Source organism: Molothrus ater, chromosome Z, assembly GCF_012460135.2.
Source record: "Molothrus ater isolate BHLD 08-10-18 breed brown headed cowbird chromosome Z, BPBGC_Mater_1.1, whole genome shotgun sequence".
Taxonomy (NCBI): Eukaryota; Metazoa; Chordata; class Aves; order Passeriformes; family Icteridae; genus Molothrus; species Molothrus ater.
Genome location: NC_050511.2, coordinates 25,715,583 through 25,859,761, shown reverse-complemented (window position 1 = coordinate 25,859,761; position 144,179 = coordinate 25,715,583). Strand labels below are relative to the sequence as shown.

The window sequence follows — 144,179 nt, the reverse complement described above, 5'->3', positions numbered from 1 at the left end:
CAACAGCTAGATCGCATATTAATAGAAAGCAAAGTGCAGAAATCTGATCCCACGAAGGCTGCAGTTATTTTGGATTAAGAAATGAACATTACACATAATTGCAGAGCAAACTCTAGCTGTTTTAAAAGATACTGAATTGTGTGAAATGCCTGACATGAAACAGATGAATAAGGCAATCACAGTAGATGAGGAATGAATGAAAGTACAGACAGCAGTGGCAGCAAGGCTTTTGCAAAGAGCTACAGTATGTATACTGTTTTCACAGTTTCAAACAAGCAGAGCAATAGCCCTGAAAGTCTACAGCAATTAAATTTGCATTAAAATTTTCAGCCACTCAGTAACTGTGCCATGTTGCAAATAGACTTTTCATTATGTTCAGGTTAGAAACTCTCTCACACAACACTGAAGGTTATTACTGGGTATCCCAAAGGAGATGTTCATGCACTCTTGTGTCTCACCATCAGGCAAATGGCAAAGGCTAGGGAAGAATGTCAGCTGTCAGGATTGTTCCTGGGGATTGCCCGGACTGAATCCAATTGAATGAAATACATGACAACCACATCTGCATTGACACACAGAGGTGCCAGGGCTGGGCAGCACATGGAGAGGGCAGATGTGCCCTTTTCTCTGCCACTTTTGAACTTCAGCAAATTTTAGACTTTCCACACTAGCTCAGAAGCAGGTGCCATGCTTTAACATCCCATCTGATGTGAGAATGAATCAACTTGGGATGTCTGATTCCTGTCTGTGTGGAGGACACAATGTGTGTGTGTGTGTTGGCTGTAGACACAGACCTCTCAGCTTCTTTTTTTTTTCCTTTCTTTCTTTTTCTTTTGGGTTTTTTTTTTTTTTGGTTGCTCACTTCTTCCCTTCAGATGTTAAACAATAAAATGGAATTCAACCTTGAAGCCACAGATGACCAGTAGGATAAGGAAAATGAAAGCCACCTTTAATCAGCCAAATATGAGCCAGGACTAGTAATTCAAAAATTCAAACACTGTAAAATGCTACCCCCAAAGTGTTCTGGAAGTTAAGGACAGCAATTCAGTTTGACTGCTTTGTGTGTGATTGCCATAAGCCCAGTAGGCTGAGGTGCTGTGTTAATAGCCGTGTATTCAGAACTGAGAAATGTTACAAGGCCAAGCATCAGTGACATCCATTTGAAAACTCATTCTCAAATATTCCCTATTTCCAGTTCCAGACTTACTGATTAAAATAACCTGTTCTAAACTGTACTGTTCCGCCAGAGAAAGGAAGCCAGATCCTGTGCCAACCATGATCAAACACATAGTGAGGAATGAATGGCTTCACAACAATTGATCTTGTACCCAGTACCAGAAGTGAACCTCTGGGACTTCAGAGAAGTGTGATTTGTTGGGGGAGGACAGTTGGATGTTACTACAGGACTGCAACATGTTAATGACCTTCACTGGTGCATTGCAGAGAAATCACAGAAAGGAGACCTCTGACTGTTTTCTCCCTTAGAAATGGTGTTTATCATCAACTTGTCAGTGAAAAAAACAACTTTCTTTTTTGTTTTGAAGCACAGTCTTGTTTATTTAATTGCAGTAAAAAAAGGTAAAAGACAAATGGAAATGAATATACCATGTTAGAAAAGGAAAACGTTTCAGTTGACTTAGATAAATTTTTTTTCTGGAGTTGCAGTTTGGGGAAGGTCATGAGTTTTATTTTTGCCTTGGAGAAAGCTATAGCATTGTAAAAAGTTTGAAACTGAAGGAATTACTCCCATCCCATTGTTCTGCCATCCCATCCCAAGAGCAAAGCTAGCTCTGGAACCAATTAGTGTGTCATGTTCCAAAGCTCCTCCTCCACTGAACAGGAGTGAGAAGCAGCTCAGCCTGCCATTCTAGCACTCCCCTTGTTGGTGACCTGTTGATGACCTGTTTGGTAATAATGCATGTTTGGTAATAATGCATGCAGACAGGAAAGAAGGGTTGTCCTGTACCTTTTTACACAAAAACTCAGGGTAGAATCAAAGTAATGTATTAAAGCCTCCTATGAAGCTATATTTCATAGGAAGGAAGCTTATAACTAGCTTTTACAGGACAGAAGAGAAATTAACTGAAATGCAATTTCTTTCTTATTTATCACAGGTGGCAGAATCTGTGCTATGCTGGAATGATGAGAACCAGAGCTGTTCCTTTGTACAGTAGATCAGCTTCATGTGGGAAGTGGATTTTTTCTGCACCCAGTTCAACAATGGCAAAACAACAGGGTGTTTGTTTAACACGACTAAACCCGTGTCTGTTCTCCTGCCTAGAAATATCTCTCACAACTTATCTTGTGCCTGAGGTCAGCCTCAGATAACTGAGTCCTTTTCTGTGCCTCGCTATGCGTGAATGAGCAGGCAGGGAGGAAGGTTTGCATTTATTCCCTACATCCCCACTGGGAGCCTATGCAAAGCAAATGTGTCACGTGCCCTTAAGTCCCATGGTGAAATTCTTCACTATTCTTATTTATCTAAGACCCTCTTCATTTCAAACATCACTCCCACCACATTCAATAAAAAACAAACACAGGAGGACTATAGCTCTTTTCTTAATAGTGCTGCAGTACTGCTACGGTATAACAAGCATGGCAAAAAAATACAGCACCAAGAAAATAAATCAGCTGCTTTAGCTGATAATTTTCAAGAAATTTCACCTTTCAATTTTTACATGGGCTTTTTATAGTTATACTGAGTAGCAAATACGTTCTGAGTGCATGCTGCAGACATGTAAAAGCACAATTTCTTTTTGAACACAACCCTTTAAGCAGAACACATATGTGGATAGAGCTCCCTAATAAAATTCCTCCACTGAGCTACATTAGTAGATAATAATTGTACAGTTCTGAAGCCACCATAACCTGAATGGTGATTATCTTTTTTCATTTTGCAACAACAACAGCAGTATAGAATTGGTCAATGTATAGTTCTTGGCTCCTGTTTGAAGAAATCATGTTGCAGATAGCATATAGTGCTAACCACAAAAAGTTTGCCCACTTATAGAGGGATTGTAAGTAACTTGGTAGAGTGTTGTAAGTCTTTGGAAGCTTCAAAATAGGATGAAAGACCACAGAAATTTTGGAATCCCATGCCTTTCTCATCCTTTATATCATATCCAGTCATCTAGTTGGATGGCAGTCGTGTTTGTTACACCTTTGAGATTGTCAACTAAGACACTGTCTGTACGCTTTACTTAGCTGTACATTTGTTGGAGGTAACTATGGAGAAAAGACATCTTGAGGACAGATCAATAAATAGGAAAAGGAAGTAATCAAGTCACAACTTGGCACGTATCTCTAAGCAGCAGTGGCTGGAGAGGTCTTTGCCTCAATTACTACCCCTTTCTAGTTGCAGAGGCATGTCAAATAATTGCGACAGAGATGCCATGATACAATTTAGGCTCCTCTCCTCATTGATTTCTCTATGTAGTTTATGGTATCTGCCTTTTGATCACAGTGAAGGAAACATAACTGTAACTTAGCCCCAGAATAAATTGCTATGGCATCCTTGGCCAGGATGCAGTCCTCGGGACCTAGACAGCCTGATTTCTCAGTTGAATGTCATCAAAATCCAATTAGCAATCTCACATTGTCTGAAACACAGGTACAGCACTGAACTTGATAACAAAAAGTGCAGGGCAGTTCCTATATATCAGCATGCATGATGACCTTCTGCTAACTAGCACACGTATCCAGGCAATATGTTTGTCATACCACGGGATCAGTTCCATCTGGCTTCTGATGGGCTCATTTCTTAGATGATATTATGTTCACTTATACAAGGATGGAAATTTCTCTGAGGAGATATATCAAAGACAACAAGGGTGTTCCTGGGATTTAAAGGGAGATCCAGAGTTCAGGCCACTCCCTTTCATTTCAGAAAAAAAAAGCAATTATTGACTTTTATGAAGCCATTTTACCTTTTTCAACCAATATATTTTTTGCACAGCAAAATGCTGTGTTGAACACATAACTTTTAATTCTGCAGAAGATGGATATTGCTCTGAAATTCTTTGAATACCTCTACACTAGAATGTTCTTCCTCAAAAGTCTGCTGAAAATGCTGTGAAGGCCTCAGGGTTTAAACCCTCATTTCTTAATGCACTGGAAGTGATCAGCAGTGGACCTTTTAATGGAGAAAAGGGAATGTGCCAAACCTCGCTCATTACTATTCACAGTCTGTTTTGAAAGGTAAGCACATAGTGGCTTGCTGTCCAGAAGGGCACATGCCCTTATTCTCTTGTAAATCTGACCAGGGAGCATTTCACAGGACACCAGCCTGAATTATATTGCTCCTGACAGTGATGTCAGAATGAGCAAATACTGAGGTCATCGACAAGCAATGCTGTCAGCATAGCACAGCAGTGTTCAGCTTGTAGACCCATGCTTTTCTTGTCTTAAAAAATAAAGGCAGAATAACTGCCTTTCAGCTTCACAGTGTAATTGCATAAGCCTTTGCCTCTGGCTGCAAACAGACAGGGCTCCCTGGATGCCTGCCTGGACATGGGGCTGCTTCCTCCTCTTGCTGCCAAAGGAGTCAGATGCCAGGGACAAATGACAGGGGTAGGGGCAGCCTGTGACCCCTGGCAAGGCTGTCTGCAGCCCTGCTGCCTGCACTGCCTTTCCTGGGCTTTCCTCCTGATAATGTCTTATGTCTGCAGGAGTTGAACCCAGAGTGACCTGATTTAGTATTTCTGTGTTTCCCTCATATTTTTGTTCCCCTGAATTTCAAATAAATTGAAAAAGAACTGTCTTTGATTTTATTTTTTCTTTACATGGGACCCTGCTCTGTAAGTGGCCACTTGTAAAGGTGAAGTTTGACCTCCAGGAGAGACCTCAGTTGTTTTAAATCTCTTCACCACAGCCCCATACTCTATAAAGGACAGCTGGTAGCAAACATCTTCCAAATAATGCACATCCAGATGTTGCTGGGAAGCCTGATATTGCAATATTCAAAGTCCAGTGAAACAAAGGCTAAGCAAGGCTGAGTATCTGGGTGGAAAGGTATGATCACAGGCATAGAGCAGGCTGCACACTGACTAGCACCCATGAAGCGATGGCTGTACTAAAGAGCAGGGTGCTTGGCTCAGAGAGAAGTGGTTTCCCTGAGGCAAGACATGCCCACTGTAGGAGCAGGAGCTCCAGTGGTGTTCTCCTGTCAGCTTCAGGGACAGCAGAGCAATGGAGGGGAGGCACTGTGCAAGAAGAGAGGAATGGGTTTTGTCCTGTCTTCCCCTACTTCTGCCTGGTTTCATTCACAAACAGAGCAAGCACATTTTCTGCACAGAGATGGCCTGCCTGGGACAGGTGGATACGTCTGCTAAATTTGGGTAGGGTTTTGATCATTATCCCAAAAGGGAGAGGAATTTTCATCATAACTGCAAAGCTCAACTCTCTACTGCAGATCAGAGAGAGAAGGATCAGTGGACTTGGCAGAAAGTGTGTGGTAAACACCACTGGCAGCCAATAACTGGGGAAAATCCTCAGCATCTCCAACTGAGCTGCTTTGAATGTTTGAGGAGGCATGTCACAAAACCTACAACATGGGCATTTAAACTACCCACTGCAGTGAACCTAGTTATACTGTTTCCAATACTTTTTCAGAGCTATTTTTTATATTGAAGAGATCTGGCCCACCTCCTATTGTTCTTTGCTTTCCAGGTTTTTCAGCATTTCCTTGCTGCTTCTGTGGCATGAGAGAAAAATTAATCCTTATTTCCCGTAATGCAAAGCTGATCCCTGAGCACCCCTGTGTCTCTCCCTGCTTCTGCTGTGTGGTCCTGCTACAGAGCAGGGTACCAGTATCTTGACACAGAGGAAAGTTAAAGGCTTTGCCTTCCCTGATGAGTCTGGCACAGCCTGTTGTAAGTTTGAGACTGACCTAGGGATGCTCTGAAGGAACAAGTCCTTCTGGTATTAAAAATTTACCCTTAATAAAAGGTAAATTTACGGGTAATAAAAAATGATCCTTAGGGAAAATAATTGCTAGAATTTGTAGAAGAAACAAGAGTGGATGCATCTCAAGGTTTGTTTCAAGGTTTGTTTTAGAGGCGTGGGGCCAAATGTAGGTCTAGAGACCAAAGCATACTCTGGCCTGGTGAGATTAGGTATCTCTTACAGAAAAGGGGAACAGCACTTGGCTCAGGACATGCTGTCTGCCAGACTCTACAGACTCTGCAGCTGAGAAAGGGTTTTGCTAGCTATGCTAAGAAACACAGGTGCTGTGACTGCTTTAGTAAAAGTTACAAAATTAAGCAACTTATGTGTGTCTACGTGGAAGCATTCCTTATGTAGTGGGACTTGTTTTTCTGGAGCTGCAAACTGCTCTGCCACCAGCTATCCCACTGGTGTCCTCTGCCAGAAGCCACTCACTGCCTCCATCCTTAGGTGAATTAATACACACAGGCTTGGTAGTATTCTGTTTTACATGGGGATTTTTTTTTCTGCCTTTGACAAGAAAACGACACTACATTATTGAATATCCTCTCTAAATTTAGCACAGGCACCTGAAGTACTAGTGCTTTATGTCTCTTTGAACCGAGACAAGTCACATAATTTAGGAGTCATGCCAAACTGAATCTGCTGTTGAAGCAGAAGAAGAGAGTGTAACAAATATCCCCATTTTCTGGAGAAGTCAAGTCCACTGTCTTCCAATCTCCATGCTAGACATGAATCCAGAAAGTCATAGAGAAAAACATGCCATCCATGCATATCTGAAGTGTTGTTGAACTGTTTTGTATACTGTTTCAAATTCTTTAATGTAGAGGTTGAGATAAGAGAAAGATTAGCATTATTTTTGTTTCTGACATCCTGACATTTTTCACAACATGTTGGTCACATGTGACCTCCAGCCAAGGTCAGGGTCTCTGCTACCTGTTGTACAAACACAGGATAAGTAACAGCATCTGTTCCGATTAGTATACTATGTAAATAAACAAGGTCAGTCAAAGATGAGAGCACAATTTTATGGCCAGCTCTCTGAGGCACAGACAAGTTACTTGCCCAAGGTCACATTAGAAGTCAGCTGGAAGGTGAGGACAAATGCAGCTTTCCACAGTACACATCCAAATCCTCTGGGGAGTACCTAATGAAGGCAAGTGGCCTGTTTTGCCACATCTGCAATCTTGACTGGAATTTGTGATTCTACATGTGGAAACTGTTATCAAACAAATCCTTTATAAGTACTGTGAATAGTACTTATAAAGTACAACTTATCTTTGTCTGTTTGTGTGGTTTTGATTAGTTTTGGGGGTTGGTATTTTTGTATTTTCATTCTGAACTGCATGATGCACGAGCAAAATTCTTGGTTTTGCTTTTAAAGCCCAGAGACCATTAGCAATGTAAAACCAGGTTTTAGTTCTGTTAGGCATCAGTGATGAGTTTGTGGTTATTGACAAACCTCAAGATCTCCTCACAGTCTTGGTGTCTGATGGCTTTCAGATTAGTAGACAACTGCCCTAAGCGTTGCTAAATCACCCTAATCTGAATAGAGGGCACAGCACTCCACAAGCCATCCACCTCTTTCTGACATGTTTGACACCTTCTGAGTGAGGAGCAGTCTGTATTCAGTTTCCTGGAGTCAAATGAAAGAAAATATTAAGTATGCTAATCTCTGTCAAAAAGGGTCAAATATTATGCTGGTGATTACAGAAAAAGGTATGAAACCAGAAAATCATGAGCTCCATTCTTATCAAGAAGGGTCTTTCTCACCACCTTACTTACCCTAAAAGGTGACTCTCTGCTGGAGGAAGTCCGGGGGGCTGGCATATCCAGAGAGAGGGCAGGCAGGGGTAACCCAACATCATTCATCCTATGTTGCTTCCAAACAAGCTCCCTTCACTCAAAATGGCATTTCTCATTCCTATTTTCCTTCTCACTGATTCTGCTGTCTGGATGTTGGGACTGGCATTTCTGCTTCATGTCTTTGTATTTGATTAGTGAGTACATCTATTGCTGTGTTTACACCTTTTATTTCTCCCTGGCCTCTCCTAGCACTAAGATCTGATGGTAAAGTCCCATGTGTACATTTAATAATTTCTTTTATAAACCCTGTTGGTTTCACTGTTATACAAACTTCACATAAACATGTAATGTGAAGTACCTGATGTTGAGTTTGGGTAGCTGCTGTATGTTATCTTAACAGGCAGGCTTCCTCTGGAGCCCTTTCCCAGCGCACTGGGAAGAAACTTTTTGTGGGAACATTTCTGTTCAGTGAGGAAGACTACTTCTGAAGCATACCTAAAGCATGCTGACAGCTAACTATATCTATGAATGTAGTACCCCTCTCCCTCCCCACCAAGCCTGAAAACCTCATGCCAAAAATGAGTGTATTTATCAACAGTGCAGAGAAACTTGGACCAATGGTGGCACAGCCTGGTGATCTTTTCCAAAGTGACATCAATTCAAAGCCAATGTTGCCATGTAGCCCCAAAGGACGTCAGTCCTCTGGGTAGTGAGGTGGATTCCTAGCACAATTGCTTTCACTCTCTCTCTCCCTACTTGCTGACATTTCCACCAAAATTACCTGCTTTGTCTTGGGTGCTCAACAGGTGAGACTGAGAGCAATCCTTCTTGCTCATGATACGCTATTAGTCAATGTAATTGGCCACACAAAAACAGAATCAATCACTGCTCTCCCTTTACCACGTGCTGCTTAAAGAAAGAGGGTAAATGATCATGATCTGATTCCATCTGGTGTGGGTGTTGCTTACATTTTTTATTGAGGTTCACTATGTAAGACCAATACAGATTTTTTAGACAGTAAATGCAAAAAAATAGACAATTTCAAAATTGTTTTGCATTTCATCTTGGCTCTGTAGAGGACTATATGACGTGTGAACAAGTTCCTTTGGATCCAAGGTGAAGCCAGTTTGTACAAAATTTATGGAGTATCAGGCTCCATTTTGATGTAATATATACACAGATTTTCTTCACCCTCTTCATTTCACCATTACTGCTTTGTCTTGCTCAATCTTTTGTACTAATGTATGCCAGGAAGCATTTTACTAAGTGATGTTTCTATTATTGGTTTATAGAAACAGTAGGCACTTCAGACACCTAGCAGGAGCCACCTCAGACCTAGAAAATATGCCAGGTTAAGGAAATAAAGTCAAGTCTAGGTGAAGGATGCCCTCACTAAGCAGATCATGTATGTAGTGTTTAGGCTGGCACCTTTCATGAATGTCTTCAGCTGCACAGAAGTACCTGTGTGTGCTGAATAACATATACCCATTGGTACAGGCACATCAGCTAACACTACCAGGGTGTACATTTCAAAGTGTGTTAAAATTCACAGTCAGGGAGATCTTACTGAAAAATAATCATGCACTTCAGTCTGAGTTTAGTAAATAAAGTGTCAGTCTTAAAGAAATTTAACAAAGGTGAGTGGTCCTCCTGCTCTGCCCATAAATAGGTGTGTATTCAGTGAAGCATATATTAAACACACCAGTTAACAGGATAAACACTGAAATATCAATCCTTGTGGCCCCACAAAGATAATGAAAGATAGATATTGCTGTGTGTCTCAGTTGATTAGTGTGGACAAACGTACAAATCAGAGAAAACATAGATGTCAGAAATATATGTATTACATATGTTTGTAAGAATTGGTAGAATTTTTTAAGTCCGCTTAATAGGTACTTACTTAATAAACCATGTATTTTGTATCTCATGTGCCAGACTTCAGAATTGTGTTTAGACATGTAAAAGTGCCTGTGCAACAGGATTCATGCACATCAATATAAACACACAGACAGATCTAGGTAGATAAATATTATAGGTAAATAGATAGAAAAATATTTAGGTAGATAAATATTTATATTATTAAAAATTATTGCCAAATATGATATGGCAGAATGATTGCAATGGCAAATTATAACAGAAACACCCTATGCACATTATGAAACACAGCAAAAATGTAAATGAGACATTATAGGAAAATCATTAAAGTTTTCTATTTCTGTCTTCGGAGTATGAATCGTGCCTTGCTCTGGGTCTGTTTTTCCCAAAGGTTAGTGAAGTGCTAATTACAAAGTGTGAGGAGCAATCAATTTCCTCCAATGGTTTCAAGATTTTATTTTGAAACCATTTTTACTCTGAGCCTCCTATCTACTGTCTCCACAATTATCCTCTTCAATATTGTTCCTTCATGTTTTTTTGGAAACAGTCTTTTAAGATTCAGAAAGCTTCAGCAAAAGAACCCCATTCTGAAGTACTAAAGCAACAAAACCTTTCTATCCAAAGAAACACAAAACTGAGTCAATTAATGGGCACGGATAACATAGTAAAAATAGCCTAAAAATAAAAGTGTTTCAAATTAAACTTTTAGGGATTGAGTCCACCATTATTTGTTTAAGCAGTAGATTTGGTGACTAAAATAAGAGCAGAAAGAGGCATAGAAATCAAGTCATAAAGATGAATGAAGTAAATACATATTTCTTCAGACCATACATGAGACATTTTTAGCCAGAAATTAGTTTTCTAGCCTAGAAAAGCTCTCCCTCAAAATCTCTAAAGTTTAGAAAGTGAGAACAGTTTACAAGAACTTTGAAAAATAAACCTTTTCAAAGTTTGAGGGGGGTGGGGTGGGGGGGGCAGGGGATGGGGTGGTGAGTGGTGTGGTGTAGTTTTTTGATTTTGTTTTGTTTTTGTTTTGTTTTCAGTAGGTCCTAGAATATAAAGTGAGGTTAATGATCGGGGTAGTCTGGTCTCATGACAGATGTTACCTATATGATACATCACCTGAAAATCAGGGAAGTGATGCTCTGCAGAACCCAGAAGGGCAGGCTGAATTCTCCATGGACAGCAAGGGCACGCTCAGTAAAAAGAAGGAAGAAATGGCAAGTCTTGAATCTTAATCCTATTTAAAACGCTGAATGCTGCAATTGTGTTACCTATTGTTGCTAACAGTGGCCAATAGAGGCAGAAGATGTGATGATTCACATGTGATTTGGAAAATGGTAAGTACAGGAGAGGAAAATTCCCACAGCATACAAACATTAACACATCAATGCACATGCATGTGTAGAGTAAATCATGCTATCCCAAGGTTAATCAAGAAAACTGTGGAAGTTACTGAAGATGTTTAACAAAACACTTCAGAGAAAAAAAATTGAATTATTGAAGACATGTTCTAAAAGAAGACAGGATAATATCAAAAAGCTTTTAACTATTTACACTTTATTGCACTGAGTCTATCAGAGATGCGTCATGCTTTGTCTCCTACCTGGGCTATGTAGAGAGAGCAATCACCAAAATAACACCCCCAGCAATTTGTCTCCCATCAAACGTATGGTTAAATAGATCTCATTCCTCATTTACAAGTGACATTTCACACAGAAGTGACTTACTGAAAAGTAACCTCCGGGGAAAATAGGTTCATGATCACTGATCTGAGTCTGCATAGGCACAGTGGGCAGCTAAAAGGGTGTTATTCAGAAATATATCTTATTATTTAAAGCAAATGAGCTTCATGCCATCTTTGTCATTGTGAAATATAGTACTGCCTCTCTGACTTTTGTTTTTATGTACTATTCTGATAGCTAGTTGGGCATACTCCATTCTGTACTATTGGGCTATGATTTCTTTGATGCAGACAAAATGTTTAATTTTTTTCACAATGCTCTCACACATTCTCTCCCCCTCATCCCCCACCAACCATGAGGTAAACCTTACATAACTGCAGCATGGCAGTGATGTTTGGCTTTGCACAGAGAATGGCAGCGTTCATTTGTATTAAGGAGATTACACCCACTTAAATCATCTGCATTTTACTGATATATTTATGTGTATGTTTAGATTAGACCAGAGAGCATATTTTATTCATTATGGAGAAATTTGAGCCCAGGTGTGATATTTCAGTTCTTGCCTGGACTTTAAGCGTGTCTCTTGGCTATTTGCTTCCGGTAAGGTGGATGCTTGCCAGGGGGAAATTCTACTGAAAAGTCAGGACCTGCAGGTATTCTGCCACCAGTCCTTTGCTCCCGACCAGATCTCAGGCCCCAGCCCCTCCATTTCCTGGCAGCATTTTGGGGATCATGTAGCTTCACCACCCTGATGGAGGCACAGCACACTGGGTATGCACCTTGCACCTTGGTACACATTTCTCAGGAACCCCAGATGGGAGTGCTGGTTCTTTCCTTGATGAAATAAAATTTGAAGTTTTTAGTTGAAAGACTAGCAACAAAAATGTATTAGTAAAATAAATTTTAAATCTCAGCTGTAGCTAGACTTTAAAATGTGTATAACAGTCTATTAAATAATGCTTGGCAATGCATGGGGGGGCTGGATCTTATAGCTGTCTGAGACTACATATTGTTGCTCTTTCATGAGTTCATCAGCAAGACGCTGCCTGACAACATAATGCCTGTCAGAGGAGATAAAGGCTGCAATTATCCACATAGATTAGTAAAGCCATGATTCCTGAATGGTAACCTGTGTGATATATAGTCCACAACTGATACAGAAATGATGCCAAGGACAGACTGATTAGCAATGTATTGAGCACTTGCATGTTGCATCTTCTAAGTTCAAAATATTGTGAATTCAATATGAAGGTTTCACACAACTAATGCAGGGCTACATGGAATGCTCTTTTGAAAAAAGCAAAAATGTTATAATTCCTTTTTTTTTTTAATTAACCCTACCAGAATCACAAAATCTAGAGTGCCCTTATCTATATCTCTTGAGCCATGAAAATCCCTGACTAAAACTATTTTTAAAAGCCCTGGGATTTTCTACTCTAAGCATGCACTTCTTTCAAGCAAATCACTTTCGCACATCTATAAGTGTGTCTAAGAGAGGCAAGCACATGCTGCCATCCCATGTTTCTAATTTCCCACAACAGGTAACAGTGGAAGTTCCTGAGACTGGGCCAAGACTTGTGGATGTCTTTTCCTCATTGCTGCCCCTGTTTTCCTTTCTTTCATGTTTTTCAGTGTCCTTTCCTCAGGAACAAATTCATTTATTTAATGAGCACTGAATTTAGGGAATTTGTTGTAGGCTTCTCAAAGGGGTTGGAGCCCTGATGTATAGAAGCATTGATAAGCCCAAATTCTTCCTCAATGGCAAAGGTACATTCATCTTTTAGAAAGAAAATTACAATCTAAATTTAACTGAAGTCAACAGTAAAAATCATCTGAATAGACTGTTTAAGTTGCAAACTCATTTTCTGAACTGTGTGGAATCTTGTTAACATGTCTGGGGGAAAGAAAACCACTGATACGAGATTCTGACCATGAAACATTCACAAAATTGCATTTAATTCAGAAAAATGGAAACACGTGAAGACAAGAGTTTCAAGTCAAAGTGGCTTTCTTTCTTTCTGCCTTGGAAACATTTCTGGTGACTTAGAAACTCAATGTGTGGATGTGTCCAGCAAAAGTTTGCATATGTGTGCATGCACACACTGCACACACTCACACATACCTGCTCAAATGAGTACCTGACAGGCTTTCATTTCTGACAGGCAACATCAAACTGGATACAGAGCAGTTGTGACATGCTCACATCTGGCATGCAGGTCCAGGAAGCTGACATGATATTCACATTCTGCTGGAATGGGGAATGAAGTGATTTTTTTTTTTTTCCTGTCTTGAGGAATTGATTTTTATGGAAGGCTTTTCTCCACTGGGGTCATGTGTGCAGTCTGTAACATCTAGCATGAGTTCATGCCTGAAAACTACTATCAAGGGTTTTGTATCTTGCTGCTGGCACTCAAGTTTTCCATAAACACAAATATTGTGATTACCTTTCATTTGAACAGCACCTCTACTTCAGTCAGGGCTGCTACTTCTGCCAAACAAACACAAAGGTCAATGAGCATTGTACAGGAATTGCACAACTGTTATTGAAATCTTCATGAGCTGTTGTTGAAGATAAAGAAACACCATGATCTTTTCTCATTATGTATGCTGTATTAGTTGGAAAGATCCTGAGATTTCACAAGTTGTAAGCATGTCCAATGCATGCAATAGCCTAGTTCTGCATTTGAGAACAACAGCCTCCTACACTTTCAGTAGTGCTCTGACTATGCATTTCAAACAGTACTTTCCAAGCTCCCTCTCTTCTTCTCCAAAGCTCCCAGGTTTTGAAACTGAAGTAATTAATCAGTTAGGGATCAATCACTAGTAAAATTTTATCAATACCTTCTCATCCAAAATTTTCAAAACCAATCAAAGGTAATAATTTTGCTTCAGCTGTGGCTCTTGAAATTCCCATGCCTGTAAAATATGGACTCACCTCAGTACTGCCTGGATAAAGAATTTTGATTTTTAGAAGTCATGTCAAGACATGTCCCATGCTGATTTAACAATACAAGAGCAAGATGGCTGTGAATGGTTTTATCTATGTTCTTAACAAGTTTTAGAGGACTGTGTACCTTCCCACACTCCCAATCACTTCTGCAAGAGCAATTTTTTGTGTTTGTCCTGTGTTGATGAACTTTAGGAAGAAAGTAAGTAACAGCAGCAGAAAACATGCTTGTCAGCAAGTACTGGTTGTATGAAAATAACTTATATTTGTGCTAAATAAATCCCAGAGTCTCAGATTTTTCCTACTGTCCTCTCCAGTGGGCATTATATGAAGAAGGCACATTGCATACTGGATATCATAGCCATAGAACTATGGGGAGCTATGAACTGTTTATATGGCCCTGTGTGAGGGTGCACTCAGGGTGCTGTGCAAGGAGAACAAGAGGCCTCTGAGGGTCCTCTGAGGGTCTAGCTGAGATTTCAAGTCCCTAGGCACATGGAAAGATGGAAGGAGGTGAGTCTGCAAAGAGGAGTCAGCAGCACAGTCTAAGAATTGCCTGCAGTTGTGCAAAGGGTGACTGCCAAGGCCGTACAGCAACCAGTGAGGTGAAGCCTCAGTGTTGCAGCTTGCAAACTCAGCACAGGCATCCTACTCCCTAGGAGGGCATGCAGCACTTCACAGAGGAGTCTCCAGCTTTACGGTCTTTAAAGGTTTGGCTAGGCAAAGCCCCACCAACCTGTCAGAGATATGGAGAAAGTCCTGTCTCAGACTGTGTATCAGAGGAAAGACCTCCAGGGTGCCATCCCATCTAACACTTCTGTGATTCTCTGTATGAACATATGAACCATACCACCATGACACTTCAGACCTTAAATGTACATGTCATTTCACTTTCCTCTTTAAAAGTTAAATTCGCGCATTTTCTGCTTAAATTCAGAGATGTTTTCTACTGTCCTCAGTGCAGGAGGTGTAGAGCAAGCTCATCCTTCTGCTCCTTCTCAGGACTGTGTGTGTTCCAACAGATGTCCCTGCCAGAGAGACTTGCTGTCCTTCTAAGGCTCACCCTATCTCTCTGATCTGTTAGGTCATCGTTGTGGAGCTGGATTTTAACACTCTGAATGCAGCTGAAGACAAATCATGGTACAGAGTAGGAGCAATTTTTCTTCAGAGCAGTGACGTATCTGCAGCTAGATGTCTCAGCCGCAGAATTCAGTCTGAGAGTTCATCAGGCTGTGACGCAAGTTTCTCAAGCAGGAATGAATCTTTTGTGCTGTGCGCTAGGGTAGAAGAGAGTAAGGAAAGAGGACATTATGAAACAGTGGAGAAGGGTGTCCCTAACTTCCCACTGAACAGTGTCCACAAGATTTCTGAGATGCAAAAATTAATCTACAGGGAAAGTAATGAAGCAAGATCACACCAACTCACAGGTGGAAATACCATAAATATGAGCACAGGGAGAGTATCTATATGTCTATTTATATCTGTCTGTTTATCTATCAATCATCTCGCCATGATACTTTCATGGCAACCTCAGAATTACAGCCCATCTACTGCCTGCACCTTGATTACTAAAAATCACTCTTACTTCTGTCAATCAGCTTTTGCAGCTACCACCAGCATTAACCCCTTTAATATAAACAAGCCATGGTGGTTATCCACATGTGAATGTCTAAATCTGCCTTCTTGTTTATTGACTTATAATTTTTATGGGTTTTCTTTCCATGGGAGAGTCCTCTGTGAAGACATGTTAGCTAAGTTTACAGGGTAGAGAGAGGGAAAATTAGAATAATCACCAGTGGGCAGAATTCCAGTTTCTACAGTTAAAGGGGATTACTTAAATTACATTAAATCTATGGCATACAAGAACAGCAGTCAGGGTCAGTGACAAGAACAAAATGATGGGAGATGGTCTCTCATTAGCAAAGCAGCGATAAGAGAGAGGAGAAGAACCTAGTGGCAAAGATATAGGAAGTAGAGAGCACCCCTTCAGAGAAGTGTTTGGGTCTAACTTTCCTTTAAGATTGTCACTGTGTAGCCTCTTAAAGTCGTTTATTATCAGTTAAGATTCCCTAATTTTTAGATTCTATTTTTGATGATGCTTTTCAGTTACCTCCCAAACTGATGTGGTTGTTCATTGCCCTCCTTGTTTCCTAGTGTTTCCAGTTTTTATCTTCTTTATCATACTTTCTTTTTAAAAATAATTTTAAATAAACAGAAAGTTTTAAAATTAAATCCAGGTTGCCCATTGCCTCTCATCCTTTCCAGGAGGAGTAAATTCAAATCCAATACATTTTCTCTAGGACTTCACCTAAAAGCAGCAGGCACCTAGCAATAGAAGGTATCAACAACCCATCACGATTAATACCTATGCATTTTTCATGTATAACACGTGTGAGTTTTTTAACTCTATCTGCATTTAAACCTGTAACTGTCATCACAAATGTCAGCCAGTTTCAAAATAAATTCCAGAAGAAAGGAAAAAAACTCCTTTTTTCCATGCTTTATCTCTGTAAAAAGATTCTCTTGTATTTTTCCTCCTTATTAGCTCTGAAAGAAGTAAAATTCTAGACTGATGTTTAGACTTCATACCTTTCTTAGAAAAGTCATCCTATTACCTTTCACAAATTGATACATGTGTGTTCACAGTATCAGGCTTTTTCTACAAAATTTACTGCAATTTGTTCCTATGTAAAAGCACCCCAGATGTGACACAAGGACACATTAGCTTTAACCTTGTTTTTACCCTAAGTTATTCTCTACCCTCTACATAATTTTCTCTTTGGCCTTTGGTTACACTTCTTGCGTAAGAAGTACCTTCATGGCAGGAGTCTGCACAGCCATTACTGGGGTGTGATTGCAATGAGACACCTGCATTTTCTGTGCTCTTAAGATGGAATTTCAATATGTGCAAAAAAGCCACCATCTCAGTTGAAGGGTATGGAAAAAACTCCCTTACTTTATAAGTGGATGGCTATTTTAGCTCTGGCTGCTGTCACTAAAAGGGTCCAGCAAATGTGTCTCTAAAAATACAGAGATTATTTTTCACCTATAAATAGATGCTTTGAGAAATGAATACAAATCTCAGAGAGATTCTAACAGGCACATGTAATGGCTTGCCTGTGGTAGTTGCTAGCCACCTTGCACTTAGAGCAAGCAGTAAGAATGTGCAGCTGGGTGATGGATAACCACCGATGAGCTGCATGCTCAGCCCTTTTGCTCAGTATCACTTGTCTGTGTATCTGGCCTGAGTCTTTTGAGCAAAATAGAGCTACAAGCTTCAGTCACAGACAGTATGTCAGCCCAGCCAGTGAAATGGTGAGGGGTAACTCCACCAGGCCAAGAAGATTCAGACCCATAGTACATCCAGCCTTTCAAAACATACATGAAATTCTGGGATAGGCACAAGGCCAGTGCTTGTCTGCTGGTCTATGGCATCTCCTTTACAGAAAAGGTCAAATAAATCAACTAGTCACAACCTGAACTGTATTTTCATCTCTTGCTGTGGTTTAGAAATATGCACAAATTTTCCTAAGCATATATCTCCAAGGTAATAGGCAATGCTTTCTCCTGAGCAAGACACAGACTCCAAATGGCAGATTAGTATTCAAGAATTTCCTTTTTCTTTCTCAGACAACAACAAACTGCCTGGGAACTAAAAATGATGCTCATTACAGGAACTGAAATAACAAAAATTTTAAAAATACCCATGCTTGCTATTTTTACACAAAAATGTAGATATGCCAGGAACTCCTAAAAGTGCATGAGGGATTTTGCTAAAACTTGTTGATTTATGTGGAAAGAAATGAAATGGTAGAGCCTTACAAATGCCTCAGATCGATACTGAGCTTGGCTTGCTGAGGCTTACAAAGGAAGGTGGGGTTAGAAAAAAAAAGGAGCTGCTGATTCCTCTCTCTGTTGCTAAAGTGCTAGCTCATGTGTTTCTATTAACATCAGTAGTATTTTTAGAAATGTTCCATGTTACTCTTTTCACTTATCCTTTCAAACATATTTGTTTTCTCTTGACCTATTGGCTGAACTGTAGTTACTCTTTTCACCTTTAACAGAAAAAATTACTTGTGGAGATACTGTAGCTTTCCTCTTGATGTCTCCTGTCTGTAAACTTAGGGAAGCTTATCATTAAAACAGTGTCTGCTGTCCTTTCTTCTGATCATCACTGTTTCTTAGTCCTTAACTTTCACTAGGCCAATTACTTTTCAGTGTCTTGTCTGGTGCAGTGTGCTCAGAGAGGATTTTTTGTGCTTATAAATATTTTAATTAAAGGTTAACTCAAATATCAGAGTTTAACAGCCTCTAGAACTCAATTTACAATATGTCTGACCTGACTAATCATGCTGTGGGCTAATTAGCAACATGACAGGCACAGTCCTAGTTGGGGGAATGATGGAAGAGGCAGGAGCTGTTTCCTGTGTAGGGAATACCGTTTGTTCAGTGATGCTGGGAGAAGCACAGCTTTGCTTGGGGTAGAAGTCAGTGTTGTGAAAGATGAGGTGCAATGAACCTCATAGTTTAGCCTAGTGTCCGTGAAAGTTTCCTTCCTGAAGCAACTTTTGGGATTTTTCTTTAAGCAAAGCCTCCCCTTCTTTATGAACATATTCTGGGTTGATAAAAATCTGAATTTTTTATAGGGAAGAGGCAGCTTCCCTTAGTTTCTGGACTGAAGACACTGTTGGTCTATCCACTTGGAAATGAGATGGTGGTTTTGGATTAGGTCTTTGAAAGCAGAAAAAGCCAGAAGCAGTCCAGAAAATGTAAATTTGCTTGGGATTTAAAATAGAGTTACGAGGAAGGAGGATAGGACATATCTGCTTGTGATGTTGTCTAATTCCTGATGTCCCCACATGCTGGTTATTCTGCCAAATTCTGTTTCCATGTTTCAAAGGGTATATGGCAGAAATTAGAGAAACCCAATCAGAGGCAGGGGATGACCAGATGAAGGGCAGCCACTGCCCAAGGAATGAGAGGGCTTTACCTTGGAGACGAGCTGACAGGGTGTTGTTGAAAGGGCTCTCTAGACACTGAAAGACACCAGTATGTGGGCAGAGGAAAAACAACTCAATGCCTTTTTCATCACATGCTGTGCCGCAGGAATGTGGATCTTCATGTGACCTGCAGCTGAGCATGGGAGCTCCTGGGCACAGGAGTAGCAGCAGGTAGGTGTTAATTCCCACAGTAATGTAAAAGGCACTGAGCTTCTCTAAATAAAAGCCGCTGGAAGCTGCTAAGGACAAACCCAGCTGCCCTGGCTGACAACACCCTGTGCTGCCAGTTCCTCCCAGGACAGCATTCAGGGGCAGCTTCTCAACACACTCACTCTGCCTTGCCCTGAGCACTGGATTTTGGCTTCTGCCAATTATGGGATGCAAGATGAGATGAAGATTAGATCTAGTCTGCTACAGCACTTGCTGTGCAATAATTCACTGAAATTCTTTATATGCTTTGTTTTGCTGTTTCTCAGGAGAAAATGTGTTTTCCAGAGAGAAAGATGTCATTTGAAAAAACAAACCCGTTTCAAAGGACAAAAATAAATAATAGCTGAAACCTCAGTGAAATGTTTGGAATTTACTCTTAGCATATTTTTTCCCCAGCATCAGGGAGATGCTTTGTAAGTTGAGTGGGGCAGTAATTGGGAGAGCCTTCATTGCCTGCTTAGTCAGGCAAGTGGGAGGTTTCTGAATTCCTAAACACTTATGTTGTAAAAGCCTATTAAATACTGTTCTAACACTCAGTAAGAAAGGTTTCTCCACAAAGTACCCCAGTTTTTTCAATGGGAAATGGAAACCAACCATTCCCCCTTAGAAAGCTTTTTCAATGGACATACCTTTTTTCTACATGCACAGTAGTAACCAGACTGCTACCAGCTGAACTGCCCCTCAGATATGCATGTATAACACACAACCAGGATTATACCAACAGCTGTGTAAAAAAACATGAAACACAAGGTCTGTATTTTTCTCAAAAAATTGAACTTATAGGATAGCCAGTCAAGAATTTTGCATTGATTGTAAAAGGGAAAAGAAATCTGTCAAGATAGAAAATCCTGTCTTCCCTGTGGAATCAAAGCAGTTTTTGGAGTTCAGCATACACAGAGAAGGTAAGGCTCTAACTCCTGTTACACTGAGTGAAGATGGTTTACTATAAACAATATTAATGAACCTATCAAAGATGCAGTGTCATAGAACCATATCAGGCTACCTTTGTGGCAATGGGCACAGCTCAGGATCTGACATGAAGTGCAGTCAGGGAAGTTGTTGGAATCAGCTGTAAATACTCAAAAAGAGTAACTCCCTAGATTTACCTAAAACTACTCTCAAATTGATAAGAGAAAAGACAAGAGATGGGATCAGATACTCATATCCTCATCAACATGTTTTCTACAGGCTTGGTTCAAGGAGGCTGCTGTTTTCCTTTTGGAAAATTCTTAAGGGAGGGTGAGAATGGTAAACAGCACCTGCTTCAGCCCAGGGACAGGCAGGGAGTACTGTATTCCCTGTGGAGTACAGCCTGCAATTAAAAGCTTCTGTGGCTGCTGAAGGAAACTGAAATGGCTCTATAGCCTCCCTCCTGTCATCTGACTATACAGAGTACCCTGCTTTCACAGATTTTAAGACTCAGGGCCACACATCTTTTAATGGCTGAAGGATACTGCAAGGCTTTCAACTGCAGGCATGCAAACTGTTGAGGCTCTTGTTTCTTACTCATGTTAGATAGGCTGTGGTGGGAGTGCATCCTGTGCTGACAGCAGCAAAGGTCACTTGAGCAGGCCTAGGAGTCCAAATCTTCTGGGACTTGCAGCAGTGAGAGGGTCTGTGCATTAAGTCTTCTGCTAACGCCATCAGGTTCGAATGCACAGATCAATGATGAAAATCTTGTTGGTGCATGACAAAATTCACTGCTACTGTGAGGGCAGGTGGCCAGCTGTCCACAGAAGCATGAGGCTATAGCCTTGTCACTGAGATTTATGGTCTTAACATGATGTATTTATGAAGCAAAAATAGATGGCTGCCAATTGCAAAGGGAAGTGAAAAGCCATCCTTTTTAATAGAAGCAGAAATTTTTCTGGTAACATTTTTGCAAGAATTAATGACATTTTTCTAGACAAGTCTCTGGTGCAGTTACCTGCTCTTTTGGGAGCCATGCAGAACATTTTGTTACTCTGCTTAATGTCTGAGTACTGATGGTGTTTTATGTTTACATGCATGTAATCTTTGCTCCAAAGAGCTGATGGGTTTATATGTGAAGAGTGCAAACATTTAGATTTCCTAGTGAAGAAGGACACTCAGCTGTAAAGTTTCCTAGATATGTTGTGTGACCAAGTCTGTAGTGCTGGTAACTGCTACAGTCTTCTGGCTACCTACAGTAGCTGTTTTTCTTTTATTATAAATCCCTGCTTCCCCTTTTGGTGCCTCCTTGAACCTTATCTCTTTTTTGCTAACATAGCATTTGCTTGAAATTGTTTTTCTCCACTAAGCTTTTAATTTTTCACACCAGAGGATAATTTCTAGTTTCTTATCCCTGGCAATGACTACACTTTACTCTTTCTATATTTCCACGACATTTTTATTTTTGGTTTTTGGAAGCTCTGTGCTAGATTTTCACATTTGCCAAAGGCCCTTGTTGGGAAGAATCTGTTTGGAGACTCCAGCTCCTTGAAGGTATGTGGCTTTTTCCAACAAGGACCTACATATTCCTGGTGGCCACACAACAGGGACAAACTGTGCTTAAGCATTTGTATACTGGACTCTATCACACTGCACATTGCTCATTGCTAAGAGGTATGGGAGAAGGAGGAAAACTGGGAAGGTAGTGATAATGAGCAGGAGGAGGCCCGATGAAGGAGAGCTGACAGGTGATAATGACTGGTATCATTAGAGTATGGATGAGGGAAGAGGAAGGAAATAAGGGAGCATCTGGAGGTGGTACAACGCTTTTGCAGCAGCTGGGTGTATGGAGCCATGCTAGTGTTTGTTGCCTGTAAACAAAGAGGCCCCAAGGGACACCTGCAGCCGTTGCTGGTCTTAAGGGCAGGTGGTCTCAGGGGAGGAAGAAAGTGGCTAAGCTCTGCAAAGCCCTTGGCCCAAGGTCCCAGCTGGCAGGGTTCTCTTTCCCAGACTTCTCACTGTCTTCTGAGCTTTCCTTAGGCTTGCTGGTTTGATCTTTCCCCTGGTGGTATTTCTGTTTACCGTCTGTGCTTGTTTCTGGCAGGTTGAACCTTTTGCCTCGTCTTGTGATGCACAGAGGCTAGCAGCCTGCTCCAGGGATCCAGCTCTCTTCAGGCTGATTCCTGGCACTGCCAACAGAGAAGACTGCAGAGGCTGTCCTGTGGGAGCACTGTGCCATGCCCAGCCTCTCTGGCATCCCTCTCCAGACACTGCTCTAAGAGGTGTGTTACACAGACCTGGAAATCAGATCTGCAGCTGCTGCTGTCACAATTTTTAAATAGGCCATAGAAATTAGCTGAGTTATTCCTACCTTAAGAGCTTAACTCCTGACACATCTTCAAAGGAAAAAAAGGGAGTTTTGATAAAACATTGAAGTGAGAACATTGGCCTAGAAAATTTCTCTATTGGTTACTGTTTTTTAAACAGGAGGCTTTTTTTACTGTGAATTCAGCTGGCTTCTGCTTCTAGCCATTTGATCTTGTTAAGCCCCTGCCTACTGAAGAGCTCTTTGCTTGTAGTAATTACCTGTCCATGAAGAAATTCCTGGACAGGGAGCAAGTCACCCCTCAACCTTTCCTTGGCTAAATTGACTAGACTGTGCTTCTTCAGTAAATAGCTTCTCCTAGACTTCCTGTCATTCCCCTTGTTTTCCTCTGAGCTCTTTTCAGTGCTGCAATGTGTCCATCACAGTGGTTCCCAGCAGAAGTGTGGGATTCCATACTTTCTGTACAAATGCCACATATAGCTTTGAAGTAACACACCCCTACTTCTGCTGATAGTTCTGTGTTTGTTGCTGGTTTTGTTAGGTTGCTGGAAGGGTCGGGTCAGTGGGTTAACCTACTTGACTCTGAATCTTTTTGAATCCCGTGCTTCCAAACTATTCCTGTATTTGTGTGTCCTATGGCCTTCAATCTGAGACATTATCTCCTTGCCTAGTTCCTGGGATATAATATAGATATAATATAGATATAATGAAATGTGTTAGTTTGAAATTGTCTTTCCACTGGAATACAGATCTGACAGTAGTGGTAACCTCATTTATTCACTAGTCCATCTATTCTGCTTCAATTTCCAACTTTTCAGCTGTACGTTTGTCATCATCTAAATGAAAATAGATCAAATAGCATTGGACTGTGAACAGATTCCTTTGGCCTATTGGAAATGCCTCCATTTATCATCTGTCTTTGTAACTTCAAGGTTTAACAGTAGGCAGACATCTGAATATGAATCTGCCAATCTGATACACAAAGGTATCACAGACCAAGTTTGTATTGGTGGGTAGGGGTTATCTAGTACCTCATTCAAAACTGGCCTGAAAACTCTGCTGAAGTAATGCTTGGTAGAGATCCAGGATCTGCATATTTCTTAATTCATTCCAGTCTTCAGTCCGTGGCCAGTTGGCTATGGTTGATGAACAGTAATTTTCCAGTAGTTAAACAATGAAGTATGCATGGAGGCATTATAAGAGCTGTGGTGTCTCTGAGGAAGGTATGAGGACAGAAATGCTGGCTTCCTAGGCTTGCCTTTCTGTGCAGGACAGAGACACATTTTAGGCCAGTTGGTCAGATCCCCGACTGATCTGAACTCCTTGCCTAGCTCCTGGGACTGCTCACACCCAGGTATCTGAGACCAACCAGTGCTGGTTAGTTCTGTCCCCTCTGCCCTCCAGCTCCACCATATGGGCATGAAGGACTCAACCTGGCCCCAGGAATGTTTCTCCATCTGCTGCTGCTTTCTGCACAGTGCACAGAGGGTGCATAGGGCAACCTGCAACTTTGGGTGAAAGTAAAGGCTTGTTAGCCCTTGAAGAACTAAGCAGGTAAAAGCTTGCTTTGAAGCAAGAAGGGCAGCTGGCATACTGGAGAGTTTGGGGATGAAGAGGGGCTGGAAAAGGTAAACAAGCAGCAATACACATGGTGACAGTACCATTTGAAGATCAGCAAGGAAGCTTGAGCCTGTGTGGCGGCACAGCTGGACATGAGGCTGGGGGAGCAGGCTGGATTGGGGGAACAGGTTATTTTGAGCTGGAAGCTGTGTTGAAGGAGTGGAAAACATCCAGAGAATTTCATTAAATAATCCCGTATTTCTGAATACGTAATTATTTATTCATGCAAATGTCTCAAGAAACACTTGACAAAAAAAAAAAGGGGGGGGTAAAAGAGGGAGCCTTTCACTGTGAGAAAAGAGGGAGCCCAGACAGCATATCAGAAACTTCTGACAAAAGTCCTCTATTCCTTTCAGTGAAAGGAAATAAAAGAAAAACCAGATTCGGGAACTGAGAGGTGAAAATTTGAACAAAGGCAAAGTTCAGTGGGTTTGTGCCATTGAATGATTTATATCTTCTCAGCTCTGTCATGGTGAAGATAATAAAATAGAAATAGGTCACCATGGATTACAGGGAAATCATCACTGGAAGGTTACATACACTGTGTTTTTCTTAATGTATTTACTGAGCGCTTCACTGACTCAAGGGATTTTGCACATATCAGTGCTTTTTATGATGTTTTACCTTTTATGTGACAGCTCTATTACCTACAAAGTCAATGCAAACAGCTAGTGCTTTTTTCTCTGTAGACAGTGAGTTTTGAATTACTGGCCATCAAACTGGGACCTGCTGGACTTTTATGCATGTGATCTCTTCACCTCTCCTTCCCAATGAGTTGTGGATTGACAGCTATTTTTGTACTCAGCTTTACTATACCTATCTTTCAATGTGAGTTCTTCCGCAGTGATAAGATGTTGCTACTAAAAATGAAGCTCAAACAGACTGAAATGACTGATCATTTCTCACTTATAGAAATCAGTTTCCAAGTAAACCCTACCCGTTTACTCCATTCAGATGGAAAAATAAACCTGAAGAAATAATAATACTAAAATCAAAAACAACAACAACAAAAACAACAAAATCAAAACCCAACATCAAAAATAAAAACAAAACCAAAAAATCTCAACCAACCAAACAAAAAAAACCTCACAACAACAAAACCACACACCCACACACAACAAAGCCTAGCTATTTATTGTGCAGAGTGTTCTAAAGGCAGGAAAAAATAAGAATGTCTTAGTAAAAGATATTCTGTATCTCAGAGGCAACACGAACAGCCATATGATGTGGTAGTTTCTATAGTGACTACTTGCTTTTCTTTGAAAGTTTGCTAAGCAATCAGACAAAACCAGAGCAACTGGCTGTGCTGCTGTGTAATTATTCCCTCCCATCATCCCCCCCCCCCCAGAAATAATGAATACACAGCTTTTCTACCCTTGAATTGGAAACGCCCCTCCCTATAGAATAGCCTTTGTTGCACGAGAGAAAGGAGGGGGAGGCGTCAGAAGCAGCTCAGCGGTGCTGTGTAGAGCAGAAAAGTAGTCATGTTGCTGGACTGGCTTCTGGCTAGTAGTCTGGCATCTGGCTGGCTGCAGCGGGACCCGCGGTGGGAGCGCTGCCTGCTGGGCGTGCCATCCCTTCCCACGGGGCACCACTGCCATCTCAGCCACACATTACCCAGCAGAGTAATGTAAACGCCACCATCAGAAGCACAGTGTTACACTCGGGCTTCCTGAAAAACCTCCAGGCTGTGCCATGGACTGACACAGAGCGCAGTTACTGACCTTGAGAGAGAGATACGTTCTAGTAGTTTCAAGGAAAAATAAAAGATTGTGGTTTTTCCTGTTTTTTTCCCCTAAGCCCTTTGTTCTCTTCCAGCATGTGTGCCCTAGTTTAATTTGATAGGTGTTTAACAGCAACACTTTTCTGCTTTGCGATATGAGCACTTCTACGGTAGAGCACTGAGTGAAATCACATTCCTGACTCCTTCTGTAAGTTTTCAGCAGACTTTTATGAATGCCTGATTGAACTCTAATTCCTAGAGAACAGAGAATCAGAGCCAGGCTCAGCAGAAGTTTAATTCTTTTCCCCTCCAGTGGCTGCTCCTTTATTAGTAGTGTTCCCCTTGGTGTTGTCACTACACTTCAAGACCCACCAGACAATTCCCTGTGGCTGATTGACAAGAAGCAAATATAAGCACTTTAATCATCGGGAAAAAACCCAAAATACTTGGTCTCCAAAGAAATATGACTCACCTGACAGCACAGACTGCAGTAGCACTGAGTTTAACCTCCCTTCTAAAGCAATACTCTTCCAAATATGTCCTGGGTAGTAGAGTAAACAATTCAGCGGTGTATGATTTATTTTATTTTTTTCAGAGCTCCTTTTTCTTCCAGAATGGTAGTGACACAATCCTTATTTCCTATCCTTGAGCTTCTCAGTAAAATTTTCCCCTCCTTCCTGAACTCTGGATTTATGACAAACATTTTGAGAATTCAGTGCTTAAAACTGAGACATGTTGACTAGACCATCAATTATGTGGACCTGTTATCTTGTGTTTAGGGCTTCATGGCTTTTCTAGATGAATATAGTTTGTGATTAAAAGCTTGGGAGATGATTTTATTTGGAGAAGGATGCTTTGGGTATCAAACCTGTGAATTTGACACTTGTTGTCTTCAAATACCATAAAAACAAAGTGAAATTGCACAGAAAATTAGCATAAAGGTAAAGAGTGTACTCCAAGCAACAGTCAGAGAAAAACATCTGCATACCTTTGTTAGTGGTACTTTAAAAAATCAGTTGGCACACTGACTGTGAACTGTTCTTTATATGATTAATTTTATTTTTGCTGAGTAATGTTCTGGTACTAAAATGAAGTACAAGTATGCTGTGACCTTGGAAGGACAATCATGGTTTTGATGTATTAATATTCTAATATCGAGTAAGACAAAAGCTTTGAAAAGGAAAAAGGGTTATTGCAGGATGAGCTTTTGGCAAGAGAAATATCATCAAAATTGTTGTTCTTAACATACACTAAACTTAGATAATGTTTTAATTAAAAGAAAAAAAAAAAAACATGCGCTAGCAAGGTAGACCTTAACTGCCTTTAAGTTGAGGAGCTTGAGTTGTGAATGAGATTATGGTCTCAGTAATTCATTTTCAGTCTGATGTAATATTTTGCTCCTGTACCTGTGACAAATCCAGCTGTTCTAGACACAATTCATAAAGAAATACCTAAATTAACATGGTGTCCACACATAAATACTGAAGAATCAGTGACAAGCTGATAAGAATAGTGGTTGCAGCAGTGCTTCAGAAATTAGGAAAGCTGATTTTAATATCTCACTCTGCCATTCCTGAGACCTTGAACAGAACCTGTAACCTGGGCCAACATGAAGTGATCTGTGGTACGTGGTCTGAGCTGCAACACCCTCATTGCCATCCATAGGGCAAGGTCCAAAGTTAGTCTGGCATAAGGTAATTTATATTTTAATGGCTTATCGCCTTCTCAGTGAGGAATATCCCTTATGGGTAAGAACAATAGTGTTCATGGCTGAGATTCTCTGTATTTGTCAAAGCTGACCTCATTTACTCCCGTGGGATCAGAATCAAGGTAATGCAAGCTGGCTTTGAAAGTCTAGCTTTACAATGTCATTTGAACATTACTGCTAGCATCAACTAGCTTGTTTGCAAGACCAACAGAAAATGCCATTCACATTATTTCTGTGATTTCTATATTGTTGTTGCCAGAATGTTGGGAGAATAGAAATAAATAATTTCATAGAAATGAAATTTAGTTTACTACCTGGCAGGATTTGTTTACAGATTGTAAGTGGATATGCTAAAGAAGAAGACAGCTGTGTGATTTATTGAAACGTTTATCACCTCAGCTGACTTCACGTGAGCACAGATGCATTTGTAAGATTTACATGCAGGCTGGAGAGGAGCTTGGAGAATTCTTGCATATTTTTTATGCACAGACAGGGGTTTGTGTGAAACAGTATGATTGTTTCAGAGATCCCCCTCCTGATACATATCCAGTCTTCTCAGGAGACAAGAGCAGTTGACAGACCTTGCTGCTGTGACTCATGTGACAGCTCTGTAACCCCATGCTTTCCACAACCCGGGAGTGAGCTGTCACTCCAGCATCTTCTGTGCTTGTGAGGAGTTGGGTTTCCTGGCTTCTTTCCTCCCAAGCCACAGCCTGAGTCCCTCTCACATAGTGTAGTGCTGTCACCTTCTAGTCCCAGCCAAATGGTGGATTGGGTTTGTTTTTCTCTTGTTATTTGACCCTGGCTGTGCTGATTAGAAATGCATCTACTTATTTCTAACACGTAAAGGAGGAGCATCTCCCAAGGTCAAGGGTCTGCTTCATTCCGCCCCAGGGTAATGGATCTCCCATTACATTTTCACTTCTTTCATGCTTCATTTTGCACACACAAGTGCTCACGTTCAATCAAAAACTTTCAATCAGTTACTTCCCTGTTGTAGAATTGATTTTTAAATTGCCTGCAAGATTTTTTCATCATCTGAAATCAGAAGAAAGAAAAAATTATAACAAGATTTTTCAACTTATTAAACACACCTCTGCATGTCACCCAGTGCAAATATGGCCTTTCACCAGGGGCAATAAGTTTGCAGTGACCTTACTAGAAGGTCAGATGGGATGCAAACCAGGCAGCACTTGCTTCAGGCGAGGGCAGATAAAGGTTGTATACACTCTCTGGACTGATTTATATCTGGCAGCAGGGAGGAGGATTCATTATAAGAGTGCTTTCCTGAGATGCAGGTGAGCTGTTAGGGCCCCTCTGAGGTAATTGCTGTACCATGTTGTATGTCACTGGAAGAAGCCTGAGGGCTAAGAGTCATCAAATGATAAACTGAAAGGAGGCACAGTCACTGCTGTGAATGTGTAGGTTGTAGGATATGGAACTGGCCTGCAGGTACAAGTACCCAAAGGTATCATGTCCCAAAGCTCTCTTTCCTGAAGTATCACAAGAAAATCTGATACACCTGTTATTAAAGGGACACACAGGATTATAAAATACCCTGGTTGCCACAACATTTTCCGCATGCAAGTGATTAAAACGCCCCATCCAGAAAACAAATTAATTCTTAGCATCAGAAAACAGGAAAGCAGTAGTAATTTTCTCAGATTACATGGAAAGATGCAGCTGAAAATATCCTGGTAACATAAGAGGAAGTTCCCAAATTCTTAACGAGACATAATTTGTCTCAGACAGTAATACTGCCAAAATTTTTAACACACTCAATTAGCAAGAGTATTTTATAGCTAGCTTGCTCTCTGTTGATACTTAAATTTTCTGAACAATGATGCAGTATTGTTAGGTGTTGTTTGAGATATTAAAAGTTCACCTGGACATGCTCCAGGGAAACATGCTGCCCCTGACCCTGCTGGGATCAGGACTAGAGGGGCAGCTAGTCCAAAGAATTTTGTGATTCCTTTTTGCCTAATGCTGAAGCTGCTATTAACTACTCTCATTCCCCTTCTTCCCTTGTCCCTCCCTTCCCAAAATAAACAGATTTGACAGTCACATCTACCTTCTGGTTTAGTGAGCAATTATAAATTAAATCAAAAATTTGAAGAGGAATAAATAACATTTTAAACTTAAAAATGTAGGACTTGAAAATAAAACCAAGGCTGAAAACAGTAGGTTAAAGCAAAAAGACTCAAAATGAGATTAATTATTCATTGAGAAATGCACCAGAACATTTGAATGCTAAGTCAGGGGAAAATGAGACATCATGAGATGGACCTGGTTGGTAAAGCTGAGGCCAGAGGTTTGGGTTTTTTAAAGAAAGGCAATGTTTCCTTGTAGACAGAGGGCATCTCACTGAACCCCAGCCATCTGCTTTGTTTCTTGCTATCCCAGCCTTTGAGACACTGACCTAACTGCTTTGTTCCTTCTCATGAACTTGTCAGACTGGCTACATCCAGGTGTGGGAGGAAACCCTGATGGCATGGCATCAGGGATCCAGGGCAGGTTGATCTGGTTGGCCCTTGAAGCAACAGAACTGCTGTTGGGTGCAGGGGTCTTCCCTCTCAGTAAAGACCTCACTGGGATGGCTGGAGAAAGAAAAGGTGAGTCCCACCATGCCATCCTCTAATGTGAGTTAATTGCATTGCTGATTTGCTCAGTGCTGCTGCCAGCACTAAGCTAGGATTGGTTGTGACTGTATTATGCCAGATCTTAGCCCAGGTGATAAAGGCAATCAAGAGTAAAACCAAACATTGCCTTTAATTCAGCACTTTCAGCTGTCAAAAAAAACCTATGATTCCTCATGGATAGGTGCTGATTATAGGACTAGCAAAGGAATAGATTGCACAGGATTTCTAAGGAATTTCCTCATTGCAAGATATGCAAGTTGTCATGGAACCACTTCTGAAGTTATCAGGACCAAAGGAGCTGAGGTTAAATATTTAACTTCTTGCTCATGCTACTGGTAATATGTGAGATTTGTCATTCTCCTTGTGCTAAGAATAAAATACAAGTGTCTTTAACAGTCTTGATTAAAACACCACCCAGAAGCAGGTTCAGACACTTGAATTTGTGATTCCTCCCTGTCCAATCTCTCTGAAAGGCCACCTGTTCTTTTATAATTTCTCAGTTTTCCAGGATATTTTGGCTGTGTTGGCCAAATAAGAAATGTCTTTACATGAATCTACTATATACTGAAAAGAGGCAGAACTGAAGTAGCTGTAATAACTGTAGGAGAACTTCCTCTCCACTCACTGGAAGTAGATCCATGACCTGGAATAAATGCTGCACAGAATAAAATTTCTGTGATAAGCTGTCCACAGCAAAATAGGCAGCAACAAGTCTAATGCAGCAGTATTCCTTGCAATGAGATTTTGTTGTGACCAGATGTCCATGATAGTGATTTTACAATGAAGAATATGTAGGAGGAGGAAAAAAATCAAAATGGCATTCTGTTATTCTTGATATTTTCAAGATATTTGCAAGGAAAAAAAATATTTGTGGGAATTGAAATAGGAAACACTGAAATGCATCATTAAATTTTAAAAATCAACACTAATAAATAGAGGAATGCTAAAAGGGATCACACAAGTGATTGATACAGGCCCAGCACACCTTAATTATATTAAGACAGCAAGATGACTGGTAGACCTAAAACACTCTGCCAATGCCACTTTAATTAACTTGCCAAATCCAGCCCTTCTCTTGCTCTGGCATCTGTGCCTAGTCCAGTAGCCAGAGAGTGGATGCTGCTGCCATGGGAAGAGCAGTGCTGGAAGGTACTGTGAGGACTTGGTTTGTGACCATTCCTCCTGCACAGTAAAATTTCCTGCTTCCCTCTGAAGAGGTGGCTGGAAAGTGGAGGGGAGGCAGAGAAAACCCTAATCTGTTCTGAAAGCAAGATTTATTGGTTCTTCAGAATATTGCATTTTACAGTGATCTGCCTTTTCAGTTAATGCAACTTGAATCTGAACCTGGAAAATTTATGATGCTTTTTCAGATCAGTACAAGCCTGCCTAGAAGTATATCATATATGCAGTTACCAAAAAATGAAGAAAATACAACTTAGGTATTTAAGCTACAGAGCAAGGAATCATAAATATGCTTTGGAGATGAAGTCTGATTTTGCTATGGAGCGATCCAACTGTTTGAGACAGATCTCAAGAAGAGATCATAAAGTATGCTACAAGTAATACAAAGTATAGCCTACAAGTAATCTTGTGTAACTGCAGAAAAAATTTTGAATGAGAACAACACTGAAAAATCACCCTTAAAAAAAAAATCTACATCATTCCTAAGGGAAGACAAGCATTGGTCCTAATAGCACAGATGAGTTCTGAGAAAGAAATTTCCACATAAACATAAAATTTTCCACATAAAACACATTTTAGAAATCTTGTCTGCTACTTATACGTTAATCGATCTTTGACAGTGGGCCAGTGCGGGTCTCTCACCTAGACTCTATCATGCTCAAGGCTATAGCTCATGATCTGAGAGGTAAGGATACCTGTCCCTTCAAGGCAAGTTATATCATAATTGTCTATTATGTTTTCTCATGTTTTCTTCTTTTAAGGAGTAGGGTTCAGATGACAGCATCTCCTGAGATGTCCTGCAAATTGTGTGCAGTGTTAGTTACCACAATATTAAAGACATTAAGACCTTAGAGAGCATCCAAAGGAGTGTCATGAGCATGGTGAAGGGCCTTGAGGTAAATTTGAATGAGGAGCAGCTGAGGTCACCTGGCTTGTTCAGCCCAGAGACTGAGGGGAGACCTCACTGCATTTACAGCTTCCTTGTGAAGGGAGGAGGATGGACAGGCACTGATCTCTTCTCTGTGGTGACCAGTGACAGGACCCACAGGAATGGCCTGAAGTTGTGTCAGGGGAGGTTTAGGTTGGATATCAGGAAAAGGTTCTTCAACCAGAGGTGGCTGAGCACTGGAACAGGCTCCCCAGGAAGTGGTCACAGCACCAAGCCTGACAGAGTTCAAGAAGCGTTTGGACAATGCTCTCAGGCACATGGTGTGATTCTTGGGGATGGTCCTGGGTAGGGCCAGGAGCTGGACCTTGTGGATCCCTTCCAATTCTGCATATTCTGTGATTCTGTGAAAAATTGTGTATATGCAGCCATTCAGTACTTAAAATAGTTTTACACAAAAGATGGAGATTTTTTTTTTTCACATGGGCAGTTAGGGATAAGACAATGATGAATTATTTTAAATTAAAAGAATGGAGACTTGGGTTAGATGCTAGGGGGAAATTCTTTGCTGTGAATATGGTGAAGCATGGCAATAGGTTGCCCAGAGACATAGTGAATGCTGCATCCCTGGCAGTGTTCAAGGCAGTCTGGATGGAGCTCTGAGCACCCTAACCTACTGGAAGGGGACACTGCATGTTGCAGGGATATTTGAAATAGATGATCTTTAAGGTCCATTCTAACCCAAACCATTCTAAATATCCCAAGGGCTCCATACTTTTCTCTGAGTTAAATTCTTTTGTTTCAGCAGAGTTTCCTCACTCTCCCCACCCCTGCTTAACCTTGATTGGCTGGATTACTTGGGGCCTCTGGTAAACTCTGGTAAGAATGGATTGTTTGTTTTCCTAGGGTGCCAAATTAACTCTGAGTTAATCTGTATAGATGACACTTCCTTCCCCGTGGTTCTTGAATTTTTCCTCCAGAAATGTGTTCCAAACATATTGTCAAGCCCTCAAAGCCCTCTAATAAAGATGCTGTTGTTCTGACCACTGCCAAGGTCATTAGAACTCGTGTGAATTGCCAGTAATTGGCATATAGCTAGCAGGACAACCTAAGTACCAGTTCAGTAGCCAGGTATATAACACATATAACATATATAACATATATAACAGAGCCTATGCCACTGACTTTTGGCCCATTTTCATGTTTCAGCCCTTTGCCAGTCCTGAATGCTGTGCCCCTTTAGGGGAAGCCACTACAAGGTTCCCATTCTACTGCACCCAGAGGAATGAAGATATCCATCTGTGGTCTGTGATGGGGGAAACTACACATGAACTTGCCACTGCACTCCTGCAGAGCATCGGCAGTGGGTTGGTGGGTAATAGGAAGAAGATTTGCTTTGCCTTCCACAAATTACTAAGTCCTGTTTCACGTTCCAACTAAAATCCTGAAAAACTAGAGGGTGCTCTCAGGTAGAACTTCCTTAGCTCCAAGTCTGGGTGTGAAGACACCCTCTTAGGAATATCTGCAGCAATATCTGCAGCAACAGCATGCAAGTAGTCTCATGTTCATCCCATCCTCCTCCTGATTAATCCTTCCCTTTGTCAGAGGCACTGGTGCAAAGCTCATCCTGCCCCTCTATGAACACAAGATGCGTGCATTTTTTTAGACTATAGCATTCTTTAGGCTGCTAGTAAACAATGCAGATGCAAGATGCTGACTGGCTAGTGTTTAATGAATTGTTGAAATTAAAGCAAAACGGGTTTTTGCTTCTGTTTTGTAACATGCCATGTCCCAGCACTGCAGTGTGGACCTTGCTGCCAAACACTGCTGAGTTCTGGAACTCACCCAGTCCCCATCTGGTTTCTGAAGCATGTCATGCAAGTACCTAGGGCCCACTGAGAAGAACTGTGAGATACTGAGAGTAGTAAAGACATGACAAAAATGACAGAAATGCTTATAGAAGAGACAACAAAAAATGTATTAGGGAAGCATCAAGAGAGTCATTCATAACAGGCCTTTTTTTTTGTATCTTGGTGAGTGAAATGTGCCTGGCAATCCAAAGGCAAGTAAGGGTCCTTGCCTTAGAAGAATAAACTTCTAATCCCAGACATTTTATAGTTTTCCATCACTGCTTTCCCAATACAGCTGCAATGGATTGTAAAGCATTTCACAGATGCCAAGCCCCTGTGATTCAACCCTTTCGCCTGACATTCTGCAAACAAATGGTTCATTTTCAATAAAGGTCATAAGTTAAAGGGAAGCAGGAGAGCTATAAAATGAAAATGTATGCTATCTGAAACACTGTGACAGAAGCAATATAGAGCAGATATTGGTAGTGCAATGTAAACACTGGATGCAAGTCCAGTAACAAAGCTAGAAAAACAGCATTTCAGCCAGCAAAATCCTGAAAGAAGAACTGGAAGTCTAATAAAGGGTTTTAAGCTTGTCAGCCTCTGTTTTGCCCCAGTGGTTTGAAATTGCAGCAGCAGGGGTTCCTGTTTACAAAGGACATCTTTCATCCCCATGCTGCCAGAGACAGTGAAAGGCACCACACACTCATTTTTTGTCATGGACATTTTGAACAGTGAGGCAAATCAGAAGGGAAGGTGTAGCAAGGGCCTTTGTGAAAGTAAGGGTGAAATGCTATGGGATAATAGGTAGTGAGCCGAAAATGAGCTTGCAGGCCACTCTTTACAGAGGCAGACCCACTGCATTTGTTGCTGCTTTGTGATGGAGTGGCATTTCCCCAGGGAATATCACATGTATGTGTATGCATGTGTGTGCCCTTGCTTTTCTTATTCAGCTTTCTCAGGAGCAGCCCACAGACGACAGCTGAAAGGCTCTGGTGAAGGTCCTGATTAGTGTCCCAGTTTTAATTGGGGATAATCACTTGCCAAGGCTAGAGTTTATTTAAAACTTGATTGAGGGGTTACTTGCTATTTATTAGAAGTTATTTGCTGGTTTTTAAAGGTTAGACACCATGAAGTGTGCATATAGACTCAGCTGAAAAAGTTTAGTGCAGAATTATTAGTTGTCCTTGGTCTGTAAAAGAATGTTGGCATATCTTCAGTTTTACTTCTCCAAATGAATGGTAATTGTGTTTGCTGTGTTTCAGTTGGGATTAGTAATACTTTGTGTTTTCATCCCAAATCAATCTGAATTAGCTTCATTCTCTCAGTGATTAAACAATTGCCCCATTTCAATACTGTCACTTAATGCTTATATATTGGATGAAAACAGAGCCTCCCCAGTTCTTATTTTTGCACATTTCTGCCTCTGAGTCTGAGCTGGTGAGTGAAAAAGGTCAAAATGCCAGCAAGATTCAAACTGGTATTTGAGTTCAAAGGTACATATGCTAAACCTTCCTTTATATCTGCTTTCATACAGAATCAGCATTTCTGTGTGAATGCAAAGGCGAACTAGGAGGTATATGTCAATGAATGTACAAATTTGAATGAATGGATGAATACTCACTTGCGTGCAAAAAACATGTCTGTATGTTTCACATACAGTTTTAGAGGCAGGATTTAAAAAACTAGTAGTGAAAATAGAACCTTAAGGTAAGCGGAAACAGCAAGAGGATGGAGACAACCTAATGTGATGACTAAAAAGAACTGTAGAGCTGTCATGAAACAATATCTATGCTACCAAAGCTGACTTTCATCAGGGTGAGTGATAGCAAAATTACCATGGGTGGTTCAGTGTGTAATGAATTTCAGGTTTTTAATGCTGCATCAGTGATGGAGTATATTATTACATGGCCAAAAGGGGTTGATATGAACACTTATTAAGTCTTATGACCCTTCAAGCAAATTCAGTGTTAGAGCTGCAACGTGCCAAATCTGTCACTGAGTGTTACGCTAATCTCCCATTGACTGTTGTGGCAGTTTCGCTTTCAAAGTGATGGCAAAAGGCCAAGGGCTCTGAGGAGGGTGGCAATGTCCCAAAAAACAATGTAAATGGAAAAAATAGGAAAATTTTGTTAACAATGTACTTTAGGCATGTTGGGATTCAAATTGTTCTGCTACCTTTTAATGTGTCTTTGTGAGGCATACTCTTGGAAATACTTCAGTTGTAAGACTCTCCAACAATAGAAAGTGAGCAAATCAAAGATTCTGGGAGATGACACAAAATATATTGACAGAAAAAGAAATTAGGACACCAAAAGTTAAGTGCAGTACTTCTGAAATGAGAGGGAGGAGCATCTGAGAAAACTTTAGAGGATAGGGCAAGAAATAGGAATCATTCTTATGTTGCTGCATCCAGGCACTAAATGAAATCTGCCTGGGCAGTGCCTGCTCTGAACTTTTACAACACAAAATCCCTTACCTTGGAAAATGCTATAGCATCAGGCTTAAGATCCTCCTGTTTCATAATTCTGTTTTTGAAGCTTGTCCTGAGATACTAATTCTCTATTGGTTTTGTTTCATGCAAGTGGGGCTTCTGTTGCCTTGATTAGCTGATTCAGTAGAGCTGAGGTGCTCCTCTCACACATCATGCTTGGGTGGAGGGCATTGTTTCATTACAGATCCACTGTGACTTGCAGTTTCCTATTTTCTTGCATTGCTTCTGAGGACTGTGTAGCTGATTATTTAAGTGCCCTCTTATTAGCAAACATTCTCTTGTGTTAAGCAAACAGACATCAGCTTTATTAAATATAAATTGCTCTATAAATTTTGGTAATTAGAATGCCATTAGAAAGCATAGACAGAAAAAAGTACATTAAAAAGCTCATTTAGCAAAATGGGAATATTATAAGAATCATTACAAATGAGAAGAAGAGGTTTGATCAGTTTTGAAAGTCCCTGATTGACTGAAAACTAATGTTTTTGTTCTCACATTCTTTCGAGAGTAAATATGCAAAGAAATAGATAGTGGTTGGAAATTATGGTGAAGACACTTAAAAGCATCTAGTTACAAAAGAGAACAGAGGGATGAGACGAAAGTGGTGCTGAGAGGATATGAAAGATGGATTGAACAAAATTTAAAAATCGAACACAGCCAGCCAGAAGAAAACAGCAGAGATAAGAAAGGTGGCACTTATCAAACCCAAGGCTTTCCTACAGGCAGAGGCCAGCTAGGAGGCTGCTGGAGCAGAGGGGGTGGTCCCTGCAATACATCACAGAGCTCACCTACTTATTTATATGCGAGTGATGAATTCTGCTCCTCTCTGCTGTTAAGTGAGGAACAAGGGCACCAGCTCTCACCTGAAATCCACATAAGCCTGCGTAGATATTGTGTCTCCTGTAGTATTTCAGATCTTAATATTTTTCCCACCCAGGATTTTAAATGAGAATTTTTTTGGATATGGAAGAACACCTTAGGGGGTGAATAGTGTCAGGGGCAGGACACCTTTGATTGCTAATAACAGAAAAAGTGGAAGCAGCATCTTTGTGACCTTACATTTTGTGGGACCTTTGTGTAGCCAAAAGGGTTCTTATGGCGTATAAATTAGCAGTGAAACATATAGATGGGGCCATTTCTGAAATGTAATAAAAATAGGGGGCCTGAATTATTCAGCTGTATAAAGCTGTTTTGCTTTTGAAGCTCATTGCAAAGCATCGTGTTTGCTTACAAAAGCCCTAAAGCTATGAAAATGCAAATGTGGAGGTGGTATAGCACATGCTCTTGAAGACCATTCACTTTCACTGCTCCTGTGCAAGTGGCGACAAATCTGGGCTACCAAGTTTGGTTATCTGCAGGACCAAGAGATCCTAACATGTTTGTGATCCTTCCAGCTCATTAATGTTTTAGAGGATGCTTCTCTGTTCTTGGAAGAGAATAGCGTTTATAAAAGCTTGGTGGGGTGATAGAGATGTGTGGGTTGGCAGAGGGCAAACTGACTGTTCAGGGTAGGACAAGCCCTTTCCTCTGGAAGTCAGCTGCCCAAGAAGCCATAAGCCCAGCTCCTCCTGGGAGAGCAGTGTAAGTCCAGTTCTGAAGTCTGAAAATAGGAGCTGTATAAGAGGAAAAATGGCATCATCTGTTACATTTTTAGTCACCATTTTATTTTAAGCAACTACTAGAAAATATAATTTGAGGGGTTACTCAGTGTATTTGTTCTCTTCTAATGCAAATCCAAATAAATAACACACAGAATCACAGAATTTCTAGGTTGGAAGAGACCTTTAAGATCATCGAGTCCAACCCATGTTCTAACACCTCAACTAGATCATGGCACCAAGTGCCACATCCAGTCTTTTTTTAAACATATCAAGGGATGGTGACTCCACCACCTCCCTGGGTAGATGATTCCAGTATTTGACCACTCTTTCTGTGAAAAACTTCGTCCTTAATTCTAGCCTGTATCTCCCTTGGCGCAGCTTGAGACTGTGTCCTCTTGTTCTGTCTGTTGTTGCCCGGAGAAAGAGACCGACCCCCAGCTCACCACAGTCACCCTTCAGGAAGCTGAAGAGAGTGATAAGGTCACCCCTGAGTCTCCTTTTCTCCAGGCTGAACAACCCCAGCTCCCTCAGTTGTTCCTCACAGGGTTTGTGTTCCCAGCCCCTCACCAGCCTCGTTGCCTCCTCTGGACACGCTCAAGCATCTCAACGTCCCTCCTAAACTGAGGGGCCCAGAACTGGACACAGCACTCAAGGTGTGGCCTCACCAGTGCCGAGTACAGGGGAGAATGACCTCCCTGCTCCTGCTGGCCACACTGCTCCTGACACAGGCCAGGATGCCTTTGGCCTTCTTGGCCACCTGGGCACACTGCTGGCTCATGTTCAGCAGCTGTCAACCAGCACGCCCAGGTCCCTTTCCTCCTGAGCACTGTCCAGCCACACCGTCCCCAGCCTATAATGCTGCAGGGGTTATTGTGGCCGAAGTGCAGGACTCGGCACTTGGACTTATTGAACTTCATCCCATTAGACTCTGCCCATCCATCCAACTGTTCCAAGTCCCTCTGCAAAGCCCTCCGTCCCTCTGACAGATCGACACACGCTCCCAGCTTAGTGTCATCTGCAAATTTGCTAATGAAACACTCTAAACCCTCATCCATGTCATCAATAAAAATATTAAACAGAACTGGCCCAGCACAGACCCCTGAGGGACACCTCTGCTGACTGGCCCCAGCTGGATGTGGCACCGTTCACCTCCACCCTCCGGGCCCGGCCTCCAGCCAGTTCCTAACCCAGCACAGAGTGCTCCTGTCCAAGCCATGGGCTGCCAGCTTGTCCAGGAGTGTGCTGTGGGAGACAGTGTCAAAGGCCTTGCTGAAATCCAAATAAACAACACCTACAGCCTTCCCTGCATCCACTAGGCGGGTTACCTGGTCATAAAAGGTGACCAGGTAGGTCAAACATGACCTACCCCTCCTAAACCCATGGTGGCTGGGTCTGATACCCTGGCAATCCTGTAAATTCTGTGTGATGGCACTTAATATAAACTGTTCCATTATCTTGCCAGGTACTGAGGTCAGGCTGACTGGTCAATAATTACCAGGATCCTCCTTTGCACCCTTTTTGTGAATGGGTATCACATTGGCCAGCTTCCAGTCATCCGGAACCTCACCAGTGAGCCAGGACTGTTGGTAAATGATGGAGAATGGCTTTGCAAGCTCATTTGCCAGCTCTCTCATTACTCTGGGGTGGATCCCGTCTGGTCCTATAGATTTATTAACATCCAAGCATTTCAGTAGTTCTTTGACTGCCTCTTCTTGGATAATGGGGGGACCATTCTGCTCCCTGACACCATCAACCATTCCAGGCGGGCAGGTGTCTTGAGGGCAAGTCATCTTCCCACTAAAAACTGAGGCAAAGTAGGAATTAAGCACTTCTGCCTTCTCCTCATCTGCAGATGCTAAATTCCCTCCCTTGTCCAATAAAGAACAAAGGTTGGTCTTACCCTTCCTTCTAGCATTAATGTGTTTGTAAAAACATTTTTTATTATCCTTTACAGAAGTCGCCATTCTAAGTTCAAAATGAGCTTTGGCCTCCCTAATTTTTTTTTTCTGCATGCTCCAGCAGCCTTCTTGAATACTTCCTTAGAGACCTGACCCTCCTTCCAACGCTGATACATCCTCTTTTTATTCCTAAGTACCTCCAAAACCTCCTTGCCCAGCCAGGCGGGACATTTACCCCGTTGACTGATCTTTCGGCACACAGGGACAGTCTGTTCCTGTGCCCTCAAGATCTCTGTTTTGAGGCATGCCCACCTTTCCTGAACTCCTTTGTTTTTAAGGGCTGTTTCCTAAGGGATGCTCTGAATAAGTCTCCTAAACAGGCCAAAGTATGCCCTCCAGAAGTTCAATGTAAGAGTCTTACTGGTGCTCCTCCTGACTTCACCAAATATTGAGAACTATTATTTCATGATCACTCTGCCCCAAGCAAGTGACCTCCAACCACCACATCTCCCACCAGCCCATCTCTACTTGCAAATAGCAGATCTAACATAGCCCCTCCCCTGGTGGGTTCACCCACCAGCTGCAACAGAAAGTTGTCCTCCATACATTCTAAGAATTTCCTGGACTGCCTCTTTACTGCTGTATTAAGTTGCCAGCAGATGTCTGGTAGGTTGAAGTCACCCACAAGAACAAGGGCTGATGATCTTGAAACATTACCTAGCTGCTTATAGAATAAGTCATCTACCTCTTCTTCCTGGTTGGGTGGACGATAACAGACTCCCAGTAGGGTGTCAGCCTTGTTGGTCTTCCCCTTAATTCTTACCCATAGACATTCAACTCCATCTTCCTTAGTTTCAATTTCTACAGCATCGAAAGTCTGCTTAATATAAAGGGCCACCCCTCCTCCTCTTCTTCCTTTCCTGTCTCTTCTGAGTAGCTTGTATCCATCCAGTGCAGTACTCCAGGTATGTGTGTCATCCCACCATGTTTCTGTGATGGCAGCTACATAATAGCTCTGCAGTTGCACCTTGGCCTTCAGCTCTTCTTGTTTGTTGCCCAAGCTGTGTGCATTGGTATACATGCACCTCAGCTGGGCTACGGACTTCACCCCTGACTTAGCCTTGCAACCCTTGGGCCTGCTTACAGATAGCTCAGCTGCTCCCCCTTCCCCCTTCAAACCTAGTTTAAAGCCCTCTCAATGAGGTCTGTCAGTTCATGAGCTAAAAACCTTTTGCCCTTAACAGAGAGATGTACCCCATCTGGTTCTAGCAGAGCAGATGCTGTAAAAGTTTCCCCATGATCAAAGAATCCAAAATTTTGCCAATGACATCAACCCTTAAGCCACTTGTTGATGATGCAGATTCTCGTGTTTCTTTCTTCATTTTCCTCTACCACCAAAGGGACTGAGCAGAACACTACCTGTGCTCCTGCCCTATCAATCTTATAATCAGCCACTCAGCAGCAACACAGGGAGCTCCACCCCTAGCTCCTCACTGACTCACAATGGCAATCACTCACCTGCTCACAATCTTATAATCAGCCACTCATGCATTAAATATATTAAGATTTTAAAATTTTCAATTAATCCTGTGAAAATTGTATTTCCCTATAGATAAGCTGTTTATTATAATAATTAATAACAAATGTGCTGAAACCAGAGATTAGATTTTTATTACTCCCTTTCTCTCATCAATGACGAGATATACACTTTTAAAATACCTCTCAAATACTGTTATTCCTATTAAACTTTTACGTGTAGATGAATAAATTTAGAAAAACGTGGTGTGTGTGTATACTTGTGCACACACATAGAGACAGCACATGCGTGCAGATACACATATGAGTTTCTCTACATAGCACATATATAAAAATATACATAAAGAACCACAGTGCAAGTGTACAGTGTTTATTTTTAGCATGGCTAAAACAAAGGCACCCTGATGGGACAGAAAGAGAACCATGAACAAACTACAGTACAGGAAGCAGCAGTTTCATCCACATGCATCAGGCAAATTCTCACTCCTTTTTGAAACACAGTGCTGTCTTGAACATGCAGGTTAGGAGGAGGCAGATGGTGAGTTAAATTGAGATTAAACACAGCTAATCTACATGAGCACCCTCTCAGGTTACCCTTGCTTTCTTCTCTTCCTCATGCATCTATTTGTTTGGGGCAATTGTTTAATTCTATTATTGGCAGAAATATGTTGACCTTGAATACCGCACAGCTCACGCTTTTGTAGGAAGAGCCAGGACTGAGGCAGAGAAGGACATTTTCATCTGTGTGAAGTAGTCACTGTTTTTTTCTTTCAGATTCCTGCCACATCCACCACCAAATCATTCACCCTGGAAGTGAGCTAGTGGGTAATAAAACAACATTAATAATGATAGTAATCATAAAGTATACCTGCGTGTATAATGAAGTAAAACTGAATAATTCAACAAGAACATTTTTTTTTTCCAAGGAAGCTACATGCTTCTAGCCAGGTGGAATGTAAGCAAAGGTTTGTGACCTCTGTGTGAGAGTCTCCCTGGTCAATATAGCACAATGTAAACCATATTTTCTTTATCCTGGCAGACTTTCTTGAAGACTGGGAAATGAAGAGGCTTATGATTTTTGTGTGGCTATGAACATAGGCTGAATTTCACAGGAATTTTTTATTCCCAGTTCTTTTGCAATAGATGTATTCTCTGAACTTTCCCAGATCATGGGGTGAGCAGCATCCCCCCAAATATACACATTAAACTAGGAACTGGCTTCATGCCTTCCAAAAAAAAAAAAAACAACAGGAAAACACTGGGATGTGTCAGACTTCAAATTCCCACTGACCCCTGGGTGCAAAATCCAGGGAGTCTGCACTATACGATGTATCAGGGATCACCTCACCTCATGCTGGCACTCTGTTTTTCACACTGTTGGAGTTTCAGCATGGGTCATGGTGGGGGGATAAAAGGCTGTTGTCCAGCCTGGCTGCAGCTGCAGGTCGAGTACAAGGGGGATGGACAGGGGGCTGCACAGCCACTGGGGTCTCCTGTGCTCCCAGACATGCATGGTGTTTGTGTGTATGGATTTGTGGTAACACAGATTATTTCCATATCCTCCCCTCCTCAGTCTGTACAGCAAAGGACAAGCCTGACTTCAGACACACAGCAGCTCAGAGGGTGGGGAAAAGGAATGATCTTGAAAGGCTGTAGAGTAAAATGTGTCTAACATAGAAGATGGATGTGCAGTGGGAAAAAAGTGAATATAGGACTGCTATTTTTCTAATCATTAGAGTCACATTGGAAGTATTATAAGTAGGTATACTGCATATAAGAAGCAAGCAAATGATCTCAGTTCTGAAGGGGTTTTTTGTTTGTTTGTTTTGGGTTTGGTATTTTTGTAAATGAGACGGCTTCTGTGCTATAGAAGCCCCTTTGAAGTTAATCAAACTGTATGTAAAAGGCTGGCACACATTTCATTTGAATATGCTATGCTATTCTATATTTACAACCCATATAGCAGGCAGGATGCTGATCTCTTCTCTATCTGTGCACACCCAGAATAACTCCACCAGCTTAGATGTCAATACGTGGCCAAGACAATCTGACAGTGCAGTGTGCTCATTTATTTACCAGCCATCACCCACTAATCGTTGGCTGCTTCCACAATATTGTTTAGCCATAAGAGCAGCAGGGCCATCCTAGTCAGCTCCGTGTCCTTGGGCCCAGGCTTTGCCCATATGCAATGCTGCACACATGCTGTAGCCTCTGGTGAGACCTCTGTGCCTACACAGAGCTGCTCTGCCAGCTTCTCAGCCAGAGCTGCTTCTGGGAACCACCTCAGCCTGAGCTGCCAGCTCTGGGAGATACAACCATCTCCAAAGCCAAAACTAGGCACCTGCTCCAGTGAAACCTCTAGACTGCTGGGTGGGGTTTTTTGTAGGGGAGTGTATGCATGGAAATAAGATGGCACGGAGTAGAAGAGGCTCCTTACCAAAGAAGAAATTTTAACATAGCAGACACTATGTTATAATAATGCATATTATCTTGGTTCAAAAGGCCATTATTGTTTGAAGGCCTTGAAGTCTGAAAGGCAGGGATCAGTCAGCTCTTCAGAAATCTCAGAGTCAGTTCAGACCCTGCAAGAGCTCCTTTTTAAAAATTCTGGCAGATGGATTTTCTCTGCCCTGTATCCTAGATTTTTCTGAACCTCTTCTGGCAGCTCAGTGTAGTCTCAGAATAGCATCACAAAGTGGAAACTCAGCACTGTTTCTTATTTCATGAATAAAGATTTGACAAGTGATGTAGATATTAAGATCGAATCCAGTCTCATCATGATTCTTTCATGAATCTTCTGACCTGACTGCTACTAAACTTTGTCTGACTATGCAATTAAATAATGCCTGCTCAAGGGATGGGATTAGTAAGTAAGTATATGTCAGACCAGTGTCATTTGAAAGCAGTGCCTAGTCTCACACTGATATGATTGGCTGTGGACAATAAGACAGTGGCTGTGTTTTTTTCTGACAGAATAAAGACTGCTCTGTAAATTGGTTTCATTCCAGTGCATCCAACTGCTCCCTGCCTCCTCTTGAATCCACTGAAAAGCAAATTCTTTTACATAACTCAATAAATAAAAGATCTGGCCAGTATTTTGGAATCCAAACATTTAATTTATTTTCTATTACTTTAATCCAAACACATGTCACAGAAGCTGCAGTTGCTGTGAATCAGTGTGTTACTACTGAGATATGAAGCATATGTGCCTGTGCCTTGAAAGAAAGCAGCACTTCTTTGTAGATGTTTTCATTCTGCGAGTTAAAGCTTTTAAAAAAATTATGCTTAAATCTAAAAGGTAAACACCATTTATCAGTAAAACACAATATGATCATCCATTTTGACAGCCAAGTGATATCTCTTATTTATTGGGTGATCACCGTATGCATCCAACTTTTTTTTAATATTGCATTTCCAACATTGCCAGCTGAAGCAGGAATGTGAAACCTGGGAAATTAAGACCTCTGGGTTTTGGCAAACTACATGAAAAGCTTTACTACATTGGTACTGAATAATGAATCATACCACTCAAGAGTCTATTAATGGGCTCCTTTTCAGTGAAAAAAAACAAGTCCATAAGATAGCCATTGATGAAATAAGGAAAAAGGACAAATACAATGGTCTCATCATGGTTCAAATTTATCATGAAAAATGAACAAATAGCCTGTCTTCTTTCTTAAAAGGAAAGGAAACAAGGTACCCATAAGGGTAGGGGTATTAAAATGTTCCTTTCCAGGACCTCAGTTCATAAGAGCATGAATGCTGGGTATAAAAATCAAAATTACAAGGAGCATCATGCCACAAACAAGAAATTCCATCATCAGCCTTCTGGGATATCATTACACTGATGGAGGACAAAATCAAAATGGTCTGGATAGTTTTTTTCAGAGTTGTACTCATGGCATCCATCCAAGAACTCCAGCATTACCTAGCATTCAAATTAAAGGGGAACTGTCAAATATCTCATGGGATCTTATCTCATGGCATCTTACTTTATTTTTTCAAATGTTGCATATCAAGCATACAGACAGCCTTAAACCACATTTTTTTAGCTAGCTCATCCATCACTACCATATCTTTTTTCTCTTTTTTTTTGAGGGAGGGTGGGGTTGGTTCAGTTGAAAAGAAGGAATAATTATTACGAAGGATTTAAGTGAAAGCAAAATGCTGTTCATTGCATATGCCCCTTGTTTGTAACAAAAGAAGGAATAGAGTATTTCTTCTATATTTATATTGTTACTGTAACATAAATCTATATTCTGTTCTATAAATGCATTAACAACAGAAAGAGAGCTAAGGAGAATCTCCATTCCTTTTTGGATGTGGGGGGAAAGAGTTACAGCTTGAATCCTGTGTTCAATTTTGGGAAGCTCACTAGATGAAAAGAGGTGCTGGAGCATGTCCAGAGAAGGACAATGAAGCTGGGAAAAGGTCTGGAGCACAAGTCCTGTGAGGAGCAGCTGAGGCAGCTGAGGGTGTTTAGCCTGGGGAAGAGGAGGCTCAGGGTAGGGGTGGGGTGCAAAATGTGACTTACCACACTTGACAACTACCTAAACGGTTGCAGAGACATGAGGATCAGGCTCTTCTCCTAAGTAAAAAGTAATAGGACAAGAGGAAATGGGGTGAAGTTTCACCAGGGGAGGTTTAGATTGTATACTAGGAAAAATTCCTGCAGTGAAAGGGCTGTTAAACATTGGAACAGGCTCCCCAGGGTAGTGGATGAGTCACTATCCCTGGAGGTATTTAAGATGTGTAGATGTGGCACTTAGAGATTTGGTTTACCTGAGGACTTTACAGCATTGGCCTTAATCTTAAAGGTCTTTTTCTACCTAACCTTCTATGATCATTCTATGTATTTTCCACTTTCAGGTGTATTTTTCAGCAATTAGATGTAGACTACTAAATTTCTATTCTGTACACTATGTGTCCTGATTACCAAATACTATTCTTGGACATATGCTTATTAAAACTGTCCGGTTCAGCTGTCTCTCTCTGCCAGGACACAGGTAGGGTGGTTCTTGGGCGGCCCACACTTCAAAGGACGAGTCTGGACTCTTCAGTTTTTCGATCTTCAGATTGTTTATTATTTCTTATCTACAGAATTTTCTTTCTGCCCAACAGAGGTCTGACCTGCAAGGCAGCCAAGGGCACTCTGACCACCCACGAGGCGGTCGTGTCTTTTTATACTAAAATCTACGTATATCATATTTACCTTTATTTCCCAATACCTTTCACCCATATTAGCAAGTGCACTTTCACCATGGACCAATCCCCAAGTGCCAACATCACCACAGAAAATGGATGACAAGAAGAAGAAAGAAGAAGGACGAGACATGCCCTGATCCCTCCGTCTTGTCTCCATAACCCCCCTGTACCAAAAACCCGAAAATCTATATTTCACCCTATAAATGTGTCTTTCCTGCACCACTCACTCCCAAGTGACTCTCACGTCCCCAAACAAGTGTCACTTCCTTAGAATGATCGAAATCAAGCCACCAGACACTCCTGGCAACATTCCAGGATTTCCGAGCCCCCCAAGGGTTCTCTCGGTAACTCTGGACATCCGGAGTGATGTGCTGAGTTCCCACATAAAAAGATTGTAAATTTACTGGATTACAGATTACACTGGAAAATACAAGTGAACAAGCATTCATTTAATACAATATAGAAACCATCTTCATAATTTATCTAATAAAAAAAACATTTCAGTTAATGTCCCTTTGTAATGTCCCTGCCAAACCATTTCCATCTGAAGCAAAATAATTGCATTGATCACCATGGCATCACTCTTATTCTCTAATGGACCTGGAAATAGCTCTGGAAGTCCTCACCTACAGATGTGCATGCCCAAGCCTGAAGTAATTGTTTCAGAAACTCAAATCTGTTACTTCACCAAAGCTGATTCTTTGTTGAAAGTTAATTCATGAAAGAAATTGTTGTGCTTTGATTAGGAAAAAATATCCAGTAACTGAAATAATCTAGGATAAGAGATCAGAGTTAGAGATATTATTCCTTCCCCTTTGAGGCTGAAAGAGTCCATGATAATACAAAACAAAGAAGCTGTATGGCTCTTGCTTTCTTAACGTCTTGCCTCTTTTTCCTGATCGTTTTTGTGGAATTTGGCATGTAATTAATCTTTTAAGTTCATGATGCTACAAGAACATTACCAAAAAGAGATATTTGGCCCCAAACAGAGTATTCCCAAGTGAAGGTCTGGGGCTTCATGCACGTAGTTTTTGGATGGGAGTGTATAGATTTGACATTTTTTAGCATGTTGAGGGAATTGCATGTAACCCAAGGCTTTGTCTGGAATATTAACCATTACAGAATGATTGGGTTTGGAAAGGATCTTACAGATCAAACTTAGTTCCAACCCTTCTACTATGGGCAGAGACCAGGTTGCTCAAAGCCCCATCCAGCCTGGCCTTGAACACGTATCTTTATTGCTGCTGAGTAGCAAGGCAGTTATGCCATGTCAAAGTTGTGCTGTGCCTCCTTAGGTACAGAATGAGGGTCACATCCTGTTCTGGGTTGGTCCATTCCAAAACCAATTATATTGTTGTGTGCATTGTACAGGCTCTGTGTTTCATCAAGGAGATGTTGTAATGATTCTTTCTGTTCTAACTGCAATAATCCAAACAAAAGCATTCCATCTAAAAGTGTGTGTGAGCTGTGAAGATGCATGATATTGGGTTACAGGGAGTAATATAATACTGTTGGGTCAGTATTTCTAATATAACTGGAGACTATTGAAAATTGAAGAGTAAACTATTGTCAGTGTGCAGTAAATTATGAGAACTGTTCTAGCTATAGAGAAAACAAGGAACAAACTTTATTATCAGGTTCTGTGAATGTGTTTTGTCGCTATGAATGTTCTTTGTGAAAACTCATGGTTTGAATTACTAGGCAAGCCTCTTTTTATGGTGACCTTGATTTCAGGATTGCTTTGATTTTTCTCAGATGTTGAAATAAACAGATAATATTCCTTTCTGCTAATAACTACGGGGAAGCTCTTAGTTCCTTGTATCAGGCTTCTCAAAAATCCCTTTGTCCAAGTTCTGTCATAGAAAGATGACAGTGAATTTAAGAACAAGAAAAGTTTATTTTAATTTGGTAATCTTTACTCTTTCCTGAAAATTTACACTAATTGTTTAGTTTTTATTATTTTTGCATCACTCTGAATAGAGTACTTCTGTTCGCAACTTATTGGTGACCTTACCCTTAGTCTGACTTCTATTTTGTCAGCTTGACATTGCTATGTTCAGAAGTAACTGGGGGCTACTGACCAATCTCAGATCAATACTCTGGTGGAGACAATAACATTCACCACTGTTGTAGCATTTCTAGGTGTTTTTTTAACCAATGTTGAATTCAACTAATAGCATTGAAAAGTTATGACATTTGAAAAATCCAAGGAAAGTTGCTAAAGAAATTGGCTCTCACCAATTCTTTAACTCATGGCAAAGTCCTTCTGTCATCTGAAGTGTAGGATAATAGGATTTAAATTATCATCTAGGATGCACCTAGATGCATTCACCTCAACAGTTCATTTCACAGGGGTGGATATGTGATCTTTGTATGGACACAGATTTTAAGTTGGCTCCTGTGTGGAAAATACAGTGCAGGAAAAGGAGTTGGGAGACAATGATAGCCTGTAGCGCATCAAATATTTATATTTTTCAAAACTACAAAGGCAGTGATTCACTCTGTGGTACATCAGAAAAGAGCTGGGGCTTGGCTTGTTACACCTTCCAGGCAGTAATTGGATGCCAACAGTAATCAGCAGTCGGTGGGGAGCTTCTGAGCATGCCTGGTGGAGAGGCTTATTGTTTTCAAAGCCCAGTTTCTATCTTGAGAGAAGGAGGGAGCCGAGTTGTGCTGCATCACTCTCCTTGCAATCTGTTCTGGCACAACTCCCTGCACTGTGTGAGGGAGTTCAGCCATCCTCCAGCATTGCCTTCAGATAAGAGACAGGACTAATGGAGTCTGAGGACTCAAAGCATAACAGCAGAAAAAAGTGAAAATATTGATGAGTTTTTAGGAGGTGAAGGAATGGAATTTTGTAATAGATAGTGTTCTGTTTTGTACAAGACTGATGCTGGAATGCAATACTAACCTATTTTCATAACAAGGTATGTATTACAAGTCTCAAGGCCCCCCATTTCTCTGATCCAGGTAAAATGCAAGAAAAACAAAAAAGGTACAGGAAATTTTGAATGCTGCTGTTTGAAAAAAGCAGTTTTCCTTACCTACATCAAAGAGACTACTCTCTGTCTAGCTGAGCTGATTGTCAGCTTTGCTTTATCATCACTGCTGAGCCTTCAGTTGGATGGGGTCCTAGTGCTAAAAGCCTGAAACCTCCAGAGAAGGAGCACTTTTGGCATCATTTGCTGATGGTATAGCACCTTTCAAGGCAACTTGCTTATAAGCAATCAAAGTGGAAATTTCTTCAGAGCCAGGTGGTACAGACTGTGCCTGTCTTCTGCAGCCACCTGCAGAGTTCTGGTTTTAAACCAGCTTTTAAGCCCATCACACCACCAAGGAGAGCAGCACAGCAAGAAAATCTTCATTTGTCTTTATTTTTCCAATCTATTCTCCTATTATGTTTCATGGAAAACTTCATGAACGGCATTTTCACCTAGGGTTATGATAGTAAATTAAAACTTAAAGCAGGGGGTTTTGTTTGTGCTCTCCAGTGTTACACATTGTGGCAAAACTTTTGATAACAAAGAGAAGTCACATTGGGCTAGCAACAGTGTAGTTATAAGCTGCATTTCTTTTAAGCTTTCAGGGAAGCAAGAAGCAGCATAGCTATTCATGACAGGTCTAAAGCTGGGAAAAGGAGAGTTGTGATAGCTCCACTTATCTTGTCCAGCTCTGCTCTTGGAAACACGGTTCATAAGGCTCTGGTGACTGTGTTTCTATAGAGATCATGCCTTTGCCATTTGCCCTTTCACTTTGCTGTCAGCAACTTCCATGAATGAAGTTTGCCCAAAGATTTCTGCTAAGCGTTTTCTCTAAGATGGAGAGTTTATATGGAATTTAAATATATATATTCAGACACCCTCCTTACTAATTGTTGCACAGAAGTTTTCCAGGTTTATGATTTCCCAAACATCTTCCATAAGTTTTTCTCTCACACAACTGATTTAAATGACAGGTTAACACTGTACACCTCCAACCTGTGTGCAGGCTCACAAACTCTATACTTGCAGCACTTACCTATTTTTCTGCAGCCCAGATATTGAGCAGTTATCTCAATTTTTTCCTTTTTTAAATTTTATGACAGACCTTATGGTCACAGGTGAGAAATCAAATGGCATCTTCTGTCACCACGTGGTCCCTCTGCTGTAATTCACCAGACCAAGGCTTGTGCAAGAGCAAGCCATTGTTAGAGAGCACCTAAACTGGCCTATGAGTCAGCCAGGCAACTGAAATTACCACTGCATGTTTCAAATTGCCTTTTGTGTTACAGAAAATGGCAAAGACTTGTGGAATTTGAGCTCTCTTTCCAGATGGGTTTCAAAGAGCATGGGACTGTTATGGATCACACTGTCTGAATTTTGTGTTGATACATTTTCTGAATTTGCATTCTGAAATGTTGAGAATGTAGCACAAAATGATGTTCCAGAGGTAACACTCAAGGCAAAAATGCTTAAAGCCCTTCACTCATTAAGAAGACAAAATCAATTTTCCTTCAAACACCTTATTGGACAGTTAAGTTTAGATGAAACAGCAATAAAACCACTGAACGAGGGACAAAATGTTCATGCTCCTCAGTTCAGTTACTGTCCTAGTTCCAGCCAGGACAGGGTTAACTTTTGCAGTAGCCTGGAGGGGGCACATCTAGGACTTGGGGGTTATTCTAGACCACTTAACATCATTGCCAGGGACAGGGGAAAGGGACTCTCTTCTGAGGAGAAGGGGTTCTTTCCTCTTGAGGAAGCATGGCAGAGGAACGGAGAGTAGTTGAGTGGCACCAGTTAGGAGCTGGATGGAGCAATCGAGGTGTGGTGTGGCTGTGGTCAGGTGGAGCTCTGCAGTGAGCATTTTGCAAGTGAATCGCTCTCTCTTTTGTACACTTTTTTATTTATATTATTGCTGTCAGTGTTTGTTTTCTTATCTCATTGTTGTTTCCAGTAAATTGTTCTTACCTCAACCCTTAACCTTTTTTTGCCTCCAATTCTCCTCTCCATCCTGTGCAGGAGAGGGGGAGGAGGAAGGGGAGCAACCAAGAAGCAACATGGTTTGGAGAGTCTCAGTGGAAGCACTAAACTGGGGAGTATCACTCCTAAATCACAACATGCATCAATAACAATATCTTCTACGAAACAATGAGTTGTCATCAGCTGAGCAACCAAAACTACTTCAGCCTTCATGCAAAACTAGTAACTCAGTTACTTTGCCTATACAACAGAAAATTTAACAAGATAAGCTTAAATTTTTTTTCAAGTAACTTTTTTTTTTTTTTTGGCATCTAATTTAGTGTCCTGAATGTTTCAGCTTCCTCAGTTCCCACTATAACAGAAGGAGGAAAATGGATACTCATGCACTGTGCTTCTCACAGCACCCCAGTTAGGCTTTTACTCTGAACACCATCTCCTCTCCTGACAATACACAGAACAGAAATTAGGAAGGATTTATTAGGAGTATATAAAAAAATATCCTCCCTTATTAGAAATTCACATTTAGTCTCTTTCTTAGAGAACATGACTATTCTCAATAATCATGGTGAATTTTCAAGCTTAATTTGTAATGGCTATTGTTGGGAAATCCTGATGTGCTCATTACCTAATGTACATGAATGCAATATTAAGTAGCAATACAAAAGAATCAATCATTGTGTTCTTAAGGTTGCAATGAAAAAAAGAAATGAAGTTATTGTGGTCCTGACTGGACAAATACTACAAATTTTAACCTGGGAGTATCTTGAAGTCACAAAACCATCACAGAAGAGTCATCATCCCAGGGAAACAACTGTGATTTTTGTTGTGACTTCATCACCAAGTTAGTCTCAGTATGAGCAAAGGCTTGGAAAGGTACACAAATAAATTTGAAAATCAAGGCTATATTTGATTAAACTGGACATCAGAGCATGAAGTATCTAGACTGAGGATATCACATTTTCTGGAAATGTAACCTTTTAAGATATTTTAATTCATTTGACAAAATAAGTTTTATTAGGAAAAAAAAAGACTATAAGCTATTCAGATAAATTTGCACATATTTACAGCTATGAAATGTTAAGCAGAAATGTTAATTTACAACATCTGGCTCATATACACCTTATTCCTTAGGCATATCCTATGCCTATACAAAAATGCTGCTTTTTTCTTCCCCTTCCTCCTGAAACACCTGCAGCCCGTCTCAGCTTATAACAACACCCACAGCTGCATTTGGGGCTCTGCCTGCTGACTAAGGCCCTGTTGTTAAGTCTTGGGCCATGTGTTTAGCTCCATCAGTCATTAAGACAGCAGCAATATTCACCCCTGGCCATTATCACTTACTCAATATCAGTTTAGTTACTCAGGAGATGAAATCTTACCAGGGTGATTAGTGTGTGATAACCACAGATCTGCAAGCCCATCAGATTATTCCCTAACACTATCCATGATAGGTGTAAAAATAATTCTTCCAGGTGGTTCAAAGCAGTTGGCTGTGTGCCTAACAACTCACTGAGGCATTATGGGATTGCATAATAAAATACTACTTGTCATGTAGTATTTTAATTATTGTTATCAGCTTCCAGAATTTCAGTAAACTGGGCGTACTGCATAATGAATTTATACTAAGCCAGAGGCATTGTATCACAAGTAAAAAGAGAGCTATGCTGCTATATTTTACTGGATATACTATTGTACCAATAGAGTAAACTTTTTACTCTCTCAGGAAAACATTAAAAAATGTGAGTTTAAGGTAGACTCTTCTTCAGGATGCCTGGATTTTAAAGTCTGTGCAAATTATAAACTCACAATATGATAAATTCATTTTGTTAATATTATCACAGACTGCTTAGAACTTATCTAGAGAGTAGATAAAATGACCCCTCAGGTTAGGAGACTGCAAAAGGACGATCATCCTCTTGCGTTACATAATTTCACTTTCACTCCCTTGCATACAGACATCTCCCTGCTTTTCCAATCAGTGACATCAAGAGCATAAATACTTAAGGTAAAAACCCTCAAACAACTGAGCAACACTAGCAGAAACTTCCTTAAAATCAAAATATACATGTAGGAAATTGGGTGGAAGAAAATTAATGTAAACTAAAACCTAGGGAAAAAGCACTTCTTACTTAGTTGTTCTTGAAGAATTTAAATTTAAATCCACCTGTTCAAACAGCTTTCCAAAGCCAACAAAATCTGTGGTTTATACATGAAAAAACAGAAGAACAATGAGGGCCAACTATATTACATCTTTGGGACACAGGTAAAATACATAATTTCCCTTGGCAGGTGGACTCCTTTCATTCTGTGAGAATTATTTAATCTTACACTGCACACTAAAATAATACTTTATCAATTTTTACTGCCAATAACAGTAGAGGAAAAATTCAGTACTTGGAAGATGAGCTGGTTTTATTCTGGTTTATTTATCAAAGAGAGAACTTTATGATAATGTTAATTAGATACTCAGTGCAAAATATCACTATAGATGCATCAACCCAAAATAGCCCAGGTTGGCTTTCAGTGTTTAGATTCTGGTGTATGTTTTCCTGCTCATTCTCAGAAAAAAAACCCAAAAAACCAAAAAAAAAACCAAAAAAAAAAAAACCAAACAAAAAAAAAAAAAACAAAAAAAAACCAAAAAAACCCAACAAAACCAAAAAAACAAAAAAACAAACCCAACAAAACAAAGCCCAACTAAAACAATCCAAGAAAAACAACATAACAAATAAATCCTGAAAAACACAACCAATGAACAAAACAACAACAAAAACCCCAAGAAAATCAGAACAAAAAAGGAAAAACTTTTAAATGGGAATTTATGCTGAAGACACTGAAAACAATTCTCATGGAATGAAAATGTTTGTTGCTACCCCAATCTGGAGATATGCTAGATACCCGTCATTAGTCCTTCTGCACTTGCTGCTGTGCAATAGTGGATGCACAGACTAAGCCACAAGTGACACGATGTAGAGATAGAGGGAGGCAGGGGTCTGCAAGTAATCTTGAGAAATTTCTCCCCAAAGATGTGCAATTCATGAAGATCACAGTGCACTCAGTCCAGAAATGCTTACTCAGAAGAGCATCCCCATTAGCTTCTGGCCTTGGACCCAGAGGATTTTGACAGTGCTTGAAGAGAAGCTGTTGGGCAGGAGGCTGTATAGCAATCCTGGGACATGATACCGTGTCTTTGCTTCGCACAACCAGTTCTGCTGGTTCCAGAAGGGGCTCCTGTGTCCTTTGTAGCCACATGGGAATCTTCAGGTGCCCTCTCAGTGCGGACTGCATGGCCACTGCTCTGCTCCATGGGGAACACAGATAACCATGGCTGCAAGAAATCATTCTAACTGTTGGAGGGGATGCCAGGGCACACCTTGACCTACACTTTGTGCAATGCCCTGGGTTTTGCAGGACTGAAGGGGAATTATACCAGAACCACCCTTCTTCCTCTTCTTCCCCAAATGATGAATTCCTATGCTGTTACTTGCAAGAATAATGCATGGAAAGAGAAGTGACTATATTTAATGTTTGTTTCAATACCTACTGTATCTGTCCAAATCTCTTCCTACATCGTCTCATCCTTTATTTTTGTAATTACTTTCTAATTTCAATTGACAATATCATGACCCTCTTGCTAATCACCTCTTTGCTCTTACTCTACTTTTCCTCCAGTGGCAGCAGCCTGAGAAGAGGTACTAATATGTGTTTTAACATTAGGTTGCACAGCATCTGGTGCATCTTTTTCAGCCAAAGTAAACATGACTCTTCCTTGATTTCATGTTCTTCTTCAGAAACTTTTTATCCTAAAAATATTTCACAGCCCTGATATTTACCCCTTTTATGCGCTGGATGCTAGCAGAACATGGGCTTTGCATGCCAGCAATTCTGTTTGGAGCCAGACTGCCATGCTAGCCTCCTAACTAGGAAAGCCAATGGCAAAAAAATCTTACCATCAACCTTGATCATCCTTAAAAAAAACCCCAAAAAATAGGGGCATAAAACCTAGACTTCAGAAAATATTCTGAGGGAGAAAATAATTCCCTGTCCATTTTATTAGAACTTCATCAGTATTCTTTGCACTTCATCTCTGTCAGGTTTCACCTCAGCTGACAACACAGCCCCACACACCTGCTCATTCACACTCCCTCACAAGCATGATGGGGAGAGAATTGGAAGGGTAAAAGCCAGAAAACTTTGAGATAAAGATAATTTAATAGGTAAAGCAAACGCCTCATGAACAAGCAAAGCAATTTATTCACTGCTTTCCATGGGCAAGCTGTCTTCAAGAAAAGCAAGGCTCCATCATGCATAACAGTGACTTGGGAAGACAAATGCCATGATTTTGAACATATCCCCTTTCCTTCATCTTCCCCCAGCTTTATATCTTGAGCATGATGCCATATGGTCTGGGATGGTCTGCGATATCCCTGTGGTCAGTTGAGGTCAGCTATTCCAGCTGTGTCCCCTTCTAACTCCTACACTCCCAGCCCCTTCACTGGTGGGGCAGTGTGAGGAGCAGAAAAGGCTTTGGCGGAAAGCATTGCTCAGCAATAATGAAAATATCTCTACATTGTCTACACCGTTTTCAGCACAAATCCAAAACACAGCCCTGTAGCAGCTACTCTCCGGAAAAAAATTAACTCTATCTCTGTCAAAATCAGCAGTGTCTCCCAATCTTTTCTTCCATTAATTCCTCTTTGCAGTACTTTGCACTGTAAGGTGGCTTTAGCATTTTTCTTTAGATAGAGATTTACTGGTCCTCCTACCACTGCTTTAATTTAGTTTTCTATAAAAGTGGCCATGGACAGCTGCTTTATGCTCTCTACTGAGTTTGTTACTATCAAATCAGATTGAGACATTAACTGAACCCAAGGAAAATGATGTGACCAAACCGGAAGACTGAGCCTATATAGCTTGAGATGTCAAAAAAGCAAGAGGTAATCAGAGACTCCTCTGGAGACAAGCAAACATTTTCTTTGAATGACTCATCTATAATGACTTTAATGCTGTTAAAAATACAATGTATAAATGCACAAATTTAGCAAAAAACAATTTTATGACCCATATGTCATAGGGATTTTTTTGAGTGCTTTCTCTCACTGACAAAATCTAGACAAAATCTACTGTGACTGAACCTCCTCAACACAAATCATCCAAAGAAAGCATACAGAGCTTGTGGTAAGGATATCCAGATAAATAAAACTGTTCCCTCCTATTACAGAGTCAACACATTGTGGTTTGTGGAAACGGGATTTTCTCAGGGAAATATGAAAAAACAGTTCTGACCATGTTTTGCCAAAATACAGTGCCTCTGTATTACCCAAAAATGGAGATTACATTCTATCTATGCAATGTATATCCATGACTTTGCTTGGAAAGGATATAGTAATTCATGCCTTTTCACAAAACCCAGTGCAATGGCACTTTGTGTTATCCCAGAAATTGCAACATTTCTGTGCTGCTGTGGTAGAAGATGTAAAAAGTAGTATTACCAGTAGAAGATGTAAAAAGTAGTATTACCAGTATTACCAGGAGGAGAAAGAGGTATTTCTTGTATCATTTATGTGATATACACAAGTATATACTATTGTTCCACATAATGACAATATAATAGCTGCTATCTATAAAGTATGCCTGAGGATGACTGCAGTAAAATAGATCAGGGTAATACAAATCTTGCCTACCTCGAGCTTTGAAGAACTACTGTACCCTTTCAAATTTGAAATTCAAAATGGTTTTGGAACTATCATAAGGAGAAGTTAGAAAAAAACCCCACAATTTAAGAAGTTCAAGATATCTTAGGGAAAATTGAATGGAATATTTAATAGAAATATAGGATAACCTAACTTGGAAAGGACCCACAAGAATCATTGAATCCAACTCCTGACCTGGCACAGGACAACCTCAAAAACCAGACTATAAATATTTGGAAAAGAACATTTTAAAATATTGCTTATTTTCTGCATTTTGTAATGTACTTGGTCATGGATCTATATTCCTGCATTGGAAATCATACTTTTCAGCATTGCTCTATTTACTTTGCAAATAATGAGAAAGAACAAAATTTCTTTGTATTTCAAAAATATAGCACCACTCTAGAATAACCTGAAGAGGTTATCATCCAACTTCTGGCAAGAAAGTTGCATTATAACCTGACAAAAAATCAGGACAAGTTTCAGGAGGCAATCATGGCATACTCTGCCTATCCTATAGCAAGCATGGTTCCAGCTCCACAAGGACTCTTGTACTGGGGCACTGCCATGGCAGGACTAAAAGGCACGCCCCTGGGCACAAAGCAAACACTGATGGTGAACCCTTATGTTAGAATGCCCAGTGGTCGTGGTCTCTATCCACTCCTGAAACAGGAGCCCCTTAGCAAAATGCTCAGGTTACTGAGCTCTCTTGGCACCCCTGTTGGACACCCTCCACTCAGGCCTTTCAGTAAATTCTGCAGTTCAACTCTTAGTCAGCACATCCCAACCTACTGCAAAATACCAATCACTAGGAATGACTTGTTAACTTAAAGAGCACCCTTAAATCATCTGTACTTTGTGTCAGCCTATTGGAGTGCCTGGGGCAGACAAATACAAAAAAACCCAGAAAACAAAGGGAAACAAACAAACAAACAAACAAACAAACAAATGCCAAAATTATGCTGCAAAATCATACAAATAGTAACATTGCTATTAAGCCGAAATAATCAAGTGCACAAAAGGGGAAAGGAACCAGATGGTCCGTCATGTAGGTGGTCTCCTACAAATTCCAACTCTGGAATTTGTTTTGAGAAACATATAAAATTAAGTTAACCATTTCTACCATTTATGCTGCTCGAATATCAAGTTCTATTGAAAATGTATGATGCTTGTGGTAGTTGAAACACTTAAAGGATGGGATGATTGTAACAGCAGGACTACAAGCTACATCAGTAGAATGGCTAAACACTGTTTAGGCAGTATCAGAGTCACAAACTATTCTTTTAGGAATAAGACTCATCATAACTTTCAACATAATAAGAGCGCTAGAAAGAAAGGCTGCATCAAAGTCCTTGCATTGCACAAAAAGTCCTGGGCAAGGGTGAAAAATGATGCACCACTCTGGTTGCAGCTATGCAATACATGAAATTGCTGCAACCTTGGAGAGTTGTGATGCTTCCAGTGTAGGACCAGGGTCTGTTGGACCTTTCCAGTAGGAAGATGGAGCAGCTCCCCAGATTCTGTGTTTGGAAGCCTGTCAGTGCACTGTATGAAATTATGCTTGCCTAGAGTTCTTGCTTTCTATTCTCTGTGCAGTAGCAATTTGTCATTTCTATTGTAGAGTGCTTGAGAGAACAGGACCCTAGTAAAATAATAATTTCAAAGCAATTCTAAATACTAAAGAACTAGCAGAGTTGGCAGGTAACCTCTGAAAAGTATTGTAAGGCATGTCTTAAAACGACCTGAAAATATTATGTAAAATACCTACGTGCTGTTTAGTTACCAGAGGCAGCTTTAGACAATTCAGCTTGGAGAGAAAACAACAACAACAACAACAACAACAACAAACCCCCCAAAAAACCCCCAAACAAAAACAAAAACAAAAACAAACCAACAAACAAACAAGCAAAACAAACTACAAAAAAACCTCCCAAACAAACAAAAAACCCACCCTTTTCTTTAGAGCACCTCCATGTGCTTTTGTCACCTGGTATCTAGGATGGAGCAGCATGTGGCCAGCAGCTGATATTTTCATTTTTTAAATATTTTTCATATTCATTGATATCTTTCTCCTTTGTGCCTGTAGTGATTTAAGGGACTAACAGCTTGGCTGATGGTCCTCCAGCATGGACAGGGTGTGCTGCCAAGGCAGACAGGTTTTGGGCAGCCTGTGGCCAGGCTGCACATGGGGCTCAGGGCAGCCAACAGCTCCGTGCAGGAACTCCCAGCTTGCAGCTGCCCCCAAACTAGGCAGATGATAGTGTACGTATAGCCATCTTAAACCCATGGCTTGATTTGTCTCCCCTCTTAAGTCAAGACTGAGCTCTGAAACTGGCTTGAAAGGAAGCACGTGTGGGGACTGTGGACCATAGAGTTCTTCAGGTTGGTGTGACAGGAGATTACTTGTATTTTACCCCTAGCACCCAAATTAAATTCTGTAACTTGCAGTCCTTCAATAAGAATTAAAACTCTCACAAACTCAGCTCCTGAAACCCTAACTATATCGCACATTTCCAGACCATTCTCTCTCTTGTTCATAAGAGTTGACAACTGAGCCCTGAGCTCAAAGGATGCTCAAAACTACTGCCTGATTCCAACCACTTTGTCTTACCATTGTTTTTGCAGCTGATGATGCTTTAATTATCCAACCAGCTTTGTGGTACAATGAGTACCATTGTCTTCAATACTTTTATTATCATTTATTGCTGAATTTTAAGCACTATCCTAATTAGTAAAAATTACTTAAAACGGCTGTATTTTCCCTCCAACAGTGGAGAAACAATCATTTTATTTTCATGAAAAGCTACATGTTCTGTTCATAGCAAATGTCAGGATAAAATTATGCAAAATAATTATTTTTTAATTTGTCTCTTTTTAATAGTCCAGGGGAAAATCTTTTTCTTTTCATTTCGTTCTCATTGCAGTTAAAGAAAATACTTTTTTCTTTTTTCCCTTCTAATTTTTTTTCCACTAAAGAAAAAGAGGGAAATTACTCTGATAAAAAATAATAAATTTTTCCTCTGGGAAGCAACGCAAAATGTTACTTGATGTTATTTTTCTCTCACTTCAAGACAGAAAGCTAAAAGTGAGAAAAAATGTTATTTTTAAAAGCAATAGTGTTGCTTTCTTCACTTTTTTTTTTATATGTAACTTCTCATTTTCTGTGGAGAAAGTGGAAGGAGTGGGAAACAGATGAAATACCAATTGAAATGGATATTCCACAATAACCAAATAGAAGCTTTTTCTACTTTGAAATTTAAAAAGTAATCACTAAAATTGAACTAATATTTTTAAAATACCTGAAATGAATGTTGGTCAAGTAATTTTTATTTTCCATGTAGTTAAAGATAAAGCCTGCCACCCTAAAATGTAAAGTATTTCCCAAGAGTCTCTCATGGAGTCCATGTCTCTGTCTGCTCATGCAGATACAGCTCTCTCTGGTGACCCTGGCTATTGCCATATCACTGCTGCAAGAGGAGCTCCTCTGGCAGCACCAGCTTGAGGATGCTTGAGATGACGATGCTTCCCTGCCTAAAAAGTGGGGGAAGGCAGGAGGAGTTGTCTCCATGAGCCACATGCCCAGGTGTTGGCAGGGAAGGGCTCATGACTAACCACACCATGGCCAGCAGCTGCAGGGTGACACTTCTGCCCTCCTGGGGCCAGGGTGACATGCTGACTGTCCCTCTGCACCTGTGGCTCTGCTGAGTTGCCCCAAAGGAACAATGCACTGAGGAGACCCTGAGAGGTAAAGGCTGGACCACATGGGGATGGTAGATTGCAGAAAATGGGGGCATGGTGGAGTGGGGATATTGAGAATGATGGTCACATTGGGAAGGCACAAGGTAAGGTACACAGTGTTATAGGTATTATCTGCTATAGTATTGGTTGCATATTCCTGACTTCATCATGCATCAGAAGTAGCCCAGAATGGTGGTGGTCTCCATCCATGGAGATATTCAAACCCCACTGAACATAGCTGTCAGAAACCTACCATCGGTTTGAGCAGGGGAATTAGACAAAATGACTATCAGAGGCCCTTCCAACCAGCCATTCTGTGAATCTGTCACCTCAGGCCTAGGCTGGCAAATCTCCATCTCTAGAAGTTAGGCCTTCCTGCCTACCCTTAAGAAATCCTACTGATGTGAGGAATGCCCTTCATGATATATTGCACGATCCTCAGACTGGCATTTCTCTCAGTGAAGACAGTTCAGTTTCAGTAAAGTTCTTAAATTCAAAAAATCACAGCATATCCTGAGTTGGAAGGGATCCAGGAGGATCACTGAAGTCCAAATCCTGGCCCTGCACAGGACACCCCAAGAACACACCATGTGCCTGAGGGTGTTGTACAAATAATTCTTGAACTGCCAGTCTTTTTGCTGTTCCAGCTTCTCTGGGGAGCCTCTACCAGTGCTCAGCCACCCTCTGGGTGAAGAACCCTTTTCGAATACTCAACCTAAACCTCCCCTGACACAACTTCATGCAATTCCTTTGGGTCCTGTCACTGGTCACCACAGAGATCAGTGTCTGTCCCTGTTCTTCCCCTCATGAGGAATCTGTAACTGCAATGAGATCTCCCCTCAGTGTCCTCCAGGCTGAACAGACCAGGTGACCCTAGCTGCTCCTCACAGGGCTTCCCCTCAAGGCCCTTCACCATCCTCATGGCGCTCCTTTGGACATTGTCCAATAGTTTTATATCTCACTCTTACTTTGGCACTCAGAACTGCCCCCAGCACTTGAGGTGAGGCTGCCCCTGCTCAGAGCAGAGCAGGAGAATCCTCTCGCTTGCCTGGCTGGTGATGCTGTGCCTGATGCCCCCAGGACACAGGTGGCCCTCCTGGCTGCCTGACTCATATGCAACCCCAGGTCCATCTCCACAGTGCTGCTCTCCAACCTCTTGTTCCCCAGTCTGTATGTCAATTGGTCTGAAGCAATCCATGTGGATATGTATTTCTTTCATGGTAGGGATGACACTTGACCTGAGACAAAAGGCCAGTCTAAAGGCTTGTACATCACTGAAACTTTTTTTAAAATTTGAAGTTTGGACTAGAATGAAGCTTGAATATTAGTAGGTAACAAATGGCACATACTACCAAGAAGTATGTTTTAAACTTCAAGCACTTTATTTAAACTGCCTCTTTAAAAAATACATCTAAAAAATACAGCTTTGCATATACTATTTGACCACATTCAGCTGTGGGACTCCAATTTGGTATTGAATATAATAAAGTAACAAAATCAAACCAAGACAATCAAAAGCTAGACAGGTGCAGATCTCAATCACTGTCTCTTTGAAACTGTAAGATATATTCCATAGTCCATGAATGTTGCTGTTTCTTCTACTGAAGTGGCATAGCTCTGTGATTTAGGTGCAGATAGGGAGGTGGTATCACTCTCAAACAGTGGGGGGTCACAGGACACTAAGTCAGCCTTGTGCAGCATATCTCCACATTTCACTCAGCAGTGGACCTGATGCTCCATATTGCAGAATATAAATTAGTTTCCAGGTAGGGAAAGATGATGATGAACAAATCTACCTGACTGAGATACTGACAGGGCAAGACACAGCATGAGCAGTGGCTATGGAGCTGGGACCCTGCAGCTTCCTCAGAGATATGTTCTGGAGGATAAAGCACCTTTCTCATCTACCTTCCATCCCAGATGAGGCAGCACATGCTTGTGAACAGACAAGGCCAGAGGTCTGCATCCTTTGAAGAGTTTAGCACAAGACCCTTTTTTTTCCAAAGACAACCTCTTGTCCATAGGGTTTTAATGGGTGACACATCACCCATCACATGACAGTTTGACTGTAACAGTTCATACCATGTTCTAACTGTGTGTTATTTCACACTGCAGTATAAAATAGAGAACTACCTGAGCAGGCTATTTCAAATGTAACTGTAACACCTACCTGCATGTAAGTGATCAGCTTTTTTTAAATTCACAGGAATCTTTCCTTAAAAGCACATACAGTGCCCTTTGAGTACTGATGTGCATTTCTTGACTAACCTGCTGTGCTTGTGAGGTAAGGAATTGTTTTATCTTTATGTCCAGGAACCAGCATCTGTCTATTCTGCAACCAGCTGGCAAGACCCCTTGGCAAGCCCCTTCCATGCTTGAGAAACTAGCTGCTCTTGCTGGTGGTTGGCATAAAGGCATATCCCAAAACTACAGATTGCAGTGACAGAAGCCTGAAGCTGGCTTTCTCCAGCGGGTACCATGTGGCAAGTCTTGAAGGTATCTATAAATTATAATAAATTATTAGGAAGGGGGTCATATAGGGAAAGGCTACAGGAGATGGACATTATTTCTAAGTAGGCCTCTACACCGTCCCATGGAAACTGAGAGGAAAGAGCAAAGTCACAGCGGGGCCCAGATTAGCAGGGGTATCCCAAGAGGAACACTGCACCTTTGAATACCTTGCAAACCTTAAAACTGCTGCTAGTTCTTCTGCATCTACACCATTGTATTTGCTCTATCAGCAGTGTCAGCTCCAGTGAAGAATGAGCACTGCTGCTCTTTACCACTGTGTCATCTCAGCCACCTGACATGGCTGTGAAAACACTTGTCTGCACTCCACAACCTTCAGAATAACGGCAGTTCAGGAAAAGTACTTTGGATGCAACATCCAAACATACCACACTGTGTAAGCCAAGACTCTGAGTGCTGTATTTATGCAGAGGAACTATTCGTATCAAAACCACTAGGTGCTATAGACAGATACAACACTATGGACCAGCACTTAAAATGATGCTGTTCTAACCTTTGTGGGTTGAAACTGTAGCCTCTAGGCTAGTATGACAGAAAAAACTTAGGAGTGACAACCTGAAATGCATGCAAATTAGTCCACTGTACCCTGGAAGAAAATACGAAGAAGACAAGGCTGATATACTGGTTCATCCAGGCAAGCACTCTGCTCCTGAGCAGTAGGCAGAGAATTTGCACACCCAGCACTGTAAGAAGCTGCAGACAGAGGAAGTGTCTTCTCAGTCAGGGACAAGAGGTTATCTTAAAAAACAAGCTATAAAAGCTTATATCCTTTCCTGTGTCACAGTGAAATTTATCCCACATCATTTGAGCCATATAAACAAGAGGCTTAGTGTAAACGAGTGGCTTGCTTATGTCAGTAAAGTGAGAGGAACATCTAAGACATCACATTTGACTTCTCCATCCATTGTTAGGAGAGATTAAGACACTTTTCAGAGGTAGTTATCACAGAGTACTAGGGCGTTGATACTAATATCTATGAGAAGAGAAATGAAATCTTTGGTTCTGTCATTGCATAAGTTTTCTGCTATCATTGCTCCCTGGAGATGCTTGAGCCTGGTCAACACTACTTATCAAAGCCATTTGAATTTCTGCAGCTTTGAATAAGCTAAGACTACAGGTTTCACCATGTTGTCCAAAACCAGTGTTTTTCATATATCCGTGTTTTTCATATATCCAGTGTCATATATCCGTGGGGATTGAACATATGCAGAAGGGCTACATGTGAAGTATCTTATCAAATTAACTGCTCTCAAATTTAAAAAGTTAGAAAGAACATTTAGATTGCTGGATGAGGGTGTGTGTTTAAGTATGACTCAAATTTTGCTGCAGTGGTACAGCAAGATGTAGGAGAGGACAACTGGCTTTGGGCAGTGGCACTGCTTTTTCATCCGCTTCTGAAGCGCTGCTGGAACCCGACGCCGGCTTTCCCGCATGAGCTCCCCAGGTCTGCCAGGCCATCACCTGCGGCTCCTCATCGCCCTGTTTTAAGGGACGGGCCTAGGGGTAACCGGCCCGGGCAGGGTGACGCCCCGAACGGGCACGGGGAGCAGGGACGCGAGGGGCGCGGGCCCAGGGGTCTCACGGCCGGGCCGGGAGCCAGGCGCGGGGCGCACCCCTCGCCGTCCCCTCGGGGCGTTGTTCGCCCCCCGCGTCCTTCCTGCTTCCGGGGGCCGCCGCGGGGAGGATTTGCCGCAGATGACATCAGCTGTGGATGCTGGAAAGGCGGCGGCGGCGCGGAGGATGCGCCGGCTCCCCCCCTTCCTCCTCCTCCTCCTCACCAGGTCCCTGCCCTGCACCGTCTCCGTATAAAAGCGCCGCCGCCTCCCCACCCGCCCTCACTCCCTCCCTGCCGCCTGCGGAGCTGCCGCCGAGCGGCCCCTCTGCGCTCAGCGCCCCGGAGCCGCGGGGCGGAGGCGATGGCCACCGTAGTGGTGGAAGTGGACTCGGAGCCCTCCTGCAGCATCCCCAACCCGACCTCTACCTCGCCCAGTCTCTCCCACCGCTTCCTAGACAGCAAGTTTTACCTGCTGGTGGTCATCGGCGAACTGGTGACCGAGGAGCACCTGCGGCGGGCCATCACCAATATCGAGCGAGGTGAGGCGGCGGGAGCCGGGGCGCCGCAAGCAGCGCCGCGACACCCCCCGCCGGCGCCCTGCCCCTCCCTGGGCGCGGCCGGGAGCCGGGATAGCCCCGAACCGCATCCCGCCGAGCCGCGGGCTCCGGCTCTTTATTCCCCGGGGGGTCCCGCCGCAATCGCCCACCCACCCACGTTCCCCCGCGGGGTGCGGGCGCTGCGGAGCGGGGCTGCGGGAGCCGCAGCGAGCCCCCTCCCCGCCATGGCTGGGCGGAGGGGCCGGGTCGGGAGCGCAGCGCCCGCCGCCGAGCCCGTCTGCCCGGAGACACCGGCGGGTGGGCGTGGCACGGTCCGCACTGCGGTCCCGGTGGCTGCTCGGGGCGGACAAAGGGCGGCTGGCGATGGGGTGGATGGGCTGGGCTGGGGCTGCGGGGCGGCTGCCGCCCGCAGTCCCCGTCCCCCACCGCCACGCTAAGCCGGCGGGGTTCGGGGCGTTTTCCCTCTCGGCGGCAGGGGCTGCGCGGGCGGGAGCGCAGCCGCGCCTTTGTGTCTAACTTTGGGCGCTGGGACTTTTCTGTCGTCTGGACAATTTTTTCAGGACCCAAGTTCTATATACGCGTATATATTCCAATAAAGAAAACCCATATGAGTAACAAGGCTGTTACCCGAGGGCTCAGCCTCGTTATTGTCCGACTGCGGGCTCCTCTGACTCGGCATTTATTTGTCCTTTTCTTAAGACGGCGATGCAGGGTGGTATTGCAAGTGAAATGACAGTTTTATAAGTTATCGTTGTGGTTTCTGATACAATAGATTGCAGTGTATATGCAGAGAGGAGGAAAAAAGAAAGACAAAAAACCAACAAGCTGTTGCGGTATTAGTGGAATAAAGCATGAAGAAAATTATTGCCAGACTTTACAGTTATTTAAACTCAGTTAATAGCTGATTTTATAATTTGTATTTTTTTTGTTCTGGGCTGGTGAAAACAAAGATTTCAGGAACTGCCATTGTTAAGAGTGGAGAAGAGATCCTGGAACGGGGAATTGGTAGCAGCCTTGTCATGTAGGTGTGGTTCAGCGGTCCAGCTAGGACTTCATCTGTGTCTCTATTGTTGCTTTCTCAACCATTGTTGCTTTAGTTGGTTATTTCTCTGAATTCTTTTTCATTACTATTTGAGGGAAAAGGCATCCTCATCTCAGCTAACCAGTTTCATCATAACCTGTTCATCTTTATTGCTACCATTGTCTCTTGGGGAGAGCTACTGAGGCAGGTGCTTTGTCATTCGGAGCTTCTTCAGCATTGCACTTCCTTAACTCTATCTAATTTTCAGTTGTGTAAGAAGAGAACTGGTTGCATTTTAATTAAATTGTCAAAGATTATAAAGCAAATTGGTAAAATTTCTTCCCTCAAAATACCCTTCCTCTGAAGAATTGCTCTCCAGTCTCTTCTTGAATCTCCTATTGTACAGTCGCTGCTGCATAGCTCAGTTGCTGCTATCTCCTGCCACTAAGCAGAACACCCACTTACAGGTTTAGGTGTTTAGAGGGAATGTTTGGCCTTTTAATTCATCATTTTGGATTAGAAGTCACCTTGCTGTTTCTAGTATCAGACCATCTGATTGAGATTTTTGCCTGCTAAGAAAACTCCTTGGTGAAATTTTGAGGTTACATTTTTCTGGATGAATACAGTGGGAGTCTGACGCTTTGTCTGTGTGAGGCAATTGTGGACTCAGATAATGTTTTTCTGTTTGGAAAGTCTGCTGTAGTCTGGAAAAAAACCCACTTCTTGCTGCCTTTATTCTCAACAGAGCTTTAAATGCATTTTGGTTCTTGATAACTCTGCCTTACTGTCTTCTCTGGTACATCTCCTGAGTACCATCAGTGAAAACTGTGGATTCATGCGCCAAACTGCAGAGCAACGTGTCAAAGAAAACATCTGCTGATAACACATCAGTGGCGTGATGCTACGCAACCTGGCGGAATGCAGAGTCATTTCTTAATATATCGTGGGGAGGGAATGGTGTGGCAAGACGCATTTTCATTAATTACATTTTGGATGTGGCTTTGCTAAAGAGGCAATTCTCCAACCCACCATCCACCAAAAGAGAAGAGGGGAGTGAAGAGAAAGCTTCAAGATTTTTCCACTGATTTAGCAGATGCTACTGGGTGTGCCCTCCCTGCTGATTATTCCTGTGTCTAGTGGCACTGCACTCTTAAGACTGCATAAAGAAAGAAATGGCTCCAGTTCCGCCATGTTTACAGCAGTTTTGTCCACACTGCTAAGCCATCATTGGATTGACCTTGGATTTTTCATCCACATTTACCTTTGTTCTGCCCAAAACCTGATATAGTGATATCATTCATTTAATACATTTTGTTCTGCTGTAATACACATGCATAATTTTTGCATCCAGATTGCTGAATCATGCAGTTGTATATTTTGGATAGTCTACCCAAATTCCAGCTTCAGCTTGCCTGCATAGGGCATAAAGGCTTTTATGTCCTTGGCTTTTTTTTTTTTTCCCCAATTTATTTTGAGTTGAGTCATGTATTTTGGATATTGCCTGGCTCAATCAGGCAATGACTGGGCAATCTTGACTACATCTAATCAGAATCTTATGCCTACAGCAAATTAGGATCACATCTAAAGCAGCTAGGGGTGGTGGACCAGTCCTTTCATTAGCAGCGTTGATGAATCATAGTCCGTGTTTTTTAGTGGACCTCCAGAAAGCATTGTAGTTTCTCTGCCCAAGCTTGGTGTCATAAGCCAGGGAGCTATTTCTCTTCAAGCTTCTTGAAGTTCAGCACTCATTCATTCAGTGCACTTCAGCTTTGTGATCAATGTCAGTTTCATAGTTATTGTTTTCATATGGGCTCTATTTGTATGGTATTATATCATCTTGGTGTTCTTGCTCTCAGATATTCCAGCACCTGGAAGATATTAAAGCCTATTTAGATGTATTTGCCTGCCAAAACTTGTCCCAAAAATTTACCATATGGCCAAGTGCTTTCTGAGAAAACAAAGCAAGGAGACTCACAGAAGAGAGTCTTGCTGCTTATGCCTCTGAACAATGATGCATCAGTCAGGAAGTGGAGGTGGCTGGTTATAGCTCAGTTATTTTTCTCAAGTGGTTATGGAACACAGGCAATACTGTATTTTCAATTTTTTCTTGAGATTCAAATGGCAGCTACTTAATTGTTGCTAGCATGTTACAGTAGGCTTGCTACTACCTTTACTTGGATGCTGACAAGGAAGAGCCCTGGATGCATTCTTCTTGCAGAGGCTTCAGGCTCTTGAAATGCAGATGTTCATATTTGCATGGAGAACCTACTCAGAGGTGCAATGGGAGTCTAGCACTGCAGATCTGGTTTCTCCGCTATTCCCTCTTTTTTCCTCATGCTTCATCCCCACAACGTGGCTTCTGCTTAAGTTCTGGCATTTCTGCTGCCTTGAAACAGAAAATACATATAGCATGGGAAGTGGTATTGAAGTAACATCCACAGCCTGAAACCCTGAGAGAAGTGTTAATTCTAGACTCATTCTGAGGGGTTGGACACAGACCTCTTCAGGCATCTTGTTGTCAAACCCCAAAGTGGTCTAATCCAATAACTCCATGCAAAAGCATGGTCATGTGGGGAGGGGCCATCAGACACTTCCTCACTAGCAATCCATTTTGTTTGCCAGTTCATTTCTGTAAATGTAATGATGGTTTTTTAGGACAAAAAAATGAGTGCAATTTTGATTTTCAAAATTGCAGTAGTGCCTGGACTCACTAGTAGTGTTACAGCCTGCTCATTATTTCAAAAGTAGAAGATTTTCAGAACAATTTCAAAACAAAATTATATAAAAATCTGAAGTGTATTTTTTTTTCCAAATTGTTCATTAAAATCTTATGGAAGAAAATTAGAAACTTGTCTTTTGGCTGCAATGACTTTTTTCCCTGGTCGAATTTCAGTCCTTAAAAATCTACTTTGGAATAATATATTTTTTTTGGTCATAGAAGTGTCAAGTGTCTTACTTTTTAAGTAGCTGGGGGAAAAACAGTAGGGAACAGAGATGTGCAATTTGGTTTTAAAAAAAAACAAAGATCAAGCACAGCATTTTCAAATTTCAAAACTGGAGTTCTGACATTTCATAAATAAAAGATCACTTGAATTTTAATTTAAAGTATGGTATGCTTCAAAGATACTGAATGAAGAAGTCAGCAATTTAATACTTTGTATTTAAATATTAATTAGCAACATGCTAGGTAATGCTGTCTTTTTCTTCTAAAAAGGACAACATGACTGAAGTGTCCTCTGGGTGATTCACTTCTGGTTTTGTAAATTTGTATGTTAGGATTTTAAAGTCATGTCAGGGACATTGGTAACTTACTGTAAAGTGGCTACTACTGCAGTTCTAAAGCTGGGGCCTTAAAGAATGGTTACCCTTTGGAAAGGCAGATGGTTTTTTTCTGATTCCTTCCAGAATCCTTCTGAGTGCATTTTAAAAAATTGCTTTGTGCCTTGGAAGAAAGCGAGGCTGGGCTTGGAATTCAGAAATATGTAAATAGTTTGAATGCAAATAGAAAAGTACTCAGTTAAAACTTCCAGTGCTCATGTGTCAAGCTACCTGTGTTTTGTATTTTGAATTTTAGGAATCCGATCATGGGACACAAACTTGGTCGAATGCAACTTGGATCAAGAACTGAAGCTCTTTGTGTCTCGCCATTCAGCTCGATTCTCTCCTGAAGTTCGAGGTGAGTTTAAGAACAGAACTGCTAAATTACACTCTGAAATTGCCTGGCCCAGTAGTTTTAGGGCCTTTTTAAAGTTAAGAAAACTCACCTTTTGATTGAACACATTCTTCATGTGGCACCAATCTAGTAGTCCAGTGACGGAAGCTTATTGTGGTAGGTGGTGTACATACAAAACAATAACTGATAAGGTTAGCTCTAAAGTGGGACAGAGCCAGAACTGATGTCACAGCTGCTGCACTACTGCAGCTCAAGCCCTGTGTTTCTTCCCAAAGGACTTGAAGTTATTTATCTTTCTTGCTATGAGAAGCTGCATTATGGTGAGTCTGCCTTCACTCCCAGGAACTTTCTTTGGCTTGTATGAGAAATCAGAATCAGAAAAAATCAGAAATGTATAGGGTTAGTAAGACTAAATCTCTTTTGCTGCCTTTTTTTCCAAGCTCATTCTTCCTTAAGAGGATTCATTCAATAAATTGAAACTTTTGTTTACCAGTTTTGTGAAGTGTAAAGTTTGGGTTTGCTCTGGTTTCATGAGAATCAAGTGTTTGGTAAGTTTTCTAAGATCTCATTACACTTAATACCATTGCTGAATGAGTATGGATGAATTTAATTAGGTTTCTCATGTGAACACATATGACCTTTTCAAAGTAGTAGAGGTTTCTGTCATTGGTGAAATCATTGTGGCTGTATCCATATTGAGTGCTGTCATACAGTGCAACCTACTACTGACAAGTGTTAAAAATTCCAACTTCTGGAACCTCTCTCATGTGTGGTGAAAAGGGCTATGAAATTTTGTATCATACTACTAAATCACCTTCCTGAGGTCAGTTGCTATACACTTTTGACAAAGAGACCCTGATGCCTTGCTAGCATGACAAATTGGTTTTAAATAATGTACAAAAATGTCTTGTGTAACTAATTTTTTCTTCTTGCAGCATATGTTAAAGCAGTTTTTGCTATATCTCCCCAGATCTAGAGAGAGTGAAGCACTGCCAGGGTTAAGAAAAAATTACATACTTCTATGATTCATCCTCTGGTTTGAAAACAAGCATAACCAATAAAACAATACACAGCATGAAGATTTTTGAGTAAAAACATATAGCCCCTTATTTATGTAGATGTAAACTGGGGCCTAAAATACTTGTCTTTCATTTTATTTTAAATGTCATGAAGCCAATTCAATGTCTCAGTGACATTTGTTGCTTTGCTTTACAGAGAGAAAATTTAAGAAATGCAAAATGCAGTGTATCCCATTTTTGCCATATCTTTGTTTTACTTTAAAAACTTAGATCCTATGTTACTCCTGTAGCAAAAATATTACAGCATGACTTGTGTTTTTACTGCCTCTTTTAGATTATACATTCTAATACCACTGCATGAATTAAAATAAAACAAATACTCTATTTTCATGTAATAAATAAGATAAGACAGTGCAGCCCTTTTTCAGCAGAAAGAATGTAGAATTGTTTAGGAATTTTTCTCAGGGAATTGTATTTTTGATTTTTTTCCCCTTATTGTCTAGACTTTGCTGTTTAATCTGTCATTGTGTTGAATTCTAGCTTAATTGCATGTGACTGGAATTCATCAACATATCTGACAAGCAGAAATGAATGTGTTTTTCACGACTGCTCAATCTTTAAACAATAAACTGCCAAAATCTGTGTTTACAAAGCATGAAGGGAGCCTGAAACTTGAATAAAGGCAATATCAAGGGATAAAGCTATCCATTTTGACCAACTTCTCATCTAAAATTTTGTGGAGAAGCGCATTTGTACCTCCAGAAGCCCACTGTACAGATAACAGAATTATTTTAGTTTCTTTCTGCTGTTCTCTGATACTGAATTCCGTATGAGGCTCCTTTGTATCCTCTCTGCTGTTTGGCAGAGAGAAGGCTTTTTTGTTGCCACATTCTAATAAGATGTCAGAATGTTTACTTTGTTACAGCACCCAAATATTAAATTTTGGGTGTTCAACCATTGAAACTATGAACTTTCAAAGAGATGATTGTAAGTCTGTATTCCTGTATGGTCCCAAACTTAGAAATGGATTTAGGTAACTAGGTGACGTTTTGTCCAAGGCAAGTGTTCATCCAAGGTGATGGGATTGCCTGTGGAATGTAATTAAACAACCTTTTTTCTTTCCAGCCTTTTGAATCTGAAGTCTCTGTGCAGCTCACATATAGGGACAGTTTACTCTTGAGGAAGGCTTCAGGTTTTCTCAGGTCTGACTGCTGGCTGACTGGAGCCTGTTTGATTATCATGTTTAATTATGGTAATTGGGGTGGTGGCTCAGTACGTGCTTGTGTGCTTCTCAGAACAGCTTGAGGATATGGACAGCAACAATGTGAAGGGTAGCAATTTTTCTGCAAAAGGAAGCTTGGAGGAAATGGGGCCTATCCCCGTGCCATACGCCTATGATGTCAAAAGAAAGACATGCAAGCGATTGTCTGTCAAAGCATTTGTGTGTTTTCACTTAAAGAATTTAAGGTCTGATGCCCCTCCCTGTGTAGTGATTAGCAATGTAGGTACTGGTACTGCAAGGGAGCATGATTAGATCCCAAGACTATTTTTGTGTTCTTTCCAAGGGGATGGGTTGTCAAGGTAATATTTGTGCACACTGTATTCAGCTGTTGGGCAATTTATGAGTGATTTGTGATTCCTTAAAAATAAGATTCAGGATGGAAATTCCTGCAGATCTTTTCTACTGCCTTGTAAAGCAGCTGACTTGGCAGACTCCTTAATTATTATTCAGATCTTGGAGAGGTGATGTTGCCAGGTGCTGGTGAAAAATGAGTAACAGAACTAATTAAATGGTTGCCAAGACAACAGGCAACGTGACTTTAAAGGGGTATTCCAGTGGTGCCTCTGTTTTCTTTGTCATGTACTGATAACTTCCATCTTATGGTAATATGAAAAGGACAAAAAAATGCAAACAATGTACAAGCTGGAAAAGAAAATGTGCATCTGGTAGTGAGGCAGAACAAGTGGAGAGTCTTGGAAAGAGCTCATTTGAAATTGCAGCTGTACCTACCAATCTTTGCTTAATTAACAAGAAAGTTTCAGCTGCATAAAGCATCCTCACAAAAGACCATGTTTTTGGGTGGGGTAGGGTGAAGCTGTTGAAGGCCTTTCTGTAAGATTTGTACACTGGTATTTTATCTGTCAGTTTCCATCTGGAGACACTTAACTGTTGCAGAGGTGCATATTCAAGCCTTTGTCTAGATAAAATCCATTTTATTTAAATAGCTGTTCACCCCCAACCTTCTAATAAATGCTCAAGCTATGCACTGTGCCTACTTTGTACTTTGTCCTGTGGTTGTCAAGAACGTCTATGCATTTCCTATGTGAATAGTACCAGGAGGCCTCCTGTTGCCCATTAGCCAGTGCAGAGGCCAGCTGCTGACTTAAGTGAGTCCTTCCTTACCTGTGCCTAGGACTATTTTATTGCCAGCCTGCCTGCAGCCAAAGGGGATCTTGGCAAAGTGCAAGAGATGTTTTATTTCCTCTTGGCAGCTATCTGCATCAGCAGCAGCACTGGGCTTGCCTCCTTCAGGCTTCCTAAGAAGTCTTTGCTTTATGGTACTGTCATTGTTCCATAAAGCCTTAACAACTTCCCTTCTGACAGTTACCATTTCAAAAGTTACGGTTTCGGGCTGCTCATAACCTGCGGAGAATTTTTGGATCTGAGAATTTTGGTCAGCAATGTGCACAGCTCTGTACTTCAACAAAGTGGTGTATAGTCCCATTTCCTTTGTCAAAGCAGATCTAAAACCACTTAACGTCACACCTAGTAGCTTGCCATGTGGACTTGTGGATCACTAATAAAATCCTGAACAGCATGGGTTTTGTGCTGATTTACTTGAAAACTGCAGTTCATCAAAATTCCTCAAATCAGGACATAGGTACTTGAGCTAAACCTATTATTTGAAATGAAAGAAAGGGAAAAGAGGAAGTCAAGACCAGATTTTTCAGGTGCTATCAGAATGCTATAACTGCCTAGGAATTAATTTTGTTTAAGATCTCTGGTGGCCTGGTATGCGCATCTAGGGATATGCTACAAATATGATTCTTCAGGTATTCAGAGGCTGTGATCATAGCTGGAGTAGCTATTGAGTGGGATCATTTTAGCTCATTATACATTTGGGGAAGTTAATTTTAGTTGGCTGCAAGACTTGCTTTGTGTCTCAAAGTATATGCGCATTGAATGAAAGAAAATGGAGGCAGACTGGAAAAGGTAATTGAGCTGACTCACGCTGCAGTGGCTGCAAATGGTGTCCCTGCAGGGTGACCTGCAGCTGCCACTGGTCCAGGGCTGCAGCCGTGGAGCTGCTCAGCAGCACAAAGCCAGGAGCCTCTGGGTCCTGTTGGAGGATGTTGATGGGAGCATATGCACTGGACTGCTCCTGAGCTTTTTGTGGGGAGATGCTAGGATTTTGGTGGTTTGGGAGAGGATTACAGTGTAATAGCCTATGTGTTTGGATACAAGAATTGCAAAAGCCTTCTTTTCTTGGTACTATTTAAAATTCTAGAGATTCTAATAAGTCTCTTTATCATCTTTTTTACAGTGAGTAAGGTGTTGCACTTATGTGACAATCATTCTGGCATTGACTTCCATTTCTGCTTTTTTTATGAAAGATCTCAAAGAAAATTAGCATGCATTTGCATTGCTGCCAAAACACTGGTACCTGCTGATTCACACTAAGCTATTAGTGTGAATCAGCAAAATTAGGGAGAGGTTATTTTTAAATGCCTGTATCAAAATTAAATACAGTCAGCTCAATCGTTATAGAATAGCCCGTTTTCTGGGAACAGGTTTTGGCTTGTGTGAGGCAGCTACCAAAGGCATGGGATTAAGTTAGTTATGAATAATGATAGCATTTTAACCTCATTGTGAAATTTGAATCCCCATTCCTCTTTATTAGAATGAAAATTAAGCATACCTAATATGCTTATAATATTCACAGGTATATTCACAAAGGTTACTTTGTTAAGGGTTTTCTGATAGAATTATAATTCTTAATGTGTTGCTTGTGAGATTCTTTAATATTTTTTGTAATATTTTGTCTATGTGGGATTTCTGAAACTGAAAATTTCAACAGTATTTTATTTCTGACCTCTGCCCAGTATCATTTACAGATGACCTACCTTCCATCTCTTCCATCATGGATTTATGATAAATATGTAACCAGAATATCATTATCACTTTTAAAATCTAATTTCTCTTTGTCATGTGCAACATTTTTGTCAGATGTCTATTTTTCTTAATTTTGTTAAGATTTACATACTTTGCTTTTGTGGAATTTGTTACTTTCTCGTCTAATTTATCAGTTACTTGAGAGAAATATTAAAGGTTTTTAATTGGCCTTTTAATGAGAAGAGACTGAATCCAAAGATCTCCGAAATAATTGGATGGGATTTTGGATTAGAGAAAGTACTATGTAGTATTTTGAAGTTGGAACAAAAACAAAAATACCCCTAATTAGCAAAAAAGTGAACATTTTGTCTTCTTTCTTGAAAGATACAAATATTACTTCATATGAAGTGAATTGCCTACCCCTGTATTCAGAGGTAGAACCAGACCCAAGTAAGAAGAGTTGAGACACTCCCTGTCTCCAGACTGGGTGGAATGGGGAGCTCATGTTTATTCCCACTGCCATCTGTAGAATGAGAGTTGACACTGTGGCTACTGATAGCGACCTTACAAGTGCTCCAGCTGTCATCTGCCCTGTAGAGACAGGTACAAGAGGTGCATCCACGCTGGCTGCAAATCCGTGTGATCCTGACTGCCAGGAGTATTCAACAGTACCTCGCAGCCCCTATGAGTAGGAGAGTTAAGCACTGCAATCAGTCCCAAATAGAAAGCTGGATAGTTCTGTAAGAAAGGTGCATGTTTTTGCACCAACCCCCCAGATGGTCCCACCAAAAAGACAAGATTAGTTTGGGGTTGTAGTTGCTGGTGGTAATCTGTTCCTAGAGCTGAGAAGAAAAGCAGTGCTTCTGGTGACCTGGATTTGCAGATTTTAATCTGTTTGTGATTCAAAACCAGTTGCTGATAAAATAAAGATTGAGTGTAAAAATTGTATTAAAATAGTAACCAATTCATAAACAAACTTGTGTGAATTTCGGTATTGTTTTGGTGTTGCACTTTTGTGTATGTTAGTACTTCAAAGCTTGTCTGTAATGGTGAGATAAGTCACCATCCTGTGTCCCTCTGCCCCTGTCTCATGCATTGCTATGTGTGGGACATTGTGCCCATCTGCAGCTCTGGAAAGCTTGAGGTGTTATTTAAAACAAGCAATCAACCTCACAAAAGAACCCTCCAAAGCAAAAAAAAAATCTCTTGCGAAAGAGTATCCATATTCTTAGCCTGTATAATCTCTGAGTGATTCTAAGGAACTACGCAGACTTTCACCTGGAAGTCAACTCCCCTCTGTCAAAGGCTGCCTTTGGAAGCTGGGCCAGTGTCACGACAGTTCTTTCCTGCAGTCTTTTATTCAGAAAACACTGATGCCAGCTTTGGCTCCCATGTCCTGAGTAACGAATAAGCTTTCCTAGGTCTTTTAAGCTCTTCATAGTGGATTGAATATCTCCCCCACACCTGAGAGACTAGAAAGAGCAAAAGTAAGAAAACTCATTGGTCCAGATAAAGGTGAGTCAATACATGAAGACAAAACCAAAGGAACAACCAAAACCAAACCAATTACAATGGTGAAGAAAATTGCTCAGCACCTCACACAGGCAAAATAATTCCCAGCCAGTCTCTGAACAGCTCCCATTTTGGTAACTAAAAACCCCACCTTCCTCCTCTACTCTAGCTTTTGTTGCTGAGCATGGCATTGCATGCAGGTATTTGTGGTCCAGTCAGATTTTTATTTGCTGACACCATTGTTTAACTTCTCAAAGTAAAGGGGATGAAATTTGACAGAGCGCTAAGAAAGGCCAACTACAGGAGTCTTGCTTCTGATCTTAAGGCTTGGAAGCAGTACACATCCTGTCATGGGTATTATGGCCTTCCAGCATGCTTTCTTAACCTCAGACTGTGTCCTGTAGTTTTCCTGGTCTTCTAGAACTTGCACAACACTTGGAAAAGCTTTTTAAAAAAATATATCTTTTGTATGTGGCCAGTACTTTAAACAGATACAGAAAGTAAGCCTTCAAGAGTACCTTGGAATAGGATTTAATGCTTGTCTCAAAGCAATAATTTAATGGCATTGCTCATATAATTTATATAGTGCTATTGATTTTTTCAAACCTAGCATTACTAGCTGCAAAGCTCAAATTCTAAAAGTTCATTAGACATGGAAGATTTAAAAATTTTTCAATACTGATTAGGCTTTTGCACATTTACCATTTCCCAGCAACTTTACATATCTTAATCTTCCTGTCCCCTGTTTCAGTAATTCCATTCTTTTTATGTTTCAATATGCTATCTTATCTATCTATCTATCTAAAACCTACTCTTAAAAAGTAGGGATGGGTGTCTTTGATCATAGGACCATCTCAATGGCCTAAATAGTTTGGGTGCACCACTTGTATTCTTGAAGACTCCCTAGTGAGAATACTTGCTCTGCACCTAACAACCCTCTGTACCTATTAAAGCTTGTAAGTATAACAAGAATCACATTTTGTGTTCAGCTTTGGTGGGATAGTGTCATTGTATGTCAAGCAGTGGATTATCATGTGAAAGGAGACTTTGCCAACATACTCATTTTGTGATGAATAGAAGGATCTTAAAGTATTAATCTGTTAGGAGCTGTTGAGTGGGGGAAGCTCATTTACTGGGTTGTGCTAATTGGTGTGGGTTGTGGGTTTTCCACAGCCATTTGTAGACAGTAATCAGAGGAAGGAGAGCAAGAACATCAAGCCAGCAGATTTCCTTAAACATGATAGACTTACTGTTCAGTCTCTTGAACAGTATAATGCAGCCATTCATTAGACCCCTACATACCTAAAAGGGTATTGTTTTCATTTCTGGACCTTTTCATGGGCTGTGTGCACACTTTGTAATTAATTTGTTTTAAATTAAAAGTATATTCTGGGCCATGAAATCAGCTTCTTGCAGAGAATCTAGAAAATACTTCAAGATTCACTTTATTTGGTGTATCTCTACTTTTTTGAGTTTCACACAACACGTTATATGCTTGAAGAGTTGATGCTCCTCTGACTTTCATTCCTAACTGGAGTTTCATGCAGTGTCGGGAGACAGCTGGTAATCTATGTAATCACATGTGTCCTGATGAATTCCTAGAGTGCTCTGAGAATCAAGTGAGTTTCAAACACAGTGCTGCTCTCCAGGATAGCAGTTGTGTGTTGTATTCAGCGTGTTATATTCAGGGCAATATTCCAATCCTGGCAGATTTAACACTTTTTGCCTTCACATCTAGACTTTTAGTCAGGGACGATGTTAAAGAAGGGAGCGCCCTAAGATTTTCTTTCACAAGGGGAAGTGAAAGAGTGGTATGCAGGGCAGTCCTGTGTAGAGCTAGCCTGACAGCCACAGATGAGCTGGTACCTCCACCCAGGAGAGTGCAGCCCCAGACTTCAGTCCCTTGAAGAAGAATGATCTCACCAGTGATGAGCCTCTCAGAAGATCCATCAGGAAAGTCTCACCACACCAGCATTTACCTTCCCCACAACTCTGAGTTAACAGGGCTCTACTGCCTTGTTTCAGAGACAGCTTTGGTAGCCCTGCAGGGGCAGTTTTTGCATAGACACAGCAGAGATCAAAGGCTTCATTCTGTGACACTAACATTAAAAAATGTTATTTTCCTTATTTCTTTAAATTTCTTAAGCTTATTTTAAACCTTGTATCCTGTTCCTTTCTTTCCCGAAATGCTGTTTTCAAATTAGCAGATGTTTTCACAAGTTTTGAGAGAAACTTGTGTTCATCCAAGATGATACTTACCTTCCTTTATCCATGCTCTTCCTCTTGGAACCTTCCTATATGACAGAGTAAGTCATGGTAACTTACCGGTTGGGTTTTGTTAGATTAGTAACTTAGTTGGTTGTTGGCTGTGGAACTGGATGCCATAAAACATTTCATCAATTATCATTGAGGGGGAAAAAAAAAAGAGAAAGAAAAGGTGTTTTCAACTCAGCAGAGACAATTCTGAAACCAGCAGAGAGATGGCTTCTGTGCATCTTGCTGTAGTCCTATGATAACAATCACTGGATTGTAAGTGGATTTACCAGACAGGTTTTGTCCACTGTTTGTGGTCAAATCACAAACTGGCCACAGAAAGCTTGGAATCACTTGCTCTAGGTGATGGCACACTAACAAAGAGATTCACTGCTGAGTTTGATTTTTTTTTTTTCAATTTGTACTGTACAATTTTCCATGTTCTCACCAAATAGTTCATAAATTCTTGAGAATTACTTTTGAGATCCAGTGAAATAGGAGAATCACAGAATCATAGAATGTGATGAGTTGGAAGGGAAGTACATGGATCACTGAGTCCAACTCCTGGCCCTGCACAGGAAACCCAAGGAACCACATACACCACGTGCCCAAAAGCGTTGTCCAAACACTTTCTGAACTTTATGAGGCTGGTGCTGTGACCACTTCCCTGGGGAGCCTGTTCCAGTACCCAGCCACCCTCTGTGTGAAAAACATTTTCCTTGTATCCATCCTAAACCTCCCCTGACTCAGCTTCATGCCACTTCCTTGAGTCCTGTCACTGGTCATGAGAACGAAGAGATCAGTGCCCATCCCTCTGCTTCGCTATCACAAGGATGTTGAAGACCACAGTAAAGTCTCCCCTCAGTCTTGCTTTCTCCAGGCTGAACATCCAAGTGTCCTCAGCTGCTTCTCATATGGCTTCCCCCACAGAAGAGCAAGAAAGTAGAAGCAATCTCAGTCTTTCAGCTCTATTCATATTTCCTTGTAATGTATGATGTCTTTTAAATTGTTACAATTTTCAAAAGTTAGTCTTTTCCAGTGCAAAATAAAGGTGTAATTCTCTTCTGGTTCAAAATCCATTCCCATCTAAGTTTCTATGTAAAATTAATCATATCATGCAGGTAAAGCTAGTTTATTGGAAAAACAAAACAAAACAAACCTTCAAATTAGCAGTTAAAAAAAAAAAAAAAAAGAAAGAACAACCAAACAAACCCAAACCAAACAACTGACCACATCATGTTTCTTAACTTTCCCATTTTTGGAAGTTGTCTTACAAGGAATTGTGCTCCCTCATGCTGCTTTACCAGCAGATGGCATTCTCAATGCCCATGCTCACTGCTGTGCAGTAAATGATCACATTCTAAAGTCAGTATGAATACTTCTGTAATGTTTTTATGTCTTAGTTCTTAATGTGAGACATATGTTTCTATTTTTCTCTGAGATCTTGCTGGGAGTTTAAATTTCAGAGACTTCAGCTCTGTTGACTGTGAAAGATGAATCCCTCAATGTGAAATGAGCTCAACAAACTTCAGATCTCTCAGTGTCAATGAATGAAAAGCTCATTCAGGTCAAGAACTTTCTCAGAGTTCACAGATAGTGAACACAGATATCTCAAAGACCACAGATAGTGATCATTTTATGGAAAGGCTTAACATTAACTCTGCAGAGCTAGTAGGGGAAAAAGCAAGATTCATTATACACAGCTAGATTTGTGCATAAATTAACACATCTCTAGATACAGATAAGAAAATCAGCCTGACAAGATAATATATTCTCTGTATATTCTGGGTACCTCCAAGAGGCCTGAATGTCTCCTGTTCAGAAGCTGCAATATAATCCACAGTAAGACCTGGAATAGTGCCTGTCTCTCTCAGAGCACAGCGTGGAATAAAAGACCTGAGACCTAAGCAAGTAAAGTCTGACTCACTTGTCAAGTTTAGTATATCTCAGTTTTTTTCCCTGTCTCCCTGTCTCAGTCTGTGCTATGACTTTCTGTTAGGAATATAGGAGTGCAGTAGCAGGTAGTTTGACAAAGCAAATCAGTGTTGTCCATCTAAAAATACTTGTAAGTGTTCGTACAAGTTAAGTCCCCGTGTGGCATTTTTACTTTCTCAGAGATGGAAAAAGAAATCACAGCTTTCTAAGTGACTGTAGAACACATAAATCATAAATTGAGCTGTATCATAAATCAAGAGACCTGAAGTTTACTTCTTAATTTTGCCCCTGAACTATGTAAAGACTGACTGTGGCAGTCATAGTCAGGTGCTGTGGACGACCCATGATTTGGATTATTCATTTGCACTAATGTAATGGCATTTAATTATTTTTGTCTTGCTTCAGCTTTCCATCAAGGCCAAGTGTACCAGTAGAGAATCTGGTGTCAGTGATTTAAGCAGTGTGGTCTTCATTAAAATTCAAAATGAGGACACCAACTCTCTTCAAATAAGCTAGTAAGATACTAGCCAGATGTTAAATGTAAACACTAAAGGGATCACTCAAATTGATTTGAAAATAACAGTAATAGAGATGGAAAGCTGAGATTAGCCATTTGTGAAATTGTGTAATTCCTTCAGATTTCTGAGTTGTATTAAAAAAAGAACACATTAGAGCCTTTTTATTAAACAACACCTGCATACATTTGCATGGGCAAAATCTTTTTATATATGCAAATACTGATAAATGGACAATCAAATACTTTTCATCTCATTTAATTGTGGTGGAGTAGCAGGGCTCTCAGTGCTTACTGAAAGCAGCTCTTTGTTACCATTCATTTAAAAAAAACACAACCCAAACAAAAAAAAAAAAAAAACACCAACCCAGAAAATGCCCAAAACCATAGACAGCAGTTTATCTTATTGTGATTACTAAAAAACACTTCGACAAATCCTGCTTTTGAATGAGTGTAAATTATGAAGAATTTTACTGAAAACAGGCAGGTCTCTCTGGATCTACCCTGTTAGGTGTTAAGGCAGCATTGGACTGCTGTTGAAGAATTTCAGTCTGTAGATCCTAGGAATGCTTGTGAAGAACTGCGGTTTGTAGATCCCATCTACAGAGAGTTTGAGGGATATGGCTGAAGGAACTATGGTTTGTAACAGGTTTCTATGCATTAACATGCAACACCGCTGGGTTGCTGTGACACCACTCAAAATAAAGTATAGCACTTCTCTTCTATGGTATCTTGCCAGTCTGCATGGTGCTGGAGCTGAAAATAAGTTGACTTCTATTAGACTTAAACCTCTGTAGGAAGCTGAGTGTCTCTACAAAAACTGTAAGCCAAGCTGGTGAAATACTGCCTCCCATCTTTAACAAAGCTCCTTGTCAAGTGGGAGTAAATGCTTTGAAGTGCTGCCACTAGGTTGTGGAAGTGTGTGTCTTGTGATTGCTAAAACTTTTTTGCCAGCTCTAAATCGAGGAATGCTTGTAAGGTAAAAGTTAAAATGTCATGGGGAAATTAAGGAAATCACATTTTGATTACCCCTCTGAGTTTGGCTTAATGATTGACACAACCTTCAAATCCCTAGGAAAGAGAAGTGCCAATGAGTAGTCTTTTGCCTTTTGTCACCTCTGTTGAGCCATCCCCCCCACTCTGCATGGCTGCTTATCTCATGGCTGCGGGTTAATTAGGAGAATTTAAGGCTGAAGATGTGGAAGGGAATTTAAATTGCATCTGTATGGATTAGGATCTGTTGGAGTTCATTAGTATGCAGGCACAGTTCCTGTCCCTTTCTGTGCCTCTGCCCAGAGCTTACATCTTCCAGGCATTTCCACACTCCCTCAGATCTGTTGTGCCTTATAGGCCTGGCCCGCATTTTCATATTAGCACAGTTTAATTAGGCAAGGAGATATTGCCATGACTCCAGAATTATCTATGGTTATGATAGATCAATATTTATTACAGAGATTTTTTTTCAAAGAAATGTCTGCTCTGTTCGACAGGTTTGCTCATTCAGAGGCCCTAGAGCCATTTAAGAAGCAATTAAATCATCTCTGGTGGGAAGTGGAATATCAAAAAGGATTAACACTGACTGACCGTGTATTCTCTCTAGTTTCATCTGCATTCCTCTGCTTTGCTATTCTTATCTGATACATAGGTTTGATAGAGGGAGTTGGGTTTGGGGACTGCTGCCCTTTCCTTGCAGCGCTCCAGAGCATAGTGGGATGATGTCAAACAGGTCAAGGCATTGGCTAAAAATTATCAAACCCAAATGTAAATATATGTAGCTGTAGAGTAGTTTGCAAGCACTGTGCTGAGAAGAAGTTTCTACATAATTTCATTAAATTTCTTCTGATTATCCAAATTTTCAGTGAAAGGTGAGTGTGGCATAGTGTAGTGTTCTAAACACTTAGGTGAGTGGCCAGGTTTACAGGGGCCTTACAATAAATGCCAAATGAGGAGAGCTTGGATGACCAGGTCATTATTCATTCTCATTTAATGATTTTTCTCCTCAAATTAATTTTAGTATTTTCTACAAGGGAAGCAGTTTTCCCTTTTCGGAACATGTTAGAACAATATGCAAATTCTGCTAAGTTATGAACATTCACAAAGGTCTTGAAACAGAAGCCATAAATCAAAACTTTTTAGCAGAAAATGTCAAAGTGAAAGACTTAAAATTTTATGCATTTTCCTTATGTATGGCTTTATTTAATGTATGTTTGTAATACTGTATAGTAGAAATATTTCTATTTTTAAATTTGCATTTCTTGAGTTAATGAGTTATGAACTACACAGTAATGTTACTTTGTGTAAGTGTGGCCATTTCCAAAAAATACAGTAAAGATCATAATCAGAAAGTTAAAAAGTATGCTCAAATTGGCAGATACATGTGATTTGACTAGTACAACATAGATAAATCTCTCTTTTCTTTGCTGGAGCCTTCAAATATAAACTGAATTTGTAACAAGTCTTGTGTGTGAAATTTTTCCTTTTGGAAATTAGTCAGAAATTTGCACTTGATCCCAGTGAAGGCAGTCAACACTTCCATTGTTTATTTCTCTTCTCCATAGGTAAGTACTGTTGTCTTAAGCTAAGAAAGAATACTTGTGCATCTCTACAGCTTAGAACTATCATCAGTCATAGGTCCATTCATTGACATCTAGTAATAGTTCTCCTTTTAGTGTAATTCCCTTTGAAAATTGTGTGTCAAACTTAAAATGTATTGTGGTTCATATGGAAAAGATTAAAATACTGCACCTCTGCCTGTAATACCCAAGAACAGAAGCTTCCAGTAGAAATCTAATGGCAACATTTTTTTCCCCTTCTTTGGCAATAGAAATCTCATGACTTTTAATATTTTCTCTTGACTTGAGAAATGTAAATGTTTTAATCTTTGGAGGGGAAAGTGCAACTATGTTGTTACCATGTTCCTTAAGCATGTCCCTGTGTTGTTTTTTTTTTCAAATTATTATGGTGATTCTAAAAGAGTACTTGAATTGTGTTCATTTAATACTGGGAGGGTTACATGTCTCACCAGTGCCAACACTTCGTCATTGTAATGAAGTACAGTTCACAACTGCCCATAATTACACAGCCTCTGTGCAATCAGCAAGATTTCTAAAGGGAGTCTATCACATCTAAAAGAACACTTTCTTCATTGCACAGTCTTAATTTCACCTGACATTTTGTCAGCCAGGGCAGAAACTTTCTGCAGAAAGCAGGACAGTATCCCTGGTCTCCTTTAGACTAAAGAAGGTGGAAAATTAAGTTATTATAAATCTGCTTCTAATTATGTTTACAAATTATTACATCATGTAGATGAACCTGCTGTAGATCTTAGATATTTCTTTTATTGTTTTAGCAATTTACTCTATTTGTTATGCATGAAAAATGTTTTTGATAACCCATGTTGATCATACTTGCTAATGAACCAGTACCTACAATTACTTCACTTAAGCATATATCTTCAGAATATACAATGTTGGAGGCTTGCTAATGAGCTCAACAGTAATTGAAGACACTAATTAATTTAATCAGAGTTATTTTGCCTGCCAAAGATTAGGAGGATGGATGCTGCCACTGGAAGATGCTGGAACATGTAACCTGTGGCTGTGTATTGAAGGAAAAACTTGGTTGTCAATCTGTTTCAGAAACTGGTAATGCGCAAAATGTTTTCTCAGTTATAAAGGCAGTAGATATTTAGTACCTTATTCAGATCAATTTATTATGAAGCAGCATGACACTTTGTGCTGTGAATCTTTATAATGCCCAGAGGCTTTCACATGAAAATTGCTCATTTAATTTTCACTGGATTACTTTTTTCATTTAAACAACAATAATAATGTGAAGTTAAGTGCAGAGTTCAAATAACTTACAAGGGTTCTTTCCCAATATTCTTAACCTAATTTTGAAATATTAATATTTTTGAAATGCAGCTTCACATTTCAAAGATAATTTTATTTTTTGTGGGTCTTTTGTGGAAAACTCATTAGTTCTCTTAGTCCAGCCAGAGCAGTGTCATTACCACTAAAGCATATAGGACATTTTTTAAAGGAAAACTTCTGTCAATCCAGCAGCTTGAAAGAAAGAGTGCAATAAACACAACTTGCACTATGTCAGTGATTTCCAATGTCGAAAAAAGGGACCCAGAATAACACTTAGATCTATGTGGTTGGAAACCAGACACATAAAAGTTGTACTTTTTCATTGAGATGGATATTGCTAATGGAATTGCCTGTGAGAGCGTAGTCTGCCAGATAATGAATAGGTCAGCTCTGGCACAGCCTCTCAGGCTGCAGACGCCATCCTCTCAGGCAGAGGAGGAGTGATGTATTAGTGACAGCACTTCTCAGGGGAGGAATGACAGAGACTGAGGAATAAATCAAGGGGGAGATCAGTGGTAAACAGACAGAATAGATGGCTTTTACTCACCTTCTATGCCATCTCTGGATATCCCCCCTGGCTATAAGAGAATAAAATGGCAGAAATTTACTGTCATATCATTCACTTCTGCATGGGCTGAAAGAATGTCCTTCAGTTCTTTAAGATTTAAATATAAGCCAGTTTTTGTGGCTGCTGCTGGAAGAAGCTTTGAAGAGGGAGGGAGTAATTTTTTTTCAATTTTTCCTTCCTTTTCTGCCCATTAGTGTGCTCTTTCCATAAAAATGCACCCAGGCACCAATCCATGGGGCTGGAGATATGGTCTGCTCAGACCTTTTGTGGCACCTGCTCACACCTTCTGACAGCCTCAAATGTTGAATTAGAATGGCCAACCCCCTAAGGTGGGGATGACCAGAGACACCCTCGGTTTTCACAGCTGCCAGCTGCTTTCTTGCTCTCTCAGTTGTAAGTACAGAACACAGAAGCCAAAGTAGACACAGGCATTAAATTGAGAGCCAAGTTTGCCAACTACGTTTCTGCATTTTATGATTGAAAATCATCAATGTAAGGCTGCAAGAAAAGAGCTCCAGAATCACTCTGGAGGGTTGAATTTGTTTTTCGTGCAACTTTGTTTTGAGATGGCTTTTGAAACAAGACCATCCCAAAGTGCTGGATTTGGTACATCCATTCACCCTGCAGCCAGCCCTAGAAGAGAATGGCTCTAATGCTCACTGAGAGGAGGAGAAGCAGGTGATGCGGGAGACTAGAGGAAACTTTCTTTCCCTGGTGTTACTCAAAGGCTTACTGAATGGGCTTTATTCATTACTTGCAAAAATGTTTTATTGATTATACCAAAGCATAGTGTAACTAGTATTGCCTTAATTTTACATATTTATTTTCCTTTTTTTAAAGCCAGTAAAAAAATTCAATCTAGACTTTTTAAAAGCCTTTTATTTTCTTATATCACCCCAAAGGAAATCTTGCTATCTCCAAAGTAATAAATATATTTTTTTCTCCTGGAGACAATTCTTATTAATAGTCTGTGCTGAAATTCAGACTTGAAATAGCTTTTGTGCTCCCATGAAAAGAAAAAAGTGCATTATATACTTCATGTTACGTGTCATCACCTCAAACATTAATTTGAGGTTAATCAGTACTAAAGGAAAATTCTTGCAAAGCTTAAACCTTTAATTTTACCAGGTGAGTGGCTATTCAGTACGCAGACAACCTGTTCAGAACTGTCATCAGCAAAAAAAAAATATGAGGATAAAGGGAGACTCATCATTATTGTGTTTCTTTATAGTTGTGTTTGGGGTTTTTTTGTTATCTCATTCCTTTGTTAATGGGTTTGGGGTTTTTTTTGTTATCTCATTCCTTTGTTAACAGCTCCCTTCTACAGTATGTACCTAATAAGTGGGAATAAATTGCAGCAAATCTTGACATGGTCACATTCTTCAGAACATTAAGTAGTCTGTTCAATTACAAAGATATCTGCATTTGTTAACAAAGTAATAAAATGCACAAATATGGAATCAGTCCCCAAGTGGGAGACCATATGTGCACAGGAATGCTTAGTCTGCATGAACAGTTAGCAGTTTATACATGTATGTATAATTTGCATAAATGATATAGGGGCCAAAGTTGACACAAGACCCATGTGAAAAATTATTTTAGTATTAAATGTTCTTCCTCTTTAATGAAACATAGGAGATGGGAAGCCATGCCTTTGTACTTTATATTAACAGATTTCTATTCTGAGTTTCTGTAGAAAGAAAGCTGAGAAAATTTTCATTAATATCAGAGGAACACATATAGTCAAATTTTATGTAGATTGTATTACCAAATATGACTAGTCAGAGATGCTGCAAGACATTCTATCTAAACTTAATTCTGCTGCTGCCACATTGCCACATTATGTGGCCCATATGATTGTGTGGACCACAGTGTAGTGCACACTAACAGAGATGAAGGCAAAGGCAAGAGCTTCCCCCATGGAGCATCCAGGTGTGCCCTTGTTCCGGATGCGTGGGTCAGGGAGTCAAAAAGCCCTTGGTTATGTTTGATCTGTTGGAAACCCTTGTTCCCTTTGTCACGCTTGCTTGGACTTGCTCATATGTTTTTATGTTATTCCACATCTTTTGAGGGTTTCACATCTAGTTAGACTCTAAGGCCATCAGCATAGGAAACACATAATTGTCATGAAGACCACTGGATTACTGTAAAGGCCAGAACTGGATAATTCACGGGGAAATTTTAAACTGAGAGGGGTAATTTTAAATGAGACTTCATTTTTTTTTTGTATTTATAGAAGAAACAAAAACAATTTGAGCACTAGAAATGTAGCTGAAAACCAGTGTTTTTGTGAACTTTAATTTTGCATTTCAAAATGGTACTATAGACTTTTAACATCCCGTATGTTTTTCCTAAAGGAAGCAAATTACTGTAGTCAAATGGTAAAACACTCAGGACCAGCTTACGAATAAAAACCCTGAAAATGTCTTGTGTCTGAGCTCTTGGGCCATTCCCATGATATAGTTATGACCTGGCTATGACAGGTACACTATAAATTATCTAGAATGTCAGATGGATTCTGATTAGAAATATAGCCAGATCCCAGGAGGAAATAAAACTTTTTTTTTTGTTAGGAAATTATATTATGTTTTTATCCATTCTGTTGATTTCCTTTGCTAGACCACTTCACATGTGTTGCTGTGGATCCAGATGTTGTCTTATCCTTGTTCCTGCTCCACACAGAAAGCAGCAATGCCAGCTCATGATAGGCCCACATGCAAGCCTTACTTAAACTATTTAATGTATTGTTATACAAGGTTGCCAGGATTTTTTTAGATGAATTATGCAGAAATATGATACTGAGTGAACATGCGATCACAATGTAAGAAACTCAGCTACTTCTCATCAGACTTGAGCTCCAAACCCCTCACCAGCTTTGTTGTCCTCTGGAGCTGCTCCAGCAACTCAGTGTCTTTCCTACCATGAAGAGGCCAGATCTAAACACAGAATTTGAGGTGTGGCCCCACCAGTGCCCACTTCAGGGGGACAATCCCTGCCCTGCTCCTGCTGGCCACACCATTGCTGGCACAGGCCAGGATGCCATTGGCCTTCTTGGCCACCTGGGCACTGCTGGCTCATGTTCAGCTGCTGTCACCAGCACCCCCAGGGCCTTTTCCTGTCATTCTGCCCCAGCCTGAAGTGCTTCCTGGAGTTGTTGTGACTGAAAAGGATTACCTGGAAATTTGTCTTGTTGAACTTCATACCACTGGCCTCAGCACATCAATCCAGACTGTCCAGATGTTTTTGTAGAGCTTTCACAGCCTCCAGTGGAGCAAAACTCCCATCCAACCTGGTGTCATGGACTAACTGAGGGTGTACTTGATCGCCTCATCCAGATCAGTTATAAAGATACTAAATAGGACTGGTCCCAGTACTGAGCCCTGGGAACAGCACTGGTGACTGAACACCAGCTGGATGTAGCTCCATGCACCACCACTCTTTGGGCCTGGCCACACAACTGGTTCTTTACCCAGCAAACTGTGCACTTGTCCAAGCCACAGGCAGACAGTTTCTCCAGAATTCTGTGGGAAATGGTGTCAGAAGATTTGCTGAAGTCCAGGTAGACAACATCCATGGCCTTTCCCTCATCCACTAAGTGGGACCCTTTGTCACAGAAGGAGATCAAGTTAGACAAGCACATTTCCTTGGGGCACATTCCTTGGTTGGCTCCCTCACTAGCTGCTCCAGGACATTATCTTCCGCACCCTCCAGGAAAATCCTAAGCTGTTTCATCTCTGTTGTGTTGCATTTCCAGTAGATATCCATTAATTTGATGTTCCCCACAAGCACAAGAGTCAGTGATTCTCCTAGCTGCTTATAGAATATTTCATCTGCTTCTTAATCCTGGCTGGGGGTCTATCCTGGACTCTCACGAGGATATCTGCTGATTCTTACCCATGAACAAGGAACCCTATTGTGATCATCATTAAGCTCAAGATAATCAAAACACTTCTAACTTGCAGGGCTACCCAAAAGCCTATCCCTCCTGAAGTGTTTATAGCCATCCATTACAGCATTCCAGTTTCACAAGTTGATTTTAAGGTAATCTGTAGGACTTGTTGCCTTTTTGTCTCTATTGACCCTTAAGGTGTCTGAGAACTAGACTAATCACTGGTTGCCAGTAGCACTTGAGATGGTATTGCAAAAACTTGAGAGATGTCAGAAGCAACAGTATTCACCCTTAGGGATAAGAGTAGAAGTCTGACCAGGCAGCTTCTTTATATTTAGCAAATCCCTTTGTCTGGTCTTGTAAAATATTTGTTATGCATTTATTTTTGTGTCAGTTGATAAGCTCTGTGTGGTACAAAAGGAGATTACGAAAGACAGGCATGAATAAAATCAGACATGCTAGGAGGTAAGAGAGGGAAGTGAAATAACTTTTTGCTTTTCATCTTTCACTTGTCCTTAAGTTGTCACTGGATAAGTATCTGATATGATTGGATTTGTCTTCAACAGCAGAAGAGAGCACGAACTAGAAGGTAGTATTTGTGGACCAAAGAAAGGTGCAAAACTGGGTTCTGATTTCACAAACACTTAGAAAAATAAGCTATAAGAGTTTAAAGGTAGTGTTTTAAAATAATTAGCACCTTCACAAATATTTTTCCTTAAAATGCATTTTCAGTGTTAACCTAAGTCACAATAAAAAGCTAATACATGGGATGAATAGGTATGAAATCAAGAGATTGTCTTCTGAAATATTCATAATTGCTTTATTATAAAAATTGTATACCTATCACTTTAGTAAAGTTCTGCTACTACATGGTTGGGTCTACTTCTAAACTTCTTACTCAGGTGACTCATTCCATGGTCATAGAAATTTGGCTTGATCCTGTCCTTCAAAGATGTAAATGCCTGCTTGTATTTTCATGTTTGGGCTTTTTTACAGGGATGTAAAAAATAGCACTTTTAAGTGTGCAGTTTTTTAAATTTTCCCCCTGTCTTCCAGTTTGTCTTCTTATCTGATTTTGTTGAGAAGAGCTTAAATGAGATGTTTAAAAAGGAACAGGTGCCTGAACCTAAATGAGTAGAATTAGACATAGGCCTTTAATTTAACTTGGCTTTAAGAATTCTACTGAAATACTGTTTCTTCTTTCAACTGTTCCCAACAGCTCTTAATCCATCTGATAATATAAACAGAGAGTTTATGCTGGGACCACCACTGTACACATAGGTTGTAGAACTCAGTCCACAGGGGCTGTTTAGTTGATAAAGACATTCTCAAGCAGAATTTTTTTGGGCCTTTTGCAGGCTAAACACAGGATGTGAACCTACTGTTGCTGTGCCAATTTACATGAGATGGAATCCATGCCACGGGGGCAATTTCTATATAATTTGCAATGGGATATAGAAGTGTATGAGAGAGGACGAATAATTTTTGTCTGAATTCACAATATTAAACCAAGAACAAAGTCAGAATTAGCTTGGTTAACCAACCCAAACCATTCTATGATTCTATAATCTTACATCCTTCTATGATTCTATAATCTTATCTTCTCTAGTACTTCTGTTATTTTTATTGCAAATTATGTACAACAGCTATAACTGGAACAAAGATCCAGTTGCATAGGAAATTATAAAATGCAAGTATTACCTAAACACTCATTAAACAACATTACAAACAGAAATGTAAACAGTAAACAGACTGTGTTTCACTTATTTGAAGTGAACCTGTTTGACAACTTTTTTCACAGCACCCAGAAAATGATAACAAAAACTAGCAAACATATTAGCCAGGGAGATTCTAAGTAGGCAAAAAACAATTTGCTTATGGATAGGAATTAATTTGTGGCACACAAACTATATTGCAAGATATCGAGAGATGTAGACAGAACCTTGATTTTGTGTCCTACTGAGTCAACATGCTTCCATGTGCATCCAGACATCTTTGTAAGACTTCTATGAAGAGATGAGATGAGTCTCTGCAGGATCTAGCAGTCCTTTGAACTTTCACTATTAAGGACTGGAAGATAAAATAGTAACCTTGGTACTGCCACTTTCTGCAAAGATTATTTATCTAGCACTATGTCAGCTATGAAGAGGGGGAAAAATGGGGAAGGAGTCAAGAGAAGGACTAATGCTGAACTATTTGTACTGAGGGAGTGCTGAAGAACCCAGAGGTCCATTAAGAAACAAAGTACTCTTGCTATTAGTGTCCCAGCCATCAGCTTTAGAGGTCTGATGTAATACCCACAGGATCACTGTGGCCAATTCAAATCCCAGTGCTCCCTCACTGCCCTGCTCACCAGGGAATAGTTGTGGTTTAGGGATTTTTGTCAGAAACGTTCTTTAGTATTTTGACATGATAGATATAATTTGGAGGTACAGCAGGCCATGGATGACAGTGCTGCTTGGAAGTAGGGGAGAATGAACAGGATTAATGTTAGACACTTGAGACTGTTAGGGGGTATTCTCTCTGACTTCTCTGCCTTTTCCATTTCCCTGCAGAACCTGGATTTATAGCTGCCTGCAGTTTCTCCATTATATCTGACACTAGCCTCCTAAGCAAGTTTTCAGATTGTGGATGGATGCAAGTGAGAAATGACCTAAAGGATATGGCAGTAGGGCTAAGATAGGTATTAGTCTGGGAACTGCAAATCAAACTTCCAGGCAGGAAATTCAGACTTTTATAGCATGTGAAACACAGAGCAGCATAAAGTATTGGGGGAAGAAAATGGAAAGAGTTAGTTAGCCTCAATGTCTTTTCTGTTATACTATTTTTGGAATCATATTTTAAAGTATTTAAGCTAGGCTTTAATCACATAGGTGATTACCTATTAAAAGCTAGGTTACCACCAGCTGTAGAAGTTTTTTAAATTACAGTTCTTGACAGATAAGTACTGTTGGTCTCACCTGATGTGGTATTCAGTATTAGGGACTGTGCAGTCTTAGCAAGTTTTCAGTCTTTCAGGATTCCAGCAGCTGATTCAGAGTAAAAAAAGGCATTCGTTTTCTCTGTAGAACTTCAGTTTGTTTTGTAGTTCATTGCTTCTATTGATTCTGTTTGAAATGCAAATAATGACAGAAACATAGGCCAGCAGCTGCAGCTCTGAGACACTCACTCCAAATGTAAATGTGACACACACTGGGATTAGCCCCCTGTCCTTGTGGCCTGGAGGGGTTTTGTCAGGAATAAAGCAAGCAAGAGCTCCCAGGAGCTCAGGGAGTGAGCTGGAAGGCACACTTGAAGGAAACCAAAGTATAATTTTGACCTTTGTTACTGAAAATAAAGATTGCAAAGCTGCTCAAATGTTTTAACTAAACATATTTTAATTGAAAATGCCCTTTCAATAGAATTCACATTTTGATAAAATGTCTTGTTTTTTTTTTTATGGGCAGGATTTTTCACATGCAAGCAAACATGTAATATCTTACCTCTTTTTTGTTGCCCCCCACAATTTCCAAATTGAAATTGTGTAAAAAATTATTTCCGTTTAAAAGCTTTTATCAAAAAAGCATAAGACTGGCTTTATCAGGGACATTTTCACAAAGGTCTCCTTTCCCCTAGTGTATTCCGCAGTGGGGTAAAAGGAGGAAAAGGAGGAAGGTCTCCACAGCTGAGGCATGAGCCCTTATCCTGGCCATAAGCAGTAGTGATAGCTGTGGCCGGCTGTGCTGACGCTGCCCATGTCCACTCTGCTGGGGGACTGACAGGTAGAGAATGTTCTGGATGTCCTGGATGTCTCCTTAGCCTCAGCACACCTAATGCATGCTGGGCTCACGGGCAGCTCATGCTGCTTATGTGTTACTTGTTTATATTGCATGTTTGTGTCAGTTCACTTACCTCTCATGTGAGTTCTTGTCTGTGAAAATTACAATTGGGACAGAAAGAAAGCAAGGATCAGGAAGAGAAAAGAATGAGTGAAGACATGAGGGCAGTTTTGTAATTAATCAGCACAAACATATTCAAAATTTTGTGATGCTGGTGGTGCAAAGGAGATAAAATTCCATGGTGTGAAGTGGGACAGGACACCTCATCCACATAAAAAGGTCAGAGAGCCAAACCTGCCCAGGAGATCTGGTTTCTTACTGCTTCCCTATTTCCTTCCAAGCCACCAGGAGCCGCATGTATCCAGCAATGGATTTGGCCAAATGAAGACATATTTGCAAGCCATCAGACTACTTCAGTGGTGCAATTTGTGTGACTGGTGTTCACATCTTGGGTTTATGAATAGGAAAGATTCAAACACTGGAATTAAGTTGCTCATAGCCAGAATTAAGACCTTTTGTATTTCAGAAGGGTTTAGAATTTATTGCCACACAAACTGTGGAGATGTACTGCAATCTGTAATTTAAATTTAAATGAATCTCTTGTTTAATATATTATCTGATGGTGAGATAAGAAATGAATGTTTTTCTTGGAGGTGAAAATAACAGAAAGAAAGGCACTATAGAAACTGTAAGATTGCATATGGATGAAGAATGGCATATACAGTAAATCTGATAATAGTGGAGTAGATAGTACCCAGATACTTGAAATGGGTGAGCATAACAATGTTGGCATAGACCAACATTCAGAGAAAATGAGACTGAAGCACCATCTCACAGATATGTTAATACATAGGAATGTTAATACACAGAAGTCAAATGAGGGAAAAGAGAACTGCATCAGTGTAATTAGAACATAAGGTCAGACCTACAAATTTATTTTTTGCTCATGCACTTGGTGTGCATATACAATTGATGTGACTTGTAAACTGACATAGGCTCTGAAGATATAAATGAGTCCTTAATGTTTTGAGAACTCTCCTCTGAGTCAGTTGAATATGATAAGATATTTGTGAGAGTTTCTTGCATTAAATGAAATATTGCAATGCCAGTGGAATTTTCAGTATCCCTGAGTAAATGAAAGCAATTAATAGAATTCAAAGGAGAGTTGCATGGGATGTTTTATAAATATTTTTAAATAAGAGCAAACATGCTAAGTCTTTATAATATAAAGTATAAGTCCCTGTGCTTTCACCTCGGTGAACAACAGGGATTTGTTTGAAGTTGCAGATCAAGATCTAATACTCACGAACAGCAAATAGATTAAATCTATAAACAATGAGAGCTATCCCAAAGAACATGTGGTTTTGTTTTATAACAAAAAAGTCCAAGGACAGTCTGCAAATAAGTGTGCCAGTTTTCTGAAGATTCTTTCATATATTTTTTTTATTCTTTGGCTTATGAAAGAGGAACCTTTCCCTCAGCCATAAATATTATTATGAGGGTTTTATTGATGAACAAATCAAATATTAGTGTCCTACCAGACAATATTTTTGCTTGGAAACTTGATTGGACTATATTCCATGCTTCATTGTCACTTAAAAACAACAGCACAGGCAGTCTCTCACATTATTTGGAGAAAAGAGGCCAAAGAAGACCTTTGCAAATCCAGCAATCTTGCTGACACCCTCAAAGTGTGAATTAAGGGATACTAGGGAGGGGGTCAGAGACATTGTTTTGAAATCTAAATCTGATTTATTTATACCCTTTTAGAGATTTCCTAAAGCACTGGAAAGCATGGGTCTGGCCCAACAGATTTTTCCTGGAAGCAATGAGGAATTAAATTCACCTCAGCAAATCTGCTGATTGTCACAGAGGGTGGGTCCCAAACAGGGGAGCAATCTCCCTGTGGATTCCTAATGGACACTCTCCTAAAAGTACCGAAGACCTCTCTTGTCTGGGTGGTTCCTGCTGTCATCAAGGGTGATCTTACTGTGTTTGTAAAATCCCCATGGCATGCAGATGAGTAAATGGGTCTTCTTCTGGTTCTGTCCTCTTAACTGGGTGTATACAAGCAGCTTTAGGATAAGCGCTGAATGTTTCCAGCACTGCAGTCCTAGTGAAAGGATAAATACATAGATTTTTTTCATTTTCTCTTTCTTAGCTACATGCAGAAAATATATAAACCTCTTTATGGACACATACCATCTCCTACCCCATGCCTATCAGCAGTCATATTCAGTTTTAACTTTAGCATTCATAAAAAATGAATGAAATTTTGCCCAGTCACCTATTAAAAACTGAGTAGCAGCATTTGGGATTTAGCCACCTGGGTAGGCTTTTGTGGGGACAGCCACTGTAACCAATGGCTCTTTTTATAATCCTGGGAATTTACGTTTTGTGGGTGTTTAAAAATCAGCTGTTTCAGTGCCAGTTCTCTTGCAAATGAGGAAGGTACAGGTTATCTGGGTTGGGTGAGGTTTTCATCAGTCTAGGTAGGACTGCATAGAAGTGAGGGGGGTGGGATATGGAGCACATCCTGTGACAGAGTGTGAGCTAGAAACTGAATGACAGTAATTTTATGTATCAGCTGGGGATAAAACAAAACCTGAATAAAAACCTGTGCAGTGACTGTACTTTGGAGAAGAGGTCTCCAGAAATGGTCATTAGGTTAAGGAAGGCAGGCAATATAGAATACTCAGATAACACAGTGAATCTCACCCTTTGAGCAAAGGTGATGTTTCTTTTTGCCCTGCCACCTGTGCAGACCTAGTGCATACTCTTCACTGTAAGACAGGTAGAGTTTGAGGCACATGTGTTCTGAATTTGTACAGTGCTTGAGTTCCCAATGTTACTTTTATACTTGACTTCATTTATTAATCATGTATTCGTCTGTTCTTGGAAAATACACAGTGGTATACCATCATATCTGAGTCAGGAAGATGTTTTTCTGTTGCTTTTTCTAGAGGTCTCCTTCAAAGTATGTTGAAATGGACCTCCTTTTGTGCATGCTTATCCAAGGCCACACTGTTAAATCTTCTTAATATCCTCATGGAGTCTTGCCAAATGGTACAAATTTCTCACTTTTGCCACTTTATATTCTGCAGAATTTTTGAGGTGAAAGCCTGCAGGAATTTTTGAGACTTAGATAAATCCTAATGTAGATTATTGATATTCATTATTGATAGATAATTTATACTTTCAATTTTTCCACAAAACTATCATTTATCTACCAAATTTACCACATTGTCTCATTCTCAACTATGTGAAAGCTGAGCATTTTTTCAATGTTATCTGGATTTTGTCCTTCAAGAAACTCCCAATACCTGTTCTTTTTTTCTGGCTCTTGTGTTCCCCAGTTGTTTTTTGTTTTGTTTGTTTGTTTGTTTGTTTTTATCAGGGAGATACATCATTAAGATAATTTCAACAATATGATCCTTGGGGCTACAGGTGAGAGCCTTCAGACTTCAGAACTCCAGAAGCACATTTTCAGGTGTAGTCTGTGCACAGAGGCAAAATCTGAAGCTTGCTGGGGAGGAGCCCAAAAACTTAAATCCTCTAATTTAAATAGAACCTTTATATCTCCAGTATCCACACTGTATTGGTCAAGAGATAACACTTAAATAAATTGTCTGTGTCCTTATGGAATCCCCAGGTGGAATATGGACACAAGACATCTTTTAAAACACATGAAATGGAAGAACTGTATTTTAATTGCTGTGTGCCTGTAAAATCACATCAGCTCTATTAAAAATACTCTCCCAACACATTTATAGATTTCAATTTTGACACTTAGAAATGTGTCATCTTGGCAGTCCTTTGCTGGAGGCTTCTTGGTATCAATTGACAGATGTGATTAGAAATCTGAAATTTGTTTAAAAGGTTGGTGATCACCATTCTTTGTGTTTTAACCCTAAGTTTTCTAGGTTTCAGATACAGAAACAGGAGTTGCCAGAGGTAATTTTTTTTCACAGCATGATGTGTCATCTGTATGATGAAACCAGCTTTAATTATTCAGTTGGTGCTTGCAAACAGTTGCTTAGTGACTGTGTCCTTTCTGTTCAAATCTGCAGTAAAACTCATTTGCGTGCTAGGTCACTGGCTGTTTTAAGTCAGCATGACCCTGCTGATTTAATTGGTATACACTAAGAAAACCTAGTTAAAAATGCCTTTGTAAATTTAATACTTATCTTCTACAATACTTACAGACAAGACAATGCTGACCAATAAAAGCGACATCTCATGTATTTTTCAGTATCCTAGTTTGTCTTTTACACATGTGATTATTTTCACTGATAGTTCTCCTGAAGAGTACTTAAAATCAGCCCTGCAGCAATTTTACTTTTGGAAAGGACTAGGTGAAGCTGATCAAGTAATCATTTGGTAACTCAAGAAGACAAGCCTACATGAAGTTTGCCCTGGAAAGCATCACAATGTATTAATTCATAACTAAAAATCTTTGTATTTGAACCCATGTTTCTTTAAAAAAACCCACTTATTTCACAAGGCTCTGTCCTTCAATTAAAAATATACAAACTGAAAATAAAAACACATGTTCTTCTCAGTGGGAGAGAAAGTGTAAGGAGTCTAGAGCCATAGCAGCTTACAGATTAGTCTCCCAAGAAGAGCCTGGTGCATGTATTGTGGAAGCAGCTTTCTAGTTACCAGGCACCAGGTGGTCACCTATGGTTGATCTAAGAACCAAACACTGCCACAAATGCTATTAGTAGTGGGTAATGAGATTAATTCCCCATAGTATTTGCAATGTCCTTGAGGGTTTTTTTTCACTGAAGCAGCATAGGGCTGATAGCACCCTTTAGACAAAGAAAGAGTTTAGTCTTTGTTGTATGCACATAATTCTCATTGGCATTAACAGGAGTTAAGCCTGCACAAAAAAGGAAGAATAAAGCTTGGAAGTTTAAGCAATCTTAGTATGATAGAGGTTTCCAAGAGTTTCACAAAGGACCAGGTGAAAATTGTATGACTATTCCTACTGGGTGATATTAAGTATTTTCAGAGATTTGTGTTTTTGAGGCATAAAAGGTGATTAAGGGCTCCAAAATAGCAATGAAGATTAAGTAAAAGGTAAGAGGACTTAGCTGCAAGAGACAGAACTTAAGGCAGAGCTCATATTTAATTAAATGTTTTGCTTTCTGTGACAGAGTGAGATTTTGCTTTTTTTCATTTCATTTTCAACTAGTTTTGATATGTGCTGAGCATTGTCATGGCCTGTCTGGAAGTTTCATGGATCTTTATCAGGTTGGAAAGAACACAGTTCGCCACAGCAGTTTTTGCATATACAGGAGTAAATGGTTTTGCCAGGTGTGAGTTCTGTTTCCTCCTGTAAATGCTTTTTGTAAATGCTTTTGCTTAAGCTTAAGCAAAAAGGATCCTCCCATTAAGGTCTGCAACAGTAGTCATCTCCTCCTCAGCTCAGAGGCTGCCTGAACTATTTCTGGGAGCATAAGTCTTCCTAAGAAAAAGATTTAACAAGTTAAACATTTGAGAATTAAAATAGGTGTTTTCAGAGCTAGATCTGTTCCTCACTCATCCTTCTGTACAGAATTTGGTATAGCGAGACAATACAGGGCCAGTCAAGGAATAAAAACATCCAAGCTGATGCTTGACTGGCCTCTGGAATCACTCCACTATGTCATTTAGAGGACCAGTTTTTGCTGTCACACTTGCTGGTTCATTGATTTCTGGTTTCCAAGTCCTCTGACCTCTGTTGATGGCTATTTTTTTTTCTTGTATCAGTGGAAATGGGCTATCACTATTTCTTGTTTATGCATTGCTTTCTGTTGTTACAGTTTCAGCCACTGGTAAGGATAATTGTTTGGTGAAATTTTAAGTTAGGTATGAAAAGACATTGCCTATGCAACACAATGTTTGAATATGGGTTTGTATTTCCTGAAGATAAGTGCTGGCTTTTTTTTTTGATAAACTGATAAACAAAAAGACTCTCCCTGTTTTTTATAATCTAATTAGAAGATAGTATTGTCTTTTTCTGCTTTAAAATGTAGTTCAATTTGTTGTACTTAAACACATCATCCAAAAATTAAACGCCGAAGACTGGAGGGACTACTTTTATGGCTTGTTTTAATTCCAGAAATGAAACCAGAAGAATGTTCCCTTTGTGCTGAAACAGGTGTGCCTTCTCATTTTCTCCTCTGTAAAATCTAGCATTAATTAATAGTATTTGCCTGTACTGTACACGGAGGCAATCGATTTCATATTATATTTGCAGTTTGTAAAAAACCATCACAGTGAAGAATTGCACACATTCAGCAAAGAATCAGTGGAGGAAGGGGTTTGGATGTTTTTAAGAGGCTCTCTCTTGTCTCTGCCTTGGGGTGGAACAGTTGCTCTGCTCTTTCAGACCAGGAGAGCATTTGCTGCTAGAAAGGGACAGTGAATTTAATCCAGAAATTGATTAGCAACACTGTTTATATGTAAAGCAGAATAAAAGCTTTGGGCAAGTTTTGCTATGAAGCCGGGAAGCCGGGTGGTTGCCAGGGGAAAAGCTTATACCTAGTTCTCATTAAAGGCTTACAAACAGAGCATCTTGTTATATTTTGTAGTGGTTGCAGAGACTCAGGGATATTCCACAGCTGGTGAATTAGCTGATAGTAATGCTACATTCAACAGAATTCCAGTTTCCTAAAATGCACAAAAATAAACCCAAGTATAAAAAAATACAACTTTTCCTCTGTAATACAGCTGTGATGATTCTATGATTTGTTCATGGAATAGCAATAAAGCTGTGATGTTACTTGAGGAACAAGAACTTCACAGTTCTTCAAAGAGCTCCACTAGGTAAATTATGTTTAAGGAGATATTTTGACAAACAATGTAGAGGTTTTCTAGTACATAGTAAACATTACAGTACAGGGATCAAGGGTGGATTATTAACTGTGGGGTTTTTTCCCAAGAAAATATACTGATCCCCAGACCATAGGTAAATTCGAACATAAGTGATCTTAAAATACTGCAAAGTAAAGTGTATAATCTGCAGTGCAAGGCTCCTGGAACAGCTGTAGTGCTTGCAAACAGAATCTGTCATTCATTATTCATGGGCTGTCAAGATGAGGAAATCCATTCTGATTTGAACTAGGAGGAAGAATAAAAATTGTATCTAAACTAGAAATTTTAATAAATACATGGCAAAGAAAATGTGCTCCAGGGAAGGGATGGGTTCCCTATGTGTGACAACCTTATAGGTTGTATTGACTTGTCAGATTTTCAACAGGAATGGCAGATGAACTTAAAACTTAATTGCATGTAAGGTAATGATACCGAGACCCAGAAATATTCTCCAGAGGATTCTAATTGGAGCTTTGGGTTTGGCTTCAGCTGCTATAGTGATGAAAACCCATTAGTAAGAAGGCTGCAGCAATTTAGAAACATTAACAGAAACCTTCTGAAGTGATCAAAATTCAGATACTTCTCCCTAAGGAGATGCAAAAGAGTAAAAATGTACTCAGATAGAGATGTCTGGGAAGAGGAAAGGCAAACTTCTGAAATATTTTTTTTCTGAAAAAAATTTATCCCTTTGCAACATATTTTAAATTTACATCATAGTTTCCCTGATGCTGCTGTGCTCCATTTTCCTTATGAAAGTGGGAGTTGCAGTGAAGTTCAAAGAAGCATCTGCAGAGTGTGCTGCAGAGGAAAGGAAAAAGCTTCCCTCCCCTGGCAGTCAGGATGTTGTGGGCTGAACAGTACAGACAGGCACTGCAGCACAGGGAAGTAAAGGGAAAGGATGTAAAAAGAAAAGGTTTTAGTAATAGCAACATTTGAAAGGAAATAAAATAAATTTAACTGAGATTGTTGAGTATTCTTTTGAAATATAAGAAAGGGTCTTGGCTACTTGGTTAAATACCACTAAGGAGAACCATAATTGCTGATATTTCCTAGCTTGATTTCAAAAGCAGATCTTTATAATGAAAGAACCATTTCCATCCATCAGTGGCAATATTCCTATGGAGTACACTTGGATTTGAGGTAGATGCTAAGATAGTTAATGGAGATTGGCATAATCAGACTTTGTTTTAAGAAGTAATTAAAATAAGTCCGCTAGTTTTGTTGGTTGGGTTTGTTTTTTTCCCATAAAAAGCAGCCCTTGGAAAAAGTGCCAAGCATGTTTGGTGGAAAAAACCTACTTAGCACCTTGAACAGCCCAGTAAATAGTTTTCTCTGTAATATGAATATACCGGTCACTTGGTAAAACAAAAGAACACTTATGCTTCTAACCAGTCCTGTGAATTATGAGATATTATGTGTTCAATAAACCATGAAGTATGAGATAGGGGTATTGAGAAAGAAGTAGATTTTTCCTAAATAAGATTTTATTTGGCTATTTGACAATTGAGATGTGAGAGATACCTTTTCTGAATAACTGACCAAAGTTAAATATCACATTGCAGTAATTATTTTAAATAAATTATACTGGGAAGTGGTTTGCTCTGCTCAGGATAATTTTAATTCCTAGGTCCAAGATGTTTTCCAGAATTCAAAGAAGAAATTTTCCTTCATTCTAGACAGAGAGGGTTGTGGAAGAGGTCTGATGTTGCGCACTTCTCCTTCTCTCCCTGGTTAGTAACCCTCCCAAATGCAGTTTCAGTTGAGGACTTTTATTGACCTTCAGGACTCATGAGTCAGCTCTGCATTGCTGCAGTCTCCCATCACGGTGTGTGTTGGCTGCCAGTTTCTATGCAGTGCTAGGGCGCTGTGCTGTGCTGCTGAAAGATAAATCTCCAAATGAGCTCTGCAGTGCATCCTAGAGCAATGCTATTTTCTATGTAATTCAGATTTAAGGATAGGAGGGAGATTAATAAGAGACAATGAAAAAGCCTAAAAATATAGGGCTGACCATGGTATATATGCCATTAACTTATTATCTTGCTCTTAAGAGCTTCTTAAGATTATTACTTCTGTAATCTAGAGATATGTAACTCAAGACGAATGCTCAGAGAAAATCTCACTTTTACCTACCTGCTTGCCTCTATTTTGTGACATGCAGAATCTGCAAGAGGAAAAGATGAAATTGTTTGGCTTTTGTCTAGATAGTCCCAGACAAATTTCTTGCAAAGTTCACTGGATGTTGTTTTCTGTTGCCGTTTGAAGCTAGGGTTTCAAGGTCTGCAGTGATTACATTGTTAGTGTTAAATAATATCAATATCTTAACAGTGAGGGAAGTAGTTTATAGAGGAATTTCAGCTCTGGGAAATAGCTAACAGGGTCCATTAAGTAAAAAATCCATTATGTGTAGCTTAGCTTTTTAAATAGTCAGTATTCTCGAAAACACGAAATTGTGATGTACTTGCAGAGCCAAAAGGATTGTCTAGCTACAACACTCTAGATGGCTTCAAAAGCTTCATGTTTCTGTTTCCATATGACCCTGGAAATTTCCCTGTATTTTATGGGATTAAAATTCTGTCACACTTATCAGATCTGTTCTAAAGATAAAATAAATTGTAGTTGTTTCGAGATCACAGTGTCTATAGAGTTATATCTACAAAACCAGTATGTGGAAATATTCTACAACACAATTAATATATTTCAGGAAGCCACTCTGAAACTGTGAATATTTTGGAGGAAGATCTTAAATTTAATTATCTGGAGCATTAATAAATGCTATATGTTACCTTGAAAATACTGGAAAATGCTTTATAATTCATATAGAAAGGATCAAAGGGCAAACCAATTATGAATTGAGCAGTTCTCTAGCATCTCTGAAACTGCATGTTTCAAGGTTAGAGGAGTGATTCATGAGGGAGATAGTGGCTTCAGGTAAGTGAATTCGTGGTGAAACCCCATGTTAGACACTTGAGTTGCAAAGAGGTGTTGTCTACTCAAAGCTACACTGACTACAGCCATGATGTTGGTTAAGGCAGTTCTTGGCTAGGAACATTGCATAGCTCTCTAATAAACCCCCATCACTTATCTCTTTCTGCCCTGATGTTGAACTACTCCGTTCTCTAAACACTCCTCTTCTTCCTCTTTCTGTAATCACAGAAGATAATTTCTTGGAGTAGGATCATAAAGCTGCAGGCTTCTTTTGGAAAGCAAAATTCCAGGTGTTCAAGTTCATATTCATGTCCTGTGCTTGCTATCCTCTTGCTGAAATCACAGTGCTGCTAAATACTTGTGTACAAGGCTACTGGGATTTAAGCTTTACTTGTCATGTGAGTTGTACATTACACAGGTCAATGGAAGAAGAGAAATTACAGAGTTCAGAGACAGCCATGAAAGACTGTGGCATCATATGAGAAAGCAAAGACTGTTGCTACAGTTCTGTTGTCTCTACACTGGTTAGGATATTGAATGTTTTCCCCAGAAAGATAAAATCTTTTGTATTGGGAATAATTGGTTGTCATAGGAAATCAAATTGATTTCCTAATCCAAGAAGTACTCCAACAATCAGATTGCCACTCATTTCACTAAGAGGCTGGTCTTTTTTTCCATTGGTAATGAATTTTAATGCTCCACAGCAGTAACTTGTCATTGAACTAATTGAATAAATTGATGCTGTTGACTGACTATTTAGTATATTTTTTCTTAAGCAAAGTTGAGGGTGAACCCATTTATTGGGCATTGGATTCCACTACTGTTGCAAGTGCAGCATATAAACAGCAAGTGGGGTTTTTTGGACTCTGATTTTATTGAGGTCTTCAGAAGTATTGGTTTTAAATTTCACGTCTTTCCAGAGACTCAGTGAAATCAATAATGAAATCCCTAGGCTACTTGGTTTAGTTTTCTCTCTTTTGGGAGATAAATCTATTTTAGTAGACATTAAAATTATAATATGTAAACTTTTCTTGTTATTTTACTCAGACTTATTTGCTTCAACTTTTCAGGGTAGTCTTTGATTTTTAATGCTTTAGAAGTCCATAGTGTCCTGAAACTGTCAAATATCAAGAATTATGTGAGAAATACCATTTTCTGAAGGTGAGAAATGAGAGTTGAGAATACTAATTTGCCCACCACTAATAGGTGGGAGTAAAAGGGCAGCTTGCTTCTATTTGATAAATTTTGAGAGAAGATTAGATGCCACACAAAGTTGGCAGACATGGAAGAAGTCAATATTTAGTGTGGAAAGATGACACAATTGTTGATCAACAGGGTGTGAAAAAGGTGATGTAATGTCTTGGATTAATTTCAGGATATTTCAGGGTGGATGGTCTCAGAGCAGTGAGGTCCCTGCAATCACTTGTACTGCTTGCAACAGCTCCTAGCACAGCTCAGTTCATAGGTCTGCAAGTATTAGAGAATAAAGCTTGAGGCAGAAAATATGAATCCAGCTATGAAAATTAGTGCAAATAGGTCGACTTGCATTTTCTCACTGCTGTCTAAGAGTCCTGAGCAAGGATTGTTTAACCGGGTTTGAGTACAGTAACCGGAGGCTGAATCTTGCAGTCACTGTTCAGACTGCGTAATCATCTTCTGTCTAGCCTCCCACTTTCAGGACTCTATTATTATCTGAAGGTATAAACCTTAAAGAGATCTGACAGATAAGGACTTATCCAAAAACAAAAATGAAATTGTATGCAACAGGCTCTATTTCATTAAATAAATCTGAGCTTAAAAATGAAGAAATACAATACAGGAGGATGCAGGACATATTGCCTCTGAGGACTTGTAGTTAATAAATTGTTCCAAGTCAGATGTGGGTAGGAAGAACATTTAACTATCATCACCAGACTACAGCTGAACCAAATGAAATTCAAACATCAATTCCATTTATGTGGGGAGAGGGAGAAAATAAACTAGAGATTTATGCTTTCTGGATAGTCACAACACAGTTCAGCATTCCAGCTGATCAGATGCAAGAAAGATTAACCTAACTTTGCAGAGACAATGCATAATTCCCTATAAAAACCATGTAACATTAGATATGAATCTGAACCTACTATCATGTCCAGAGCAAGCAGGTTTAAATGATGGCAAGGAAAATAGTCACATTTTGCAGTTAGAGTCATTCTTCCAAATCTTTGTCTCCATCACAGGGCTCAGCAATTTTAACTCATTATTAGATTTGTTCACAGCTGTCACATCAGCTCGGCATCCTAGCAGGATTTTATTTTCACCTAGAAATGTGTAAAATATTCTGATATTCATACATTTATAGGAGTTATAGCTGGAAAAAAATTATTACACCTTCCTAGATGACAGCCTAAATTTAAGATGCCTTTGGGCTGAATTGAGCCCTGGAGGCAGTGAATCCGTCTTCTCTGGCATAAATGAAGTTATGCCTATGTTATGCACACCCCATTGTGTCAGCTAGTTACAAGGCTGAATGATTGCCCTCCACAGGCCCTGGCATCACCTGCAGGGCTTTCAGACCTTTTCTGAAGGAGCTTTGTGAAGTCCTGTTCTTGTAGTCCAGTCCCTGGATATTAGACAGCTATTTCTTCATCAGGTCTGCAAATAATTTTCTTCTTACTTGCAGATACAGAACTCCAGAGTTTTACAGCACCAAAATTTGCTTTGGTGACTCTGTAAAATCACTACTTTTCTCAGTGCTGGAAGCTTAGCTATTTCTCCAGCTTGCAGTTTAGTTCAGCAGGAAGCTTAGCATGCTTTGGTATCCCATTCTCAACAAAGAAGTTGAAGAGGATGGAGTGCTCCATATAATTTATGCAAGATTTCTTCAGATAATTGATAGTCTGCTATAAAAGGGTACCTTGTTACTTTATCTATGGTCTGAAATTGTTGTTGCAGTGTTGTACCTCCAGGTAGATAGGATATTTGGGGCTAGTCACAATTACAGTATTATGTGACAATTTATACCCCTTGATCCTTGCATTAAAAACAAGGAAAAATAGATTTGTTCAGTTAGTACAAGACATAGCAACCATCAAATGATCAGTTGTCCAGACTCTGAGTGCTCTGTTGATAATATAGAACAACCACAAAGAGCCCAAAGTTAATATATCTGATTTTGGAGGACAAATTTGAAGTCCAGACTAGAAATAGCAGATGAAATAGTGAGCAGTTTGAAGTTACTTAAAATGTATGAGTTATTAGATTACTGTGCTGGCGATATGATAACCTTCCAATAACCTTCATCAGACATGGTAAATCTGAAACAGATTGCAGTTGAGATGATTCTTGAACATCAGTTATTGCTTCCCAGCATGGTGGCTCACAAGCTCCAGTACTGTTTTTCAAGAGGCTAAGCTTCCCTTAGGGTTTTAGGGATGGATGTTTTATGGTCCATTTTGGAGAATTTATCCCCTCAATGCCTGGGAATTCTTCCACAAGACCAGGCGCCGCTGGGGGGCCCTGGGCATTGAAGCTCCTTACAAGTGCAGAGCCCTGCAGGTTTCTAGCTGCAGAGAGGTCCCTGCATATTCACGGTGTGTGGGAAGTTCCCTCAGCCAGCCTTGCAGGCTGTGCCGTCTGTTAATGCCACCCAGCACGGTGGCTGACGTCACGCTGCCGCAGTCACGTCTTCTGGCAGTGAAACGAGAATTTGGAGTTCTTTACAATGAGAAATGAGAGATGTTTCAAGTTGCCAGAGAAATGTGTTTGAATGCCAGATCAGGTTACCAATTTCAGGGAGAAGGCATACTTCCAGGGAGAATACTCCTTTTACCCTTTCTGCCAAGAATGATGGCAGGAAGGATTTGCCTGCTTCCTCTGTGTTTACTTTGTGGAGGAATTGTATTGATAGGGAGTAAGTGAATGTTGATTTCTACCTGGAGTAACAGGAGAAGCTGGTGGAAACTCCTCTATTGAGTAGTGTGTTACGGCAGGCACACCCATGGCCTGGGTTGCACAGGCATGCCCAGGAAAAGTGTGGCAGTAGAGATGCTTGGTTAAACAAAACTTGAATGAGGACTTGATTTCTTTCCTTTGCCATTCATTTGTACTTTGTGTTTGCACAAATTTACATGGTTACTGTTAAAAATGTCTCTCATGTTCATGCTGCTTGATTGGCCTGACTTGACTATGTAAGTTAAGAAAGCTGTTCTGTCACTTTTCTAGGAAACGTGACTAACACCAACCCCATCTCAATAACCACACAATACATTTCATTGATATTTGGATGAGAAGGGGAGGCATAAGGATCCTATGGCCATAGAAACTGGGTTGATGAATGCAATTTTAAGCAAATTTCACACGCTATTTACTTCTCTCTGTTCTTGTTCTGAATCAAACAGGTGCCAGACTCTTTGCTCATATCAGTCTTTAATTTGAAGCTTTAATTAATAAAGATAAAAGATAGGCAGATACTTGGATTTCTTCCAAACACAAACAATATTTATATATTAAAGTCTTTAGAAGGGGCTTTGACTTGCTTCCTAGAAACTATAAGCAGGTAAAATCCATCTACCCAACCACTTCCATGCAAAGAGGAAGTATCTTCCTTCCTTCCTTTGTCAAGTCATAGAAATTATCGGTCATACGTAGAGAGAGGCTGCAAAAATCCAGTAAAGCAACCCCAGATGTACACAAGTCTCAGGTTCTCCCACTCACATCTGTAATTTAGTAAGTCACAGTCTCTTACCGGTTTATGAGGTGCTGTTGCTGCTTTCTGCTCCCACACTGTGATAGTTAATTTCTGTCTGATAAAACCATTCCCGTGGGAATGAGCTGAGCATCTCAGGATATCAATCTGGGCAGCAAGCCTGCATTACTCTTACAAAATTGCAAATAGTTTTTCCAAGTCTCCCCTATTTGTCAAGCAGTGACATGGGACCATGTTACTGACATCAGCAAGTAGCTGCAAACTTCCCAGATGTTCCTGGGATGGGAGCCCTCATAGTGACTCACAACCTGCCAGCGCCGGGTCCCCACCCTGTATGGTAATCAGTAACATGTTTATCCCAAGGAGCTGAAGAGGGAGACAGTCACATGTGCATCTCTGAGTAGGCACCCTGCACGTGGTGCAGACAACTTGCCTGCCCCTGGAGATCAGTCTCAGGGCCCATGAACCCACACAAGCACCAGAATAGGGTGTCTGGTAGGATGTGAGTAACCACCACTGGTGTTGGTCAGCAGGAGTTGTGGTTGTGACTCCTCAGGTAAAATCCTTCCTAGCTACACAGACACACGACTTGGAGCAGCTTCAGTTAAGTCCAAAGTATGTGCTTTGAGCCCGATGAAAGAAATGTGCATTTTTGACTAACTTTGCATGTGGCTAATTGCATATCTTTTCTACCTGTGTTTAATGTGTTCATGTCTAATGATACATGAACCTTAGTCTAGCCTGAAGCAAAGTATGTGCTCAGTGTCACCAACTATTACGCAAGAAATTTCAGTGTCTCCTAAAGTGTTCCTTTCCTTTCCTTAATGATAAGATTCAATAAACTCCGCCTAATCTCTTAATTTAAGGGAAATCTGACAAACAACTAAAATATCAGAGCACAGAGCATCTTCTGAAGGAGTCTGCAGTAACAGAACCATCTGGATGTTTTATTGACTGCAGCTTTATATGTGCATTTCTGATAGGCAAGGAACCAAAACTAAAATGAATTGCGAAGGATAATATCAGAACTGGGTGTTGCAGAGGGAGTGAAACTTGCCTTCTTCCCCTTTTGTAATATATAATTTGGATCCTTCTTTCAAGGAAGCATAGCAGAAAGAATGTATGTTAAGAAAACTGGGTTTCTTCAAACTAAGTAGATATTTATCCCTAAGTTTCTAGGCACTGTCATGCATAAGAGAATAGATTACAACCCTATCTCACATTTTACTTGAGAACACTATTTCCCTTCTCCATCACTTTCTATCATTTGGATGTATGCTCACATGCTTATAAATGTAGAGATTCCCCAGAGCAGCAGCGACAGACGCAGCACAGTGGGAGCTCAAGGGGCAGGGAGGAGGAGGAAGGTGGGACTGGTGCAGGCAGGTCAGGGAGGAAGGAAGGCTGGGGCAGGTAGGGCAGCACCAAGCCTGCCCCAGCCAGGGACTCTGTGGGAATGGCTGGCTGCCCTTTCTCTCACACAATGCTCTCAGGCATGTGGAGCTCCTTTTAGCCTGACTGTCCTCAGCCTTGTTAATTTACGTCTCTTTACAGGGGAGGTTTTCTAAGTTGGCAAATAGGTCTGTGTCCCTACTCCCTTTTAAGCCTAATTAATTATTTTAATTGATTAATACTGCACCAAGCAGTTTGCTCAGAAGGGATGGCTCTTCTGGTTTTTTGGACTAATTACCAGTCTGGATTTCTGAACAACAATCCAATGCTAATTAATCTCACTGCAATTCTCACAGAGAGAGACCCTGATAAGAACTTGCCAATTAACATAAGTGGCGGGGGGGGGGAATCAACAGTTCTATTTTGTTTCTCTGGCATTCACTCCCAGTCAGATGAATGTCACTATTAAATACAGAGTTAGTATGAAAGCCAGTAGGCTGTGAGGCTGCTCCCAACTTGCCCAGACTTTACTAATTCAGGATGTAGATGTTATTTTTATGCCCTGTCACTGTTGTTGCTTGACATTGCTTGCTACAGCTTTTGTAAGCAGGAGTGAGATAAAGTAGGGCAGCATGGCAAATGTCTAACCATCCCCACAGGGAACTTTTTGCAGTGTCCCAATGTTAATCAATACCAGTGGAAGGCTGAAGGGAGCATTTTGGCAGCATGGGTTCTAGTTTTCACTTGATTTGTCAGGGCCAGATGCTCAGCTGATGATGGTTACTCCCTTACCTGCACCAGCTCTGTGAGAACAAGGTGAGTTATAGGTAGTCCTTCAGACAGGTCAGCCAGAAGGCTGTCACACAATGAGATACACTGCAAACTCTTGCAAAGTCCTGGTCTATACCGCAATGGTTGAATTTAATTTTCCTTTTTCCTCTCTGCACTTGCAGGTCAGAAGATTCTTCACCACAGAAGTGATGTCTTAGAAACTGTAGTCCTCATCAATCCCTCAGATGAAGCAGTTAGTACTGAGGTAAGTAAGAAATACTTTGTTGAACATGTCATGAAAGCTCCACTACGTGGACATGATGAGGGCACTGAGGCAGATGTAGTTGAGGTGATTATCACCAGGCATCAGTCACTGACTGCCAGCTTAGAGGCTGACAAACTCAAATACTATTTTTCAAAGTCTTAGCAGATGATTAGAGCAGGTCCTGACTGTGAATGAAAGGGTATATTTGGAATAAATATAATGAAAAATGTCACCCATCCCTTGATCTTTTCCTGGTTTCCCAGACTCCTAACAAATTGTCAGAAGCATGGGACAGAAACACACCTCTGATCCCAGTGTTCCTTTTCTCATAATGCATCAAATTTTCTTCTTGATGAAGTAGAGGCAGCTGTGGTTAAGCTTTTCTTTTGCTTTGCCATTGTTTGGTAGCTCTAAGTGCCTATTTTACATATGAAGAAAGTGTCTGAAGGTGCCCAGGGACAAATTTGGGTCTGAGAGAATTACCAGCTATGTGGTGATGACTCTAGTTTGATCTATCTGGCCTTCAAAAAGCATGTGACATGATTAGTGAACCCTGGAGAGTGCCCATAAGAGGACTGCCAATTCCTTCTGAACTCAACAGAGTCAAAGAACTGATTGTGTAGCTCAAAGACAAAATTGATTCATTTAGCTAGTGAGAAGGTTGAAGTAATAGGGATAATTGCATTGCTGGTCTGTGCTGGGAAGCACTGCCACAGTCTAATTTCTTTTGGGAGATAAAGCAGTTCTGCTGGTGGTCACTGGTGAAAAAACCATTTTGCTGTCAATTGTTAAAAGATGTTGAACACAAACAGAAGAAAGGTCTCCAAAACAAATGAAGTTTCTGAACCTGTAGAAGTTAAAAAGCCACCTTAGTCAATGGAAACTTACTTACTAAAATACAGTGCATGAAAATTTCTTACAAGCCATTAGAGGTGCTTGGTAAGGACAAGGGGGTCACCAGGATAGCAAATCTATGGATTCATTCTGAGTAAAAAGCCCTCAAGTGTGTGCATGTGTGAAGGGGTGGAAGAGACGAAAAACTACCAAAAGCTGGGAAATGCTATTTCTGTTACTGCTGCTTGTCATTCCTTTGATGGATGACTACATAGAAGAATATGATCTACACCCATTAATGATTTCTGAACCCTGGGCTTACCCCATTGGCTCTGGAAGATGTTTGGCTATGTTACTGTAAATTTCATCTCACAAAACTGTGGGAAGTGATCTTTGCTTTCATCCTGCCTAACTGGCCCCAGTCAGACAGATGAGACTTAACTTGGCTGGCTAAGCAAGGCTCTGAATAGACACAATTCAGAAAGAGACCATCAAAAAGAGGTGGCAGAATTAAATCAGAGGTTGGAGTAGATATTCTCTGTTCACTATGGCAAATAGAACTCAATTTCATATATCAGAGATTTCCAGGGTGGGTCTGGGGGAGACAGAAATATACCATCTGAAGCTCTGACTTCACCTGAAGAGGAACTGGCATCTATTCACTCAGGAAAAAGACAAAACACACAAAGAAGCAAAAAACAAACCAAAGTAAAATAGCAGCATAAAAAAGAAAACCAAGCCAAACAAGAAAACAAAAAAAAAAATTAGAAAGAAATACAATATACCTCGTAACCTGGTGGTAGTCCACACATGATAGTGGCCAAAGCTCCTGTCATGTCCTGTCAAATGCCAAATACCTCCCATAAGAAAGAGGCCCAAAGAGAGAGAGATTGTTGTTTCCTGAAGAAAACCCCAATGAACATTTACTTCCATTTTAGGAAGTCCCCACTCCATTGCTTTAATGTTCCTGTGATTGTACCATATCATATGTACCATATCATGGGAAACCACTGATCTGCTGATGTGCTGGTCTCTGTTCACACTCCATCTTAATCTCTGTTTTGACTGAGCCTACATCCTGCTGTGCACTTTCTTCAACAAGTTTTGAACTTTAACCAGCAGTTAAACTGAACAGAATCATCACCTTGCAGTATTTCTTCTAAAATTAAGTGGTCTTGAAATCAGGAGACAAATTTCTGGTCATTCTTCAAAAAATCTTATTTGTACCCAGACACAGAATCTATGTGTCTCTTAAGGTCCTCCATGTGTACACATTATGATCTGTAATCTGCAAATATTTATTTACTTACTTTCTTGGCATAGTTTGCTAACTCTGCAGAATGTATTTTATTGTCAATTAATAAAATTGAAGGGAAATTATATGACAGTCAAATATCAGTGATTTCAGTGATTGACAAGTCAGGAAGTAGTTTTACTGTTGGAAAACCCGATGAGTTTACACAAAAGTCAGACTGATAAGCACTGCTGGCAGCAACAAAAGAAAACTTAGAAGAGGAAGCCAGTTCCGATACAGTTAGAATAGAGTGAAAGCAGAGAAGATTTGAGTAATGCACGTCAGACAAATGTTTGCACTTATCTATAGTTTTGTCTGAAATAGAAATAGATACATTAAATCCATACATTATATTTCTGAATATATAATTATTTAGTGCAATTAGTGGCACTCCAGCGCTAGTCCTATGTTTAATTAGAGGAACTTTCTGCTGCTCAGTATCAGGGTCATTTATTTAATAAAATAAGAGTGAAGACATGGTTGAATTGGGATCTTCTTTGAGATACATACTCTCCAATGTGTGTTTTCTTGTTGTACTAGAAATGTGAGTTGTTCAGCAGAGATTCAAGTTAAGCCTCCCTGGCTCAGCCTCCTGGCATTCACAAGAGTTATTTGGAGAATTGATTGCTTAATAATCAGTGCAAACCTTGGAAAGAATATCTTGCTAGGAGAGCTGAGCTGATTGTGTCATCTCCATGGAGATGGAGCTTGGGTGCATTATCATGGGGGCTGTCGCAGATGGACTCTGCTCATTTGCTCAATTAGTTTAATATGTGGATAGCCTTGTTCTGAAATTACTGTTCTGGTTTGATTTAATTCTTCCTTAAGAGAGGAATTAGTGCACTTAAAATTCATAGCTTACTATAGACTGAATTGGTATTTCAGTGTTGGGTAAGACTTTTGAAGTATTTGCAAAGCATTTACTCAACAATATAGAATCTTACACAGGTTTTGTTTAGTTTTCTTCCTAAATTTAGAATATATGGCTTTCTCTTAGCATGCACATAAATCTCCCTCTTGGGAGTGGTAAGCAAGAACAATTAGCAGCTGTAGTGAGGGTCAAGTAAAGTAACGAGCGTGTGCTCTTAAATAGTTTACCAAGGTTGTCCTGATATAATTCTGTAAAAGTATACCAAGAACTATACTATGAATAAGTTTGTTGCTAAAATAATGTTTTCTTCGTTCAAGTTGTATTCTGTTCTGCTCTTTGCTGGTTTTTTCATGTCATTAATTTGGTTTATTCTTCAGACCTTCTTTCTAACTCCATCTTGCCCCTCCTTTTTTTCATGTTTTTCCCTTTCTCTTTGTCTTTTGTAAACAGCAGTGTAACTCCATAATGTTTTGGGAGTCCTGTTCCAGAGACTGGTTGTAAATTAGGAGAAATAATCTCTGTGTTCTCACTAGACTATTGAAACACATGGTCACTCCCATTATTGATGTATTTCTCTTCTTCACTCTAGGTGCGCTTAATGATCACAGATGCTGCAAGGCACAAGCTCCTTGTTCTAACTGGCCAGTGCTTTGAAAACACAGGAGAACTCATTCTTCAGTCAGGGTCCTTCTCCTTCCAGAACTTCATTGAGATCTTCACAGATCAAGAGGTATGTTTAGAAAAGTGTCTTCCATGCATTGTTATTGGCAGAGATTCCTAGGAAGGCTAAAAGTGTCTGTCTTGTTAGAGTTACCATAGGCAGCCTGGTGCTGCTGCTCTTTACTCTTTATTATAGGGTTTCTTGCAAAAAATTTATTTATTTTACTTTAGATTTAATGTAAATTGCCTAACAAAATAATCGAATATTAATTTGGGAAATTAAATTACAACTTCCAGAAAGAAAAAATCAAGGAATCCTTAAAAATGGAAGGAGATAGTCCTGTGTTTAAAATACACATTTAAGGTGCACATATAACATATTCGAATTAAACTTGACACCAGGTTCTTGCCTGTGGCTAATTATCAAGTGGCATTAATAAGACAGAGGGTGTTAGAATAACTGTATTTTTTGCACCATCTACCTGCTTAACTTTTTTATAGTAGTGTCTAAAATATGGCCAGTGAATCTGGCTTTTACATACCAAAACGATAAGTATTAAATATACCAGTATTTACCATTTGTTTCATGACTTGTTACTTTGCTCTCTTCCTTAATGCACTGTGTCTGAAAGTTCCCATAGGGCAGGAATCCATAGTAAACAAGCTGTCATACTTAATTTGGCTGCCATATAAAGTATATATTAAATAAACTGTATGGCTGCATCCATACAGGTTTAGTTTCCACTATTAATTAGAAGCATGTCAGTAGGCTGAGGTTTGAAAGTTCAGCACTGAAATAGCATAGTTTGCATGAGCTCTAGTTTGACCTTACTGTATCCATTTGATCTTTCTCAAAGTCTCTTTGTTCAGCAAATGGTTGAGGAGAGAGCTGGATTCCTGCTCCCTGAGACAGTCCTGGGACCTAAAATTCACTGGCACTTCTCAGAGTTACTTTTCTATGAAATTACAAGCTCAAGTTCCTTATGTCTGCCTAATTAGTGACATAATTACTTCATGACTACATGCAAAACTAGGGGCAAATGCCACCATTACCATTAGGAAACAAAATTATTGCTTGGAAAGTAGGAGGATGGGGCTTGGCCATGAGTTGCAGATGCTGTGGGGTTGCTGCAGTAGTGGGTGTTCAGGACACACTCCTGTGGGCTATGAGTAAGGCTCATTTGGCTCATCTCTGTGGCTGGCAGTGTGCTCACCAGCCAGCTGGCGTGGCTCTCAGCAAGTGCTGGCTTCCAGCCTATTGTTCCTGAAGCCTCAGGGTCTCAGTGTGTCTGCAGGCTTTCAAAAAAGAAAGATCATGTTTGTCATACTGCAGTTCATGTGTGCAACATTTTTATTAAAAATTGAAAAGAATTAGGAAAAATGGTCTAGAAAAAGTGGCTACTGGTTTTCTATGTGGTGACGAGATGAAAGAATTACTGTGCTGTCCTGATCCGAGTGGACTTGGCAGTGACAGATTTACAGTTGGACTCAACGATATTAAGGGTCTTTGGCAACCTAAACAATTCTGTGATTCTATGACAATGTAGGGTGGGAGTGTTTCTGGCCTCTGCCCATTTTTACTTCACTGGGCCAATCCTGAACTAAGGTCAGGAATGTGCTTGCAAATAAGTAAATACACTTTGGGAGTTACTTGTATAAAGTCTAATTCAGAAATCTGTCTCTAGTATGCAGACCTCTCTTCAGGAAAAGTCTGAAAGCAGGTTTTTCAATTTATCCTATGTGGGAAGGTGTGAAATGTCCCATTCCCTTGCTTCTTCAACGGCAGCTAAAACACAAAAGTTTTTCTTTGTACCTTTGTGATTCAGGGTAGGAAGTAATAACCATGTTTTCTCTGAGCAGCCAATTTACTGTTTGTCTTCACTGGCTGAGACACCTTTAAAACTCAAGCATTCCTCAACAGATGTCTTTCAATGTTTAAAAAAAGGTTTATTCAGGTTTACTGGTATATTTCCTTGCTCACGCAGTGGTTTTGAATTTGGAGAAGAGAAGGAATAGCTACATCTTTTTGTTACTGTCTATGCCTAGTGTCACCATTTGAAATTCAAATCCATTGAATACTTTTTTCTGAGGCATGACTGAATTTGCTATTCCTAACAGATACAATCTGTGCCTGGAATAAATGTCCTTTAATTTTTCATTAGCCTGGGCTTCCAATGGCTTAACACTGTCTGCATTATGCATGCCAACTTTAGGGAGCAAAAAAGTCAGAATTTAGAAGTATGAAGCAGAAATCCAAATATGGTAAAATATAAACTGGAGAGGAGTCACCCCAAACCTTGACACAGTATATTCATTCCCCAGTATGTTACCAAATAATTTTGTTTTATCTAGACAGAAAATCGGCCCTTTATGAGACACAGTCTGTACTCCAGTTTTATTTCCTTATGCATGCAACAGACTTGGATTTATTTATTCAGAGTAAATGATTTTTTCTTGCATTTGTCTCTTCTAATAAAAACTCTCTCAGTGTTTTCAACCCTGATCAGAGACATGTCATAAGAAGTACTCTTGAGAATCTAAATCCATTTCAAAGCTGTCATCTGTGCTGCCCCTCTTTTCTTAATTCTGCAATTAACAACAGTAATGATTCCCCAATTGTCCTTATCTTTTAACTTTTTCAGCCCTTTCTCCATTATTCTTTCTGCTTTGTTTTTTCATTTGCTGTCATTCAGATAGGGCCATATCTGACATATGGGTGAGATTTATTTATACTCCTGTCAAATGGTTTAGATACTCAGTAACAATTATACAGGAAGGTAGAAAATATTTATTTTGGGCTTTATTTATCTCTTGGTTGGACTGGTATTTTTAAAACAGCCACTGCATCTTTGTTGAGTTATATGTTTGGTAAATGCTCAAAAATAAGTTATGTAACACAAAGAAAAAACTACACACAGAGAGGCCCAAAGAGATCCAGCACAATCAAAAACATCATTAATCTTTTATATATTAATTTCCTCTGTTGATACAGCTTGTGGTCCAAGAATTCCCAAACATTCAGTAGTGTTATCTGTACCATCCTTGTGAAAAATGTTCTTAAATCTTGAACTGACAACTGAATCTCTGCAAAGAAGATTATGGTACTTTTGTGATGATGTGCTGGCACATTTTCCACTGACATTTAATATCTGAATTACTTCTCTACAGAAGTTTGGTTGTCTCTTTGTTAAGGGCAAATAGAACAGAAATAAGCTACATTTTACTGAATTGTCAGTTAAAAAAAGTCAAATGAAAGTATCTGTGGGACTGAAATAAGGTAAAATATGTCATACTTTTTCATGTTTGTCTCCTTATCTGGAACTATCAAATACTGTTTTTTAGTTCAGAACCCTGTGATAAAAAATGGCTCTTTGTACTGTGGAATGGAAATTAATATTTTCTGTGCCTTTTTTTGCAGCAGTTGGTTTTGGTACTAGAATGTTAAGTAAAACTGGCAAAATTAATAGAATTACTCCAGATGTCAAATTTTGTGGTCCATGAATTTTGATTCAAACTAGTGACAAGAGCATTTTTAACCCTATTTTTTTTCCCTTGATCTTTCTTTGGCTCTGGACCTTGGGATCTCAGAAGTACAAAATTTAGAATTATAGATTCATAGAATCATTAAGATTGGAAAAGACAAATTCACAGAATTGTTTGGGTTGGAAAAGATCTTAAAGATCATAAAGTCCAGCTCTTACCCAACACTTCCAAATTCAACACTAAACTCTGCCCCCAAGCACCAGCACATCTACAGATCTTAAATACCTGCAGGGATGGTGACTCAACCACTTCCCTGGACAGCCTGGTTTAGTGTTTGACAACCCATTTGGGGAGGAAATTTTCCCTCTTACCCAATCTGAACTTCCTCCGGTGCAATTTCACACCATTTCTTGTCCTCCTGTTATTTGTAACTTGGGAGAGCAGACCAAGTCCACACCTGGCTACACCTTCCTTTCAGGCAATTGCAGAGAGAAATAAGATCCCCCAAGCCTCCTTTTTTCCAGACTAAACAACCTCAGCTCACTCAGCCACTCCTTGTCAGACTTGTTCTCCAGGCCCTTCACCAACTCCGTTGCCTTTCTCTCGACATGCTCAAGCTCCTCAGTGTCTTCCTTGGAGAGAGGAGCCCAAAAACTTACAGTTATTTTCATTTCTGAAGTATTAACTCATTTCTTAATCACGGAATCACAGAATCATTAGGGTTAGAAGGGACATCTGGAGATTATCCAGTCCAAGCCCACTGCCAGGGCAGGGTCACCCAGAGCAGTTGACACAAAAACTTGTCCAAGTGGATTTTGAATATCTCCAGAGAGGGAGACTTCAGAGCCTCCCTGGGCAGCCTGTTCCAGTAGTCTGCCATCCTCAACATAAAGAAGTTCTTCCTCATTTTGAAGTGGAACTCGTATTTTAGCTTATGGCCATTGCTCTCATCCTGTCACTGGCTACCACCAAAAAGAGTCTGGCACATTCCTCTTGACACCTGCCTTTGAGATATTAAATATGTATTGACAAGAACACCTCACAGACTTCTCTGGACTAAACAGGCCCAGTTCCCATGTTCTCATCCTAAGAAAGATGTTTCAGTCCCTTCATCATCTCTGTGACTTCTGCTGGACCCTTTGTAGTTCTGTCTTTCACGATCTCTGGAGACCAGAATTGAAAACAGCACTCCAGATGTGGTCTCACTAAGGCTGAGTGGAGATCATCTCCCTCAACCTGCTAGCTACACTCTTCCTGATGGAAGAGTAGCTTTCCAGGAATGGTGTCCTCTAGGGATACAATTGACCATCTTGGCCACAGGGACACTTTGCTGGCAAATAGTCAACTTGGCATCCACCAAGATTCTCGGGTCATTCTCTGCAGAGGTGCTTCCCAGCAATTCAGCCCCCATCCTGTTACTGGTACTTTGGGTTACACCTCCCCAGATGCAGAACCCTGTACTTGCCTTTGTTGAACTTCATTCTCTACACCCAGTTTTCCAGCCTTTTGAGGTCATGCTGAATGGCAGCCCAGCCTTCAGGTGTATCAGCCACTCCCCACAGTGTCATCAGCAAACTTGCTCAGGGTGCATTCCATCCCTTCATTCAGGTTGCTGATAAAGAGTTTGAATAAGACTGGATTCTCCTCAGCTGATCACAACTCTCTGAGCTCTGTTATTCAGCCAGTCCTTGATCCACCTCGTTGTCCATTCTAACCCACATCTCTTGAGCTTTATTTACAAGGGTGTTATGGGAAACCTTGTCCAAAGCCTTGCTGAAGTGGAGGCAGACAACATCCACTGCTCTCCCCTCACTGACCTGTCCTGCCCTGCCATCATGGAAAGCTGTCAGATTGGTCAGCATGACTTCCCCTTGGGCAATCTTTTCTGACTGCCCCTGATGTCCTTCTTTTCTTTTATTTGCTTGGTGATGACCTCCAGAATGACCTGTTCCATCACCTTTTGAGGAGTGGAAGTAAGGCTGACTGGCCAGTGTTTCCTGGGTCCTTTTTCTTCCCATTTTTTAATAGAGGAGTAACACTGACTTTCCTCCAGTCATCATCCACCTCTCCTTTTCTCCATGACTTTTCAAAGAGTGTTTTAGCAACATCTGCCAGCTACTTCAGCACCTGTGGGTGTATCTTATCAGGACCCATGGATTTATGGATGTTATGTCTGCCCAGCCAATCTCTAATGCAACCCCCTAGAACCAAGAAAACTTCCTTTTCTCCATCCTCCCTTATCTGCAAGATCTGAGGGCTGGCCTCAGCAGTAAAGGCTGAGGCAAAGAAGGCATTCAGTAATTCCACCTTCTCTAAGTTTTCCATAACCAGGAGACCAATCTGATTTATCAGTGACCCACATTTTCCTTATTCTTCCTTTGGCTGCTGATGTACTTGTAGAAGTCCTTCTTGCTGTCCTTGATGGCCCTTACCAGACTCAGTTCTAGCTGGGCCTTGACCTTCCTTGTTACATCCCTGCATATTCTGACAATGTTCCTATAGTTCTTCCATGTGGTCTGTGCCTTTTTTCACTTACCATAAATTTCTTCCTTCCATTTGAGATTTACTAGAAGCTCCCTGCTTATCCATGCAGGTCTCCCGACCCCTTTGTTGCTCATTGGGAATACACTGGTCTTGAGCTTGAAGGAAGGATGCTTGAATGCCGACCAAGTCTCTGGGACCCCCATATTTTCCAGAACCCTAAACCATGGAATTCCTCCAAGTAGTCTTTGAAGAGGTCTAAGTTCAGGACCTCTGAACTTAAGTAAGCAGTAAATCCTGAACTTAAGCCGTAAGTCCTGCTTACTGCTTTGCTTCCTCACAAGATTCTGAATTCAAGCATCTCGTGATCACTGTTCTGGAAAACTCTCCTGCAGCCAATTTTGATAAATCCAGGAGCAGTACTGGCTTTTCAGGAGCCAGCCCACAGAAAGACCTGCACAAACAGTGGTGTGGTAGAATATATCCCAAGAGACACAGAAAGGATGGCAACTGCCCCTGGGAGGATGCTGCTTCCTCTGTGTGGCAGTTGTTTTCTGCCTGTTAAGAGGTTGTACTTTGTCCTTTAGATACTTGGCTGTCTCTTCTGGGTGCACTGGACCAGCTGGGAGACTCATGAGCCCATGGTAGACATACAGTGGCAGCTCAGGCTGCATTATCCCCACAGTCTTCATGCCCTCTCAGTATAATAGTTAGGATCATCCTTCTATAAAGTATGAAGAATGGAAGGGGGAACCTTATATCCTGTTGTCCTTTGGGCAGTACTGACCAGAAATAAGGTCCTCCTTTGTATTTTAAAAAAATAAGGCAGTAAAATAGTTGTGATACCAGCTTACTTTAGTATCTAGAATGGGGACTCGCCAGTGCAGAACCAAATGAAAAAGATTTTATCTATCTGATCAGGAACTATGTGTTGGCATTAATTGTCATTAAAAAATAAATTTGTTTGCATCTTCTTGTGTTTTTGTTTTATAACCCTAGATTGGTGAATTGCTGAGCACCACACACCCTGCCAACAAAGCCAGCCTAACTCTTTTCTGCCCTGAAGAAGGGGACTGGAAAAATTCCAACCTTGACAGACACAACCTTCAAGACTTCATTAACATTAAACTCAACTCAGCTTCCATATTGCCTGAGATGGAAGGACTCTCTGAATTCACAGAGTATCTGTCAGAATCAGTAGAAGTACCATCGCCTTTTGACATTTTGGAACCTCCAACCTCAGGAGGTTTCTTGAAGCTCTCCAAACCCTGCTGTTACATTTTCCCAGGGGGAAGAGGGGACTCTGCATTGTTCGCAGTGAATGGATTCAATATGCTTATCAATGGAGGATCCGAAAGAAAATCTTGTTTTTGGAAACTTATCCGGCACTTGGACAGGGTAGATTCTATTCTGCTCACTCACATCGGAGATGACAATCTGCCAGGAATCAATAGCATGCTTCAGCGAAAGATAGCTGAACTAGAAGAGGAACAGTCCCAAGGGTCTACTACCAACAGTGACTGGATGAAAAATCTGATCTCGCCTGATTTAGGAGTTGTGTTCCTTAATGTACCTGAGAACCTGAAGAACCTGGATCCTAATTTTAGAGTAAAAAGGAGTGTAGAAGAAGCTTGCTTTACTCTCCAGTATTTAAATAAGTTGTCTATGAAACCAGAACCTCTTTTCAGAAATACAGGAAATACCATTGACCCTATCATTTTATTTCAGAAAATGGGAGTTGGCAAACTTGAGATGTATGTGCTTAATCCTGTCAGAAATAGCAAAGAGATGCAATATTTTATGCAGCAGTGGAGTGGTACTAACAAAGATAAAGCTGAATTCCTGCTACCTAATGGCCAAGAGCTAGACATTCCCTTATCCTATTTCACCTCTGTCTCATCCCTGATTGTGTGGCATCCAGCTAATCCTGCAGAAAAAATAATCCGAGTTCTCTTTCCTGGAAACAGCACCCAGTATAATATTCTAGAGGGACTAGAAAAACTCAAACACTTAGACTTCCTTAAACAGCCAATGGTTACACAAAAAGATCTAACTGGGAACATTGCTAGTCCAGCTGTGAAACAAGCGAAATTGAAACAACGAACAGATAGCAAGGAGAGTCTGAAGCCTGCTGCAAAGACACCACCAAATAAGCCTGTCAGAAAGGAATCTAAAGAAGAAACACCAGAGTCTGTGAAGCCTAGTCCAGTACCAGAAAAGCCTCAGAAGCTGGAAAGTAAAGAAAAAGTTCCAGTTAAAAAAGAAAAACCAGCAAAAGTAGAGGCCAAACCAATAGTGGTGGAAAAAGACATAGCAAGCAAGGAAGAACAACTAGTGAAATCTGAAACTCCTGAAAAACAAGGTACAGATGTAAAACCGAAAATGTCAAAGGAGAAGACAGTGAAAAAGGAAGTCAAAGCAAAACCTGAAGAAAAGAAGGAGGACAAAGAAAAACCAAAGAAAGAGGTTTCTAAAAAAGAAGAGAAAACACCCATCAAAAAAGAAGAAAAACCAAAAAAAGAAGAGATCAAGAAAGAAGTTAAGAAAGAGGTGAAAAAGGATGACAAGAAGGAAGCTAAGAAAGAAATAAAGAAAGAAGCTTCAACAAAAGAAGCTAAAAAAGAAGTTAAAAAAGAAGAGAAGAAGGAAATCAAGAAGGAAGACAAAGAAGCCAAAAAGGACATCAAAAAGGTTCCTAAAGAAACAAAGAAGACAGCTACTCCTTCAAGTGAAGCCAAAAAGCCAGCAGCAAAGCCTAAGCCACAAAAGAAGGAGGAACCTGCTAAAAAAGAAGCAATAGCTGCTGGAAAGCCAAAGGAAAAAGGAAAAGTTAAAAGTGTGAAGAAGGACCTCAAAGTCAGTGGAGCACAAGCTGCCCTTGCAGCAGTTGGAGCCACAACTGTAGCAGCTGCAGAAATTACAGCCGGTGGAAAGGAGCTTGAAGCAGAGAGATCCCTTATGTCTTCACCAGAGGATTTAACAAAGGATTTTGAGGAACTAAAAGCTGAAGAAGTAGAAACAATAAAAGAAACAAAATCTGAAGTTGCACTTATAAAGGATGATCTGAAACTCACTGGCACAGTACAAAAAGACACTTTTGAAGTACAAAAAGAAAAATTGGATAATGAAGGACCTGCTGAGTCATCTGATGAAGGCATAACTACCACAGAGGCTGAGGGTGAGTGTGAACAGACACCTGAAGAATTGGAACCTGTGGAAAAACACAAGGTTGATGACAACGAAAAGTTTGAAGATGAGGGAACTGGCTTGGAAGAATCATCTGAAGCAGATTATGAAGAAAAGGCAGAGACAGAAGAAGCTGAAGAACGAGATGAAAATGAAGTAGAAAAAACACAACTGGATGCCACAAAACCATATGTGGAAGAATCAAGAAAAATTCCAGGTGCTTCAGAAAAAGTAATGACTCAAGTAGATACTAATATTAAAGATGAAAATTATATTGAAAAGGCCGATTATGAGGCATCTGATGAACGAGCTGAAGAAGACAGGGAAGAAGCAATAGAAAAGGCAGAAACTGAAGAGACTGAAGAAGATGAGGAAGACAAAGCAGAAGACATCAGAGATGAAGAAGAAACTGAAAAAACAGAGGCCGAAGAAGAATACGTGATGGCTGTGGTAGACAAAGCTGCAGAATCTGGTGAAGCCGAGGATAAGTATGGCTTACTCATAATTACACCAACTAAGCGCTCCGAGTCTCAGTCTCCTGTGATTGAACCAGCTTCTTCTATCCATGACGAGACACTGCCTGGTGGTTCAGAAAGTGAAGCCACTGTTTCTGATGAAGAAAATAGAGAAGATCAACCTGAGGAGTTCACTGCTACTTCAGGTTACACACAGTCCACCATTGAAATATCCAGTGAACCAACTCCAATGGATGAAATGTCAACACCCCGAGATGTCATGAGTGATGAAACTAACAACGAGGAAAGCGAGTCACCCTCTCAGGAATATGTGAACATTACCAAGTATGAGACATCACTGTACTCTCAGGAGTTCAGCAGAACTAAACTTTCTCCACTTCCAGATGCTTTTAATGGGTTATCGGAAGGATCCAAAACAGAGGCGACAGAAGGAAAGGATTATAATGCCTCAGCTTCCACCATCTCACCACCCTCTTCATTAGAAGAAGACAAATTCTGCAAATCTGCATTCCAAGATGTATACCGGCAAAGAGAAAGTGAAATCCAAGGCACTGACAAATTAGAAATCAGAGAACCCTATCAAGAAGATGGTGGAAAACATAGTTCAGCCAAAAGTCCAGCTGACAGTTTGTCCCCTCCATCGCCTGTTGCCAAAACACCACTGAGTGAACGCAGTGTGAATTTTTCGCTCACTCCCAATGAGATCAAGGTTCCTTCTGAGTCTGTCCCCACTGCTAAATTGCCTGATGTACACCAAGAAGTTGCTGAAGAGCACTGCACAAGCCCTGAAGATAAAACATTAGAAGTAGCATCTCCGTCACAGTCTGCTGCTGGTAGTGCTGGCCACACACCTTATTATCAGTCTCCCACTGATGAAAAGTCCAGTCAGCTTCCCTCTGAAACCAGTGAAAAGTCAACAGAAGCTCCTGTTAGCTTTGAGTTCAGTGAAGTTAAAGATGAGTCTGAGAAATGCAGAATAAGCCCTATGGATGAGCCCGTGCCAGATTCAGAATCTCCTATTGAAAAGGTTCTCTCGCCTCTGAGGAGTCCACCACTGATAGGTTCAGAGACCACTTACGATGCATTTTTGAGTGCTGATTTAAAGTCTCCTACCAGAGATTATGGAAGTCCTTCTGAGGGGAAACCTGAAAAGGAAAAATCACCTGTTCAGATGAGCCCAGCTTCTGAAGCAAGCTCTGTGGGCCTCTTCCAAGAAAAACAAGATGAAAAAAGCATGGAATTTATGGTAATTAAGGAAGGCTTCAGCCTGGAAAGGAAAATGGAGGATACAGAACCCAGCAGCTCCCAGTCTTCACTGGTCTTGGATGAGAGGAAGTTAGCAGGTGATCTCTCACCAACTCAAATAGATATCAGTCAGTTTGGTTCTTTAAAAGAAGATACCAAAATGTCAATTTCTGAAGGCACTGTTTCTGACAAGTCTGCAACCCCCGTTGATGAGGTTGTTGCAGAAGACACCTATTCCCATATAGAAGGAGTAGCTTCTGTCTCTACAGCATCTGTTGCCACTAGTTCATTTCCAGAACCAACTACTGATGATGTATCTCCTTCTTTGCATGCTGAGGTTGGTTCTCCCCACTCCACTGAAGTTGATGATTCCCTTTCAGTGTCAGTTGTTCAAACACCAACAACTTTTCAGGAAACAGAAATGTCTCCATCTAAAGAAGAGTGCCCAAGGCCTATGTCAATTTCTCCACCAGATTTCTCACCTAAAACTGCAAAATCAAGAACACCAGTGCTTGATCACAGATCTCCTGAGCAGTCAGCTATGTCAGTAGAATATGGTCGGGAGTCACCTGAGCAGTCTTTAGCAATGGATTTTAGTAGGCAGTCTCCAGAATATCCTGCTGTAGGCTCTAGTGTACACCATATATCTGAAAACGGACCAACAGAAGTAGATTATAGCCCTTCAGATACACAGGAGTCTCCTTTTGCACAGAAGATTTCACCTGTGGAACAATCATCTTACTCTCAAGAGAAGGATATTTCAGAAATTATTTCAGTTTCTCAAATTGAAGCTTCATCCTCAACTTCATCAGCTCATACACCTTCCCAGGTAGCTTCACCACTGCCAGAGGAAACTTTTTCAGGTGGTGTTCCACCCAGAGAGATGTCACTGCATTCTTCTTTTACCTCAGAAAAGGTGCAGAGCCTGGGGGAAAAGCTGTCACCGAAATCTGACCTGTCTCCACTAACTCCAAGGGAATCTTCTCCCCTGTATTCTCCTACTTTTCCAGACTCACCTCCTGCAAACACAGAAGCAGTGTCAGCTAGTCACACACCTTTGTTGTCACAGCGTGTGTCTCCTGTCAAAGCTTTTGGTTATCAGGAACCCCTATCAAAGCACAGTCCAGAACCTTTACTCAGCCCAGATAAAGAAGATTCAGAGAAAAGCAGCAGGTCACCAGAAGAACTTAGTTATTCATATGAGGCCAGAGAGAAAAGTACGAGGTCACCAGAGAATATCAGCTATTCCTATGAGGCAGTCGGAAAATCTACTAGATCACCTCAAGCTATGGATTATTCCTATGAGACAAGCAGAAAAACTACTAGGTCTCCTGAGACCACAGATTATTCCTATGAGATAACCAGGAACACTACTAGGTCACCTGAGGGTACAGACTATTCATATGAGATAATTGAAAAAAATATGAGGTCATCTGACGTCACAGATTATTCTTATCAGATAACAGGGAAAACTACCAGATCACCAGAGGCCACAGATTATTCCTATGAGATAGCTGGGAAAACCACCAAATCACCTGAAGCCACAGATTATTCCTATGAGTTAACTGGGCAAGCCACCAGATCACCTGATACTATGGATTATTCCTATGAAACAACAAGGAAAACCTCTAAGTCACCAGAAGACATTGGCTACTGCTATGAGACAATTGGGAGAGCCACTAGGTCATCAGAGGCCATGACTTACTCTTATGAGACAACTGGGAAAGCCTCCAGTTCACCTGAAGCCACAGATTACTCGTTTGAGACAACAGGGAGAGCTAGCACTGAGAGGTCACCTGAAGCTACCAGCTATTCCTATGAAGCAAGTGCACATTTTACTCCGGGTAAATCGTTAGCAGAATCCCGTCAAGATGTTGACTTATGCCTTGTGTCCTCTTGTGAATATAAACATCCCAAAACTGAACTTTCACCTTCATTTATCAACCCAAATCCCCTTGAGTGGTTTGCAAGTGAAGAACAGTCCCAAGATCAGGAGAAGCCACTAACTCAGTCTGGGGGAGCTCAGCCTCCTTCTGGGGGAAAGCAGCAAGGGCGGCAGTGCGATGAAACTCCTCCCACATCTGTGAGCGAGTCTGCCCCGTCTCAGACCGATTCGGATGTTCCCCCGGAGACTGAGGAATGCCCTTCCATCACTGCAGATGCTAACATTGACTCAGAAGATGAGTCGGAAACCATTCCAACGGACAAGACAATTACGTACAAACACATTGACCCACCACCTGTCCCAATGCAGGATCGCAGTCCTTCCCCCAGGCACCCTGATGTTACCATGGTTGATCCAGAGGCTCTGCCAGTTGAACAGAATTTAGGTAAACCTTTGAAGAAGGACCTCAAAGAAAAGACAAAGACAAAAAAGCAGGGTACCAAGACCAAGTCATCTTCTCCTGTTAAAAAAAGTGATGGTAAATCAAAACAAGTGGCTTCACCAAAGCCAGCTACAAAAGAATCTTTAGACAAAATTTCCAGAACAGCTTCTCCAAAAAAGAAGGAATCTGTGGAGAAGGCAACCAAAAATATCTCTAATCCAGAGGTAAAGTCTCGAGTGGAAGAGAAAGATAAGGATACCAAGAATGCAGCAAATACAACAACATCCAAGTCAGCAAAGACTGCAACCACAGGTAAAGACAAATATTAATGCCCTGGTGTTATGATTTTCTTAGTTGTTGCAGTCTAGTTAGTTTGCTATTATATCAGCTTAAAGTGTGGTTTGTGGCATATCCTCGAAGAAAGTTCAGGTTTTAAGTACAAACCTAGCATGTAAATGCCACATTTAAATGCATGAAAGTCACTACTTTCACTTCTATAATCTGAGAAAATTGACATCTGTTTGCCCAGAGAGTACATAAAATAGAAAGAATTTAATACAAGCTGTCTGAACAGTTAACCACCTAATAGAATTGAAAGTACCACTTTTGTAGGTGAAGTAAAATCAGTAGCAAGGTGAACCCTTTTATTCATTGTGAGAAATAAGTAGATACAATTCTCTTTAACATAAATTAATGCAATTTAATATTGTGCGAGGCAAAGTCACTATCTCTCTTTGGATCCTCTTATTACTTTGCTGAATTGATTTTAAAAGCAGCATTTAAAAAAAATTTAACATTAGTAAAAGCATTTTGAGTGAAGTAAGCATGTACATCACACAATCCAGTCTTATGCCATCACTGGTAACTGAATATATAGAAAGTTAATGTAATTTTGAATGTCTGTTATACATTCTAAGAAGCAAAAAATTGTGAATTAGATTACTGAAGGAGGTATTGTGCTAATCAGTTGTTTCCAGCAGACCTTCTTAGGCACTATTTGGGGGACAGTTTGATTTTTCAAACATCTGTGAGGACTGATGTTTGTTGAAAGCTTCTTTACAAGGAGCAGTTCTAGAATTCAGCACAAACAAACCAGTCGTCAACTGTCCTTAGCTTCCCCATTTTTGGTAGTCCACTGTTCCTTTCTCACCCCATCATTTGCATCTCTGTTAGAAGATACATTTGAAAGCAGCAATGTAGTTATTCTTGCTGTGCATTTCTGCAGCATTTAAGTTCTAGTCATTAGGCAGACTTCTCAGGTATATGCTGGAATAATTTGTAATGACATAAAATTGTAAAAATATAGCAACAAGTATCATAATCAGTGTTGGTATGTACAAATTAAAATGACATTTGAGATTTTTTTTTAATCATCAAAGATGATAAAATATTTTGTAACAAAACCAATAGCAAAACCTGTCTAAATCAGGAAATCTTATCACTTCATTTGGCATTTTGCCCTGTGGTGAGTGTCAGAACATGCTAGACAACTGTAAGGGAGTTTTCTGGCCTTACACTGTTTGACCCTAAATTGATCATATTGCTCAGATAATTGTTTACCAAGCTTAATCAACACGAGAAAGCTAATAAACCATAAACATTGATCATCTGGGTAAAATTACTGACTGAAACCCGATTTTTAGTTTACACCATGATTTTAGAGCAAAAGATGTGATTTTTTGTGTAATAGTTTTAATGTGTTTACATGTTGCACTTCATTTTGACTGAAGCTCTTAGAACAAGTACTGTATATCCTGTGTACAGCAGCTTCCCCCTACTTTTTGTGATAAGTAGCTTTTTGCAATAAGTAGCAAATTTATGAATGCAAATGAGGATACAGCAGGCAGACAAATACTTGACTGTGTTCCCTGAATTGCTTTGCAACTTCCTCCTTCCAAGTTCCTCTTTGTGCTCATGTGTAGTAGCTTCCTAATGCACCTGTAAGGCAGCCTGAGCACATCAATTGCTATCATGTCTTGCTATGTACCTCAGATTTAAGGACAGCTTCAAATTTTCATGGCCTCCTGTCTGATACAAGATTTTATGATCAGTCATACCCTACACTTTCAAAAAGCTGCCCTTCTTCATCAGGAAAATAATAGCAGTATTTCCTGAATGGTAATTCAGTAATCACAGCCCTGCCTAGTAATTGTTGGATAATAGTAGTATATTACTGGAAAAGGTTCAGCCAAATTTTTGATATATGGTAGTGATTTTTTATTGTATTATGTAGTTCCAGTTTTTCAGGTTTTTGCTCCCATTACAATCATAATTGGGGTACAACAAAGCTGTAACTTGCCATTGTATGTAGGAGGGTAATTCCATAATTGGCCACATCTCACCTCAGTGGTTATAACAGTAATTAATAAATGCATGCTTTTAACCAGCCTGTGATATATTCTTTTGTTGTTTGGTTTCCAAAGGACCTGGGAATACTAAGGTGGCAAAATCTACAGCGGTGCCTCCAGGACCTCCAGTGTATTTGGATCTGGTGTACATTCCCAACCACAGCAACAGCAAGAATGTTGATGTTGAGTTTTTCAAGAGGGTGCGGTCATCCTACTATGTGGTGAGCGGGAATGATGCCGCGGCCGAGGAGCCAAGCAGGGCTGTTCTGGACTCCCTGCTGGAGGGCAAGGCACAGTGGGAGAGTAACATGCAGGTAGGCTCTTCATTTCTATCTCAACCTGGAAATCTAACCTTTCTCAGCTATGAGAAACTAGAGCATCTCTGGCACAGATGGTGGCTGCCAGAGAATGGGGCCCTGGCTTCGTTTGAAAGACAGGTGTCTGCCAAGAAAGACAGGAACCTCCTTTGGAATGGAGAATATGATGAGAGGATAGAGGACCTGCACCCAACACCTTTTACCCAGACCAATTCTCCCGGTATCTCTGTCCTTCACAGACAACCCCCAGGTAAAAAGAGAGAGTAGCTAGCTGCACTCTTCCCCTGAGGTGTGGCAACTTCTTTTGCCTTTCTTAAGTACCCCATCATTATTATCTCCAATCAACACATGTGGGAGAAAATTCCTTGAAAGAAAGAAACAAAAGGAAGAATCCTAAACCCCAGCAGGCACCCTGGCTGGGCACCAGTGATGTGTGAAGCACAGAGCTGCACTGCTCTCCCTTCAGACCAGTTCCTGGTTTTTAAAACAGTTAAGAACTGGTTTATAGGGCCAGCTTGGCCATCTCATAATTTTACTACACCACATACATGATCTGACTTTGGCATTGTTGCAGTTTTGAGTAGGGAAGAAATGTTTCATACTTTCTAGAGAAATTACATGCATTTGGAAACTTCATGTCCCTTTCCATTATGATGAATAAGTGAAAAAAATATTTGTCTGTAATCTGAAGAGTTATCAGTGCAGATTGCAACCTTATGCTTCTCTTGAAAGCTGCATCTCAGCACTGTGAGAAACAAGCCTCACTCTTCAACATTTTTAAAATTTGAATAAGGGATAAAAGGGACAGTAAACAGTGATGGGTGTGTAGCTGTAGCTAGAGGCACACTGGCTAATCATAGCAAATAATACATAGCTAATACATAGCTAATCTTATGTACTTTTTCATTGCATTAGTCAAATACATATTCATAAAGATTAAACATATTCAAACATTTCTTTAAACTTGTTTACATGTTCCAGGGATTCTTTAGCTTGGTTCAACCCCTGACCCATCTTTTTAGAGTACATGCTGTAGTCATGGATGTGATTTTGAGAGTCGTGTCTCACTTATGTGGTTTCAGCAGGCAACAGTGATAGTTGAAGGGTCAGTGGCAGGGGTCTTTACATCTGTTCCTCAAATGTTATCTGACCATGCAGACCGTTTTAGCTATTTCCACAAGTCTTTTAAATCAACATCAGCTATTTCACAAATTCATCTGTTTTTCTCACTTCTGTCAGTTAGTTATAAAAACAAAGACATCAGTTATTATTTCACAACTACAGTTACTTCTGCAAAAGTTAACACATAGCATCCACTTTAATATTTTGTGAAAGCTTAAACTATAATTTATGTTTATCACACTAAAATATACAAGTTACACAGGGACCAAGACACTGGCCACAAAAAGCTGACAAATTATACTATATTAAATGCACGTAAAAGTGATTACAAATTGTACTATATCAAAATTGTGGTGATTAATAATAATTTGCAAAAGCCAATACATAACAGCGAAAGCCAAGAACTACATAGTTATTTATAACACCACCTTACAAAACCAACATTTTATTTTTATAAACCTTATTTTCAGTCATTCTATCTTACCTACATGTTGATTTCTTTTTATCCATCCATTTATTCAAGTATTTATTGCATAAAAATTCACTCTTTCCAAAAGGGAAACATACTTGTTGGCTGGGGCTTCTTGAAAAGACATTTTACATATCAACTGTTTCTGTGGTCCATTCAATAGGACTTTTATTTCATGTTGCAGGTGACTTTAATCCCAACCCATGACTCAGAAGTGATGAGGGAATGGTATCAAGAGACCCATGAGAAACAGCAAGATCTCAACATCATGGTTTTGGCAAGCAGCAGCACTGTTGTTATGCAAGATGAATCTTTTCCTGCATGCAAGATTGAGCTGTAAGAACAAGACCGTGCATCACAAGATTAAACTGTGTTTCCAGAAATTCTTCAGTTTGAAAAACACCTTTCCTGAAAATTCAAGTCATCTATTTCAACTGCTGAACTATATACCTGCCAAATGCTATACTGTGTCACAGTGATGCAAGTCACTAATATTTTTCAGTCTTTGTTGGTTGCTAAGGGAAATAACAGTCTTCCCATAGTAGAGTACAAATTACTGCGAAAATACAGATCAGTTGCATCTCCACTGAACGTTTTGAAACCATGCACTAGCAACCCCAATTGACTTTTGCCAGGTAGAGGCATTTGCCCTCTAAAGAAATACAAAGAGAGAATGAGAGAGAGGGGTAGGAGGAGAAAGTAGTATATTATTAGGTCTGCATTAGTCTCATGGCAATAGATGTATCGCTTACTAGAGTCTGCTTATGTTCTCACTTGAGAAGAAAGTCTTAAATTTTTATCAATTTGAGCTATCACTATGGGGATCCTTTTTTTAAAGAATTAAGTTAGCTCAAACATAAAAAGAAAGAGAACATGGCTAGGAAGGGATGTATGACCTAATCACTCATCAGCAGCTTTCCACTTTAATTTGAACTCTGCATACTGACACACCCTAACAATCATAGGCCAAATATGCATGTAGCCTGCACCCCATCCAGAAGTCTAAAACCTTTCTTACAACATGCAGAATTGTTGGTCTAAGGCATGCTTCCAGTGAAAGCCCACTCACTCCAGCCAGAACTGACCAGTCCACATGCTTGAAAACACCCATGTCCACTGTCGATTAACTAAAGCAAAATACCAAAGCGGTCGGGAGTACATACAGTAGACAATTTGCCTTAGAAAGTGACTTGAATGTACAAAGAAACTTGATGCACTTATTTTTTAATGCTGAGACAGCAAATTTATAAAACATCTGTGTAGGATCATAGTTACACCAGTAAAGAAGCGTGAATGTGCATGTGTGGTATTAGGAACTTATCTGACTGGTCAAATGGTTTGGTGCTATGAATTACATATACTAGTTATGTGAACACTTCACAGATGCACCTGGACAGCTCAACAAGGCAAGATGAGCTTTTTTTTGAAGGCTCCTTTCGTACTGTGGAAGCAAGATAGAAGTGGTGTCTAGTATCAGAGTTACAAAATTTAGTGAAACATTCAGAATGATGGAAAAGGTTACCTGTGAGCCTGTACAGTATTCAGCCTTCCTTTGTCCTACCTGATTTCATTTGTTTAATTTAAGAGTGAACATGGGAACAAATGTACAGAAGCCTTTCTTTTTAGTGCTGCATGAACTTTTAATACATGACTTGTAACAAACATTTTCATTTACAGGTAAATGCAAAGAAAAATTTTTCAGGTGAAGGCATTCTTTTTAGTAGTTTTGTAAGATAAATGAGTAGTGTTGTTTAAGATTCTAGTGAGAATTGATATTGAGGTAAAATTTACTGAAAACAGTCAACTGTCAATACCTTTTTCAGGAGACGGGTATAGAAGGATACCCTCATAAAATTATTCTGTTGATGGTGACAGAAAATGGGATTTGAGAAGTTGATTGCCCAATACTTAAAAGGTTATAACTTACATTCTCAACTCTCACAAGATCTTGGAAAAGGATAGAACAAGCAATAAGCAAAAAGTCCCTTCTCTTCCCTTTTCCTTCCCTTCCTTTCCCTTTTCTTCCCCTTTGCTTTCCTCTTTCCTCTACTCTTTCCTTTCCTCCTCTCTTTCCTTTACTCCTCTCTCCTCCTCTCATTTCCTCTCTTTTTACTCTTTCACATCCTTTCTTCTTCCTCTTGTTGCCTCTTCCTTTAATATTCTTTTTTTCTTCCTTTTCTTTCCTTCTTCATGCCTCCATTCTTTTCCTTCTCTATACTGTTTGCAGAGGAACAGCACCACTGCTCTGTGATTTAAGACAGTTTGGATTTTTTAGTCTCAGAAATTTTACCCCAATTAAAAAAATCTTGTTGCATTGCAGAAGATCTTCAAATCTGAATTTAAGAAGGTGTAAAGGCCTACAGCATGGAGTTACGTGCTGGTTGTGTGAATCACCATTATGGCTGTTAAGTTTTACAATGTAGTGAACTATGACCTCATTTTCTCTACTTATAATTTATTTCAATTTTACATTGTTAGGATATTTTTGTTTAATAGGTGTAAGTTTGCACTCCTAATTTTTATGAGGGTTTTTTAATACTGGTTTAGGGTCTTGTAAATGTGGGCTTCTCATGCCCATTTAATGCTGTGAATTACTGTCAGTGGTTGAGGTTTTGATTTATTTTTAATGTCTTCTCTTTTTTTAGATTTCTCTAGCAATGCTGTGTTATTTATTGCTATACCTTTTAAGTAGTTACGAATAACTCAAAGTGACTACGGCACAAAAGGCAGATGGAAATGTATTGTGAAAACAAGCATGTTTGCTGGGCTCATGTAATTCACTTAAAAATGCTTTTGTAATACATAGTCTACAAAGATATGGGATAACTTTGCAGACTATGTTGTATAATTTTGCAGGTATGTTCTGCAGAATTTTTGGCAGAACAGTTGTACTGTTTCTACAATTTTTTCTGATTTGTCTATTATATAGTTCAGAATTCAAACCTTTTGAGTGGGTGGGAACAGATTTTCTGATTTTCTGACAACACCTGACATGGTTTGTATCTCTGCTTTGGTAGAAAATTGTTTTAAGTACAGCAGTGGTTTTGTGACTAATCTCACTTATGCCACTCACTCCTGTGAATCAGGAGCAATTTCACTACTGTCAGGGAAGTTACAGTCATCTGATCCTACTGTAAATTAAATTGGAATCAAGCCTTAAATATGCCCAAGCAAATTTAGGATGGCTGAAACATTTGTTTTACTTCTGAAATAATAATTATAATTAGACACATGTACATTTGCTTTTTTTGCTGCTACAAGAATATTAAAACCATGGTCTGGCTATTCTGAGGTATTGTAATGCCTGTTCCATCCACTCCCTTCCAAATGGCAATGGCACCTAGATTCAACACTGCGATGAGCTCCTCCATTGGCTCCTCTTGCCCTTAATGACTTTCCTGCCTGTGGATCTAATCTACCTGTGCTAATCCTAGTACTACACAACTAGTTTAGTGTAACAGTCATCAAGATGTACTGTGTACATTAACGATGAGTGCTGTTGATCAGCATAGATTTCTAGGAGCATGGTTTGTTATTGATTACTCTAATTGTAAAGATTCAATATCTGAGTGCAAAGAACACTCCATTTCAATGATGGTATTACCCATAACAGCATTCCCAGTCATGATCTTTATGCTATTAATATAATGCTTCATAATTCAATGAAGAATTAACTTTGGGGATCCCATCCCACTCTTGAACTTGGACAGGGCCTCTCTTGCATGCCTTTTCAAAGTCCTGTGGTGGGCCTGACTCATTGACCTCTATTTTCACCCCATCTTTCATAGAAATCACTTTTGATTTTTTTTTTACTTATTTTACATACTGTGGTGAATGGAGATAACTGTGTATATGAATGTTGGGGTTTTTTTAATTGTCTATGATAGCTTATGCATTTTAGGAGAGTTCTGGTACTCTTTTACTAAGATTTAATAAATTTGTTAATTGAATTTTCAATCCCTCCCAACACAAGCAAATGAGTTCCAAGGAGCACTTGCTGTGCATTTGGGACATTTCTGTCATGCGCTTCTCTTTGTTCATCTGTCGCCAGAGGTTCTTGCTCAGTAATGATGTTTATGAGAGAAATAGTAATTTTCTTGATCTGGATTTACTAGAATATGAAAAAATACTATGTTTACACTTGAAAGAAAAGCTTTCATCATTTCACTTAATAATTGAACAAAACACTAAAATCAACTAGGTGTAAGCATTTCTTAGAATGCAATTATATTATTCACCTGGTTTAAAAATGTTTGCTATTTTAAATTTGAAAAAAAAAGAAAAAACTCGTGTTTGTTGTGACTTTACAAAAAAATTCTAAAAAAAAGAGTAACTAAATAAAACAATAGCATAAAATATAGAAAGAAAAAAACTTAAGAAGCAGCTTCTCTCTACTAGGCTAACTAAGTGCTCCAGAAGGCAGGAGCTACCTCTTCAAGACTGGGCTGTAATCTCAATGTAAAAGACAAAATCTGAAATATGCTTTCACGCATTTGCATGCAGCCATTATCTTCCAAACTATGGAAAGAAAGTCTTGTGGCTGGCTGAGAAGCACCTCACACACCTCCTCTCTCTTGTTCTGAATGGTGTTTGTGTCAGTCTGCAGCTGTGTATGGTATTATGTCTTATAATCCTGCATCACTTCTATTCTATCCAGTCATATCTAATGTAGAAAATTAGTTTCCAGTGAAAGTAATATGTAGTGCTTTTATGATATTTGTGTGCAATATCCCCTCTTCCATTGAGGATATTTGATGTAAAGGAATCAAACTCAGTTCCACAATAAAATACAAAAGTGCTAAAGTGGTGTTGACATGTTTCTTGTCTTTGTGTATGTATGTATTTTTAAGTTCTCTCTTTCTCTTAGTCATGATTACCTAGTCTATGGGTTTGGTTTTTTTTTCTGAAGATCAGTGATTATTTGAATGCCAGACAAATCCCAATCTCTCTTTAGTAATTGGAAGATAAATGTGGAAGGGTACTTTTATCTTGTGGTGTGAAACATTACCATGATGTACCATGACATGGCTTCTCTTTGTTGTTCTCATTCCTGTATTCCTCAGCAGAATGAGAAAACACCTCATTTTCAGTAAGTACACAGTCACAGATGATGCCAAATAAAGTTATATGAAACTGAGCCCACCATGAGGTCTTTTCCAAAGTTGTAGCAGTTCAACAAGAGTGTGTAGCTTGTCTGCAGTAGTCATGGACCCTTCCTGACCATCATTGCCAATTCGTCTTGGTTGGAGGGGACAGAGTATGTGGGGAAGCTGAGCCCTCAGTTCAGTTTTTTACTCTATAAATGTTAGACTTCCTCTACTGCTGTTGAGGGAGGCTGTAACATCAGGCTTTCTGCCTTTGTAGTGGCTTGCAGCAGTCAATGGTGATGGTATGAAAGCAGGTAAAGACTGGAGCAGCAAAATGCAAGGGGTGCTCATTCCCAGGAGAAGCAGAGGTCCTGTGGGATTTCCTCCACCCTCAAAAGACAGAAGTCCTCTTTTGCAGGCCCTTATTCATCTCCGAAGTCCAAGGGCTTCTTTCTAGCTTCTTATGATGGTAAGAAATGCTGTACTTTGCTTGAATTGGGCTGAGCATGGTGAAATAGGGAAAAATGGTGGCTAGATAAGGGAAGTCAAGTGCTGCAAATCTTATAACTCTGCATATGAGTATATCAAGGTTTTCTAAGCTTTGTGGTAAGAGTAACTGATGCTACTTAAGATATATTAAAATGACTGTGCAAGGGAGACCAGGTCAAGCTTCAATCCCAGTCATTTACTTGCAGCTGCATAGCAAATTTCTGGATTTTCATAGCTGTAACAGGGTCCAGGCCTGCCTGGTATGTGGTGTTTGGCTTGTTGTTTCTAGATGACAAATGAAAGCTTTCTTCAACACAGCTTAACAAATTCAATCAGCTTATGAAGTATTATTTCAGATTCCATGGGAACATGGTGGTTCCTCAGACCTTTTTAGTCTATAAAAAATGGGGGATCTATCTTGTGGCATCCTAGACCGGTAGACTATTCATTCTTGATTTCTAGTGTTCTGAGGATAGGAGGAAATTTTAGCTTTTCATTGTCCCCAATGTCTTGGTTTGAAAAGACAGGTGTCTGCTAAGGAAAGCAGGAGCCTCCCTTGGGATGGAAAATGTAAACCCCCTCCCTCCAAATTATTGTAATTTTGAAATTAAGGGGCTCTCAGGCAAGGTTCATAAAAATAAAAATGCAGTAATACAAAACAACACGGACAGAATCAGAATATTACCAGGGTGCTGGTAGCAGTCTGATTAGATGTTGGCTGCAGTCCTCCTGGAGTGACAGATGTGGTTCTGTTGAAACAATGAGCCTATAGAAAGGGAGTACATTTCCTCTGAAGGTCCAGTGGCAGTGTAGATGGGCCTGGTCTTCCTCTGGGAATCCAGTGCAAAAAAGCTGCTCTGGTGTTCCAAGTCTCAGATTCTATCCAAGTAGGAATGCTTGGCTCCTCCCCATGGGCGGAGCATCTCACAATGGGATGATGTAATTTTACCAGTCATACAGTGACACTCAATGGCCCATTACCAGAAGATATGTCCCTGAGGGAGGATTGGTTGTTGAAGAGATATAGAAAAACTGCCCCACCTGGTTTTAACAGGTGGCCCAATTAACAGAAGATAACTGCCCCACCTCTAAGAGATGGCAACAGAATACACACCCCTGGCCAGTCATGCATTTGCAACCTAAGACACCCAGGATGTGGCAAAAAAGAGGTGTTGAAGGGTCTCTGATTAACAGCTACAGTGACATGCCATAGATCCAGCTTCTGCCCAACATTGCAACAAAACTCCTATGATGCTTTCTAAAGCATCTCTGAGCTCATAAGCATTTCCCATGTCCTTAATTCAGCAAGCAGTTTTTGACTGCTGCCTGCTGTCATAGTCACTATTCATCTTCCACAGTTGTGACTAGTCTGCACTAGCACGTACCATCCTCTGTTGTGCTGTGTGTGCCTTTGACACCATCTCCCACAGCACACTCCTGGAAGAGCTGGCAGCCCTCAACTTGGTCAGGAGCACCCTTTGCTAAGAACTGGCTGGATGGCCAGGCCCAGAGAGTGGTGGTGAACAGTACTGCATCCAGTTGTGCTCTAGTGGTGTCCCACAGGGATCAGTGTTGGGGCCAGTTCTATTTAGTATTTTTATTGATGAATTTGATGAGGAGATTGAGTCTACCATGATCAAATTTGCAGATGATACCAAGCTGGAAGCAAGTGTCAATCAGTTGGAGGGTAGGAGGGCACTGGAGAGGGACCTGGACAGGCTGGATTAATGGGCAGAAGCCAAGAATATGAGGTTTAACAAGGCCAAGTTCTGAGTCTTGCACTTTGGCTACAACAGCCTCAGGCAGAGCTCCAGGCTGGGGACAGAGTGGCTGGGCAGTGGTCAGGCAGAAAGGAATCTGGGGATACTGACTGACAGCAGCTGAACGTGAGCCAGCAGTGCCCAGGTGGCCAAGAAGGCCAATGGCATCCTGGCCTGTGCCAGCCATAGTGTGGCCAGCAGGAGCAGGGCAGGGATTGTCCCCCTGTACTCAGCACTGGTGAGGCCACACCTCAAATCCTGTGTCCAGTTCTTGAGCCCTCAGTTTAAGAAGGACATTGAGGTGCTGGAGCATGTCCAGAGAAGGGCAACAAGATTGGTGAAGGGTCGGAGCTCAAGCCCTGTGAGGAGCAGCTGAGGGAGCTGAGGTTGTTTAGCCTGGAGAAGAGGAGGCTCAGAGGGGACCTCGTCCCTCTCTACAACTCCCAGAAGGAGGGTGTAGCCAGGTGGGAGCTGGACTCTTTTCCCAGGCATCCAGTGACAGGGTAAGAGGACACAGTCCTAAAGTGCATCAGGGGAGGTTTAGGTTGGACATTAAAAGGTATTTCCTCACAGAAAGGGTGATCGATCGGGCATTAGAATTCCCGGGGAGGTGGTGGAGTCACTTTCCATGAAGATTTGTCCATCACCTGTGCTTGTGAATCACACAGAAAAGATAAGTGAAATATCTGGAGCTTATGCCCTAATACAAACAAAGCTAAACATACATAACAATGCCTATATGCACTAGAGTTACATCCTCTGTACCTGTTAAGGTACAGAAATTAATTTTGATTGAGCTTTTACAAACCTCATGTTATTTTACCGCTGCTCACCTGTGCTACTTTCCTAACAGCTGAAGGTAAACTGAACCACCAAGTCAATTAAATACTTAATATGAACCCTCCTTGTGAGTGCAAGTCAGTGTACCCAGACAGAGTTTACAGTTTCCAAAGATGAAATTATACCAGGAGTTACCATGTGTAAGGATCAGAACAGGCTTGAAAATTTCTTTGCCCAAATCACTTAAAGGAGGAATTATCAAAATTTGCAATAAGCAAGATATATTGAAAGCTGAATTTGTCATGTGCTAGTCACTGGAGCTCTAATTCTAAGATTATTTCTGTACCTGGGCCATTTTAAATTTCGAATCGGTAGAATGGACTTGAATTCATCAGAAAGGTTTAAGAGTAGCATGACTCAGTACTATGTAATTGCTAGCTAAGTTCAGTGACAACTTTGATTTCTGTGGGGACACTGATGCAGAGTAGGTGGCACAGTTTTCTACCACATTTAGCATCTAAAGTTACTTTTGAATTAATGGTTTGTCACTAATTTTTGACCTATACTTCATTCTCCATGGTTTTATTGTGAAAGAGTCACTGTCACAAGTTCATGTTGTCAGCAGTATAGCAGTAGCTTCTCTTCTACAGTTGAAAAGCCTTTTCCTCATCTCAGAAGTTCCTATCATTAAATTTCCAGAAAGGTAAATTTAACTCTACTCTCCACAGATGTGTTCAAATATTCAAATATAATTTGCAGGACCGAATAGTAGTTTGTACTGACCCAGGAACCTCAGGAACTGTAGTTTAAACTGACCCAGGAACCTCAGCAAAAGTGGATGCTGTTCAGTGGACCACATATTGCATCCTTTTAAAATCAGTGGTGCAATTCCCTTTTGTGACTGTTGACTCCAGCTTCCCAAGGAGGCAGGGGAAGAGAGGACACTTGCTAACCTGTGTCCCAGACTGTCTTCCATCTGTCTCAACAGCACAGTGATGACTGCTCAGGCCAGAAATTCCCTTGTAGCAGCCAACCTTCACCCAAAGCTGGTAAGCATCATCATCCTAGTCCTATCGTTTAAGGGTGACCAGAGAACTCTGGGATGGGCAGGCAAGCAGCTGGGACAGGCCACTTAGGGAAGGAACAGGTGCTTGACACCAGCACTGTGTGTAGGACACAACATATGACCCAGTCTGAAAGCATCTTGTAACTTTATCTTGGCAAGGTCAGGTGTTACCATAAATAGGGCCCATCTGTGCAAGGCTTCTGGCAACATTTATTTGAGCTGCAAGGGTATAAATATGTAATTCTCTTCTTGTGAATAATGGATAATGACCTTCAGTGCTTTGCTGGAACGGTTCTGCCAGTAACACTGGCAGTTACGTATTTACTTGCCTCAGCAGCAGCATATTTGGTGTCTGCCATGGGTTTGAATTGGGATGCTTTTTTTCTTCTAAGAGCAGCCAAATTCTTACCAACATACCAAGCAGGTTTTGCGTTTGTATTGGCCTCTGTTTCTTTTGGCTAGTATTGTTGATGGGTCTCTCCCAGACTCAGAAAAATACGGGAGAGCTGTTCACACTGGCATGTGCAAGTCTGGCAATGCTGTGCCACACACACTACCAGAGTCAGGTATTATTTGGGCTGCTTATCACAGCTATCACATTGACTACGCAAGCCAATGCATATAGCAATAGGAGATTTTCCCCTGCCTTTAGCAATAAAAACACCAGAAGAATGAGCAGGGAAATTATTCAAAAACTTGCAAGAAAAAAGATGCAGTACTTTGATTTAGAAATATACTGACAAGGGGAAAACTGCAATAACTTTAATCCTAATCACAGCTGTAGTTAAACGAAAACAGGATGCGAAGGAACATTTCCAGGAGAGGTGTTCCAAAAATATGAGCTAGTGTTACTGCTAAGAAAGATTTTGGTATGTCCCCTCCAGGAAGGATTTAGCCAGTCCTATTCATGTATAGAAAGGTCTAGACAGCTGTCTGAAACAGGACAGCAAGAACCAGAAATGCTTCAAAAAGCATTGAGAGTACCCTAGCATCCTAGTAAGAAAGTGCTCATTGGGTTGTGAGCTTGCATCAAACATCAAATCAAGCACCAGGGAGCAGGACTGGCGGACTCAGAGTTTTTTGTGTTTGTAGAGCACAAAGCTGTTTTTTTAATACGCATATATAAAAACACATCCACACTCTTCCCTTAGCATCAGAGCTCACATTTAAGCAGCAGCAGATCAAAAGAGGCTGTATGACTTCCCTGCCCCTCCTCCTTTTAAATGTGGACAGCTGCATCACAGCAGGCGACAGCAAACACAACAGAGCACACATGGCTGCAGGCATCTGGACGGAAAGGCTTTTGACTACCTGGGGCCCAGTTTCACTCCTAGGTGCTGCTTCAAACTTCTTTTTTAGAAGTAATTCAGCAAGCAGGTAAAAAAACAGATTCTGTGTGCAACATGATTTATGCAGGGGGGCAAATAATCAAGTCTTAGATTTCCTGGGGTGGGAATGAGAAAATCAGGTAAGTTAAGCCGAGTTAGCTGATATTGTGTTGATTTTTCATACTGTTGCATTTGGTACAGAGCTACTGTGTCTTCCTGGGGAAGACGAACAGCACTGAACAGCACTGGGCTCTGAATTAGCCTGTCTCACAACTTGTCTTACTGTTGACCTTGCTCAAAGCCAGCAGGTAGGAGAGAGCACCAAAGAGGAGAGTACCTTCTTCCCCTCCCTCCAGCTTCATTTGCTAATACATGTTTTGAGCATCTTGAGATTCAGCTGTACCCACGGTCCTCAAACCACAGGGTGCCCAAGCACTTGGTACCCCAAGCTGCTTGTACCACTGAGATGTGGCTGCAGGGCAGAGACATGGCTAGCCTCCTTGGAAAAGGATAACAAATAAATGTGAGATGATACATAGGAGGAACTCAAAGGGAATCACAGGTGAGATCAAAAAGGGAGTAGCAATGAGGATTGCTGGAGAATTCAGGAGGGTGCAGGTACACATATTGGACATGTAAGGATTTACTAAGTGTGAAAACACTTTGACTAGACAAAACATTAGAAACTGGTTGCTGTTGAGACCATGGTGAAACCTATGGTGGGGAGGAGCAGGACAGTAGCTACTGGACCATGGAGAAATACTTAGCTGGGGCCTAAGGGGAAGAAGGTCCCTAGTATGCAGCTGGTCCAGCTGGTCAAAGTGTCAAAAGTGGCATCTCACTCAGGGTGATACCAAGGGGACAGATAAATGTGAGGGCTTGGCTTTTGGTTCATGTCACAAATAATCTGGATCCTCTGCTCTGGATTCTCTGGTCTTGGGTTTGATATCCTTCATCTGGCCCCATGAATCTGATTTGCTGCCTGCAAAGCATTTTGCAAAGAAATGCCCTTCTCTCAAGGACAGTGAGGGATATGAGAGGAAACTGGTGAAAAGGCAGAGAAAGGTTGTACCTACTGGTTTATGCTTTGAACTGTTGTCAGAGAATTCCAACCCACATGCCTGGAGTAAAACAAAGAGGCAACCTATAATATTCATTAGCAGGCTACTCAGAGCTCACAGGAGGATTTTTTTTCTCCTATTGCTGTAATAGTTAAGTCTAAATAAATGGGAAGGGGGGGCAGTTGTGGTGGAAGTGAAGCCAACTCTGTGAGACAGCAGGGATACAGCAGCTGGCAGCTTGCTGGAGCTCAATTAGCATTAGCAGCCCAGTGTATCTACCAGCAGGCTGAGGGAGGGAGAGTGGAGGTGCCCACGAAACAGGCTCCTTGT

General features: G+C 40.5%; 1 protein-coding gene across 1 annotated transcript; it reads left to right on the top strand.

The window, feature by feature from the left end:
• Positions 1–65,803: 65,803 nt before the first annotated feature.
• On the top strand, positions 65,804–137,081 carry MAP1B (microtubule associated protein 1B). The gene is made up of 7 exons (XM_036403564.2): positions 65,804–66,058; positions 70,672–70,773; positions 111,083–111,165; positions 114,754–114,894; positions 121,788–128,334; positions 130,446–130,684; positions 132,463–137,081. Exons 1-7 carry the CDS (start codon positions 65,881–65,883, stop codon positions 132,616–132,618), a joined length of 7,446 nt encoding a protein of 2,481 aa, XP_036259457.1. The 5' UTR covers positions 65,804–65,880; the 3' UTR covers positions 132,619–137,081.
• Positions 137,082–144,179: the final 7,098 nt, after the last annotated feature.

Coding starts and splice junctions, on each gene's coding strand:
- MAP1B (XM_036403564.2), top strand. CDS start 65,881: ATGGCCACCGTAGTGGTGGAAGTGGACTCGGAGCCCTCCTGCAGCATC. Junction 128,335..130,445: donor AGCAAAGACTGCAACCACAG/GTAAAGACAAAT, acceptor TGGTTTCCAAAG/GACCTGGGAATACTAAGGTG. Junction 130,685..132,462: donor AGTGGGAGAGTAACATGCAG/GTAGGCTCTTCA, acceptor TTCATGTTGCAG/GTGACTTTAATCCCAACCCA.